We start from the raw sequence: 143,055 nt of genomic DNA, 5'->3' as shown, positions 1-143,055 counted from the left end.
CTCCAAGAAGCGACCAACACGTAACTTCTACTCATGTCATCGCTACATTATCCAGCCAACAGTTGACGAGAATTAAAAAAAAATCATCAGCCAGTGCGCGATAAGCTTTTAATTTCATTTCGCAGATCTTTATTTTCGGAAAAAAGTGGAGATTAAATCCCGTCAAAGAAAGGCACAACAAGATATATTTGGTAGGAATTGTGTTTTAATTCAGTTGCGTGTCCGGCTGAAGCTGACCTTTCATTCGTACAATCGGTCACATGAAAGTTAGAGAGTAGAAATCAAATGCAGTACTTCAGATTGTGCCTAGCTGAGATTGTTATGTTTTCCCGTTCTTGATGAAGCCAGCTTCTGCCAAGTTTTTAATTGAAAGCAATTCAAACTATTACAACGACTCACGTTTCACTTGAAACTGAAGATGAATTGAGAATCATCCGCCAAAAACGATGTTATAGACTCAAACAGTCGATGTTCTTTATCGATGTTCTTTATCGATGTTAAAGCTGATTTATCAATTCTCTCACGTAGGGGGTGTTTGATTTTGACATTTTATTTGAAATTTGAGTACTTGCTGGTCCAATTTTAAACTCAAACATTGGGAGGGAAAGATAGATAATCAGCTGATTATCGACTTACGAATAACTGAACTCCAAAGCTGTTGACCTTGTCTACTTCGAGTCATAAAAATATATCTGCAGTCAAGGTAAACATCTCATTTAAAGTAACGTCAGGAAAAAAGGCTTCGGAGTAGAGGGAGGGTGAAATTGGCAAATTCTCCTGAAATCTCGGCCATAATCTTACATTTTAGTTACTTCCCTCACTTCATTACTTAGTTAGAGATGAAAAGGTTAAATTTGCTCTCGACGTTACCTTGAAATCAGACCCAATTTAAGAGCATATTGGTCAAAATCTGACCGTAACGGCTTCGAAAAACATACCCGCTGAGATGATTCATACCTGAATAACTCGTATGAGGACGTTTCCCCCCCTCCCCCAGTGAGAAGTGTATGGTTATCGCAATCTTAATTTGCCACAACTTCCCTTACACCTGTGTTTTGTCGACACACCTAAAAGCTGCTAAATCACTGCATCTCACGTTGTTTGAAACGATGAGACAAAATACCTTTAACGTAAAGGAAACCACAAAATATTACATACTATTAGATAAGATAAACAAAAATTAAAATAGCAAGAGGTGCTGAAAATGGATCGTGGGTCGTAAAAGGTCCAGAACATGAAAACGGATTGAAAATGATAACCGTGCAAGCTTTAAGATAATTTTTCCGATGTGCAACGTTGCTTAGCTTCTTGGAGAAAGTTCACACTTTGTGTTTTGAGTTGTCCTGGTAATTCATGAAGCACAGAGTCACTCTGACGTTATAATTATAGTAGATCTGATTAGATTGGCACAGCTTGGTGTATTTCCATTTCCTTCTCACATAGCAAAAGACAGTAAGCAAAATTAAACCCCGGCCCTTGCAAGCAGAATAACAGTAGTAAAAATATTGACGGCAGACAATAAGAATTGACTCTGTGAATTTTTCACTCGCTCGATCTCCAAAAAATATCGATTTTCCTCTGCTATCAATTACAATTTTGTTATCAAAAACAGCAATACCCCTATGTAAATATTTTCTTTTTTTTATCTCATTTCGCTCATCTATGGATATTGTCAGAAAAAAAAATTGGTACAGAGCGAAGATGTCCCTCTATGAGATTCGCGAGGCCGTTAACTTTTGCCCACATTCCTGACGCGTTTCTCGTTCTTAAATGCAGCACCGCTGTTTACGCCAAGCGCGCCTTGAGCAGCCTACCATTCACGCGCAAACATCGTGATGATAATTAGACAATCACGTTTTGCAAGTATCACATGATCAGTTCATGATTCATGTAAACTGTTCATGACTGTCGCCGGTGCACGTAAGATAACAGACGTCCCGTTTTCTATGATTATCAAACTCTTCTTTCAGCAGCACAATGTAAAAAAAAAACAAAACACAAAATACAAAACAACTCCAAAATGGATTTGAAACTCACGTAGAAAACCAAGTGTATATGATACATGAATACTGAGGACGAAGTAAAAAGTTACGACTTAGAGCTTCAGCAAAGCCGGACGCCGTCGACATCTTAACTCCTCTTTAGGAAAAGAAGTTTAAAGAATAACCTGTCGCCTCTTTTATACAAATCGTGGCTGTGGTCTACTTTCTATAATAATCAGGAATGGTGTAGAGTGAAATTTACCCTCTGTCGTAGATTATCGCTATCTGGATAGCAATAAGCTATTAGGAAAATGGCTTGGAATGTTTTGATTGGGTCATTAAAAAAACTGTAGCTCGTTTATGAAAGTGCATTGAATAGTCGAAATGTAAAAACCGAAAAAATCAGGTCGTGCGCTCTTTTCCTAGCAGTTATCGAAGGCTGAAAATTTCGACTTTTTGTATATATATATTTTTTAACTTCCTTTATCTCACACTTAAGTTTGTCAAATGATACTTCTATGGTTACCAAAATGACTCCTATATAAATATTCGTCTCACAATATTGTTCTGGTCTCAACCCGTTATCGAAAGGATTGACCTCAAGAAGTATTCGTTAATAGTCTCTCGAAGTTTCATTGATTAATCATTCTTTTCTACCTTATGCCCTTGCAGAATTTGATGTAAGTCAATTTCATTAGCTTAATTTCCATCGAAAAAGAAGTGGTTTATGAAAATATTTTTCAGATAATCCTAAATTGCGTCTTAAACCTGGATAAAATCGATTTTCTAAGGGATTTGGCACTCGCAGTTTTTTTTTTTTTTTTTTTTTTTGGCGAATTTTGCGGTAACTTTTGATGACATTGTAAGAAACGTCTAAGTCCGGAAAGATTATTTGCTTTGTTCATGAGCTGCTAAGGATGTGAATATTACAGTGGAAGAGACCTCATATGACGCAGGTCAAAGCTGAAAAAGGAAATTTCTGATGCATTGTAAAGGGCGAATGCAAGAATAGAATACCTTGATGGCATGTAGAGATATGAACCAACTGCGTGTGTGAATTTATTATTAACCTATGAGGAGACCTTGACTATTTTTGCAAAATTTGGTAACAATAGCTTGATTGCTGAGTAACTATGATATTTTTCGTGGGATTAGGCGAGGACGTTTCTTGTTGCATTTAAAAGGAGAAGTGTTGAGCAAAAGTCGCCCTGCACCGTTTAACATTGATTTTACGTGGGCAATAAACAAAGTGTAATATAAGACGAGTTTTCCCGTCTAATTATAGTCCCCGAGAAACGGTCATTCCTACCAACTCAAACAGGAACCATATGGCAAAGGTCAAGTTCCCACAAATTCGATTCGTTGACAAGTGATATTTCCATTTTCCTCGAGGGGCGTATAAATGCCGCGTCGCGATGCATCGAAGTCATTAGATAGACATCTGTGCTCGAGGAGGACACCGCAAAAAGATAGAGATTGTGAAATACGTTTCAAGGATTCTACCTAACTTTGTTGCACAAGAGGCAACGCCGCTAGAAATATACCATGAAAGAAGTGAAAACTCAGAGAGATTGGCATGACATCGCCTTTCGCTTATCAGGTATGGTTTTCAAGATGATATGACGATTTATTTACTCGCCTAAGCCGCGCTGTTTACCACGCATCTTAACTGATGCAAGTTTTAATTGAGGGAGAATGATTGTTCTTACGAGAGTGTCACGAAGAATAGTAAAATACTCTGACAATTTAATTGCTAAGAATTCGAGAACAAGGCTCGTCTTCGACCAGATATCTTCCTTCAAAATAAGAGCATTTTTGAAACAAATGGATCCAAGCTACAGTCGAGCCAGGGTCTTTTGACGAAGTGACGCCATTTTCACATCTTACTGGTTCGTGTCTACATCCGACGAATATCGAAAAGTCGTTGTTAGAGATCATAAAGAGAAATACAGCAGTTTTGAAATACTAGTTTTCAAATAGATTTGTTTCTGAGATTACAGTTTCATTGGTGGTTACTTTCTCTTAAGCCTTCCGACACGCGTGTTTTTTTCGCTCATCCTTTTGTTCTGAGAAGCTGAAGCTCATTATATCCGGTTGTCTTTTTACATTGCAGCTCTTTGTGGAGGATTTGAAAAATACGACATCGTGGAAGATACAGGCTTTAGTGCTAAGAATAGAAGAAAATCTTCCCAAGAAAGACCAAATGACCAAGACTTAATCAGGAGAGGCTCTCTTCCCCAAGCACGTAAGAAAGGAACTCAGGCTCCACTCCAAGACTCACGCATTTCCCTCACCAAAAGAAGTTTGAGTGACGGGGTAGTAGTTGTAGAGAAGAACACGGATTTTTCAACAAGAAAAATCGACAGATCGCCCAAATCACATTCACTGGACTTAGACCTCTCGTCTTTCGACTTTAGCGAGCTCAGGAGCTCAAGTTTATGCTCTACGGAGTTATAGACAGTACATAAACATTTTACAAGGCCGTTCACAAGGCAGCTTCGCTCGGGACGAAAAAAAACACAGAACCAAATGAAAGCTTTCACCTATTTATGTTTGCGTATATTGTTTATTTGTATATATGAAATCAAGATGTTAAAATTTCAAGGCCAAAATTATGTACCATTTTAGAAGTGAAGGCTAAGGTCCTTAGCTAAAAAAAGCTCTAGAATAATAACTTATTATCTATTGTAGCCGGCCAGACTACAAGTCCTACAAATTAAAAGTCAAGTATCAAAGTATTGAATCCTTTCGTTGAGTTTGCTTTTGTCAGCCAAATATTGGCGAAATAAGTTTGTTTTTGTTCTTTAAAATTTTATTCTGTTGCTCTTCCCTAACTTCGCGTGCAAAGTTTGAGAGCGCAAGTTCCTGAGGAACTTCTTACTCGAAGCTTTAAATTTAGCGAGATGCATATCGCTGTTTACAAATTTAGAAGTGTCCCGTAAGTCGAGGCGGGATATCCATTTCAAGGCTCTTAGAGCCAGATGCGACTCTTGCTATAAAAACATAAAACTCATTTGTTCAACAGAACAACATTAGTTATGTTTATCTTGTTACGCAGCACATATTTCCATTGAATTCAGCGAGGAAATGTGCTTAAAAGCAACGTTTTTCGACTCCAAGAACCTCTCCAAGCGCTCGAGGTATTTCCTGATTGAGGACGTAAGCACGAGAGCATGTCCGAGACGTCAATTGACCTCTTTTTCTTCTTGGCTTACCTTGGTTTCTCAGGAATTTGCTAAATCACAAGTGATAAGGGAAAAAATCCGGCAGTTAATTTGCGAAAATCTCATTAGGATCTGACCTCAGAAATGCGTCCAGAAAGTTCGCCGAAAATGATCCCATAGTATCACTTCAATCCTTTGTTTTGTTTTCTGCTAACGTATCGGCAATGAGATATTTTACAAATACTCGCGGATCTTTATATTAAGCTTTCATACGAACTATTGTCTAGACGAATTGGCTTCGGATGATGCGAATTTCTTTGGATTTTGCCTCAAGATTTAGGATATTTTCGCAGGCAAACCCCAGTGCCTCTTTGAAAGTTTATAAGGATTCTCGAGGCTCTTGACATTCAATGGAGTCTTTTTGAAGTTTCATTTCTTTAATCCCTTTAAATTTTCAAAAGAAGCCGACACTATCACTAAAATTTCACTTTGTGTCATTAACTAGACCTTTCAGAGGTGAACCGACAGAGTTTTACGTGCCAAACGGTAACAATTTTTCAAGCCCGCTTCTCGCCTGTAATACGCCGAAATTCATAAAATCATCGTTCGATTCTAAATCTACTTTGATTTTCCTGCTTTACCGGAGAGTTATTATCAAGTATCCAACTGTTTATCTCCAACGTTTTTCTAATAGAAATATTTGTGCTTCGTTATGTACAGCTTTAGACTCTCGACTCCCTATAGATTTTAATAACACGTGAGGAGTGAGTACAGTTGCATGAAAAGTACGATTTTTACGACAACATAAAAAAGCGATGTCTCTGTGCACTTGGTAGTCGACGATGTAAGGTTAGGAGATAAATTTTCACGCGTTGGCTAACGATCAAAAGCCAGGCAATGAATTTTTTTTGTAATGAATTGTTATCGTTTGGCTAAGGATGCCTAGTCCTTTCCGATGCGGTGGTGAGCTTTCTACTGTCATTCAGTCTTTTCTGGGCGATGAAGTCGATTAGTTACATGAAAAAGGACTACTGCATTAGGTAGTCGAAAGGTCGCGCTTCACAGCGGAAGTGACTGCATCGTGAAACAATCGATAACAGTTCATTTCTCAGAACTGTATTCATCACTACTACCCGATTTGTCACTATAAATAACTAAACTTTTAACGATATGAGGTTAATTTTTAGAAACCATTTAACAACGTTCAAAACCTTCAGTTCATTTGAATTTACAATTTTGGACATTTAAAACAAAAAAAAAAGAAAACATGTTTGCATACTTTCAAGATTGTTTGCATTATTTTTCTTTCCATTTAAGAGATAAATTCTAGAAAAAACAATCTCGACAAGAGCCTTCACCTCTTTTATTGTTTTGAGAAGTTTTCGTGGCAACAAACGCCGGAAGAGCATTTCCCTTGTTCATAAAGGGCAGAGATACAAGTTGACAGTGCTATCTCGGGTAATTATTGTGGATCCGGTATTTTTCCTTTTTTCCCCTCTTTTTTTTTTTGTTATTTCCTGTGATTCGTGACGATGTAGGAAACCACCAGTTGCCAGACAATAGTGGTTGTTGACGAAAAAATGATAAAAGAATGATTCATCATCTTCTTGTGAAAGTGAAAATTTATGTTTGTTGCTCGCTTGCCTGTTATCTTAATTAGCAAGTCTTTTCAAAAGAGTGCTTCTCAAAACAATTAATTAGATTTAATTGAAAAAGAGCGGTTTGAAGCTGGATTAATCTTCTCTTACGTAAGCACTTCACGAAATTTTCAGAAGGCATTTGGCACTGTTTTTGAAGGAAAGGAAATAGTATTGCAACGTATATAATGGAGGAATTAGTTGTGGGGTTAGGAAAGTAACCAGACTGAGTGCTGTAGCACTGAAAGAGCAACGCGAAATGAAACGAGAAAAAGTGTCGATGTTTACCAAATGCATGCCTGGTACAAGCGAGAGTGTAAACTGCGATTAGCAGATGTTAAACAGCGCAAAATCCGATTATAAACATTGCGCTAAATGTCTTAATGAGAAGCACCGACCATGCGAAGCCACACGCGAGGAAGAAATTAACAGAATGTACATAGTAAAAGGAGTTAGTCCATTTAACCCCAAGTGTGATCAACATTCAATTTCTTCTTACAGTAACACTGCTATGGGAAAGATAAAGGTGCTGAGAAAAAAAACAAACAATCCGGAAGGGAAAGACACCGTTGGACATGTTTTTCTCATCTTGGTTTTATGATGATGTTTGAACGTCAGTTAACTTTACAGCGAATATGTGTGCTGACATTAAGTTTTGAGGACTTAATTTAGGACATTTTCAAGCAATTTTCCCGATTTTTAAAACACGTGTAACTCCAATCTAAATGCGCATTTGCAAATGGGCATAAAGCCTTTGACACGATGACCTCGCAAAATCCGCTCGCCCATAAGTGATTCACAAAATAGCCAGTTGCTTTTCCGTTTTGTAACATTTTTTTAACGATGATAACGACTGTGAGGAAATTTTATTAAAAAAAAAAAAAAGAAAAACCCCCAATTTTTCCATTGGTAGGCCTAAAAAGCATCTCTGAACTTGTCTTGCGGTAAGCTTTGTTGCGCTAATTGCTTACGTGGGCATTTTATCTTCTGTCCTCCAAACAGGATCCGATTAGAAATTATTTCGTGGGAAATATTCAACTAAATGTTTTGAACTGATAAGGCATCTTTGACTGATGCTTCCACTCCCTCTATTCAAATATCTTCATGTCTTATCATTTCATCTTCGTTTCTTGTGCATTTTTAGCTGCGAAACTTGAGTGCTGGCCCTTATGAATAGCTTTGCAGGAAGCGCGTTTCTCGTCCCGCGGGAAGATTGGAGATCGGTTCGGGCGGAGGTTTGCCAGGAGTCTAGCACTATATCAGTTATACCCCTTGCAGGAGAGGCTTAGTAGGAATATTGCTCTTTCGGTTAGCGTTTTATATTATTGGCCATTTTACGGCTAACAGTTAATGTCTTCATATTGCTGTCCCCAGCAATTATTCCTACGGTTATCCTTTTTTACAACTAACAGCTAAAAAGTGACAAAATTTACGCCCAACAGCTAAATCTCAAGCAGACTTTTTGCCGTTTCGCGTTCAGTCAAGGCTTCATACTTTCTTCTTTACCCCAAGCAAAGAAACGCTCGAACTTCAATGAGGGCCTGATTACTGGCTCTTAGTTGTAAGAAATTGAAGTGAAATCAAACAAAATCCATTTGTAAGTTAAAAACTTATGTAACTTAAACTTAACATAAAGTTAACAAAAGTTTTAATTTTTGACAACTTAAAAGTCGAGGCAGGAGTTTTATATCATATATATAAATTTTCATTCCCATATGGACATAACGGCTTTTTGCGATTAACGACAACTTTCGGCAACCAGCGGGCCTCGCTACCTGAGTGCTTGCACTAATATTTCTACGACATGTACCTTAGAAAAAGCCATGTTAGGGAATTTAAAATGGATCAAGAGATTACTTTAGTCTAATTTTATTAAAAGAAGCAAAACTTTCTAACAATTTCCAACAATTGCAAGGAGATTTTGTTATCATGTTGGATTAAGTTAGAAGAATTTGAGTCTTGTTGCACTTGGCTAAGATTGAAACATGCATGTGTTAAAGCTTGTCAGTACAAATTGATCGATTCGCTTTTCATGATTAACTCCAATGTTTTTTTCAAAATTGGTCACAGAATGATCTCGTGTGCACTTTTATCATTTAAATTACGGTGTTATACAACGATTTCCAGCCCTGAGAAAAGCCGTAACAACACACGTTTAAAAATACGATATTCTTTCACGCGTGTTTGATATCGCCAATAAGCAGCTGACACGACACTCGCCTTTCGCGCTACTCGGTCAAGTTGATAAATGGACGATATAGCCTTCAGGATTCTCAATACAAGATAGTTTCTCGGATGACGGCCGCTATACGCTAAAAAATCCGTATCGCTCACAGACAATGACGTTCAAACTTTCCTATAAGGGGAAGGAAACCAATTATGTAACATACGAATAGAAAAACCGAAAGTTACGTATTGGGTGGCTATGGTGATGGCATTTCTCGCGGCTGAGAATGAAAATCGACAACTGGAAGATTTGCCGCAGGCCGATTTTAGCCGTTTACCGGAAAGACTTCTTCTGTCGGTAAGGACAAAGTCGATAAATAAGAATTTTATAAATTGAAAATTGCACCCATTGTTCTTTTTATAATCATGATTCAACGCATTTTTTCATCTAAAGAGTTAGCGCCAACGCACTCCTCGATTGTTATTTGGGGCTTGTCGATTCATTTATTTTCACCCATGAATGAAGTCGGCTTTTCTTTTCAGTAAAGGGCTATTGTGTTTCTACGATAAACAAAATAATACATGGTTGCTTGTAGATTTGTAGATATGGAATGTCTCTCATCGTGTTCAACTCGACATCTCACTCGTTCGCTGCGCTCCTTCGTGAGCTATCGAGTCGAACAATCGAAGAGAAATTCCATATCTACGTGCACCCATGTATTATTCTCTATTTAGCACACAGAACCCAAGCTCTTACACATTTTGTTTAGATAATTGTCCTCATTCCAAGCAGTTTTAAAATGCTTAGGTAACTACTGTCAAATCGGAAAGCTAATGTTTCCATAAAAAATATCCTATTTGGAATCATAACTAAACAATGCTCTTTAACGAATTTGCAGATTGCAATTTATTTATTGGAAAAATCTTTAAGTAGGCAGAGTTGACCTTTCCACTTAGCATATCCTATTTGGATGAGTATTTGTACAATGCAAAATAATTCTGTGGCACTACAGGAGAGGTCAGCTCATTCATAGAATTCAGAAAAGAATTTTGAAAAGATTATCGATAATAAAGACTGTCTGGAGAGGGAATGGATAGTGAAGTCAATTTGAATGAATATAACTAGTTAAGAGTCGGAAAACATCAAAGTCAGCCCTATATCAGTGTTGTGCATTAAGTATGTCAGCAATTGCTGAAACAATTACCGAGGTATGAATAATGAAAACGCCAATTCAAAAGAAAATTGAGAGCAGAATTGCATTTTATAAAGTATAATTGAACATTATAACTGCTTCAATCATACTATTCTGCTGTAGCCTTTATCACGTCATATCTCAAGGAGCTGTTACCCGTTTATAGGCGTACACACTTTCAAACTTGTTCACAATACCTACAATGTATCTGTAGCTTAATACTACGGGTTTATGCAAAACTTGAATGCACGTTTAATAAACTCCCAGATAAACAAATGTAAAGATTAAAGATGTGTAAACGTGTAAACGTGATTCGTCTGAAAATAAATAATAATACAAATATCTACATACAAATGTGATAACGACACGAATCACGGCTACCGGGGTTACGTAAACCTTACGTTAACTATCTAAAATAATTTGGCAGTTCTTAATGATAAACAAATGCAAATGCAAATGCAAATTCTAGTTGCTACGACGGTATCATTTAAAAATGTCAAAATCTTAGGTTTTTTCATATATGTTATATTCCTATAAATATAATAACTCTGCTATTAAAATACGTTGCTTTACATGTCCATAACAATTCTGGAAAACAGTACCGGTTTGTGTATTATTATTATTATTATTATTATTATTTGATCTAGGAATGGACCTAAGAAGGAAATTAACTTTAGTGTGTTTTAAAACAATGAAAACCAATAATTCACCCCCTTTTGCCTTTTTTAACAAATTCCAGATATTACCATTAGATGCAGCTAAATAGTACTAGATAAGGCAGGAGATTTAGCAAGCTCTATTGAGCTTTCAGAAAGATTGTGCTATAGTATTCTCATTTATTTGATACAAAAGGCGTTCATAGTTCTGTTTCAATAGTAACAGGGAAATTAAATACATGAAAATACACGTAAAAAGAGTTTTATCTTTAATAACAACCAACATAGACACCTTAAAGTACATTATATGGCAGATTTTGGATATATAATTTTAGCAACTTCATAGACAAATGAAATGACTTTATGCCTCTAATGTCACTCATCAAATTGCTCCATAGAAATGCTCCTCCATACCTAGCAAAAAATTTCCACAATTCGTTCTTGTATATACAATATGTATTTTGGATTTTGATCGTGTATCATAAGTCGCATTTTGTCATTTTTAGGAAAGAAATTATCAAAATACATTGGTAGATTGCTGTGGTTATATAATTACATGAAAATTACTATAACATATGTGTTGAGCTGATGATATATATTCAATATTTTTAAAGATTCAAGCTATGGCGTCGATTCTTCTGTGCGATTCGAAAAGGTCATTACTCTCATTCATTTATTCTGAATCTGGAATATAGACTGTAATCTCGTTGAATACGCACTTGTCCAAACGACGTTGCAATATGTTAGATCTAGATATAACATAGTGTTGTACAGTATTTTAAGTGTTGGAAGGGATAGTTACGTAGTGTCTCGCCTGACCATTATACCTGTCATCTTTGACACTTTCATTGCAATGTGATCAATATGGTATTTCTACGATAGTTCCTCATTAGGCTATGAACGGAGTCTTTTTACGAGAAATTTTAAGTACGGTAACTTTGTCAATGGTCGGGGACATTTTCGCATGAATATCATATAGGCTCGTTGCTGTATTATCTTTTACTTTAGTTTGAAAAGGCTTTGAACCTAGATTTCCTTGAAACTCCGCTTAAAGATAAATCTTGATGTGTAGGTTTCAGTTTACTGGCTGAAAAAAATTGGAGACATCGAGGTCAGTTTGGAGTTTTAGGCGTATGAAGCGATAATCAAGGGTGGTTCTTAAACACTGTAACAACATATCGTAACCAACTGTTATATAATAAGGTCTATGCAATGATCACTGCTTGTAAGCGATAATCACGGATTTTCTGATACGCTTTTAAATGATACTTAAGACATAAACAAATGATGGTGTCGATTCATCAGAAAGTTACTGTTCAATGATAACTTAACACTTTTAAGCTACTTAACACGTTTCAGTTTTCTCCCTATCATCTGTGAGGTTTAATTTTTTTTTTCCCAAGAAAAATGTAAAAATTTAATGCAAGTGACAAAGGTTGGGCAGATGTTCTAAATACCGGCATCGAAGATAACGTTGGAGATTTCTCGATCAACGCTTGAAACGCATTTGTGTATCTTGAATGGTGCAAATTCAAGCATGAAAGTTTGTATTAATTTCACGATTCATACATTTCGATGGAATTGAAAATAATTGCTAAATAAAATCATCATCAATTTCGGTGCATGACCTTGGCTAAGCTTTAATGAATGTTATCTCCTGAAAGGTCTAGTATAGCAGTTAAACGTTTTGATTCAAAATACTTCAAGTGTCACGAAAGATACATTTCGGTTTATTTAACTCTTTTGGCTGGCAGTATCTCACGATCGATACCTCTGCACTTATAAAGGAAGTTCTAGAAATTTCACAATTTTGTCGGATAAGACATTGAAACTACAAAGGGAAGCTAGTGAATAGACATCCTTAGGGGTTAAAACGTTTATTCATCAAAGTTCATGAAATAATGTATCATCTGACTGACAGTATGAATGGATAACTTACTTCGTTCATGCACGTGCCGTTTCACCTCTATACGGCTAAGTTATGTAATGCATTACGTAATTATAAAATAACTTAGCGCTTTGCACTGAGGTCACGCGTTCATGAGAAACAACTGAAGCATTTATGATGTCCAACGAGTGGACCTTTAGAAAACCTTCTATTCACCCTGTAGTTGGCCAGATTACGCATTAAATGCCTATTTTAGTCCTTATTTGACCAGATCCGATTAAAGAGGGATTGTCTGTCCATTTTATGTACATCAAGACTGCTACGTTCACCTGAACTACAGGTGAAATAAGAAACAATTAATTGAAATATCACTACCAAAACTCATCGACAGTTCAATATAGACAACTAGTATGTTAATTTATATCGTTACGCCTGGAACCTTGAACAAAATTGGAACACAAGGATCAATTGGAATCCATTTGAGTGGACACTGATTTTCAAAAAAAAAAGGTTTTCTCGAGGATGAAAACTACCCATAAAATTTTAACTTAAAATTGATTGCCCTTTCTTGACTTTTCATTTAGTAGTTTGTTTTCGCACTCCGAATTCGTGGAGAACAGAATGTAATCACTTAACTGTCGATCATCTTTTCGCGAGTAACAATAAATGAAGGTGGCTAACTTCTATCAGCACGAGGCCCCGCCGCATGTCAAATATAAGAAAAGAGGTAATAATTCAAGTCACGTGCACAGTGGGTATATAAAAAACACGACCTCTCTCGTGTACATAAGTTATCAATTCATGGCGTAGTTTCGATCAAACGTTTATAACATGAAATGTGAATTACGCAAAGTTTGGGCAATTGTTACTTCAAAGAAGTCAGAAAAACAAACGAGGCCACGCTCAAAGTCCATTTCTTGCTTAAGAGAAGCTTCACATCCAGAAGCCAGTATTCTCTTTCATAACGAAGAATTTGAGATTGAAAAACAGACTCACATCCCCTACCGTATCAGGCAAAGGCGACGACGATCTCAGCCTGAAGGAAGAAAAGGCCAAATAGGTCGTGGCGACCCATGGAATAGCAGCCCTTCTATTAAGAGAGATATGGACGCCAGTACAAAACGTCTTTCCACAGACTTTCTGCAAGGCCTTGAGATCGAGGACAAACAAGCAATTTGGAATCCACTTAAATTTACGAAAGTCTTCAGTGACACTAGTATTCAAGATGGTTTTTTGACAACCACACTTTGTTCAACAGAGCTTTGAGCTTCACAGGCTAACAGACCAAACGTTGCCGGTCCATAGCTTTTTAGTCGGTGAAAAATTTAACGCTACTTCATGTGGTGTTCTGCAATTACATGGTCTGATGTCCTTCTATTTTGAATCTAGCATGAGGGCTCATGGAAACTGAACAAAGAAATCCTTGACAAGACATTTCTTTTCTGGTTTCATTGCTTCAGGCGATGTACCCACCTACTACGCTTGTGTTCGATTTTACCCACCTACTACGCTTGTGTTCAACCTTTTTGTTGTAGGATACATCGTCTCTCATAATTCCACTGTGGGCAGCTCTACGAATTTCACATTTTAGCCATCTCTGAAGGATTTCAGGATGAATCAAAGATCAACCGGAGCCGCAGTTGCATTTAAAACACATGTGTATATATGTAGAGGTATTCAATACATTTAAGTATGCACTCAGACCACTACAGGATGATGCGAATGACATGAGCTATCATTTATCGGAATAATCATCAGGAAACGTTGGGCTTAGATTTTATATTTTCCTGTCATCAATGAAAACATGGGTCTAATGTGACGCACACAACCGTGTCATTTAGAAAATAGGATTGTTAAGTTCGTAGTTTAGCACTATCTGCATAAACTTGACCCGAAGGTAAAAACCTGCGCCAAAGGGAGACAATAAAGCTGATTTCTTTTTGTCCAACAGATAGATATTATATCGTTCGTGAAGATTTTGGGTTTGTATACACAACTTTAATGAGATACTCCAGATTTAGAACCTATACCTCCCCTCCCCCCCAAAAAACATATATTATAATTGCAAAATCAACGATGAAGCATCTACGTTTGTATTTGAAATCGACTTCAATTTTGTATTACACTCCTAAGCGTCTAATTTTGGGACTGAGGCTGAACTTTCTTATCTTCGGTTTTTTTTTTTTTTTGCATATTGAGCTTAAAAATATTCTTAACATCTTCTTGAAGTTGTGAGGAATAGTATTTCATGATGAATCACCTAGATTGTGACCAGACTAAGTTCGATTACCAACTGAGTTGTTCTTCGGTGTATCGTGTTAATCAGAATAAGTTGATCACAATTTTAAAAGTAATTGACTTTGCAGAAGTGGTAAAGTACTGTGGATCGTACTGTAGACGCAGTAAATAAAGTGACTTTTATTCAATTTGCCATTTTGCCATACAATGCTTCATTGATATCGTGAACTTAACCCCTGCAAGAGTCCTAAATTTATTTTTGAATCGATCTTTTCGAAGGGTGTTGTCATTTAACCTTTTATAACACAAGACAAAAAAAAAGTTATCGATTGAGCTAAGCCTGGGTCAAACATGCAACCCCCCTTCCGGTTGCATATTCCTAATTTGATGACTGTTTGCCTTCACAAACTGTAATCCAAAAAGTATTTTTCGCCTGCAAAAAATTTTATGGTCCCAGAAAAGCAGTTTAAAACATTGTGACTTTACTTCTCATAGCTTTTGTAAAGTTCGTTTGGATGATTGACGTGGTTATTGCAGAGGGTGAGAATGTCTGAAGACAGCATTTGGTTCAAAGGCTGTCAGTTTTCTTTTACGCTCTTTTATTATAATCATTTTTTTTTTCAAATAAGAACCTTTTTATAAGAACGTTCAGACTGAGATAACCCAAAATTTTAAGAGGCAGAGTCGGAGGATTTTGCTCGAATCACAATAAAATTTACCCGATTCACCGATAAGGTCTCTGTAGTATTCTAATGACACCGCCCCCACCCCACCCCTCCTAATTGGCTGTCATTTTTTATACGTCTCCTCCTTAGACGATGTTAGAGACGAATGAACCCTCTTCGTTTCCCCTGAATACCATTTGATTTCCCAAAATCCTCAATAATAAGGGGCATTCAATAAAGACAAGTCCCCTCAAAAATGAAGTATCATCGTTTATCTCATGAAAAAAACCATAGTTACTCTTCGTCATAAGGTGACATAGAATCAGTCGAACCCATCGCCTAAAAAAGAAATTTTGGAATGGAGTAGTTTTGTTTGAGGATCAACGGATTTCATCTTAAAAAAGCCCTTAAATTGCAAAATTTTGTCAAATTACAATGAATAATTAAATAAAAAAATAAGCAACTCAACAGTATTGAAAATGCAGCGGATTGGGGATTATTGGAGAATTCTTGCCCAGATTCCGTTTTCTTTTCGAAACTTTTCAAACTGGATATAGCTTTGTTCATCATCCTTTGGTCCTGTTTGCCATGTTACGTTGTCGCTTATCGACTAAAGTTTCATTTTTTTTAATATCTAGGATAGTTAAGCGATTTCATCGCAAACTCTGTTTCTTAAACACCAGCAAATCCCGTCCCGTCCTGCCCCCTCCCCCCCTTCCCCCTTCCCCCTTCCCCCTCCCCCCTCCCCCCCCCTCGAAAAAATGATGACAACATTGAACTGGCACTTAAGAAGAGAAGCAAAGCGTACACATGTTTGAACACCCATAGAAACTTCATTACTACCATGATAACGTCGCAACGACGCGCCAGGCCAAAACATTGCGTAAACAATCTGATTTGTACCTCAACCTACACCACCTTAAAGAATACCGTCGAAACACCGCGACAAACACCGGAAGTACTTGCATCGTGGAACTTCCTATTAATACTTTATTGTTTATGTCTGTTTCATTTCGGTGACCTCTTGGTTCACTAGTGACCTTAAAATTCCAAATTCTACATGTCGGTAAACCTAGAAGCCAGCAGACACAGTGTTGAGTTTCAAGTCGGTTATCAATCCAAGAATTGACTTCCTCGCGTAAGACAAAAACCGCGACCGCTCCGTCATATTATACGTATTGCCCGCAAAATTGAGGGGCAATGCGTGTTTTTCGTTATGAATCATTTTTTAAACGGCGGATAAAAGGGAACTGAAACCACCCTATTTCATTACATTAACCTTGCTAAGAGACGGGTTATTTTCTAAAATTTCTCCCACCCTCTAAGACTAGTATACTGACGATCCTACTCTCATTGGCAGTCAATTTTCTGTTGTCCCCTCTCTATACTCTGTTAGCGACGACTGACTGACTGATCCACCCCCCCCCCCCCGTACATTTTGTATCATCGCCCCCCAAAAGCCCCCGACCCTTCCTCCCTCCTCAGGCAATTGATAACGACTATTAACTATCTTTCATTAAGCCAGGTATTGTCTTTCCAATAGAAAGAAACGTGAGGGCATTCGTTTTTGGCAGATATCAGGTTCCACATCACAAATTTTCCAAACACGATAACCGTTAACAGACTTTTTAACTTTATTTTAAACCTTATTTTCACTACTACTTGAGTAGTGTTCATTATTGCGAGGATCGCTTCCATGTTCATTTCTTTATCCACAGTTGACATAGATGATATTCATATATTTACAGTCATTTAGACTTTTTAGTAATCGAACCAACTTCTTAGTCGCGATATACAAGTAAAGTCTTTAAAGTCCTTAGATTACAACTTAAAACAAGAACCTGGAAAAAAAAAACCACATTCATATCTTTTAGCATCCGCCTCTCAGCAAAATTAACTTGTGACTCCCTGGCGAAAGAATAGGCAGCTACTTATGTCTGTTCCTTTCAAATGACTTTAGATCTTTGAAGGGTAGACACAATGAGCAAAAACTACTCACAGGGAAAGAAGAAAAACCAAAAAAACATTGGAAAGACATCGTTTGTTCCTTTTCGGTGTTTTCGTTTACGTTTGTAAATTATTTCACTGTTCATTGGATTCGAGATAACCAAGCAGCTCAGATATAATTCCATTTAATTGGGTTTCCTTTTTTTTTCCTCCACAAGTCCTTAAGATGTTTGTGAAAAGGTAGCTAAAAGTAGTTACTCATTCAGTAGATATCTACCCCGTACTACTTGCCATACTCAAGGTGAACTCCTCTATGGATGAACCAACTATAATCGCCGATCCACATGCCAAATGTTTTAAGAATCGGCCAAACTTTATCACTTCTAGAGAGAAGAAGAAGCTGCCAACATCTGACAGATCACGCTAGCTTGACTAAGTGAAATTCTTCGAAAGTTTACGGCGCAATTATAAATGCACAATTTATCTAAAAGTGAACATAAGTCTTGCTCCTCCTGAATTGCGGACGAAGTTTAGCAAAGAAACCGCAGTCACAGCCGGCTATTGTCTTATCGTAGAGGCCTGTCACGTTTTTATTTGTTTTCCCCTTTTTAGAACATTAAGCCACTCTGATAGTATCCCTGAGTCACGTGATAAACTTAATACCTCCGATGAATTAGCTTTTATCAGACCACTTAGATACGCTTCATAGTTTACGTCTGTTGAGACAAAACACCTAAATTCTTAGCAGTAGCACGAGTCTCGAAAAATCTAACAAACAAGCCATCCATTTCCGAACTCGATTTTTGAAAGACTTGCATTACGAGGTAGCACTACTTACAGTGAACATTTTTTTTTAGTTTATTTACAATGATCACGTAGGTTGAATGAAATTGTGCATTCTTATCTTTTTCAAAGCGAAGCAACGTATTTATCCAGTAACTAACTAAATGTCAGCGAGCGGGTCACCCAGACTAGAGGCGATGAACAAACGTTAACTAATGTTATAATAACTTTGACAGTACATCCGCAAGCAACTTCATAATTGCGATCTCTTTCAACTGTTGTTACTGTTTTCATTTCTTATCATAGCTGCAAGTAGAAAACACCACACTCGAAGAGCTGACTGATAACTTTGAAATGCTCTTTCCATGCAAACATTCCGTAAACGTTAATTTCAGTGATAGTTTCAAACTGGAAATAACCAGAAAAAGGTTTTCCTTCCACCTTTTACTGGAAATTAAAACAAGTTTATAGATTATTGACTTGTGGTTGGAGCATTCTCATCTTTCATTTTTCGCATGTCTTTGTCTCAGCGTACATGCATAACACACATAATTCAAGTCGTTGAGCAGCAAGCATGATGTAAGAGACAACGAAGGATGCAGTAAATATATGATATCTTATAAATATTATGCCCATAGCCATAGCTGCAAAGAGTCGCCAGATTATCTTGTTTGTCGCCAGAGTTAAATCACTTTTACCAGAAACTTTATCTATAAACATCCTCAAGAAAAGGAAATACTTAATGATACTGGCCGACTCTATCCTCAACTTATGGAGGTTTTTAAAATGGGAGCGTCGATTGCCAACAAGTCAAGAAAAACTGAAAAGAGGCAACACCTTGTTAGAAGGAGTGCTTGTTTTGGCTACCTTTCAATCAAAGCTCCGTTGAACAGAGTGTTGTAGTAGGCAGCTCTTGAAAGCTTGAAGCATCCAGTTTAGTACTGAAACGGTGGTCGAATGCCTCATCAGTTGAATAGCACTGAAAGCGCCTCACATGTGGAACGGACTTGCTTCTACCCTGGCGACGTTTTTTTGCGATTTCCGCCATGTCTATGATTTGGGCTTCCACTTCACTAAAACTGTTTTCCATCACAGGGGTCGAATTACCGCTGCAAGAAGAAGTTTCGCTGGACACTGAGCTGATATTCAAAGAAATGGATCGACGCCTTGGTATTATACCATACTTTAACTTCTCCATCGCTATTTCCTGAGTGATTGTTTCGGAACACGTAGACTACGAAGTTAGAGGCTTTCCGAGTACACTTTGACCTGTGTGTTGCTCATAAAAAAAACTTCTATTTGTCATGTGATTACACTAAGCTTTCAAACTCGCTGATTGGTGTGTTATGTGGCGATGTGCTGTGTCATTTGACGGTAATTGCAGCCTTAAGCCAGGAATCCAAACACTTCGACAAGTGCTGCATCAATAAAACACTTCGTATTTGAAAGATGTTCCGATAACCTCGGGCTAAAATTAGATTGTTAATTTAACTCGGCTGCTAACAATGCAAGGTCAAAGATTAACGAAGATCATCAACTATTCAGTCACACTCATAGATTTAGCCCTAAATAATTTTAGTCTGTGTGCTTCATCGACAGCCACATCCTTGTTTATAACATAAAGGTATACAGATTTCCCACGGGTCTCATTAAAACCACTAAATGCCTGAGTGCGGGATCAAAGTACATGCTACGCATTGAAGACGTTTCCATTGTTCAGTGGTCACACTCAACTTGGATCTAAAAATAACCCAGGTTTAGATAAATATATCTGAAGAGTACTTTTGTACGTACATAGAAACAATAGACAGTTACTGCATAAACGTTTTGGAAAATTAGAGCTTTTGTGTGCTTTGGATGAAAAAATTAGACCCGCCAGATAAAGGCCAACAAAACAGAAATTAGTACCTATGACGACCACGAAAAGTTATTTTTGGCATGTTTCCGAAGGAATTGCGATCATTGGTTCGATTATAGGATTTTGATAGACAGCAGCTCAAACATTACAGTCAAGCTTGCGTTTGTGCCTCTATAGGTGATCCTAAGTTGTTTTTGCGATTTCATCTGGACTCTTTTCCGGAGAGTTTTTGTACAATCGGTGGTCAACATACAATCCTAAGTGAAAACAGAGTTCGCTCAAATTTTCCTTACATGACTGACAAATAACAATTATGGTTACATGTGTCTATAGAAATAGAGGAGTGCCCCACACCAACGATTGAGTTTATTTGATAAACAACAGCGGCTACAATAGCTATCCAAGCCCACTCCGGGGGCAAGGAGGGGGGGAGGAGGAGAGGGGGGCCGGGTTGGGAGGGGGTGGGGTAGTCTTTCGCAAAAACCTGAACTTGGTAAGCTTTGGTAATACTTTTCTCCAGTTATAGCCTTGAACAATATCTAGCACTCTAAAAAATCTTGCCAATAACGACACACTTACTTGACTCTGTCCTCTGCATGTTTAGTTAGAGCATCATGAAAGACCGTCATAACGAATACAAATGTATGTCAGATGATCGCTTTTGAACCGGGTTCCAGGCCTATTCGCTCTTTCATTTCTAACCCAGCGATCCTAGCTCGTTTTTTCTCTTTCCTGCAGGAATGATTCCGTCTAATGGTAGCCCTGAAAATGCCATACGGTTTTATTAGCGTTTAATAACTGTACTGAAAAGATAATCTCTATGCGCAGTAATCAGCTATCTATTGAATTGAACTTTCTAGCCTATGAAAAATATACATGTATTTCACCTTAAAGGGCTGATCATTTTAAGCCATCTATATATGGTAAGAATGCTACTGCAATAGCCAAAAATTGTTTCCATCATATAGAATGTTTTCGCACTCAATTAAGGTGTATCAAATGCTTTTCAAATTCGAAATACCTGCCTTTAAAGAGAGAGAAACCCGGCAGTCTTGCCAAACATAGCTTACCAAAATGGAAAGGATTGACCAAAAAGATACAAGGAAGCTTGAACACGGAGAAAAGCAGGTGGGATTGCAAACGAAAAGCCTATAAAAGCATGAGGTTGTTATTTTCACGAGTCACCAACGGCCGTGTAGCCTTTTTATACTGTCGCTGAGTCATGGCGTAAAATGGGCCAAATAAAACAGTTTGTCTTGATACTATACATCAGTTTGCTTGTATCAAAGTCGAATTGCAGGTTATGAAAATTATAGTCAGTGTAGAATACGAACGAAGACACAACCACCTAGCTCAATATTGTTGAATCAAATATCATTTGCACTGCATTCTGTCTCCAAGTTTAGCGTTATGTTCCGAGGATAACCTTTTTTCAAAAGCGACGCAAAAAGTTACCCAAAACTTGATAATTATGACAAGAATCCTTCAATCTCAAGCTTAGTCGTCATACATTAACAACAAAACTGATTAAGGGAATAAGTGATAAAAGTGTTGATGGATTCACAGACATGAGAGTTACTACAGAAATAAATTGACAACAAATTCTTAACTTTGGAAACAAAACATGAACTTGCGCTCAAATTTAAGAACAGATGAACCTGGTTAATATTCAATCATAACTGAATAATAACCACCTTAAAAAAAGGCGCTCATTGTTAAGTTGATCACTTCAAACTCAAATTAAGGTAATCGAATTGTTCATTACGTTGCTGTGGTGACCTGCTTTGTCGGCTGTGTTGTTTATTAAAGAATGCTCAAAACTGTGAAGGAATCTGTTTCAGAATAATCGTTAATACGATCATCTAAGGATGAGTTGGTGGTACTCATGACGTCAAAGATTAATTCAAGGATGTAAAGACCTTCTCAAGTGTACGCACGCAATATAATGATATCAGATGATAAATATAATATGAAAAGACTTGATCAGAGCAAAACCAAAATACAAAAAGCTATGTTCGAAAAAGAGCCAGCGATCACTTTGAGTCATGCAACTCCCCTTAGTTCTGTTACGAACCACCACAAATCATTTACTGCCAAGATCCCAAAGATAAGACAAAACATTTCTTTGTAAGTTACTCATGTGAGAGGTTGGTTTTATCTCCACACTCTATCAGTTTTTTTCAATCCTGTATCATGACCTGAGTGCTTTATTGCGTGTCAGAAGAAGAATTTTAAAATTTTTTGATCATTGATTGCAAAATAAATCCAGAGTGCAGTAAGCCGCTTCAGAGCAACAAACCCAATGTGCAGTGAGTCGTCGGCCCCTGAGCGAAAAACAAACCAACAAACAAAAACAAAGGCACGTTTACTCTATGTAATTGCAGTGAAACTCTCGAGACCTGATTCATAGTTCTTTTTAGCCAATCATTTCATTGTAAATTAGTAAAGAGGATTTGGCATCATCGAATATAACACCCACTGCCTCATACGTGTACCCGTTTTTATTTATTTTTATATTTCGCAGTTTTAGAGCACCGGAATGCAAAAACATTCCACGGTATAGTACAAGGCAAAATAAAGACGGAAAGTAGAAAAAGATAATGGGCCCAGTGAAGGTTCCAAGCTTTGCTTATTTCCGGTGTATAAGCCTTTTCCTATTGAGCAAAGAACTTCTAAGTACGTCAGTTTTTTTTAATTAGTTTAATAGTTTCGTTTGTGTTGTTTTCCCGCACTTTCGCCCACGCCTCAAGCGATCGATACAATGCTCGGATTAGTCCGTCGAAATTATAATTATAAGCTAAAATACTAGAAAAGTGAATAACGGTGGAATAATAAATCACATATTCAATGGTTTGACGTATAATAAGCGCGAAAATTTTGCTCACTGCTCGTATTTTTTCTCGCCCATAACTACGAACCTCGTGAAAAAACAATGCAACTCGCAGAAGATCCGGCCGTTTAAAATGTTTCACAATCGAATAAGCCGTTTTCATTACATGGTTGCTAGATAATGAATCATTGGCCTTATAGGGAGAAGTTATATGTTAAATTGCTATAATAATATTTATATTGGCAATCTTCTACTTAAGGCTTAAGGTAAACTTGCCTAATCCGTGACTATGGTGTTATTCCGAAGTTTCCATCGGAAGCTTAAAAGCGATTTTCTATGACGTTAAACATTCGAAAAATCGTAGGCGGACCATGAAAGTCGTGACGACTTTTTTTTTAAATATATATATATATATCCTTCAGAAAGATGTTCTGAGCGCGGCTTAAGATGACACCAAATACGTCATAAGGAGTCAAAGTTAGTCTAAATTAACTAAGCTTGCTCAAAGCGAATTTTGAAACAATAACTCAGTTAAACATGGTGACAGCTCATATTGTTGACAGGACGGATGGGTTGTACTTAAACTTCCTGCGTCAACCAGGGTATCCACCTAGATAGTTTGCTTAAATCGATTGTGTTGATAATTTGAATTGGCCATCGTCTGAGCTCTGACGGAGGGCTAACTCTCGTAACGTCAGCTTAAGAATCCTTTTAATAAGATGGCCACTTCAAAGTATTAATTCAAACAAATTATCTTGTGATACCTCCGCCAAAGCAAGCATCACAGTTTCTTCCGAAACTTATTCTAAGATATCCGTCTGCTCCAAAGAGTGACTGAAGCTTGAATCGCATTAGGAACTATTGACACAAAATGGCATGAGGTGTAATCCAGAGGTGCTCAATTCATCCGCAAAACGTTATTCTCAAACAACTTAATGCAACCATTACCTCTCAATTACAGCTAACTACACCTATATTAGCACGATGGTTATTGATATATTATATTACCTCATGTTTTATCAATTATAGGAAGTTATGAACGTTGATGAAGAGTCTGACAGTATTTTGTTTTTCTCCTTAACATTTACTTTCGTTTATACTCAGCTGCTGCCGATGAAATCGTAGTCATAGTGGCCACTGGTTGCAATTTAAGTCCTCTACTCAGAAAATCAAGATTTTTCTTTCCCTCTCGATTTTTAAAAACAACAGTAGACTGCATTTGCTGTTGTTGACCTTAAACTTCCTGACAAGGTGTTAGCAGTGAAATCCTCTTTAACTTAATTCAAAAAACAGAAAGATGGCTGGTTTCGCCATGCCACTTCGTGGTGTAACAGCAAATCAATCTGTACGCTTGACCACATAACAGCATCAAAAGAGCGCGGATCGTTTGAGCACAGGAAACCAGGCGTTGTTCGTTAATCGAAAGGAAATTTGGGTTATCTATCACACGCGTAGATCTTTGCGTGACTTTTAGCATGTGACTTGAATTTCATTTTCTTTAAATAACTGAAGTCAAAGGTATACCAGCAACATCTATCGTTGAGTCCATCAGAGAGTACTTTTCTACGAGTAATTCCGTCGTATTACCACTTCAAAAATGGCCACAGTGAGACAAAAAATGCGTAAGAGAAAAGATGGTCATATTTGTTTGAAAAATATTTCTATGCAACAGGAGATTGGAGGGTCAGCTGAAAGCATTCCTTGCGCTAACTTCGAGAACCGTCCTTCTGTTGGTCAAAGTGGGGAAGAGCTTCGAAGAACCAGATCGTTCTCCCTGCCAAGAGTGTTAAAGAAAGAAAACGACACACAAACCTTACTTCAGATCCTGTTTAGAACAAAAAACCGGCTTAAAAAAAGTAACTCAAATTGCGGCACTTTGTTTACAAGTAACGAGAAAGACAAAAGATTAAACCAGGACGACAATTTCACTAAGGTTAGTCAGCCGCCTTCCCAGATTGAAGGCTTAAAATTAGAGCAAAATAACTTTGTGATTCCTACAATTTGCATTCAACCACCCGAAGAAGTGGACAGAACCTCTCACTTAACGCATCCAATCACAACAGTCGAGCAGGCGAACACAGCACAACAGCTGGCAAACGATCAAACAAAGGGTTTAATAGAGGATCCTAAACAGGCTTCAGCTATAAGCCTCTCTGAAACAACCACTACAACTCCAAAGAGAGGAAACAAAACGCCACCGCGAAGGAAAAGAAGCTTCTCGTGGAGCGATATTTATACCATCGGGAATTTGAGAATTAGCCCTACGGAGGTATTAAAAGGGAGCAGTTCGTGGAGTGAGTTCCTCAACTCAGCTGCGAGAGAAACCGACCTGTGCTCAACTGATCTGTAGGAGGACAATGAGGTCAGTGGAAACTTTGATAGTACTCGACAGCTTTAAATTAATATAAAAAGGGATGAATAACAAATAGTTTATATAAATTGTTGTTTGTTAAAACTTTGCCATTCGCTAATTAGCATCGCTATCAAAATTTGTCAATCACCGTTTCCTGTAAGTTATACACTAGTTATAAATGTCGAATTTACGACTGCTATAATCCTACAGACAAACAAAACCTGATAGTATTCGAAACTGATCTTATTTTTCAATTTCATCAATTGACTAGCTTCTATTCATATGATACTGATACGTACTTCTCGCATGAGGAGTTTACTTCAGACTTAATTAAAAATATAACTCTGCTGAAAGAAATAGGAATTGCTTTGCGATTATAAATGCTTTTTTTACGTCTATGTGGGCGAAAGCGAAAATCACGGAAGGAGAGCATTTTTCATTCAGGCTGCTGTATCACCTCTATGCGTTTTATTCGGTTGCGATGATTCGATCAAAGCCGGAGTTAAATATTTGGATGGAGAATTTGATCTGACAGAATTTCATATGAAACACAGACTGGTTAATTTAAAAGATCCCTCTCAGACGCCGCGTTCTGCCAAGTCATATCAAATATGTACGTCCCCCACGATTGACCTTTCCCGTACGTTTCAGAGCAGTCCCAAACAAAAGTTAAATTCTTCGTAAAGATTAACTCAACATCCAATTACACTTTGCAAGAATAGCAATCATCAACATAAATAAAGTTGTCAGACATAAACACATTGAAAAACAAAGTTTCGAGGTGAGAGCGTCTACGCCAAATTTAAGTCTTCCAGGGGGGAATCAAACGAGGTGTCCGCTAGGGTGTTTTCCTACATTTGAATACCATAATCTATTAACCTCTCTTTCTCTCATATCCTATCTCTCTGATATTGCATTCCTAGCAGCCAATTCCTCCTAGACCCCTCTTTCCTTATTTAATACTCTATGTTCGATGGACCCTCTATCTAGTGCTGCTCTCTCTTTTACCTCCTCTCTAAGACCTCTCTCCAGTAACCGCGTTTCTTCTGGCCTTTTTTCCCCCTCTTTTTAGCTAACAATTCCTCCACTCCGCCTGTGGTAGCCACAATCAGATCTCTTCCTTTATTTGAAGGCAATAGGTAATTGCATGACCTTGAGCGAACTATTTTGTGACGAATATACAGATCTTGCAACTGAAAATGTCGACTTTTTGGGTGATTGGTAAATTACGAAATCGATTTTCAAGTCAAAAGGGTGTTTTGCCTTTACCCTTCAACTCCCAAGATCTGATTGTTAATTCTCCCCTATAACTGCCACACTTTTCCTTTAGATAAGTTAGGAGAATTTGGTTTGAGATCAAGATAACAACCCCAACCTGACAAGTTTGAATATTCTTATGACCTGTTCGCTGGATGATGTTTAGACATTATAGGGAGAGGTTACTTGTTGATCACTTCTGGGAGTTCAGGGTTATTACTCGTATTTGAGATGGCAATTTTAACAATATGATATGGACGAAAACGATCATTAAATCGATGTCAATTTTTTATGCTTTACGTGAAGTGGTGATTATTGAGCATCAAGAATAAAGTATCACATGGATCCTAATCAAGAGAGTCCCGCCCCCTTTCTAGGAGGCCATCCGACTGTAATTATATTGGGAGTGATCCCTCCTTGCAAATGAAAAACGTGTTTTCTCGAGTTAATTAGATCGGTATGTTTTGAGGAAAATACTTACAATCGGTGCTACCCTCGTAAATGGTTTAAACACAGGAATTATTGTGATTTTGATGAGCTCTCATTCCTCGAAAGTGCCCGCATCTTAAACAGCCTCATTGGAGTATCTAAATCTTCAGCATTGTAATGAATATTCTCACTCAAAAACCAGTCTGCAACGTTTTGATTCCTATTTTTGGTGCTTGAATTGCAAGACTATTCAAAGTAAAGACACAGACCACATTAAACAAGGAAAACCACTGAACAAATAAAACAAAAACAAGGTCGATAGGCCAAATCCCAGGATAATATCCTACGTAGTAGGATAGTATCCTGGGATACTATACGTTGTCATGGTAATTGCAAAGCGTGCTTCGGCCCTGGGTATACATAAAAGGAAATATGTTCGGTAACAGGTCCTAACTTTTCGATGAGCTGAACACAACTTTCTGAAAAAAGTATTTTTATGATGATTTTCACTCGGAATGTTCAAAATCAGTCTCTGTTGTCGACGACACCATTTCGCCCTCAGTCGTATGAACATCTCAGAAGAGATCGAGGAGTCTCTGACGTAAAAGCAACTTCTCAAGTAAATCCTTTCTCGCTCAAAAGTACCTTTGAGGTTTATTAAGTTTCAAAGATTCTATTGGTGATCATAGATCGACTCTGTTATGAGTAATTTTGAATCTACAGATTTAGTCTCCTATACATCAAAATCTGTAAGAACAAGAATCATCGCCGGCGCTTATCACCACTCCGACGATTCATTTACAAAATGCCAGAAATAGCCCATGTCATGATCGAATTATCACTTTTCTTATCGTTACGTGCACCTCTTCAGAGAGAGCGACTAAGGAGACTTTCTCCTTTTAATGATAGCATTAAGTTAACGTTGACCAAAAGTGTACCTGTCCCTCATAAAATTCACACCAAAGTTATTGCTTGTCACATTGGTTAATTTGATGGGTTTTCTTCTTGTTAAATCCAAATCCTTCTCACGGAGAGTGTTCTTATATTTTCTATTGAGTTTATGAAACGACAAAGGCGCACGGAGTCGAAAACGTGCCATCAAAATTATGATTGAAGAGTGGAAGTCGTAATATTATGTTTCTTGATCTTTCTTCCATTTTGTTGCGTTCTTTTGGTGACATATGACTTAAGTTACGATTGTGTTGTTGACATACACAAGCTGTTTACTGCATGCCTAAACGTAAGGCGTAGTGCAATACTGGAACATGTTTCTGAACTGTAACGATCAGGATTGAACGATGATTGAAAATTTCACCAAAGTCAAACTTGACTAGAACAAACGTGAAAGCATGCCAACCCTTGAGTAAATAAAGGATGTTGATCTCAAGCAATTTTTTTTTTTTCACTGACGTAGTGATCAAAAACATCGTGCGAAGGGATTTCAATGTCTGAATGTGCAGACATCTGCGGGGGGAGCTTTCAAAAGACAACTCCTTCACTACTTCGGCATTTTGTAATCCTGGCCAATTTTCTCCATCCGTACTTCTCTTCCACTAACTCTTTCTCCTTTGGGGTTTTTTTCTGCCCGAGTAAACTTTTATCTAAACGTCCTCATCCAATTAAAGTTATAATGATGTAGCTCCGTGAAGTAATTGAATGATTTAGTGGAGGAAATGCCATTTTCTACACTTCTACTGATTCTTAAACGGATAAAATCGTAGCTGCCAGGCGTTCAATCAAAGTGTAATTATTTCCAGGAGTCTCCCAATCATTCTTGACACTTTTCTGTCTAGAGTGATTTATTGAATTTGACCAGGGATGTAAGCAGAACCTCTAAGTTTATCAGTTTTATACTTACGTTATGCTCTGAAGAGCTATTCACATTAAATTTCTCTAAACACTATCTATACAACCAACTCAAAGACTAAGACTAAGTCCTCGTTACTTCAGTCAAAGGATTCCTGAGGAGAATTTCTACTCTGAGCATTCTGTGACAAGGCCGAGTGTTAATGGAGTTTCAAGTTTATTATTAGGAATCGAAAACCGTGGAGAGCGTCACGACACTTGTAAAAAGTCAATCCCGGGATGTTTTCTCTTCACTTTATTTCGTACAAAGCAGCAATTCTTCAATAGATGTTTCAAAAGATCAGTTGTAACAGCTTGAGACAGTTTTATAACACCACGCTCGATTCTTTTGGCATGAAGCGTTTCCGCTTCTCTGAAAATGTGAATGTTACAAATTTAGATCTTACAGTTGACTGATTTCGCTCAGGAAACCAGGGGTGGTTAATTGATTATTGGCCTCAAACCGCTTTCTAAGTAACATAACAAATGTTTTATTTGTGTACAAGTTAGATCTTCCTTTTAGATGTGTACAAAAGTAAAGGATAAGTTATTTATGATAGGATAACACTAGTCGGCATAGATAAGCTTAAGATCATGTGATAAGACATGATCCATCATTCTGAGTAAAACTATTATACAATTTGACTGCTCGAATTTGGGTCAACATTTCGACTGACCTGCTTAGAAATGCATTACACGATTAGGCAATAAAAAAACCTCGCATAGTCGAAGTGGTTGTAACTTCTTCAAAGAAACAAACAGTTCCAGTTGACTGCTGAGGCATCATTTACATCCAGAACGGATTACAACTCCTTGACCCTTTTATTGTCAATAAATTCGGCTCTTTTAGAGCTTTTGCTAATCAAGGATTTTGCCATGCAAACATCCGGATCTAAACATTAATAAATCGCATAAGATTTAATCAAGTTTCTGCTGTAATTCCAGATAGACCGTCCGTATTCCACCAGAAACTACATTTCAGCTCGCCACAACGTAGACAACAGACAATTTATTTATCAATTTCAAGTCGCACGGGTCAAGTACTAAGGCAATTCAGTCTATGCCAGCCTTACATCAACTTATCAAAGTAACATCACATATTCTTGTTCTCGATTTCAAGTATTGAATGGCAAACCTTTCAAAGCTCAGTTGAACACAGATCTGTCTCAATCATACCCTGTTCAAATCTAAATCCTTTTAAGGCCATATAGCTTAAGCGTTTTCCATTTGCGCACTCTTCGCCGTTCGAGGAAGAAGTAACATAAATTTGGGGGCATAGTTTGGCCGTGTTATTTCCGTTTGTTTCGTTTACATCTTCTGCCATGTAATTATGATTTGGTAACGTTCTAGAAATTGCGTTCTTAGTGCTGCGAATGCTGTCCACGTTGCCACTAAACGAATTGCTTCTAGTTCGTACCAGTTTTCGTGCACCTGGTTTGCCGCTGTCGTTCCCATTCGCTTGTTTATTAGGTTGCTTAGCTCCGTGTCTCCAGTTCAACAAACCAGTGAAAGACTTACTTCGTTTGGGACGCCTCGGTCGTTTCGCTTTAATCTTTTTGTCGTCGTGTTCCTCGGTCTGACTCTCTCCAACTGCAACACGATATGTCGCGGAAGACATTTCACAAGATCTTTCCTCACCCTTTCCGTTCTTGTCGGTTCCAAGACCATCGACGTTATTTTCTTTGAGACTTTCCTCACTAAAACCATTTGCGGAGCTTCCTTTCCGCTCGTCAAATTGCTTAAGATTAAGGTCTTGGTTTGGACGTGTGTATTTTGCTAAATCAGAGCGAGCCTTCCGAGAAAGAACTGGCCGTAGCGCAGCTTTGATAGAGCTTCGGCGCTCTTTACATTCCACGTCTTCGTCCAGATCATTCCTCGAATGCCGTCTTTGTGTAATTAGTTGCTCAACACTGTTCGATCCTGAGGCTCCATCGTTTTCCAAATTATCCTCGGACAAAGTGTTCTCCGACTGAACGTCCAAGCTGCTCTTACCTGCTAATTCATCCGTGGAAGAGAACACATCACTATCACTGCCAGATGGAGATCGATTACGCATCCGGAGCCCAAGTTTAGAAATCTCTTGGCCGAGTCGACGAACTGCGGATGTCATAACTGTACGGTTGTCTTGTTTCATTCTCCAGAATCCATTTAAAAGGCAGCCAGATGCTCCCCTTGAAAAGACATCTACGCCAATGACCTCGAATAACAACCTAAGTATATAGGTTCTTGTTTATATTGTACACTATTGTGTCTTGGACTGTTTTGGTAAGATTCCGTTCTTGATATATCACTCAACCAAAAGACTGCAAGTTTTCGAACAGCAAATATCAACTCGAACAACGCGAACCAATCAGTTCCTTTTCCATTCCTGTTACCAGTCCGTAGATCTATCGTTTCGTCGAGATATTTATCGTCTGAAGAATTGTCTATTCTAGGCGAAGAGCTTTTGAGTGTTTTTCAATTGAAGACCAGACAAATGAGACAACGATCACGGCCGGGCCAAGAGCTTTTCGTTGTGAATATAGACATTCAATCAGGCAAAACACAAGCTGTGTATTGTGTTTCGTGACGCACGGCCAATTAATAATGCCTGGTGTCAGGTTGCAGTACTTAGAAAGGTTCAAGTGACTTCTTTCGTCTTTCGCGTGACCTCGCTCTAGACGCTGCAATCACAACACAGCTGGAGGACATAAATAGCTCCTAATTCCATTAAAATTGATCAAATAACTGTTTCGCTGATAAGGTAGTGGCATACGGACGGTAAATCGAAGTCACGCAAAGGAGGATTATCAGCGTGTGACTCTTCCTCATCTGTCAGAAGGTAATCTTTTAAGAACTCTTTTGAAGGACGTGAAATGATTTCAAAATAACCAAAGATTTGCGAAGCAGATTGCTCATTTAAGCTGTAACAAAGTGTGCATGTAACTGACATTTGGCGCGAAACTGTTTATGATCTGTCATTTCGTTCCTTTGTGGAATTCTGGTTCGATCTTGATCGATTAAATGCCGAAAAAAAGCCATTCTAATTTCTTCTTACTATACCAAACTTGCTCAATAATAATAAATTAATAATTAAAGTAACAAAGGAACAGATACCTTTAGTGTGGAGCAAGGGCTTTCATAATATCGTTAATATTGAAGCTGCAGAGCTTCAGCGATGATATGGTTCGTGATGCTTATAGACGAATGACTGCCAGAAATACTAGTTACAGGGCTGCTTACTCATCTTAACGTTGACGACTGGAGTTTACTTCTGTCATAACCCGGATTGAGAAACTAAGCTTGCGTGAGTTATTTGAGAACTTCCCTCAATTGCATTCCTTTGCAAGGCCACAAAACTTGTATTAACTTTGGGTGAAAGACAATTCCGATAACAAATGTGCCTAAACTACCCATTCCGCAAAGGAGATTCAAAAGAAACATCTTACATCCAACCGGAAAGACTCTAAAACTTCCGCGTGATGCAAAAGCATACATATTTTCGACCTAATCTCTGATAGGACATCTCATATCCATGCCAGCAAGACGCTGAGAAATATCAGATATCGCGGATACGATTATCTAACTATTTTAGAATTTCCTCTGGTTTTCATCGTTAGCCTTCATGAAAAGGTTTAAGAAAATGAAATACATCCGAGTAGATTCAAACGCTTGGAATGTTTGCCTCAGCGTTTTAAGTTCGGCATTTAGTTTGTACATCAATCCCTACCTCAAACCTCTTGACCTTCAATTGAATATCAGCTTAAGAGGTCTGTTCAAAAGAAAAGTTTAAATTGGTCTGATGAAACCTTGGTAAAACTCAAGCTGCAAAAAAGTCTAAAGGATTCACTTAAATTGTGAGCATTCGTTTAAGTAAACGAACTAGCAATTTCAGAATTTGAATGCCAAGGTTCCGAGCAGTCCATCCTTATCTGGAACATCTCTCTGTCGATATCACTTCAGTCAGTCGGCTTGATGTCTGGTGCTTTTCAGTGAGTGCTCGAAGTAAAGATAAAATCATCGTCAATGGTCTATGATGTTTAAAAGCCGTTGAATATTTTGTAGCTATTAATGGATACCGAGGCGACTCGAAATCTCACCCGATTCAATTCAGTGATTGAGGCCTACAACCCTAAGATGCCCCTTACGGGTACGAGGGATTTTAATATTAAACTTTTCTAGGAATTCTTATTCGATAAATGGCCCATTAATTAGTTCCAGGAGGAATACTCAACAAACTCCATCGATAGATCCTCTACTAGCTGTGATTTTCAAATCCCTCCCCATATATAAAACACCTTTAGTTCAAAAGGTGTATTTCCCATATCTAGAACAATTTCCTAATAACTGCTGACAGTATGCGTGATTGCTTTGTTGTTTCCTCAATTCGCACTGTGATTGGCTTAGAAACCTTGCATCACTCTTCTTTCTATGAATTGCGAATAGTGCCAGCCTGAGGAAAAATGTAAGCTATGATGTAATTCGCACCCCAGTCTCCCAGAGCACTGATAACCAAATTTCTGATAATACTTCATTTTGCCAAAGATTGTCAAGTGTTAGCATCGTAAACTAAAAACAGTCGTTTTCTTTTCCAAAAATTCAGGCTTTGAAGGAATTTGCACCCTAGTCTCTCAGAACACTGATAAGCAAATTTGTGATAAGATTACATTTAGCTGTGACCAAAGATTATCACCTGTTAGCATTGTAAGCTAAACACAAACATTCGTTTACATTGCTAAGGTCAGCATTTAGTTGCCGTTAGGGAGCTGAAATTACAAGTAGCAAGTAGCATTGTCCTAACTTATATTTTTTCTTATCCTAGGTGTCGCCTACTCGTGACAGATGCATAGATTGAATAACACGCCAACGGCACTATTTCGAACATTGAAAAATGGCTATAAAATGTTGATTTGAGTAAATTAAATCTGTAGTATAGAGTAACGAACGAGTAGTAGAATCAAATAATGACCAAATGAATTAACTGATGAGAATAAACTGTTCAGCCGTCCATTTGGACAACATTCTTCATGCGCAAAGCGAGTTAATCCTGCTCAACCCACACCGTCTTAGCTCTTTACTTGATTACTGCTGACCCTCCTGTTGCAATCGATTTTTTAAGCTGAGACATATTCTTAGTGCCGTGAAATTGTATGGTTTGAAAAAAGGCAAGTAAAAGATCTACTTTTGGCAAAACGTACATAGGATCTTCTGGCTAAATTTACAAGCTCATATGAACGCATTGATGATTTTCACCTCTCCAACACGCTATCCTTTTCACTACCAAGACTTAACATGCTCGTAAACACTCAGACGCACGCACGCATGTAGTCTTCCGGGAAAAGTGCTGAATGTCAACTATCTTTTGGCGAAACCTTTAACCTACAAGCCTGTATTGGAATATGGGAATATTAACGTATGAACATTTTCAGTATAGCAAGGTTATCCTTATGCTTTTGCTTGTTGTTGTAACTGTAACAATACACCTTGTGAGGAAATTTGCCGTTATCTTTACACATAATAAAGCTGATAGAACGCACATGCGGCGGACTCGCATCTGAAATTCTTTCTAATTAGTCATTTGTAAAAAACGGGCAGATTTGTCAGCTGGCATGCACTCATATCAAACTTTGGGTTGGGATTTTGCTAACAATGGCACGATTTTTTAATCCTTTTATGGGCATTGTCATTGTTGACAGCTTTGAGGCTCTTTTGTTATAAGAACAAAGGTTTGAAAGAACCGAAGCGTATCCGATTTCTGAGCGCGAGATTCAAAAACTTCGTTAATGACCTGAATGTGACAAAATCTTTCTTTCTCGGGGTGGGCTTAGGGAGAAGTTGTCTAAAGCAACGGCAAACTTGCCGGCGGACGGAAGGGTAAATTTGTTACATGGAGAGCGGGCTGTCGGCTGTGTTTTAACACCTCCCGAAAAGTATTGTTTGACGTCACATCTTACACGTGACATCAAATAATCAATGGATTGTGCTTTCGTACTATGGCGATAATTATCAAGGGCTTCATTTCTCTTATCCGTTTTAAGCCCCCGGTTTACTTTTATGACCCGAAATTTGCACATAATACCTATCGTGTTCAGTACTACCTGAAATTCTAGTGCAATCCTCGAGGTGATATCGGTTCATTTTCTCATTTTGATTTCATGTGTAAGGAACCGTATGCTCATTACAACTTCTCATCATGCCTAACAAGCTTGGAGGATAGATTTTCTTATTTATATATTTTTTGATATATTTTTATATTTTATATATATTTTATATATAACTAACTGCAGACAGTACTGTTTCGGCCTTCTGGGCCTCATCAGTGCAGTGCTGATGCTAGGATGGAGGTAAGGCAATAAAGCCACCCCAAGTAATCTCACACATGTGGGATCACTTAAGCCATACCAGAGTGCTCAAACTAGAAAAACTAGTGAGCATGCATAATGCTAGCAGCAATGACTCATCCTAGTAGAGTGCTCAATTTGGACATGAAAGCAAAGCTTTATATGCCAATATATATATATATATATATATATATATATATATATATATATATACAAATTTTAAAAAAACCTTGGTCTGTGTATCTTGAAAACCAAAGCAATCCATTTCGACCAACGCCATCTTTTCTCGTCAATTTTCCTTTTTGGTATCTTATCGCCTTTTTTTAGTGTTTTTTTAGTTTACCAAATTGACATAATGATTTACCGTCCATCTCAATATTCTTCATCCTCAGCCATTTTTACTTCTTCTTGGTTTATCTTTCTTGTTCCTCCATCCTTTGTGTTTGTTTACAATCCGTGTCATTCTCTTTCATCCTTAAGCATAACCGGAAGTTTTTGATTTAATCTTTTTTAATTGGTTTTCTTTTCCATAGCGAGCGATTATTTTCAAGCTTCTTTCTATTTAAAGGAATACGTCTTCGAGTGACGAGAAAAGATGCGAGCTTATATTAATGTAACACAAAACTAGCTAGACCATTTTTCAGGGAAATCTGAGGCTGTCCGAGTGGAAAATTACTTATCAGTCAGGCGGATCTTCGAGTTTTATTTAATTTAAAGTTTTCATTTTCCCTGGAGAAACTGTAGAGTTACATAGCCAAGTCGAAAATACTCACTAAATGATATTTCAAACGTAGGTCTATTGGTTCATCGTTCTCGTTTAAGAAAAATTGGCATTTCCCACGGGCAGTAAAGGGTTAAGCAACGGGTAAGCTTTCTTGAAATAACCGACCCATATCAGGATCTATTTTTTTCTCCCTTCCTCTACTTAATGACAATTACTGATTTAGTTTTTGAACGATTTGTTTAATACAAATGAGCCGAAATAACAGCATCATCAAATAATACTTTTCAATGGAAAGCTCATATTGCCGCGGCTACGTGGTGTAATTTTATTCATGTCTCAGCTCAGTATCAATAATAACTAGGAAATGAAAAATTGCTTTTGTAGGTGCACAAGCACTTTGACATGATAAAATACAAATGCCACATTTTCCGCTTGTTACAACTGAATCTGCACTTGAAAACATCAGGTTCGTGTCCGTGAGAAATCTGTAACCTCTTCTAAAATTTTTTTTAATCCAAGCTTAAATAAGGAGAGAGAGGATTAGGATAAAGATTCACTGTTGTTACGATGAGGTTAACTATACACTTAACCGCATTACAGAGAAAAAAAAATCGTTTTATCCTAAAAGCAAACTTTCAAACACTTTGTTAATAAAGCTAAAAATAATGCCTGCCCGTGTAGAGGACTCGCAGTGTCAGGTTTAATTAACTCCCCAATATTTCCTTGTCATGCACCACTTCGAGAGTTTATTTGGAACCAACATATAATAACCAGTTCCCAGTTGGCGTGTTAGCTCAGTTGGTAGAGCGTTGCACCGGTATCGTAGGGGTCATGGGTTCCAATCCCGAACGAGGCCTTATTTCCACTAGTGTTCATAATTGCAAGGATCGCTTCCATATTTTCCATCCCATGCAAATTTAAATCGAAAAAGCCGGAAAACTTAATATCAAATTATTTTTAATCTGTTGTCACTCATTGTCCTTAAAGGCTATTTTTAGGTTACATTTGCGCATTCAACAGGAATCTAGGTTTCTCTTCAGAGCACTTAAACTGAGCGCTATTTTAATGCATGCTTTTTGCGTTACAGTTATTTCCTGATTAATTAAATATTCAATTATCCAATAAAATCATGCAAATAGCAAATATGCAAACGCCCTTAGGGCATGGTTGGAAAAAAAACAAAAATAATTTTATCCAATCTTTATAAGAAAGTTTAGTTTCTTTTAAAGCTGTCTGCATGTAGTCGCACTCAATTCTGTTTTCTTTTCTATGATAATCTAATGAATGGAATGCGACTTTTATTTATTGAGAAGACAAAACACTACACTGCTGTCTTGCTAGTTTCCCTCGTTAACATAAATAAGCATTCATCAATTAAACAATGTCACATCCAGATAGAGGAGAGACATTGGCCAAAAATTTCAATATTACTATTCAAATATGCAAGCATCTCGGAATGCTCTTGTTCAACAAACAAAAGGTATTCTTAAACAGCTTTGAATTACTTTCAAGGCCTACAACGATTTTAATATTTTAAGAAAATATTTATTTCTTTTTAAGAAAACATTATCTTTCTACAAGTCAAGTCACTTTGCAGATGACACGATCTGTCAGAGATAGGGATTGGTCACATGACTGCCAAAAGCCACTTAAAAGTGGAACTGAGGTTACTAGCTGATTAAAATCAACATTAACGAGGCGGTGAAAAGGTGCAAAGGACATCATTTCTGGTAATTCATCTACAAAACCTTACAGTGTCGCCTTTCTGATGTGATGTCGGTTGGAAAAGTTTGGATCGCTTGAAGAAAGGATTTCATATCGCGGAGTAATTGAGAATCAACAATTATCAAAGTTTAAGGTGTACATGGTCGACATCACGTCAAGTTGTAGATCACGTACAGACGAAAGGCTAAGGTGAAATATCCCTAAGTAGACCTGTTTAATACCAGCATTTATCGAGACCTGTAGAACAATGAGCAGTCCTGTTATTCACCCGGGTGACAAGGTGACCATTACATTGAGTTTAGACGGCCAGGATCTGTCAAACAGTAACGAACTGGGTAACAAATCAAAACAGGAAGAATCCAACCTTCAGAAACAAATATTCCTCAAGAAAGCCGACACAACGTCCCCAGTAAAACCACCCTTAGTGACGCGGAGAACGAGCTCACTACTCAAACTAAACATCGAAGGACTGTTAGTTGTTCCAGAGTTGGAAATAAGACTTAGAAGGAACTCTTATGGTGGTAAGTCTGTCCACGATGAAAGACACACCGAAGTTGATCCATCAGATGGAATGCTTACCACATCACTGTGTACAACGGAGCTTTGATGGACACTGATAGCGTAATGTAGCGATTGGATTCCAAAATATGTTGGCGTAAATGTTTTAGCATACTTATTTTGCCTCTGAGGATGACATGTTATGAAAATTTGAAGTAGACAGAATAGCCATAAGAGCTTAAAAGAGCATGAAGAAAGAAGATTGCTTCCGTTGTGGAAAGCGGGTTTGATATTAACCATCAGATTCTAGCACCATGGAATGACATGATACTTCCTCTGAGACTGTTACTCGTCTTAAGCAACTAAGACACTCTCGGTGGTTGAGGGATTCAGTTGAGGCTTTTTTCAGAGTGAAACCTGTTCATTGAACTGCAAAAATGAAACCCACACAAATGAGCCTTTGCGTGTAATCATGAATGCTCATTACCGTAGTCATAAAAATCGTTTGGAAGCTTGGATAAACATCTGATGTTCTGTGGGAGTCCCAGTCTTTGTTGATTCCTTACAATATTTCTTACTTGGACAGCAGCGACTTAACGGAAACATTGTGATTATCATTTGAAGCTGAAGGTCTCAATGGTGTTGTTAACGGTTTTATATGCCCTTCCTTTCAATTCCCACGTTTTAAGAAACATTTCACGGAACGGTTCAACGTTACTAAACACAATACCACCAGGAAAGATAAGCTTATTAAGACCGCCGTGAAGCTAGAGCCTGCTGTGTAATATTTCTCGAAAATGACAACAAAATCAGTCACGAAAGACATTTCGCCCTGCGGGGCCCGACTTAATGTGCAAAGAAAACAAAAGATTTCTCATAAAGCTCTTGACCGTAAGAAATAAACAATTCGTTTGCAGCTAGACATGTTAGATCATTTTGAGATTTCTGTTTGGCAGAAAGAAATTAAACTTGTTCAGGTTGAGAAGAACTCTGCATTTCTTTAGAAATAAATGTCCCGGATAACATTTTGTTAATTACCTATGACGATATGTTTAACCTGTGATAACAAACGGTCTGATAACTCCATTATCCTTAATTATCATGTGAAAGTATATTGACTTTGGCTGGGTTTCATAACATGTATTTCTTTCGATAAAAAATTGCTTAGTAAAAATTCGCGATAGGATCGGCAAGATAACTAGAAATTGAGAAATACTAGATTCTAACGCACTAAACTTCTTAGTGTGGAACAATTTTTTTGTTCATTGCCCAAGGCTCTGAGAGACAGCAAGACGACATTTAGGTAATTATTTATTGATTACGTCACACCATCAAGTGGATCCTATTCTTTAAGAATGTTTTGTTGTGTGTAAGTAAACAATACAAGCACTTGTGTCTTTGAAGCAAAGGGTGTTTGTTTTTACTTCTAGGCGATCCAAATAATACAATGAACCAACAGTTGTTCGCAATAATAAAGCACACCACAAAGTTGTGCCATGTAATTAATATTATTATAAGTTTGGATCTCCGCCTTTCGTATCAACCATCAGTTGCCGCATCTTTCTAAACGGAACATCAATTAAGTATTTTCATATTGCCTTGTCAAGCCTGTCAGCAAATCTTATATTGAGCAACATCAAATTAGTCATCGTGAATTGAAACTCCGCCTCTCTGTGTCTTTTTTTTTCGTGGTAAGCCCGACTGCTCAAGACTAGTCGAAGACGAGTTTTCAATCATCAGCAAAGTCAAAGGGAAGGGAATAAGCTGAAGTTCTGTAGCGACGCTGACATAGTTTTCCAAAGACTTCTTCTGGATATCTATGGATTTTTAGATCTTCATAAAACTAATTGAGGCTCCTAAAGATTACAATGAGAACAAAAACATTTTCTGCTAACAGTATCTGCTCCAATTCACAGTCAGCAGCTTCTTTTCTCATGTTCAAGTGTCTCTCATCTCTAGTTAACTTAACAGATTCAAATTATTTATCAACGATACAAAAATGCCTATCAAACAAAATCGGTAGTTATTCTGAATAGAATTATAATTACTTATAATTACTTATTTTATCCTATCTTTTGATTGTTCGAGTACACGTGACCTTAGTTTCATCCAATTGAAAATTACGCCTTTAGGCCGCGTCTTCAAGTATTTTTCCGCTCTTTCGCAGTTCAATTTGTATCTAACCACCCAGGAAAGATAAAAATAAAAAAAGAGTTAGAGAGAACTTTCTGCTTCATCTTCAATAACTCAGAAATCACTAAAGAGAGTTTCTGGATTGACTGAACCGCTCAAAACAATGTGAAAACTTAATCTGAGAAATTAATGGTCAAAATTCCCTGGTGAGCAGCTTGTGCTGCATATATTGGACGTAGTAACGGCGTCGGTTGTTCCAACATCAGATAAATCTCTCTCCGACGGATAGCGCAGTAAATTTGAATAACACTTCTCCGCTGGATAGCGCTTTATCTGTTGGATATCGTTATCCGTCCTTGAAGAGGGCGCTGATGTCAATAAGAGATAGCGCACATCAAGTGCCGAAGTCTATATTTGTCGTCGACAAGAAAGGATATATCACGATGTTTTGAGGGTCTTGTCCCAACGTTTCTTTTATATGTAAATGACAGGATACATTAGAGAGCCCTTTTTCTGACATCTGCCTTTAAAAATTCTTGTATCCTGAATTGATTAGCCAGAATCGCCCATTTTCATATTTCTTAATTTACCTTTAAAAAAAGCAATTTAATTATAGCTTCACAAGAATACAATAGAGCATTCATCTTGACAAAAAAATGATTGATCATCTGCCTCAACTGTTTGTCCTTGTGACAAATCCATTGTCGCTTACGCTTTCTAAGTCGCTTTTAATTCGCTTTCATGAAACCATTGCACGTTCACAAAAGCACACTATCGAGGTGTTGAAGGACAGAGGAACCGAGAGATTGCTGACTGACCGGGCAAATCACTCACAGAGAAGGTTAACTACTGGTAGTAATTCTTGTGAGACAAAAGAGCATTTGACATCAAGGTTAACTTAAATTATAAGAGTAGTCTAAGAAAATTTTCGAAATAAAAGAATTCATTATTAATTGCATAGTTGTTAAGTGGACCTTGTAATTACTCATAACAGCGCAATCGAATTCGGTTACACGAGAAGTTGGTAGAAATGTCAAAATCTGTTTGTTATTTCGATAGCAATTTAAAAGAATTGAGAAAATCTGACGCCATAAAAATTTGCAAGAACGACTTCAGTGTGGATAGAAACCCAGCAGAATTGAAAGAACCTACGGAAACAACGTGTATCTTTACAAATGTGGACGAACCAACGGAAAGAAACCGTGCTTTGGGTCTGAATGATGGCGTAGACAAAGAAAATGACCAAATATTGATCGAAAATATATGGGAAAGTGTTACAGAGACCGACGAAAAGGACGAAAGGAAGCGTGAAATAAGGAGAAAACGAAGCAGCTCTCTGAGTTCTTTAGCACTTCTTAAGCAAACATTACAAGTGATTACGGTTGATGACAAATACGAACAGAAACTACGAAGGGTCAGCTCGGTTCCCGGAACATGCAACTCAGGAGAAACTCAACTTGAAGATGGGTTATTGACAACAACGTTTTGTTCCACAGAGTTATAATCAGATCATGTATAATAAAAACGCTATGATCAAAATATAGGCTAGTTATCATGGTCCCGAGGTAAATAATAATTAGATCTATCTTTGGCTTGCGCATGAGTGCACGCGATGAGTCGGCTTCGAACAAGGTCAAATCATTTAGAAAAGAGATTAAATCTTGAGAAGAGATTGGTTCGTGTGCCCTGTAATTGAATAAAGAACTACTTAGCAGAAAGAACTACTTAGTCGAAAGTATTACGCTACGATATCCTTAAAATGAACGCAGCCTTATATTCTTTACTTCGATGTTCTGAAATGACTAATTATGCAGAAAGTAAATAGAATTTTCGATGGTGACACTAAATTGTGAGGTTAAAATAAATTCCTTTATCATCATACCCACAATATGATGATAAACATATATTTTATAACAATACATAAAATTTATTCATGACTGAAGTAAACGCAGTCAAACGTTTGCATTCATTCAAAGACAAGCTAAACCTCTGTATAGCATGGAAAGCTATCAAAATTGTTTTCGACTAGTCATAGAAGTCAAATTGCAGTTGAGCTTATTACAATCCTGTAAGAGATTCATTCGCGCAGCTTGCAGTTATGTTAGCTTGCGATTATGTCTGTTGCAGATATTGCAAGGAAAGTTATGTAAATGTAAATGCCTCCAGTCATGCTAAGTTACCTGCTATTTGTGAAATACATTAATTCATTGTTCATTTACTAGTTTATCATTTGAATTTCTAACAGACTTGACTTTCTCTACATGTTTATGACGGTAAGAGGTTTACTTTAATTGGCAAGCAGGTCCACTGGAGATTATTTAGACAAGCCAAATGTTTTTTTGGCTGCCAAACACAACACGGAGAACTTACACACATCAATATCACGTAGCTTGTCGCCGAATGTCACACTAAAAACTTCAATTCCAAGTTGTAAGCTTGGCCACGAGGTTGGCACCTATTCTTTGACATTTCAAACATTGCATCATCGTCATTTTTTTTAGGGTGTTCCGGTTCAGAAAAACAGTTAAAAACAACTGTAGATGCCTCGATTGATCGAAAGCGGTAAATGAACGATTGAGAAAGCTCAAGGGAGTTCACTAAACAACCGTATTTTTCTCTTTACGAGCTACAAAATGTTCGTTCGCGCCTACGAGACGTGTGAAGCGTTAAATTGCGCGCCTACGAGACGTGTGAAGCGTTAAATTGCCTCATCAACATTGATTCCATCTCTGTTTTTGTTTCGAACTTTCCCTAAGTATGACATGACTCGACTGCAGAAAAGCTCATTCGAAAGTTGGTCAGTGGTTCACTTTAAGGTTAGAAGTCTACTCCACGAAATATTCAGCGCACGGAATATGATATCCACAATAAAGCATCTGCATTCCTACTAACAACTATTCACTGAAGTGGAGGTGGTTACTGGTGGATAATAAAATCTACCTCTAGACACCGACACTGAGGGAGCAAATAAAAACATACGGTTTTAAATACAGTATTTTCGGGTACAAGTCATGTACGAGTTCCTCGAAAGTCAATAGCAAAGGATATTCAGAGTTTGTGGTCAATCAGAGCGCGCCTTCAACATTATCCACTGTCTTAGTATGTACTATACTGACTATGAATATTAACCTTACCATATAAACTTATTATGGGCTATCCATTTGAAAATGATGGTAAAACAAAATTACAATATTTCAGTTTAACTGCAGCCAGCACACTTGCGATGATCATTGCTTCACTTCATTTCCATACGGGGGTCCAATAAAATTCATTCCATTTAAATTGTGAGAAATCTTGGAAAATTTCTGATTCCAAGAGAGACAACTGTCTCTGTGCCACAGAACTCTGACTTTCAAATTGCAGATTACATTAGAGTTGAACATTTTCCCATGCCAACCCTCAGGAAACTGCGGGTAACTTTTGTTAAAACATGTAATTTTACGATGAAATGGTTCAAACAGTACCAAACGAGATCACTTTAAACCCTTCCTAATGCTTGCCATCAGCTAATTCTCTATTTACAATAACTTTTTGCCACTATCTTGAGTCAATTTCTTTAGCCCTGCGGTACAGAACTTTCTTCAACTTAATAAGCGATACTAAAAATTATTAGTTCGATAAAACAAAAAGAAAATTACAAGAGTTGATAATAAACCAGAGGCAAAATGATAGCTAAGGGTGAAGGAAGTTCAAAAGATGACACTTGACACTGAAATCGAGGCTGACATTTTGGAAGAAGCAAAAACAATGGAGACAACACAAAAGACAAAACCAACACACTGATTTTCGAATGCCACGTGACAGTACACGTGAGCGGTGAGCGGTGAGCGTTGGACGGATTACAACTCTTCGCGACAGCGATTCTTGTATGGAAACTACATTGGAAGTATTTGTCAAACTTCGTTGATACCTCTTTGCGATAAAGCATCCAGAACTAAGTCAAATATTGGAACACACCATGATTACGTAACAAATACGAAGACAATGGTGGTGTTTAAAAGAATGCAAGACAAACCCCTTTTGGTGAGGATATAATTGTCGAAGGGTGTCAATAAGGTAAACCGTTAGAACCGTGAGAATTGACAAGCTTTAACCGTTAGGCGTAAAGGAAGTTAACCGCAAAATAATGGGTTAACCGTTAGCCGTAGAATGGCCAAAATTTTATTTGTGAGCCGTAAAAGCCATCACCCTATCGAGACTCTTTTGTTGTGTTCAGTGCCACTGACTCAGTTTTTCCTGCAAATTTATTCACGAGCTTTTATGTCGTTGGACACTCGCAACACACTACTGAAGATTACGAAGGGGAATTTAGCGTTTATTTCACTTTTGTCAGTGTTATTTTGATTTATGGTCAAGGGCAAAACATTTTTATGTTACAAGATACTAAATGGTCTTCGATTGTTTACTGCAAAAACCCTTGTCATGACCAAAACTGGATTGTAGTAACAAATTTACATTTTCCCTAGACCTATTCACCATTAAATCTTCAAAACATCCTTCAGCAACTTGCAGCATCCACGATTACCATCAATCGGTTGGAGGCTTATACATTGTTTCACGGAACAACTTACGCAATAAAAATCTGTATGATCATCGTGGGTACAACTCTCCTGATTTATTCTTCGACATTAGAAGCAAATATTCTGTGAAGATTCCAGGTTTTTTTTCCTTTGCTACTCGTTCAATTAATTATCTGTATTTGCACAGCGATTTTACATTGAGACGATTCGGTAGTTTCTTAAAGACTCTTATTACAGTACACATAACTGAAGATTGTGTTATTACAGAACAAAAGCCAAAAACAAATGATGTGATAAAAAACTATGCATTTGTTAATTACATTTTTTTTTTTCGCTATGACAATTCAGATGAGATCTAAAAGCTTTCACTCTTAAATATACATCTTCTTTGTACTACTTGCCATTTTCACTGACGCAGACGGTTGCCTGGCTTTTCCACTCACATCTCTTTCTGGTTTTTAGTTTATCTCTCTCATGAATGATTAAAACACCTTGTTGGTGCTCAAACATTGGACTAAGGTAGCTAACGGTTCGTGTAAGTTCCCAAGTTTTGTACATATACAATACATTTAACCAGACTACTGAGCCTTAAGTGCAGCACCAAATTTTTGCGCACTGTTTGCAAATTGCTGGCTCAAAAACTCAACTGGCTTACTGACTTAATGGCAAACGATCGTTCAAGCAGCAGTTACTGATTTCTCTTTTTTTACAGCTCTGTAGAACACAGTGTCGTTGTGAGTAACCCATCTATTATATAAGTTTCCTGTCTCCCGTCATATATATCCAAAACCTTTTTGTCTTTTACTCCAGAAAACGAATGACACCTGTTTCTTCGGGATTCTGGTAAATTTGCATCCGTCCGAGAAACGATTCCGTGGCTTTCACGTACTTCTGCGATGCACCTCAGTCGCTCAATCCTGTGAACACTAAATCCTGTAAATGTGGCACTCCTTCGTAAGCGGTGAGGCTGGAGAGTGTTTAGGAAATCCTTCTCTTCCTTCTCCACCAAACAATCCGAATCTTCACGTGTTCTCCCACATGATGTCTTCTTTCGTTTACAAATAACAACCTCGTCGTTCTCCACACAAAAAGCTCTAAAACCTTCCTTCGTCATTTTTCCAGGGAATCAAATAATTCAGGCGAATTCTTGGTGAGTTTGTGATAATGACCAATGTGTTACATGTGATCCAGAGCTCAGTGCGGCGACTTGTCCAAAGTAAAAATGCGACGGACTTATGCGAACGGACCAGCAAATGTGAAAAACCTGTCTGACTCAGTTAGCTTGAATATAACAATTAAACCAGCAAAAGTACAAAAAAGTTCTCAACATTAATATTCAGTATTTTCAGACATTCATTGTGAGAAACATGGTACACTTGAAATAACATGAAGAGCTTCAAAGACAGCCTTTGTATCGTCCTTTAAGTGTTTGTTTGTGCTTGCTTGGGTCACAGTAATCTTTTGTCGCGCCGAACGTACTCCCACAGAAAGCAAACCGACTTTGATGGAAAGGCTTTCCAGATTTGGAGCCTGGATTTTTAAGCCTTTGTATTCCGCTTATTCTATAGGTTTGATGTTAATCTGTGGTATATCAGTGACAAACTAACGTTCTGTATTTCCTAATTAAATGCAATAGTAAATGCCTGGTCAGTCAGGGTGTCCTTGGTTTTAGTTCTCGCCATAATTTGCGCATTACACCGCGCCTCTTTAGCCACAATTGTGATGAAGTACTGCGCCCGGCAAAATATTAACAATAATTTGAAGGTAAATATTCAAAACCTCTTTACAGTGAAACTCTTGTTTGCAGACATCCCGCAAACCTTAATAGCGGAGTTCCGCTATGGTTTCGAGAAAAACCCTAGAAAAAAATACACAACACATCCAAATTATCTAAAATCTGTACCACCCGAAAACGGACATCTTTATAACAGCTTGGCTTTGATTAGTCAAGAACTAGCTATTCCTTAACATCTTTTAAAGAAAACCTCAAAAATTAATCGATTCGGAGATTGACTCTGGGGACCAAAAGGTAAGTCAAAGATATTAATTAACCAAAGGTTGCCTGTACACTCAAAAGTCAACTGAGGTCAACTGGTCGCGGATGCCGCACGTGAACGGACACGTGCAGAACGCGTTTGAATGACTGCAGCTCCTCGCAGCATCGATTCTAATAGGAAAACTACATTGGAAGTTTTACGTAAAACCTCATTAATGACAGCTTGAAATAAAAAGACTGAAAAATTGTCCAGTGAATCACTACACCATGATTACATAACATCTTGATTACATAACAAACGTGTTGACACATGGGAATTAAAAAGAATACCGTAGACGCCTAACTTAATAAGGACACATCATCTTCACGTGCAGTCTTCGTTCGTTCCCAGATCGTCTCGTAGGGTTCTCTCTTGGACTTCTAGGAACGCTACTTGCGTGCTTTCCGTTTCAGGGACAAATTAGGCCAGCTAGTCTTTGGGTCGACCGATTTAACCGCGATCGGCTCTGGTTGAAACTGTTAGAGTCTTCCAACTTTACCAGTTAAAAAGCCGTAATTCTGTGTATTAACCATAGCGATGGCGATCTTGCGGCTTATTTATGTCCAGCTATGACCGACGTCTAAAAATTTACGATAAACACGTTTCAGCTAGTCGATATGACGATGAATGATCTGGGGGCTATAAGCACCTTTCGCTTTAGGAAACTTAAAGGTACCTGCTGGTCGTATCCGTGAATATGAAGAGACGAGTTGGACTTTGAAAAGCCCGCGAAAGCGACAGCTATCTTAACATTTTAACTAAGTTTAATACGGTTGAAAAATGCATACGAACTCTATCAATCGAAAACTTCCTATTTCAGCCAAAAGAGCACGACAACTGTGGCTCAAATTACCCGAATGTTTGATCCATACAAAAAAAAAATGTATACGTTTAGTTTATTACAGATTCCATGATGCCATCTTTTACTAGATCAAATATGACGTCAGATAATGGTAAGAACATGATCCCAAGTGCAAGGCAGTGCGGATGTTCGCGATGGATTTCAGTAAGGCCTTTGACTCTGTGAGCCATCAACTCCTTGCTGAGAAACTTAAGAGTCTACCACTTAACCCGTATATCATAAACTGGTGGTTAGGTTTTTTGCGAGATAGAAAACAAAGAGTTATTTTCGGGAATCATGTCTGTAATTGGAAAACAGTTAACAAGGGCACAACCCAGGGTAGTGTTTCAGGACCTTATTTGTTCAATATATTTCTTAACGATCTGGAAATTAAATTAGGAAACGAGACACTTGGTTTCAAATACGCTGATGACTGTACGATTATTGCTCCGGTATATTATTATAAAGATCACTCTGTAGACTTAATAAATCAGTTTTTACAGTGGGCAAGCCAAAATAGAATGAATTCAAATTCTACTAAATGTAAAGAGCTTGTTATGTATAAAAAAGGTCACACTGCTGAGGCCTACAAAAGTATTTTTGGCATACCTCAGACTAGTACAATAACCATTCTTGGTCTCACGTTTCAGCCGAACTGCAAATTCAGTACTCACCTAAAAGAAAAGTTAGGTAAAGCTAATAAATGTTTATACGTTATCAGATGCCTCCGCAAAGAAGGATGTAGCCAAGCAGAAGTAGATGTTTTATTTAATTCCATTGTCCTACCTAATATTACTTATGCTCTATCTGTGCATGGGGCCTCTGAGTCAGAGCTAACTATAGCCCAGCAGTTTTTAGATCGTTGTTTTAAACGTAGTTACATATCTAAGAAATTAGTGATAGGTGACTTACTTAAAACGCAAGATCACAAAATTTGTCGCAAGGTTTCAACTATCCTGAGCCATCTTCTTAGAGCCTACTTCCCTGAGACCAAGATCACGAGGTATAATTTGAGAAATAAATCCCCTGTCATGCCCGCTATTCGCACAAACCGTTTTAAGAATACATTTTTTAATAGAATTGTTTTTAAGTACAATGTAGCTTTGTAAAAGTGTACTTCCTGTATTAGACTTTTGTATTTGTTTCCACGTATATACTTATCTTATTTAGATACACCTAAGCTTATTTACATCCTTTTCTTTTTAATGTAACATAAGATATGTAATTTTATCTTTTGAACAATAAAGACACACTCGAGAACAAGGCGCACGAGGTGCAGCCGAGTGTGTCACTGCTGTTTTGACCGCATTTTGACCTCGTCTATGACCTATTGCTATGCAGACCCACGCAAACATAGAACTCTTTTCTTAGTCGAAAGAATCGCTGCAAGAAACAACTAGCTTTTAATTTGATAGCTTCGCAGCACCATAGCTTCTTAGCCCAATTGCATTAAGATAGTGCACCTGGTCTTCTGTGAGAGTTTAAACGGGCGGCACAATAAATATAGTGACCGGTTTCTTCTAGAGAAGAGGGACGATTGATCACTTACGCTGCTTGATATACTATTGATTTTCCATAACCAGTTGGTAACGAAACAGAGACATCGTTTCCTTCGAAAAACATTTCTATGGCTTTCTGCTGTTCTTCTTGAAATGTGTCTGTCCCAAAAGTTGCGCAAACATGCCTTAAAACCTCGTCGTAGATCGCTGTTGTCTGAAAAGTTGACCATGAAAACATTTTGTTCACCATCTTGTTCGTTAGTTTGGAAAAAATAGATTTCCAACTCTAGCCAATCAGAATTGCTGAAAGAATTGGCAAAAGGGGTTAACCAATAAAAAGTCATGATACATTTTCTTGCTAAAGAGTGACATCACGGAACACGATTTATGTCAGGTTTGAGTAGACGTTCCCTCGCCTCCGTTTCGCGTTGGGAGGGAGGGTACGGCAACACGTAAGCGACTATTACGGACGGAAGCTACATTACCTGCTAAAACTAAGCTATGCATAAGAAACATTTCCTCTATTATGGACCTCCGCTATAACAGCATTGCGCACTCCTCAGATGGTATCAACGCTTGTGTTCGTCTCGCAACAACGGATAATTTGGACAAATAAAACAACAAGTGTATTGTCTTCTCTTTCCGAATGTTTATATTTGAACACAATTTAGACACATAATATTCAATTATGTTTCAAGTGAATGTGAATTGCAAACTGAAAGGATTTGAAATCTTGAAGGAGTGAAGTAGTTTGCGTTTGAATCTATGCTTCGCAACTAAAAAATCGGAGCTGCTCCTATTTATGGATTTCGTCACGTTATCTCAGACACCCCATGGCGGTTCAGCAGGTGACGGCTTACATTTATAATTATCACCTTGTGGGTGGTGGGGAGAAGGATTTTGGAAATATCTTGATAAGATCTACCTAACCTCCCCGTAAGGCTGCGCAATACGCTCGTGTTCCCCCTCATCAGCTGTTCAAAAAGAGTCCCTCTTTCAACCCTTTAACTCCCTTGAGTGACAAAGACAGAATTTCTCCTCACAATATCAAGACAATATCAACCAGATAAGTGATGAGAATAAAGAAAAATATCAATTTGGGGATAATGAGTGGATCCGATACTAAATTCTCTGAAATAGCACTATAAGAACTGTATGGTTGACAGTAAGGAGAATTACAAATTTGATCTGGGTGTTAAAGGGTCATGAACATGTTAGCGACAACTGATCCCCTTTGTTCCCCCTGAAAACCATGCGATCCCCAAAAATCTTCTGACCCCATCTTCGGTGATAGATAATGGCTGACCCTAACGACCGTTGACCGTGTATGCTTCATAATAAACGGGAAAAATCGCAGCAAAGTTAGTGGTAAACGACATTTCATTGCAGGTGGCCATGGTTTTAGGAGATCTGCAAAGAATAATGAAAGGTCTTAATACGTCTCGAAATAATAACTGACCACAATTTTTTTTTTCTAAAATAAAAATGATCAAAATAGTTCGAAGTCTTCACATTACACTCTGTGTGTCATGCTTCAGTTTCAGTGTACGCCTTGCTAATGGGTCTAATGTGCTATATCAAAGAAGAAAAGCAACCGGAAATTTTGACTTGTTAGCTTCACAATGCATCAAGTTTGTAGCTCAAAACGATATCATATGTTTTTTAGCAGTTCTTAATCCGTTGTAATTGCATGACCCACGACGTTCCGGTCAGTGATAAGTGTCAATATTAACCTGACATTTGATAGATAATAACGAAAATAGTGCAAACTAGTCCGACACGCAGTCCGTATTTTGAGTTCAAAGGCTCTTCTAGAATATATACAAAGGGTTTAACCGACACAATGCTAAATAAAGGACGCTGCAATTAGTTTCTATTTTTGAACCTGTAATTGCGATGGATGTGCTAATGATTGTAAATCATTAGAAAAAGAACAAAAGGGCTTCCGTGCACCAACACGATCATAACAGATTTATGTTGCCTGTCGTGTAGTTAAGAACTCTTCTACTTTAAGTGAACCGAATTTGACGCCAATTGATTTCAAAAACACAAGCCGTTTACAGATAAGAGACTCCAAGAGAGCAAAGTACTTTTGTAAACCAGAAACCAGACGGCTAAGCAATTCAGCTGTGAAAGTCAGACGGTGAACAAACACAAAAGTGCGAACGCAAACTTACTAAGGAAAGGATACTAGTCGATGTGGGAGGATTGGTTAAATTGAATTCACTTAAAAGAGATAGGATGAGGTCAACAGGATCAATTGAAATGTCTCGCACACAAGCAGCACTGATGTCTGTTTCGAAACGCATCTTTGCTGTGTCGCTTTCTCCCGAGAACTGTGTAACTTTGGAACGATCAATTACATCTCGTTCAGAAGACAACAAAAAGACAAAAATTGCGGAGAAGAAGATTGCGATATCGCTTTCTCGAAAAAAATATTTAACTCAGGAACGATCAAATAACTTTCCTTCAGATGACACAAGGAGGGCAAAAATTGCGGATAAGAAGATGACGCAACACAAATTTGCTACATCACTTCCTCGAAAGAACTCTGTAACTGAGGAACATTCCATTGACCATTCTCCGGACGACAAAAGAGAAACAAAAATCGTCGAGAAAATGAATAAACTTCCTCAAAAGAACCCTGTTACTCTGGAACATGTAAACCACTACTCTGACAAGGACACGAAGAAGAAAAAATTGGCAGAGAGGAAGATCAGTGAACCAAGTAACACCACGAAGGTAATTAGGAAAAGAAGACATTCGACTACACCAGCACCAAGACTGAAAGAAGTTGCCATCCAACCTCGTCTCAGACATGCAAAATCGTTGAATGAGATTCCCAACACGGAGATCGTCGATGGATTATTTACGACGACTCTTTGCTCCACGGAACTATGAAATCAGTTGATTTTGCAAATCACAAGTTATAAATGGACACAGAATACTTTGGCTGATTGGAGAACTAGAACGAAAACTCAGAGTCTTCCGAAGCTAAGCGGTTTTGCAAAGGCAATCGGATTAACTCAGTAAAAAGTAACTGAAGCTAGATTTTCATCTGGACCAAAGCAAAGCGCTTTTACGATGACAGTCAGATTAGTTCAGTACACAGTAACTAGCCCAGGAAAAACCGTGGAGAGTTTTAAAATATGTACAGATGACCCTAAGATCACGTTACAACATGGATAACGTAATCAAAGTACAGACAGAAAATAATTTTCATAACATAACTGGAAAATTGTTAATACTAATTTTACAACGGACTTTTATTTCATGAGCTTTATCTTGATATTAGGCCAAGTCGAGTGAGACAAAAATACGTTGCATGCACGTGCAACCTAGCTGAACAGTCACATACCCTTTGTTATATAATTAATTAATCTTTCAGTATTGGCTTTCGTCTGAAACGTTTTACATGCACAACGTTTGAGCAGTGAGTCACCCAATTATATTTTGTTGACTTAAGATCATTAATTCCTCCTTGGAAAAACGTTTTCAATTGTGACTGATGCAGAAGGTCAGCTACATGTGGAATAAATAAATTATGAAACCAAAATTATTGAGTTTCGTCATATCGGCCGTGCAAAAGAATACTTCAAAAAGCCCTGCCGGTGGTTGCTGTTGTTGACCAAAACTGCAAGTTGAAGCTACAACTAGGATGGAAATGTGACCGTATTAAGTTATAGATGTTAACTTCGTGTCGATCGCTCTCTTATCACAAGCTAGTGATAACGATCTGCAAGAAGCTGAATTTTTGTTATGAAGCTTATCAGATGAATAGGATGTAAACAAAACACTCCATTTGAATGAAATATATTTAACACTAAAGGCTCTGTTGCACAGTTTACGGTTTTTTCTCCAGTAAGTAAAAATGAAGCCTCTCTTCCACAGTGTTCGGTTTCTCCACCAACTGGTAAATTCCTTTCGCAACCGAGTAACCGAGTGGGAAGCACGCAAAATTTAGAAGGAGTTTTGGTTTTCACAATTATCACTAGATAAAACACCTTAACTTATGCAGCGTATCATACTTATTCGAATTTAGATTGCGTTGCTCTAGTGAACATCTTGATACGTTCACCCTGTAGTTTATTGAGTAACTAGCTGTCATGTATGAAGCAAGGTGTAATCATCAAGGAAACCTTGAAAAGGAACCTCTTTAACTTCACAGAGCTACTGCATCCTGTATGGTTTAGCTTGCCTGGAATTTGAGCTGTCTTCGCGTTCAGCACGCATGGTTTCGTGGGCGAAACTAGCAATTGCAGCGTCCTTAAACTATTTATAGTCCTGTCTAATGGATCATATTTTAATAAAGTGCTTAAATAGGTGTGGTTTCTTTGGCATAAAATACTTAAACTAACTTCCCTCATACGCAGAATAAGCTCAGAAACGAAGAGCCAAGTTTGGAGACAGCGAGAAATCGATTTTTGTTTAGCAATGCATGCATTTCTGCAAAAATCGCGTTCCACTGAAAACGAATAACTTGGGATTTTGATTGTGTAGTTTTCAATGGTTCCCATTATAATGATAACACTCCTTACGAATTATTATCTGTGAATATCACATCATTTAACGCCGATTAGTCTGTTAGACGTATCTTTCTATTCGAGGCCTCTATTTCTACTTGTAAAGCTTGCTTAGTTTCTAGTTCCTCTATTCCGTTGCGATCATTTCATTCAGTTGATCTGGAATGAACAATTTTTCGTTGTTTAATCGTAGATTTTGTGGACTGTCCTCGAGCCGTACAGATTAGTTCCGCCGGAAAGAAATTCGGAAAGAAATTCTGTTATATTCATTTTGGAAATATTCTATCTAAATGCTTGAGCTGTACAGTTTTCTTTCGCTCTTCATCTATTGTTTTATGTAATAAACTGCATTACAGGTCGTGGCTCCCTTCATTAGCTTTTGTGTTGTTTGTGCTCGTATATGAATATTAAGACTTCAACTCTAATGAGTTAAGCGAACGGAAGAAAATAAAATGAAAAGCTTTTGTTCTCTAAGCAACCGCAAAAGTCACTCATTACTTGCGGTTATAATCCTAACTAAGTACCTCTTTTCAAAATAAAAGGTCTACATTAAGTTATTTATAGTATGGCTTAAATGGTTGGATAAAAATAGCACAGGCACGTAGTTGCCTCTTAAAATACTTCAACATCTTTCTGGTCAAGTTGTGTCCTTCTAAGACATAACAGTATCAGTAATGAGTAATAGAAGCCACCTCAAACGTTAACTAACGCTAAATAGGTATCTGTCCCTCACTGAAACAAGTTAAGTCGTTCACAATTTGCTTCGCGAAATCAACAACAGCAATTAGTGGCTAAGCTTAGTACATAGTGCCGTGGTACAAAGTCTGCATGGAAGTCTATATCAACCAGGTACAAAGTCTATTAGCTACATACAAAACATATTGCTAATGGTAATGAATAATTAATTTAATTGTCCGATTTGACCAGACTAAATCAAGTGACACAATTGCTCTCTAATTGCTTCCTTTATCATTGGAAAAAAAAAAAAAAAACCTAGTCATTGGAACCCAAGACGGGGAAATGTCTACAGGTTCTCAATGGGATTAACCGATGGCCGTAAACTGGCCATGAAATTTAACCGTTTGGCGCAAAAATCGACAAATGTTAATCAATGGTCGTAAAAATAGTTAACTTTAAAAAGAATTTCTGCCGAAATATGGCCAATATATTCACCGTCAGCCGTAACAGCCATCACACTAGTGAGACCCGTGCTCTGTCTAGTATGAATTGCTCCGAAAGTAATTATCACTGAAAGAAATGTTTTGTCCGCAAAGCAAGGCAGTCGCAAATTAATTTGTTTTACTGTATCTTTAACAGTGGGCGAAGGTAATAACCCACGGATTTTTCAACCAACACCAAATGAATCATGTGCCGCATGTAATCTTTAGTACATATGGTACACAATATAGAAGTTATGTAATGGCCTCCTCCTCCTCCGTGCAAACTGTCAACAAGGGAAACTTAAAGCCAGGAAAAGGAAAACTTCGAGCATAAAGTAGCCAAAGGGCCCGGAGTTGAGCCACAGGCCTAAGGAAGCATTTTCTTATGTGGCCTAAATGGTGTTTACCATCAGATCGAATGTATCTTCGGAGTCTTGAGCAGAAGAGCAAATATCAGTTGGTTATCGAAAAGAATTCGAGATTACTTTTTTGTTTTGCTTCCATAAGCCCTGATTGGTTAAAAAAAAAAAAAACTCGCACCACTTTGTCAGCCAATCGCACCGTGGTCTTGAAGCAGTTTACTACGACAGAGCTGAATAACGTCGGCGAATGCACTAGGCTTTGGCACGGAATACGGATTTTGAGTCGTTGGCATGTTTGAATTTCTATTCTGTTGCTTCTACGCGTTGTTTTCCTGGCCGCTTTTCTTTAATAGAACAACCTCCTAAAATTTTGTACACCCCCTAAAAATGTCCAAAAATTCATTTTCTCCTCAAAGACACTGGAAATAGGAAAATGCCTTCAAAGACAACAAAATCCCTCGGTTTTAAATGTCAACGCCTCTTTTCTCCGCAAATTTCGTTGAATTTTAAACCTTTTGTGCTTAAGCCCGCGTTATTGACCGCATACCAGCGACGTAGCATTTCGTTATTCAGCTCTGCCGTTTACTACCTTGTTTCTCCTTTGACTTCTCATGGGATCCTCTGTTATAATTACTTCGGGCTTCGTTTAACGACGTCTATTCGTCAATGGATGTCGTTCCGGACAGGTTGCTTTTGACTATACGTTAGCGTATGGTGCTTTTTCTACATATCTTTCATATCTTTTGAAAAATATTTTTTAATCTAAAAACTTCTAAACCTTTATCTCACCGCTCTGATCACACCTCGAAAAGAATCAAATGTGCCGTCCTGGCCCAGAAAGATCGAATTCAGAAAATCCCCCCCCCCCCCCCCCCCCAGGCCAAAGGACTGCAATTTTCAAGCTCAGCGGTAACTAGCATATTCTCCGGGCATGCGTTTGTGAAATCTTCGTGTAGCCATGATTTGGTCATGCTCGCGTGAACCTTTGACTTTGTGCGTGTTCTGTTTATCTTAATCCATCAAGATCTCAACACAAACGTATTACACTGATCACGATGAAGAAAAGCTTGAACGCCGCCGAAGTAACTAGGTTGGTAAGAAAACCAATGAACAAAATTTTCCCAGCCACTCAATTTCACCTTATCTCGAGGATCTTTGAAGTTAAAGATGTGTTTAGCGTTCCTGAACATTCCAGAGACATCCTGCTTCGAATAGACGTAGGTAGGTCGCCTCCCTGACCACTAGAATTTTCCAAGCGGGCACCTGAGTTTCTGGAATACACGCGTCATTTGCGGAAAGCGTGAGAGATAGAGAGAGAGTGTCTGGGGAATTAACCATACAGCAAAATCACTTAAGGTCAAAACTCCAGAGACACCCTCCTTCGAATAGACGTAGGTAGGTCACCTCGCTGACCACTAGAATTTTCCAAGCGGGCACGTGAGTTTCTAGAATACACGCGACATTTGCGGAAAGCGTGAGAGATAGAGAGAGAGTGTCTGGGGAATTAACCCTACAGCAAAATCACTTAAAGTCAAAAATCATGAACGATTAATAATTAATGCACAACTGTGTTTTGTCTTTTATAGAGGAACCCTTTAAAAAAAATCACAAATCACGCAAAGGAAAGCAAACAAAGAATTCAAAAGAATAGATGCGAGGAAAATCATCGCGACAAAACCAAGAACACTTCGGAGTTTCTTAGAGCGGGGTAAACCCTGACTGCCAGCATTCCTTAAGCTGTGGGGTTCACAAAAAGAACAATCGGCTTCATCACTTTTCTACGATCAAAGATAACATAAGCACGGACAGACTAGAGCACAGGCGGCCCAAGCTCCAGCTGTGAGATGATCATCTTGCGCATAACAGTCATGGCGGAATTATAAGAGTTTGTATGGGAATATTTACGACCGCTCTAAGGAATAAAAAAATATGTCAAATTCTCAAAAAAAATACCTCACCTTACTTCCACAGCGTATTGCTTGTTATTTGACCGCTTACTTTGGTGAAAAGAGCCCATTTGAGCGAGTTGTTCATTTCGAGGTTTTCAACGTACATAAGAAAAGCCCAAGGCTGAACACTCCATTTCCGAACGCCTGAGCCGAGAAGCGAAAAATCCAAGCTCAAAATGACCGGGCGGCCACAAATCCAACGCAGAATCCAAGCACATATACTGTAGTTTCATTTCAATTCACTAAAAACTCAATCGTCCCCGTGCAACCGACACTAAGCCGCAGTTTGCTTCAAAAATTTCCAGTTTAGAGGTTTCTAACAGCCCGCGGCCACATCAACCTTGACACACGACCGTTGAAAACCAACTTGGTAACCCTACCTCCTTTTTAAACTGAGCCTCTCCGGGGACCATACCGTCGGTTATCGTCAATAAATTGTGTTAGAACAACGGGTCCCCTCAGTAGAAATCGATCAAGAGGCTATTGTTTCGATCGGCCAATCGAATTCGCCTCCGGAAATGTTTACAAATGTGTGATTATTTTCGGAGTCAGAGGAAAACCTTGGAAGGATTTATTCCAGTATTCAATTAAGTTCTATCTGGACATACTTATTTTAATTCTGCCAACAAGACAACTGTTATTTCGTTTCGTCCGCACGAGAATGTGAGTCACAATAGAACAAGTCGCTCAGCCATGTAAGTATTCACTTTATTCTTAGGTGCCGGCTACGCTAAATTTCGCACTTCGTCTTTGTGTTTCTTGCCAAGTACCCTTGTAGATACTTATTTCTTTTACTCAGGATAAAACTTAATGGAGATCAGGAGGAAATCTTGGAGTTTGCCTCCCAAGGTCACAATTTATTTATTACCGGTTGACGATAACTGACGGTATGGTCCCCGGAGAGGCTCAGTTTAAAAAGGAGGTAGGGTTACCAAGTTGGTTTTCAACGGTCGTGTGTCAAGGTTGATGTGGCCGCGGCTGTTAGAAACCTTTAAACTGAAAATTTTTGAAGCAAACTGCGGCTTAGTGTCGGTTGCACGGGGACGATTGAGTTTTTAGTGAATTGAAATGAAACTACAGTATATGTGCTTGGATTCTGCGTTGGATTTGTGGCCGCCCGGACATTTTGAGCTTGGATTCTTCGCTTCTCGGCTCAGGCGTTCGGAAATGGAGTGTTCAGCCTTGGGCTTTTCTTATGTACGTTGAAAACCTCGAAATGAACAACTCGCTTAAATGGGCTCTGTTCATCAAATTAAGCGGTCAGATAACAAGTGATACACTTTGGAAGTAAGGTGAAGTATTTTTATTGAGAATTTGACGTATTTTTTTATTCCTTAGAGCGGTCGTAAATATTCCCATACAAACTCTTATAATTCCGCCATGACTGTTATTGCGCAAGATGATCATCTCACAGCTGGAGCTTGGGCCGCCTGTGACTAGAGAACAAAACGTGAGACTCTAAAGCTCTTAAATGTCTAATATCGACCTTCGCTTAAAGCATAAACCATACGTCACGATGTAAAGGAAATTAGGTATTGCTACACAAGTAATTGAAGGAACTGGTGCTTGCTGCGAATTCATTTACTGGGAAACACAGCCACACGAGTTGGCGATGAATGTCACCAGACCTTAAGTCCCAAAGTCACGTATTCAAAAGCGGTTTACATCAAGGCAAGTCTTTAGATCTGATATAACCACGTAACACGTCAATTAATTTGACCACACATGGCGAGACCAAGACATGTGAATTTTTGTACGACGGTCTATAATTTTAAGAGATTACAGGGTAAATAAACAATTTTCTGTCAACGACATGTGTAACAGGCACGCACCAATACTGTATCCATATAAACTAGCGAAGTGAACATCGTGAGTTAACTTGCCTTGAATGCAATAACTGGACATAACTCCCCCGCGTTTCTAATGAAATAAGCTCAATAGACTTGAATCATTTCAGGGTTAAACTAACAAAACAAACGTGACTTGGGTGAGGTTATAGGTGTGCATAGGAGATATTTAATCCAGCACTCAGCGCTTACCGATGTAAATACCAACTGAACACATTCCTCGCATGGAGCACTTCACAAAAGAGATTTTAGCCCTCTTTGTAAAATCTACTAAAACCTTGACGAGTTCATCAGAGTTTTTCACAAACACTGTGAAAAAAATGAACATCAACAAAGAGAAAAGGGCACAAGACGAAGACCAAGATGAAGATATCACCAAGGATATAATCCTGCCCCAAATTATCATTACATCAAGGGGTGTGAGTTTTCAAAGGTCTTCAAAGGAAGTTGAGCATGTTGTTAGGATCTGCCATACCTCTCCACCTAAAGGAGAAAGAAAAGATTATCAAAGACTACCTCTCGTGTCAGAACAGACCAAACAGTCTCTGCGAACAGGAAGTGTCAGCAGTGAATGTATCAGAAGTATTTCAGCTGAGACCAGACAAAATATGTGCTTTGATGTCCACTGGGAGAAGAAGATTGGACTGGAGATAGCTGAGGATCAGTTTCAACCAGTTGACTTGAATGAAAATGATACCCGGCTTGTTAATGGGCTTCGAACGACGACGTTGTGCTCGACAGAACTGTAGACTTAAAAAGATAATAAAACTAAAAAATACTGGGAGACTGTAAAACTGCTGCTTCTTGTTTAGGACGGTTGTCAACAATACTACAGCCATGCATTTCAAACGTAACATCAAAAGCATTTATAAGAAGACAAGAATGTCTCTCAAGAGAAGAAGATTGAATAGGAGATCAGTGAGGATCAGTTTCAAATTCTGTCTTGAAAGATGGCAACCTTGGGAATAGCCCTTCGACGACGACGTTATGCTCAACGGAAATTGAAGTACTTTGAACCTGTATAAAACTGAAAAATTTATGCAAATGCAGTTTCGTCCGAGGAGGTTTTCATGACTCTTAAAAGCTTATCTTTTAACAATACAGTTAAAAAGTAGTGATATGCTGGAAAAAAAAACTGGTTAAAAAGAGGAAAGATTTTAAGAATTGTACAGAAAACCAGACTTGTTGTGAAAATGACATATTTCTTTTAAGTTTCAAAGATATTCAATAATTGAACACTTTAGTGAAAACTATCAGAAAAAGATCATCCAGAATTTTTTATGTTCACATTTCATACCTTTTGAAAAATGCAATCTACATATATAATATGACAAGAGGCCGCTGTGGCCTTCACTTGGACTTCCAAAATGGAAATGGGGCGATATTCGTGAACGTGTGCGTGTGGCTCGAGCGTATTGACATGACATTGTTTGCTACACCAGCGGCCAAGTCGAGCTCTTCTCCGAAAGTCTTTCCATAAAGGATCCGACCATCGAAGAAGGACAAGAAATTGGGCTCTGTTTGCTTCAGATAGCCGTAAATGGCTTATTCTCGTCTCAAAGGCCTACGCAGTCTTTTAGATTCTCGGACCCTGATAATCGACGCCTGCCCAGAAACGCCAGAAGGACCTTTTAGGAAGATAAATGACGATCGTAGGATAACTTTAACTTGAGCTTTTGCATAGGAAGCCCAGGTAATAAAACGGTACTTCACCTATTAGGTATTGGTCACTTGATGCCATGTCGTACGGCCATGCTAGTTTATTTGCTTAGAAAAGAGTTCTAACCCAAAAGATTGGGTTTCGTCCGAAAGAAAAGGTCGACTTTTCACGCTAATTTGACCGACAATTTGTTGACTTAATAGGTCCTTGGTGATCAGTCCAGAATGAGCGGTGGATTCCGACTGCCTGTGATGGGGGTGGGCTTTTTATTTTTTTTTTAAATACATCAGATGAGCAGCCACCTCGCTTCTTCCCTTACAGTAATCCTTAGTTGGTCTGATTCAATTTCTTCAAGATGAGATTGATTGAAGTTCATTGAATGAACTATGGTAAACGATGGGATTTTTAGTTCTATGCAGGTAAAGCAGATCTCCGCCAGTCATTTGCGCGTTTCCTCCACCTCGAATTTCTTCCCGCTACACCCGAAAAACCGACAGCCATGTATGGGAATCCCAGCTCATTCTAATTTCAGTGTATAACCTGAGAGTTAAGAGGACTATCATTTTATCAATTCTAGTAATTATCGTCATCAAAACAGATCTTTTAAACGGTGGTTTCAGTATTCAAAACGATTTCCGAAAGAGTTTCATATGTGGCAATGTTTTACGTCAACTGAGAACTGTTTATAGTGCCAATGGCTATCTAACCCTCTGATAACCTATCTGTTCATTTGTTTATTTTTATATATATTTATTTATATACACAACGATATATCTATATTCCTAAAATAATCTAATGCAAATCGTGACTTTAAGCAAAACTTTTGCGGCGATAGCAAGAGATGACTAAACAATATAATCACTTTTCTTACAATCGACAAATCAACTCTGTGCCAAAATATAAAAGCGATATTTTGGATCACAACTAGTACATGTGTTTTCACCAGAGTACACGCACACAACTAGTTGTGAGCACACGGCGGTGATTTTTTCCTTAAATTTGGCGTTTCACGGAAATATCAAGCTTAACTCCGCTACTGCCAAGAGATCGTCGACCTAAGCTTGACAAACTAGAAGTGATCACATTTTCATTTGGCACAAATGTTACTCTCTCCTTTTAAAATCCTACTTTCCATTTTCAAACGATAATTTTACTCGCTTTCGCAACTTACAGCGATATTTTCAGTTTTATGTTGCGTGGATAAATCAGTTTTCTTTCGAAGCGCGTGATGAGTATTTTTTCATAGCTGGAGCTTTCGCGTGTGAGATTGACGTTATCAATTTAAACAAGCCCCTAACCTTCGGAAGGTCTCCTAAAAATACTCCAGTCCAGATATTTATTTTTCTTTCTCTTAATTAATGATAAGAAATTTCGGATTACGTGACTAAGGCGTGCTTGGATGACGTATTTCACGTGGCTATTTAATTCCGAGTACTACTTTAAACTAAATAAAGAACACATGACAATTTTTACTGTGCTAGTTTCTTGCAAGATTTATCGTTAACTATTCAGAAGTAGACAATATGGTGAAGCAAAGTAGAGTGTCACAGCCATTTGAAAATAACGACGGTAAAAGTTGTTCAAGTACTTCTAGTGAAGCTAACGATAACATCGCAACAGGAGACAAACGTCTGGAAGAAAGCTGATAAACGAAGTTTTCCTTCACCGCCAGAAAAAAACCTCGAAAGGCTTAGACTACAGGACTATCTTCTACTTAAAACTCTGCTCTTCCTTCTCAGAACTAAACTAGACATGGCTGAGTTTTTGCCAAAAAACCGTCATGCAGATGATGCAAGAGATAACTCCAACACAACTTGATGAAATTAAGAGACCCTCGCAGCTAAGAACACGACTAAAACGAGTAGTTGAAAATAGGACCTGAAAAAAATTCAGGCCCTTACGGGATTTATTTTCAGGTCCTATTTTCAACTACTCGTTTCAGTAGTGTTCTTAGCTGCGAGGGTCTCATAATTTCATCTATTCACCGCAGTGCAAATATATGAATTTCATATATCTAAAATCTTCATTCATTACTTGGATGGTTTATTTGGACCCAACACATTAACCAGCTCCCAGTTGGCTTTTTAGCTCAGTTGGTAGAGCGCTGCACCGGTATCGCAGAGGTCATGGGTTCAAATCCCGTACGAGCCTGAATTTTTTTCAGGTTCTATTTTCAACTACTCGTTTCAGTAGTGTTCTTAGCTGCGAGGGTCTCTTAATTTCATCTATTCACCGCAGTGCAAATATATGAATTTCATATATCGAAAATCTTCATTCAACTTGATGAGTTCAACAGTGACACTGCACTTATTGATGGACTCTTCACCACAACATTGTGTTCGACAAAACTATAAACTTATTCGAGAGTTTAAGTTCTCTCTCGCTAAAATTTAAGAACGGTAGTTCTTGACGTCTGCACTCCCTCATGTAAAGCCGAGGTAAGATTTCCGCACAGTCTCATATCATTCCAAAACAAGCTGTAGTCCCAAAGGCAATCTATTGTTTTCATCATTATTAACTTTATTCTAAAACTATAAGTATGATAAAGTATGGAGCTGGACAAAAATCTTACAAAGGCCGATACAAGCTTAGCCTTAAAAAACTCTATAAGGGTTTGTAAAATTTTTTCCAATGGTTCCAAGTCATTTATAATCAATGCAATTCTGATCTGTCCTTAAGCAGCGTAGTCATCGACTCATTTCGAAACTCATTCGTCGATTCGATTAAAAAAAAACCATACGTTGATTTAGAAGTAAGTACTTGTAACAATCAGAAGAGCGAGTTTTACTAAGCTTAGCGGGTAAAATTTTGGCCCATTCTTCTCAAATTTAGGGCTATTCAAGCGAGGTCGTGTTCAAATTTGCCACTTTATCGTTTATTGATAATCAGTGATGCCCACACATTCTGCACGATGCGATATTTATCAATAATCAATTTTTCTCGACTTCCCTCCCCAAGGTATACTGACTGTGACTAAATGAACGGCAGACAAAAGGAAGCGGCAACAATCCATGTAATTCCATTGACAAAACAAAATTTCCTTCCATAAAAAGCAAGTAAGAGAGGACGTTAAAACAGGCGGTCGGCATTTCCTGTGCCTATCTTCAAACCAAGTGCTAATAAACTGGGAAAATTACAATTACGAAGATAAAATCATACGTCTCGCAAATGAATGACACTTGAATGCAAGATGAGCGGCTACTGAGGAATTAAACTTGAGACGTTGCCGACTGAGAAAATACGTGTGGAAATACGTCCCGGTAAACAGTAACTTGTACGTACCTGGAAAACGAGGTTCCAGCACGACAAGCTCCAGGTCATAATCGAATTTAAGCATGATGTTGACAGAATCCAAGCGATATCTTCTTCACTAACCACGAAGGAAAATCCACTTTTAGTACCCATTGTACCCATTTAATCTCCCACGCTGTCATAAACGGTGACAACCTCGTAGAGTAAGACTTCACATGTCGTTTGCACAGACAATTACCCGGCGTTGCTCTCTGAAAATTGTCTTCATGATTCAAAATTTCAAAATTTAGTTTCTTACCGCCAACGCGGACATGCGTTATTCGATTGGTACCCATTCCTTTCGTGCGCCACTTCTTTTAACGCCTGACTGAAAATAGCGCGGGAACTACTTGGGGTGAGTTGTGGGTAAAACGAATCATCCTGTTGACGCTTAGTAAGTCTGTTAAGCCAAAGTTCAAGTAATGAATCTTTTAAATTCGCCTGCAATGTGTAGTCTCCTTTATTTTTATCTAATTTCTTTTCTTCTGTGCGTCTTTGTACCTGATCGGTAATAGTTCAAAACTCGAAAATCAGCCACAACTTAAATATTCACCTAAATCGTAATTATTGGACATGAGCAACTGGGAAAAAAAATAGAGAAACTTTCTTTTGGAAAAAATTTTTTTAGAAAAGGCGAAAGGCCCTTTATAGCTCTTTATCATCGCCCTCCCCTCCCCTCCCTTCCCACCCCACGGAGTGCTATTCCTTTCCTCTGATTGGATAAAATAGAAAAAAATTGGGAACGTAAGTGTCTCATAGCTACACGAATAATGACATACGAAAACACTCACAATAAGACTTAGTTGCTTCGTTTCCCTTGAGGTCTATAGGTCTGTCACACAGTAAAAAGCTTGGCATGCATACATGCAAAAATAACTCCTTTCCTATCTCTTTTATAATATCAAGGCAACAAAAACAGCAAAATTTACTGGGTTTTGAATGAAACAAAAAACACCTGCTGGCTCTACGTACCACATCCGCTAAATGAAAACGTAACAAGGTTTAATTCAAAAAAAATTCTGATCAAGCGATAGCGATCTACGGGGAGGTTTTTAAACAGTTTGCGCGACTTTTGGGATTGAGAAATTTCAAGAAGAACAGCAGAAAGCCATTGATATGTTTTTAAAGGAAATGATGTCTCCGTATCGTTATCAACAAGCCGTGGAAATTTTAAATTTATCAAGCCGCGAAAGTGATCAATCGCCTCTCTTCTCTTGCAGAGAGGCGTTCACTGTATTTATTGTGCCGCCGGTTAACCTCCCAATGGTTTTGGGCCAATGGACTTGGCCTCCTTCAACTTTCGGTCTCTTTGCGAACGGTGCAGCGAAGCTATTAAATTATAACTATCTGTTCCTTGCAGCGATCCTTTCGACTTAGAAACGAGTCGCTCTTTCATCACATTTGCTTAAAGAAATCTGTAAAAATCCTTGAGGTTCTGCAGCAAATGATCCAAATTTTTAGACGACCGTGGTACCGTCTACAAATGCATGCAGAAGCCGCGTACACGTTGAAATCTAGTTTCGTTAGCTCGGCTAATCGAACATCGTCCTCTTCTTGTTCTATACCAAAAATCGCCTTCTATATCCATAAAGCAGAGTACATCTTTGAACGCGGACACTAAATTGCAAATTTACCTGAAAAAAATGAGAATGAATTCACTTTAATGCTGTTGTTTACTTCGATTACCTTTCACGCTCAGACGAGCCACTTCGCAAAAAATACTCTTAAGTTCCATAACTTTGCATAGATTAGTGTGAAGTCATAAGAAACGATTCCTGTCAGATTTCGTAGACGTTTCCTTCCTTTCGTTATCCCTTGTGGGGGACGATACGGCTACATGTAGACTACCAACAAAATTCATGTTCGTTCAACTTCTTCGCTCTTCTTCTTCGCATGTGAGTTAAATCTCTAGACTAAGTTTCCCGTTTTATCCTTTTCTTTGAAGCTAACGTCACTTGGATAAAAAAAAAAGCAAAGAAACAAACAAAAACAAAAAAACGTTGATAGCCCAACGCATGAGCTTTGGGACTACGGCCTCGTTTTAGAATAGCAATGGGTTATATGGAAATCTTTGGAACGAATTGAAGAAAGTTGTTCGAAAATCTTGAGCCACTTTGTCATTGATAAGACAGCGTTTTCAAGAAAATATATAAAAAAAAAAAAAGCTTTGTGTGTGGCAATAGAGGAACTATTCGCCAAGCATGATGCCGGGATCGTTTACATGTCGTTGGATCATAAGCAAAGCCCATGACAGCCACCGTGCGTCAATGATCCTATTTCAAAGATGTTCTTAATCAACCGAGACACAATACATGCGAGCCGACATCAAAACTCCTTAAAAGATACATGCAAAAAGTCTCTTAAAATGAAAACCCGACTGGATTCAAAAGATATAAACTATAAAATAAAGATTCTCTCGCTATCTCGACCCTTGATAGGTGTTTCTTTCTCGTCAGTTTCTTTCGAGTCCTTTCTTTCCAGTTACCCCTGGAACCGAATGATAAACCTTTAAGAGACACCATTACTTTTATAATCTGTCAAATATTGCATCTGCTGATATCTTGACCAAACAAGGAAAATTTATTTGCTTAGATAATCGTCTTGAACTACCGGTTTTCAGGCAGTGTACGTGCCTTTTTATGGGTCCCGTGTTCTTTCCTAATGAGATAGTTGACCTTGGCATTTTGAGAGTTGAAGTGCAAGTCCTTTTCCTTTCTCAGTGGCGCTGACAGATGCTGATTTCTTGCGCATTTGGTATTTTCAGAATATCACTTACAGCTGACCAGGAAATCAAGCCTTTGATCAGCTCTAAAAACAATTAGGGCTGATACACGAAGGAAATCTTTCTTTTTTTTCTTTGAGTCAATTGGCAGCATTGGAAATCATCTACCCTTAGCCACGATGCACGCAAAAAGATATGGGAACACAAGCGGCCCAAACTCCAGCTGTGAGATGCTCATCTTGCCAAATAACAGTCATGGCAAAATTACAAGGGTTGCATGGGAATATTTCCGACCGCTCTAAGAAATAAGAAATGCGTCAAATTTTCTATAAAATACCTCACCTTACTATCACAGTGTATCGCTCGTTATCTGACCGCTTACTACGTTGAAGGGAACCCATTTTAACGAGTTATCCATTTCGTGGTTTTCTACGTACACAAGAAAAGCCCAGTATACCTTGAATCACTCAATACGAACCCAGATTTGAACGTCCTCCTTAAGAGAGCTTTTCCTATGTACACAGAAAACCTAGAACTGTATAACTCGTTAAAATGGGTTCCCTTCAACAAGCGAACACAGTAGCAGATTTCCGCTTCAAGTGTACGGCTTGGCATCTGACACGCGCACACCGGAATTCCGTTGTTTACGAACTAAAAGCAAATTTGACAGTGGATTAGTTGAAAAAGAAACTAAATAATACAGTTATGCTGAAGAAATGACTGGTCGGACACTACTCGTCTTTAAGCAACTAAATTTTCCTCTTCGTCCATCAGTCTTCCATAATCGGCCAGCTTATTTCCGAACCTAGTGTTTTTGAGAACCTGAGAATTTTGCAAATACATCTATAAGTAGATTAGGATGTCCAGCAGTACTTAATGAATGGAAAATTTCCCCCTGAAAAGAAGCATTTTTTTCCAATAACATAAAAATGAAAAGAAAAATAGGAAGTCATTCAAAACTGAAGCCTAGACTATTTATCCATTTCTTAATAGATAAAGAAATTTCCACCAGGGAGGTGAACAAAATACTATAGGAAAGAGCAAGTAACCATTAGCAAGAGCGACATCATGCAAGGAACGATATGTAATGACATTTGGCAAAAGTGTGTTTATTAAACCAGAAACAGCGCAAGAGAAGGAGAGAGAGCAAGAAAGAAGAAGAGAAAGAGGAGAGGGGAGTCCATATTATTGCGTAACTGACCACACTCGCTGGTTTGTTCTTACAAAAATATGCGACTATGCGCTAATAAGGATTGACGTGCCATATAACAAAAGGTGATCATCCTTCATATACAATGCGAGCAATATTCCCCAAAAAGGGAATGTTTTCCCCAATAAGACCCGCAAAATTTGAAGTTCTTTCTTTAATCTATGCGAGAATGAAAAGGACATTCCTTCACAATTTACATGAATTTTCCTGCGTCTTTAACTGGCTGTTTTAAAAAAGGCTAAGAACTTTTTTAGTTGGAGTCACATTATTGGTCAGGCATGGAAAATCACAAATTTTAGTCTGAAAACTTCTGCTATAGATTCCAGGATTTTGTTCCTGACCCATGAAAAAAATACTTAATTAAAATACTATTTAACTACGTTTCGCAGATAAATTAGGCAATTTTGTTCTTAAGTATACATTTTAAGGATGAAAACGTGCCTGGCCGAATTGTCGTATATATGACAAGAATGACGTAAAATCCCTAAAAAGAGGTCCAGCATGCAGTGACTTTGCATAATCGCGACCTTTCATCCGAGCAATTAAATACTTTAAAAAATTGAACAAGCTTATTCCTCAAATATCACATCCGTTATCCAAATACTTGTACATGAACCTGCCAAACTGCGTGCAAAATACATCGACTACAACTGAAAAGAGAGCCAGAAACAAGACCAATAATGGAGTTTCCCCACAGTTCTCAAAACATAAAGTACATTACTTTTTAAGTAAAATAGAAAATGATCCACTGAGGTGGAACAGTAGTCACCTTGCATGATCAGAACTTTTTAGTTTAAAATTACGAAAGCACGATAGAACAAATACGATAGAACATACGTAGCAACGAGGAAAAACAACATCAAAAGACAATTACACTAGAATTCCGAGAGGATCGAGTGACAGGTAAGCTCGTTTGATACCAATTCCGCTCAGGGCAAAGGTACAAATTGCTCGAAAGATCACGTACACAGGAAGCTGATATGATAAACGGATAATACTGTATAAAAGGAGCCATGATTTCTGTACTCATCATTCAAGTCTACTGGCAGCTTGAAGAGAACCAGCGAATAACTTGGAAAAGAACTATTCTTCAAGGCTGGAAATGGTAAGAGAATCTTATCGTAAAATAATGTTTTTTTGTATAATATAGTATACTCGTATAAACTTTTCCATGAAGAGGATTCAACACGCTCCACGCTTAGGCATGTGAGTACCTACTAAGGCCAGTTTTTAAGGTGGCCCATCGACCTCTCTAATTTACGGTGGTTATCGCTAGTTATGCTCAGAATCTAACGACCAGTTCAACCTGTCTAGTTAAGTTGTTTAGCTTGTTGAATAATTGGATGCTTGATATTCTCTTGAGCGAGATCCTTGAACATTGATCCTTTTCCCTTAAACAAATAACCACAGTTACGGCGATTTATGACGAAGCGAACCCAGACACAAGAAAAAAAAAAAAGAAATGGCCAGTATTGCAGCAAGAGTTAACTGTGTATGATTCAAACCCATTGGCGACGCTACCAAACAATGAACAAGCTCGCCAAAGAGAGTCTCAGACTGTACTCCAGTGATAGGGCATCGAGGCGTGGAATCCGAAGGTCTGGGTTTGATTCCTAATGCGAAGTAAGAAGTGTTTCATAGAGAGGATTCCACGCTTAATCGAGTCCAATAAAACCGACATCCCACCAAAATGTTCATCTCCATCAGTATGTCAAGAGAACAATTGGTATTCTGCCCGACGAGACATTCGATAAGTCTTACTGACCATGATGGTCACATGATGCCTTTCTAACAGTAGGAATGAGTTTGTGATGTATCAACAAATAATGTTGTATTGTTTGTAGATTGCAGATTGGAAAGCTTTGTGTTTCATCGCGATTTTCTTCATTGTTCAAAGCGTGAACTCACAGGCCTCAGGTATTTAAAGCAGTTTATTTATTTACGTCGATTTATTTTTGATTTTTCATTGGGGGGGCGGGGGGGGGGGAGAAGGGAACGGGACTTTGATCATCCTTAAATCAGGACTGCAAGAAACTCACTTGACATACACGTACTAGTCCTTTTTTTTTAATTTTAACTTATCCTTTAGTCAAAGGAACTCGAGAGACTCTAAACCAAATCCTGTTCCTTCTGGGATGAGGTAATCCCCAAATTATGGATTAACAGAAATTAATTGAAATTGCACGCCTCTCTCGTTTGTTGACATTATGATTGAGATTTTACCACTTCAAAGAGAGATTGCAAACGTTTCAGTCAGGGGGTAACATGAGTCAAAAATACACGTACACACAAACATGTCAACATAAGGTAGTTTAACCGAATCTAACACGTGCTGTCTTAATGTAAATGCTCTGTTTATCGATTCTTTGAGTGACAAACTTGAAAAATACAAGCTTCTTTTTTCAAGATGAGCAAATTACAAATGCCTCGTCAACAACAACAAGATTTTTAAAATAATTTTAAAACATTTATCATGAGATCTCATTTGGCACATATTTTGTCCACACCCAACTGAAAACCAGGCTATTATTGATTTAAAGTTGGAAGCTTGGTGACTAGGTTTCGTGACCAAATGTAATGAAGATTGTCTTTCCCTTAGGTAACTGGCAGAAGGCAAATACTGCTCCAGTGTGTTTTGGCACCAGGGATACTCAGCCTGGATCCTTCTACCTGCCATCTGGCGGCGGACTGGCCGCTATAAAGTTGGTCCACTTGTACGGTTACGTGTCCTGTGACGTTAGACATCCCCAACACTGGTCATTTTGGGGGTGTGGTCAACATAGCAGTTTAAAACAAGAGGTTGATGTGGTCATAACAACATCGGACGACAAACAGATCATTTTGCCGCCAGCAGAATTCATGAAGTACAACCACCAAGGAGGCAAGTGGGCCAGGGTTCCCGGATATGACTCATTCTCCAAAGAGATTGTGCTAACCCCATTTGGCAAGCCTTATCCAGTAGTTGCTGGTCAGCAGCTTCACCTTTGGTACGCTGAGGATCTGCAAAATTACACTGAGGGCGACAACGGAGGCAGAGTTTGTTGTGATGTTTATGCTCAGTTTCAAGTATAGCTTTCGTTTTCGTATTAGCCATATTTTCATTAAGTGACATTAGGTGCAATAATCAATGCGATGATCTTAGAGTGAGCTCTCTCTTTCAAAACTGTTGCATTTCCAAGTCTTTTTGTTTCGTTCATTACGTTGGTGTAGACAAGCTTACAAGTTTTTTCACACAAAAAACCTCGTTTGAATTTCGCCGTTAGTTGTTGTTACTGTTTTGATTTTAGAAAAAAAATAGCAAATATTATGTTATGTAATTTCAGGCAGCGATGACGTAGAACAAAACGATAAATTACTGGATGTACGATTGGCCAGTAAATCATGAGCAAAATAAATGGGCATTATAACTCATTTTGTTGTTCTTACTTTTCTTGGTTTCTTGTTGTAAGTAACCACGAGTTTATATAAGTATGGAACACGTAGGTTCCCATCCCTTCGAAACAAGACAAAACACCTCTTTCTTCGTCCTCTCTACCGACCTCAAAATTTGCCATTTTGTTATTCCGCCCTTATCACTGTTTTACAAGTTGTTTGTCCAAAACAATTCAGCTGTAGTTCAGTTTACTTAGTTTACCCAACTAACCTCTTGAATTTACACATCAGAAGAAAGTTAAACGTTTTGTTGAGGGCTAAATTGAGTAAATTTATGAATTTAAGTCAAAGAGAATGTGAGATCAGAATATAATGATCTAAGGAGGATTTACACAGGCTGCTCAACATTAAATTTGCTGTTCTTAACACTTGGGACATCAACCACAGGACGGTGTCGAATGACATCTGCCATAAGTTAAGGCTGTTCTGAAGATTATAAGACCGGGAACATAAGGTAATCAGAGAATAACTTATTTCTGCAAGGGTTTTCGAAACGTCAGTCACTACTGACACCAGACCTTCTCAGGACTGATCTAACACAGACTATTACATTCCACAATTTTTTATGTACGTCCTTGCGATTATTTCCCTTCTTTCCAAATTATTCACCTCTGTAAACATTATCACAAAATTGTAAAATATGTCTTTTTTGACAAAAAGATATGGTCTCTTTTACATAAAAGTAGTTAATTAAGGTTAAGATTTTCCGTCAGCCTCTTTGCCAACACACGCAGCTTCTATAGAAAAAAAATTTTATTAAATAAAACTAAAAAGAAAAGGAAAGCGTCTTAACTCATCGTCGTTAATATTCCATTTAAGACAATAAACAACTTAAACATTTACCTAAATCGCAATTATGGGACATGAGCAACTGGGAAAAGAAAATTAAAAAAAACTTTCTTTTGAAAAAAACTTTTTTTTCAGAAAAAGCGAAAGGTCCTTTAGAGCTCTTTATCATCGTCGCAGGATAACCTTTCCCCTCCCCTCCCCTTCCACCCCACTTAGTGCTAGTCCGTCCCTCTCAGTCAGATAAAATTTTAAAAAAATGGGAACGTAGGTGTATTCTAGCTACACGAACAATGACTATGAAAACACTCACAGTAAAACTCCATTTTTAAAATTGGTTCATGTTCCTTGAGGTCTTTACGTCTAACATACAGTCAAAAGTTTAACATACATATATGCAAAAATAACACCTTTCCAATCTCTTTTATAATACCAGATCAACTAAAACAGCAAAATTTACTGGGTTTTAAATGAAACAAAAAAAACCTGCAGGCTTAACGCGCCACCTCCGCCAAATCAAAACATAACAAGGTTGAATTTAAAAAAAAAAATTCTGATCAAGATTTTTTTTGTCATCATCTGATTATTAAAAGCCAATATTCAAAAAGACCATCCAAGAAAGACATCGACGGTTTTATATAGCGCCTCTGACAAACAGGGCGTAGACGTCACAGTAAACTGTGCCTCTGCTGTCGCTTTCGGTGGAACCTTTCAGATCATCGCCATACCACAAGCGTAACTGCTGACCAGTCAGTACTGGATAAGACTTATAAAAATTTGCAAGAGTACAATCTCCTTGGATGAACTTCATGAGCTGGCTTAGTGGCAAAATGAGCTTGTTATTCGATATTTCTACGACAATAATCTAATCAGTAGCGCCTAGCATTAATTTATTTGATTATTTATCTATCGTAGTTTTCAAATTACTGTAATTTTCTTTTCCTAGGGTATCTACATTACCGTATGTTTTATTTTACTGTAAGCGTGTTCTATAAAGGAAATGTAGAAAAAAAAACATTCCGTAGCATTTGGATTCGTTAAACCGACAGAAAATCGAAGCAAAGGACCTTGTGAACTTCATAAAAATGATAGTCTCGGGGGTAAAGAATCATTTAAACACTTAGTTAGGTTTAAATATTGACCATTCTCATCAGCATCTATAATTACGCCTATTCCCCAAAGAGAAATGGTAAGTAAGGAACATTTACGAAAACCTGACACGAATCGTGTCATATGACGTCGCTCTTTTTGCAAGAAAGTATGTCATGACTTTTTATTGGTGAACCCTTTTTGTCGATTCTTTCGTGAATTCTGGTTGGCTAAAGTTGATGGTTTTCTTTCATGCCAACGAACAAGATGGTGAAAAGAATGCTTTCATGGTCAACTTTACGGAAAACAGCAATGGCGATCTAAGAAGAGGTTTTAAATAAAATTTGCGCAATTTTTGGGATAGCAAAATTTCAAAAAGAAACGCAGAAAGCCATAGACGGCCAAGGTAACGGCGATGTCTCCGTTTCGTTACCAACTGGCTATGGAAAATCTTAAACTGATATATCAAGCCGCGACAGTGATCGATCGCCTCTACGATCTCCTCTTAAAGAAACCGGTCACTGTATTTATTGTACCGTCCGTTAAAGCTCTTAATGGACTTAGGCCAGGAGGATTGTCCGCCTTCAACTTTCGGTCTCTTTGCGAACGATGCTGCGAAGCTAATACATTACAGCAATTTGTTCCTTTCAGTGATCCTTTCGACTAAGAAATGAGCCGCTCTTTCTTGTAATGTAACTATCTCTTAAAGAAATCTGTAAAAACCTTGAGATTCTGTGGCAAATGATCCACACTTTTTAGACGACCGTAGAACTGTTTACAAATGCACGCAGAAGCCGCGTGGACGTTGAGATCTAGTTTCGTTGATTTCGTAAGCGCGGCTAATCTAACATCCTCATGTTCTCACTCTATACCAAAAATCGCTATTTCCTCAAAATAAAGTGTATCTTTGAACGCGGACACTGAATTGCAAATTTACCTGAAAAAATAGAAAATGAATTCACTTCAATGCTGTTGTTTACTTCGATTACCTTTCACGCTCAGACGAGCCACTTCGCAAAAAATACTCTTAAGTTGCATAATTTTGCATAGATTAGAGTGATGTCATTTGACACGTTCCTGTCAGATTTCGTAGACGTTTCCTCCCTTCCGTAATCCCTTGTGGGGGACGGTACGGCTACATGAAGGCTACCAACAAAATTCATGTTCGTTCAACCTCTTCGCTCCCATGGCATGTGAGTAAAATCTCTAGACTAAGGTTCCCGTATTATCCATTTCTTTTAAGCCAACATTACTTGGATTAAAAAAACAAAAACAAAAACAAAAAAACGTTGATAGCCCAACGGATGAGCTTTTGGGATTACGGCCTTGTTACTCGGGCTTCCATAGGAAAGCCAGAGTCTTAAAATGCAGGTAATTTAGTGTTAACAACTGGGTTGAAAACGTAAATTAGCCACCGTAAAGAGTAAAAAAGCTGACGTTTCGAGCGTTAGCCCTTCGTCAGAGCGATTAGAAGAATTGTGGGTTGTGTATGGATTTATATGTAGAAAGTGGAGCTACGCCATTGGTGGGAATATGATGACGAAAAAACAGGAATAAATTAGTTGAATGAAAAGCGCTCGTTGATTCCGTGGGGATTAAGGGTGCCGATTTGAAATATAAATTTTTGTTCTAGTGTTTTACGGCTTTCCGAACTGCCTAGATGTAAGGAAAGGCCGCAAACTGCCATATGCTGTTTAGAATGATAAGGAAGATTAAAGTGTCTAGCGACTGGCTTGGATGCGTCCTTGTCATTTATTTCCACATCGCGAAGGTGTTCTCGGAATCGGTCACCCAGTCGTCTTCCTGTCTCGCCGATGTATAACTTATTGCAATAAGTGCAAGTTATGCAGTAAATAACATTGGCGGAGGTACACGTAAAGTGATCAATGATCTTAATGGATCTTTTGGGTCCCGATATTTTCTGTACGTTGTGAATGAAAGGACAAGTTTTGCATCGTGAGCGAGCGCATTTAAAAGTTCCAGATTGGTCATTGGTTTGAAATGAACTCCTGACTAAAAAGTTGCCTATGTTTTTGTCACGTTTGAATGAAATAAGTGGGGGTTGCGAAAAGATAGTGCCAGTCTCTGAATCGTTTTGGAGTAATTTAAAATTTTTAAGAATGATAGATTTAACTGCGTGGTTGTGAGGGTGAAATGTAAGAGTAAATGGAATGCGATCCGTGTTCTCCTTCTCGGCCGTTTGTAGTGCTGCCTGTCGATCGATTTGTTGGGCACGGTGGTAGCCCGCTTGAACGACAGAAACAGGATAGCCGCGTTTATCGAAAAACTGGCACATTGCCTCTGATTTTTCGGAAAAATCAGAGTCGTCACTACATAAACGACGAAGTCTGAGAAACTGTGAAAAAGGTATGGAGTTCTTGACGTGTGATGGATGTGAGGATGAATACAACAAGTAACTATGTGAATCTGTAGGTTTGTAGTAAACACTAGTACATAAGCCGTTGCCTTCAATTGAAATTTTAATGTGCAATGTGCCAGTTTTTCGATAAACGCGGCTATCCTGTTTCTGTCGTTCAAGCGGGCTACCACCGTGCCCAACAAATCGATCGACAGGCAGCACTACAAACGGCCGAGAAGGAGAACACGGATCGCATTCCATTTACTCTTACATTTCACCCTCACAACCACGCAGTTAAATCTATCATTCTTAAAAATTTTAAATTACTCCAAAACGATTCAGAGACTGGCACTATCTTTTCGCAACCCCCACTTATTTCATTCAAACGTGACAAAAACATAGGCAACTTTTTAGTCAGGAGTTCATTTCAAACCAATGACCAATCTGGAACTTTTAAATGCGCTCGCTCACGATGCAAAACTTGTCCTTTCATTCACAACGTACAGAAAATATCGGGACCCAAAAGATCCATTAAGATCATTGATCACTTTACGTGTACCTCCGCCAATGTTATTTACTGCATAACTTGCACTTATTGCAATAAGTTATACATCGGCGAGACAGGAAGACGACTGGGTGACCGATTCCGAGAACACCTTCGCGATGTGGAAATAAATGACAAGGACGCATCCAAGCCAGTCGCTAGACACTTTAATCTTCCTTATCATTCTAAACAGCATATGGCAGTTTGCGGCCTTTCCTTACATCTAGGCAGTTCGGAAAGCCGTAAAACACTAGAACAAAAATTTATATTTCAAATCGGCACCCTTAATCCCCACGGAATCAACGAGCGCTTTTCATTCAACTAATTTATTCCTGTTTTTTCGTCATCATATTCCCACCAATGGCGTAGCTCCACTTTCTACATATAAATCCATACACAACCCACAATTCTTCTAATCGCTCTGACGAAGGGCTAACGCTCGAAACGTCAGCTTTTTTACTCTTTACGGTGGCTAATTTACGTTTTCAACCCAGTTGTTAACACTAAATTACCTTCTATACTCTCCCACCGACGCAGCACCACAGTTTCTTTAGAAACTTACCCCTTCATTCATTTGTCTTAAAATGCAGGCCTTCTTAGGCCCCAAGGGGGTCATAGTCCTAGGCGTTCCTTGCGTAAACCGAGGAAACTGGGGACGAGAGTCCAGTAACTTGAGTTATTATGTGCTAGCTCTTCATAAACAACAAACATTTACAGAGTGTTGTGTTTTGTGAAGCCCGTTTTGCAAAGATTCCTGTCTTATGTGCTCATCTCACGTACAAATGCACACGCTGTTCGTGGTAGGCCCACACTAAATGATGTCGAGCGTTTTCGGAATGGGCCGGTCCACGAACTCTCTAGCTTGAAAGCTAGCCAAATGTGCAAAGTTTACACTAGTTCTCACGAGATAACAAATGAGCCATATATGAGTTCAAACCAAAATACTGGCAAAACTGTGACAGCCGATTTAAAAACAAACTATTATGCCGAGATGAACACCTCACTTGCTGAAAAAATCAAGAATGTTGGTGAACACAACTTCGAAGATGGCGCTAACGACAGCGAATTGGATAAGGATACTGACATAAGCAACTTGAATAGTAAGGTTGAATATCTAAGCTTAGCTCTTTCGTTAAATATCCTGTTTCTGTCATTGGTCTTTATTGGGTTCAATACTTGTAAAGTACGATTTGGTATTTCTTACGCAATCACTATTATTATTGTATAAGCGATCGTGAATGTTGGTTTTCTCTCCGCATGGAGTTGTATAAAACATGATGAATACTTGTGAATGAAAGTGATCTTCGCAGTGATGTGCACTACTTAGGCAGTAGTGAAAATAAGGCCTGAAAAAAGTTCAGGCCTGTACGGGATTTGAACCCATGACCTCTGCGATACCGGTGCAGCGCTCTACCAACTGAGCTAACAAGCCAACTGGGAGCTGGTCTTGATGTTGGTTCTAAATCCTCAAACTAAGGCCTTAAACCCGTGAAGTGATGAAATAAACGGTTGTGAAAGTCATATATTTGAACTGCGGATAAAGACGTGAATGAAAGTGATCCTCGCAGTCATGTGCACTACTTAGGCAGTTGTGAAAATAAGGCCTGAAAAAATGACTTTCACAACCGTGATCTACTAGAAAAAGTTGTCAATATGACTAATGTACATGAACATAGTGATGTTACAGTGTCAATAAATGTACAACAATTCAGATCTCGTTGTGCAAAGTCTGTACATTATAATCGTACTCATGTTGTGTGAGAATGCCATGGCTATAAAGGTGATCGTGAACCAAGCAGAGTACCAGTGAGGATGTTAAAAACGTGTCTCTAAGAAAATTATAAAACTGCAGAGTTATGTACGGAGCTGTTTAAGCACCATATAGTCAAGGGGATGTTGTTGTATTTGGACAAAATGCTGGGCAACAATGTGTTGAAATGAATTTATGTGCATTAATATACCACAATATGAAACGAAAAGGCAATCCTGATGAATTGAAACAAATAATGCATATTGGAAGAAAACTACATAGCAGTTTGCCACAATTATCAAGACAATCATTTTTACTGCTAGCAGATTTACCATCAATGCTTACAGTGCAAGAGAAAGATTACCAGCTAGAATACAGTGAAAGTTACCTTGGTAATGTCCATGTTGAGCTAACCATTGAGGGATTATCGATACTGTATGGGCCTGAAAAGAGCTTTTGAGTCATTGATATCAGAACAATATAGGTCATATATTTTAACAGTCGGATGTATTGTTGTGGGTATTTGTTACTGTGCTGATAATGGCCATTTTTAAGTGTTAGACTCATGTGCTAGAGATGTTTATGGTAAAAGTCACTCTCGAGGGACGTGTGTTCTATTAGATATATCATTTACAGACAACTTAGTGTATCACTTTCAAAGTTTATATGGAGCAACTGATCTGTAGGAACTAAACGGTTAACAAATTACAAAATATGATGTGGCAATAAGCAACAATGTAAGAGAGGTATTAAAGAGATATCTGGTCAACACAAGTGTAACAAATACCACTGTTTTGCAGTAGTTCTTTATCCTACATTACTCAATCATTTCACCTTGTAGTTACTGGAACTCAAATACCTTAGATGCAATTATTGAAAATGGATCTCAGCTTAACAATACAATGCAGAGTAAGCACTGCTTAACATCTGTTACCTTGCCTGACAGTTTTATAATTTTCGGCACTAACATAAAGTTACAGAGAATTAAGTAATTTAACTGAAAGCAGAATATCTTTAGAGACCTTGATTTTAAGGAACCCCACTGGGAAAACAGGATTTTTAAGGTGGATTTCAAGTTATTGTATAGCTTTTATTTATCAACAAAATACAAAAGTAAGGAAACTGTTTTCTCTTCTGACTTATGAAGACAGTCACTCACCTGCAATGAAACAGACAATACACATTAATGGTGTGGATAACCTAGTAGAGGAAAGTAATATCATTCAAAATAAACAGGAATGTCAGACTATGGAATATGATAAACAACTTCTTTGCTGTTCATGTAAAATTACTGAAATTGAAAGGAAACACATCATGAGGAAACACAGAAAATAATATATGTATGACAGCATGGAACCCAATGCCAATTGGTGTATTCAGTATTGTTTTCTGTACTGCCCACTATTCAATCTTTTTTAGCACAGCTGCTTGGCAAAGCAGTGGCCCTAACAATAGTCACTAGAGATTTTATCTTAACTTGAGCATCCCATGAACAAAATAATAGAGAAGCATATTTCATACATTTGTACAAGGCCATACAGATCAATGAGTGAGATAACATCATGATTATTAATGATTGAAAAAAATAAACAAGTTTTTGGCTGAAAAAAATTTTGGCAGTTGTGTTAATGTGTATTTACTGATGCCTTCAATGTTAATTATTTTGCAAATAAAGCAAGTTACATAAAGTATCAAACTTAAACAAAGTATTCTTTTGGTAGAGAGGCCTGTGGTTCTGGGCAGAGGTTTTCTGTAAGTATTTACTGTTTGTGGATAATCTAGTAGAGGAAATTAATAATATTATTCAAAATAAACAGGAATGTCAGACTATGGAATATGATATACAACTTATCTGCTGTTCATGTAAAATTACTGAAATCGAAAGGAAACACATCATGAGAAACCACAGAAAAAAAAACATGTATGACAGCATGGAACCTGTTGTCAAAAAAAGGTTTCTAGAAGACATTAGAAGAAATTATTCAACTATGGATGCTAGAAAGAAGAAAGAGTTACTTTCCCAACCCAGTGAGAAATTACTGAAAGCCAAATCAGTTGAATTGTGTATTAACCAGTTAAAGAGGAAAATAAGAGAGGGCCCTTACTATATATGTACTGTCTGTAATCGAATACTTTATAAGAAATCAGTTATGACATGCATAAACGAGAAGCACCCTTGCCAAACATATTTCAATATTCAACAGTTATTTCATGGAAAACAGTGTATATGCAACGCATGTCACTCAAAGGTCACAAAAGGAAAATTACCATGTCAGGCTGAAGCGAATAATATGTATGTGGATGAAATACCCACAGAACTATCCTCAGAAAAAAACTAGAACAAATACGAATAACTCAACGAATATAGTATTTGAGAAGATTGGGGTCATGCATAAAGGACAACAGAGAAAAAATAAGGGTGCAATATGTAATGTACCTGTAGAATGTGATCAGACATGTAATCAACTCCCTCATCAACCTGATAGATCTTGCATAATAATACTTAAAGCTTAAAAGAAAGTTACAATCTAGAGGACGTGTTTATTTTGAAGCATCACGACCAGAGTTAATACAGCAAGTTCTTAACTAGCTCAAAGTACATAATCCATTTTACAAAGATATACTAGTCGATATTAACAATATTGATAGCAACCTCAGAACTTTAAAAAATGATGCAGTCGATAATGATACACATTAACAAGCTACATCAAACAATGTAACAACAGATAGTGATCCTGCTTTGGAGTTTGATACAAGAAAAAATGATAAATTAACCAGTAATGAAGAAGAAAATGATGACCCCTTAAATGAATACAGAGCCCTAGTATGCGAGACATGCTTAAAGTCAATCATACCAAACTATCCAGTGGTGAATGCTCAAGTAAAACGCTCGATATGAAGCCCGAGTGAACGCTCCTCGAGTGTCTAGTTTGAGAATACCAATGGGTTATACGAAAATCTTTCGAACGAATTGAAGAAAGTTCTTCGAAAATCCTGAGCCACATTGTCATTGATAAGACGGCGCTTTCAAGAAAATATCAAAAAAGAAAGCTTTGTGTGTGGCAATAGAGGAACCATTCGCCAAGCATGATGCCGGGCTCGTTTACATGCCGTTGGATCATAAGGAAAACCCATAACAGCCACTGTGTGTCTCTCGCTATCTCGACCCTTGATGGGTGTTTCTTTCTCGTCTTATTCTTTTCGAGTCCTTTCTTTCCAGCTGCCCCTGGAACTGAATCATAAACCTTTTGAATACATTATTTCTTTTATATAATCTGTCAAATATTGCATCTGCTGATATCGTGACCAAACAAGGAAAATCTGTTTGCTTCGTTAATCTTCTTCAACTTTCGGTTTTCAGGACTTTCAGGGTTCCGTGTTCTTTACTAATGAGATAGTTGACCTAGGCATTTTTAGAGTTGAAGTGCAAGTCCTTTTCCTTTGTCAGTGGCGCTGACAGATGCTGATTTCTTGCGCATTTGGTACTTTTAGAATATCATTATAAAGTCTTTTTACTTAATCGAATTGGCAGCTGACCAGGAAATCAAGCCCAAGCTCCAGCTGTGAGATGATCATCTTGCCAAATAACAGTCATAGCGGAAGTATAAGAGTTTGCATGGGAATATTTACGACCGCTCTAAGGAATAAAAAAATGCGTCCAATTTTCTATAAAATACCTCACCTTACTTTCACAGTGTATCGCTTGTTACTGACCGCTTACTACGTTGAAGGGAACCCATTTTAACGAGTTATCCATTTAGAGGTTTTCTACGTACACAAGAAAAGCCCAGTATACCTACTAAATCACTCACTCAATCAATACAAAACCAGATTTGAAGGCGTCCTCCTTAAGAGAGCTTTTCCTATGTACGTAGAAATCCTAGAAATGTATAACTCGTCAAAATGGGTTCCCTTCAACAAGCGACTACAGTAAAGAGCAGATTTCCGCTTCACGTTTGTGACTTGCCATCAGACAGCACGCACATCGGAATTCCGTTGTTTAGCAACTAAAGCAAATTTGACAGTGGATTGAAGTTGAAAAAGAAACTGAATGATATAATTATGCCGAAGGAATGATAGGTCAAATTTCTCTTTTCCTCTTCTTCCATGAGTCTTCCATAATCGGCCAGCTTATTTCCGAATCTAATGTTTTTTGAAACCTGAGAATTTTGCGAATGCGTCTATTAGTAGATCAAGATGTCCAGCAGTACTGAATGAATGTACGATTTCCCCCTGAATAGAAGCATTTTTTTTGTCCAATAACATAAAAAAGAAAAAAAAATGGGAAGCCATTCGAAACTGAAACCTAGACTATTCATCCGTTGCTTAATAGATAAAGAGATTTCCACTAAGGAGGTGAACAAAATGCTAGAGGAAAGACCAAGTAACCCTTAGCAAGAGCGACATCATACAAGGGACGATGTCTAATGACATTTGGCAAAAGTGTGTTTATCAAACCAGAAACAGCGTAAGAGAAGGAGAGAGAGCAAGAAAGAAGAAGATAAAGAGGAGAGGGGAGTCCACCTTATTGCGTAACTGATCACATTCGTCAGTTTGTTCTCACAAAAACATGTGACTATGCGCTGATAAGGATTGATGTGCCATATAACAAAAGGTGATCATCCTTCATATATACAATGCGAGCAACATTCCCAAAAAAGGGAATGTTTTCCCCGATAAGACCCACAAAATTTGAACTTTTTTAGTTGGGGTCACATCATCGATCAGGCATGGAAAATCACAAATTTTAGTCTCGAGAACTTCCACTATAGGTTCCGGGATTTTGTTCCTGGCCCATGAAACAAATACTTCATTCAAATACTATTCAACTACGTTTTGCAGATAAATTGAGCAATTTTGCTCTTAAATATTTATTTTAGGGATGAAAACGTGCCTGGACGAATTGTCGTATATATGACAAGAATGACGTTAAATTCCAAGAAAGAGGTCCAGCAATGACTTTGCATAACCGCGACCTTTCATCCAAACAATTAAATACTTAAAGAATTGAACCGGCTTATTCCTAAAATATCACATCCGTTATCCGAATACCATTATAAACAGTACATGAACCTGCCAAAACGCGTGCTAAATGCGTCGACCGCAAATGAAAAGAAAGCCAGAAACAAAACCAGTGATGGATTTTCCCTACAGTTCTCAAAACATAAAGTACATTACTTTTTGAAGTAATTAAAACAGGCAATGATCTACTTAGGTGGAACAGTAGTCACCTTGCATGATCAGAACGTTTTAGTTTTAAATTCTAAAAACACGATAGAACAAACAAGATAGAACACATGTATAGCAACGAGGAAAAACAACACCAGAATTCCGAGAGGATCAAGTGACAGGTAAGCTCGTTTGATACCAATTCCGCCTAAGGCAAAGGTACAAGTTGCTCGAAAGATCACGTACACAGGAAGCTGATAAACAGATGATACTGTATAAAAGAAGCCGTGATTTCTGTACTCATCATTCAAGTCTACTGGCAGCGTGAAGAGAACCAGCGAATAATTTGGAAAAGAACGATTCTTCAAAGCTCGAAATGGTGAGAGAATCTTATTGCAAAATAATGTTTTTTGTATAATATAGTATACTCGCATTAACTTTTCCATGTAGAGGATTCAACACGCTCCACGCTTAAGCATTTTGAGTATCTATTAAGGCCAGTTTTTAAGGTGGCCCATCAACCTCTATAATTTACGATGGTCACCACGAGTTATGCTCCGAATCTAACGACTAGTACAACCTGTCTGGTTAAGTTCTTTAGTTTGTTGAATAATTGGACGCTTGATATTCTCTTAAACGAGATCCTTGGGCTTTCTTTTCCCTTAAACAAATAACCACACCGAGTAACGGCGATTTATGACGAAGCGAACCCAGACACAGAAAGAAAGAAAAAAAAGAAAGAAATGGCCAGTATTGCAGCGAGAGTTAACTGTGTATGATTCAAACCCACTGGCGACGCTACTAAACAATGAAGAAGCTCGCCAAAGAGAGTCTCTGTACTTCAGTGATAGAGTATCGAAGTGTGGAATCCGAAGTTCTGAGGTTTGATTCCTTATGGGAAGTAAGAAGTATTTCATAGAGAGGACTCCGTGCTTAATTGCGTCCAATAAAACCGTTATCCCACCACAATGCTCATCTCCACCAGCATGTCAAGAGAACAATTGGCATTCTGCCCGACGAGACATCCGATAAGTCTTACTGACCGTGATGGTCACATGATACCTTTCTAACAGTAGGAATGAGTTTGCGATGTATCAACAAATAATGTCGTATTGTTTGTAGATTGCAGATTGGAAAGCTTTGTGTTTCATCGCGATTTTCTTCGTTGTTACTGGTAAAAGCGTGAATTCACAGGCCTCAGGTATTTAAAGCAGTTTAATTATTAACGACGTCGATTTATTTTTTATTTTTGATTGGGGGGGGGGGGGAAGGGAAGGGGACTTTGATCATCCTTGAATCAGGATTGCAAGCAACTTGACGTACACGTAATAGTCCTTGTTTTTGAAATTTGAACTGATCCTTTAGTCAAAGGAACTCGGGAGACTCTAAACCAAGTCCTGTTCCATCTGGGATGAGGTAATCCCCAAATTATGGATTAACAAACATGAATTGAAATCGCACGCCTTTCTCGTTTGTTGACACTATGATTGAGATTTTACCACTTCAGAGATTGGAAACGTTTCAGCTACGAGGTAACATGAGTCAAATATACACTTACACACAAACATGTCAACATTAAGTAGTTAAACCGAATCTAATACGTGCTGTCTTAGTATAAATGCTCTGTTTATCTATTCTTTGAGTGACAAACTTGAAAAATACAAGCTTCATTTTTCAAGATGAGCAAATTATAAAAATCTCGTCGACACCAACAAGATTTGAAAAATAATTAAAAAACCTTTATCATGAGATCCCAGTTTTGGTATATATTTTGTCCAGGCTCAACCGAAAACCAAGCTATTATTGATTTAAAGTTGGAAGTTTGATGAAGACTAGGTTTCGTGACCAAATGTAATAAAGATTATCTTTCCCTTAGGTAACTGGCAGAAGGCAAATACTGCTCCAGTGTGTTTTGGCACCAGGGATACTCAGCCTGGATCCTTCTACCTGCCATCTGGCGGCGGACTGACCGCTATAAAGTTGGTCCACTTGTATGGTTACGTGTCCTGTGACGTTGCAAATCCCAAACACTGGTCGTTTTGGGGGTGTGGTCAACATCGCTCTTCAGGAGAAGAGGTTGATGTGGTCATAACAACATCGGACGACAAACGGATCATTTTGCCGCCAGCAGAACTCATAAAGAACAAGGGCCAAAGAGGCAAGTGGGCGAGGGTTCCCGGATATGACTCATTCTCCAAAGAGATTGTGCTAAATCCATTTGCCAAGCCTTATCCAGTACTTGCTGGTCAGCAGCTACGCCTTTGGTACGGCGAGGATCTGGATGATTACACCGAGAGCGACAACGGAGGCAAAGTTTGTTGTGATGTTTATGTTCAGTTTCAAGTATAGCTTTCGTTTTCGTATTAGCCATATTTTCATTAATTTTCATCAGGTGCAATAATCGATGCGATGATCTTAGAGTGAGCTCTCTCCTTCAAAACTGTTGCATTTCCAAATTTTCTCTGTTTCTTTCATTAGGCTGGTGTAGACAGGCTTACATGTTTTTTTCGGACAACTAACCTCGTTTGAATTTCGCCGTTAGTTGTTATTACTGTTTTGATTTTAGTAAAAATAGCAAATATTATGTAATGTAATTTCAGGCGGCGATGACGTAGAACAAAACGATAAATTACTGGATGTACGATTGGCCTGTAATTCATGAGAAAAATAAATGGGCATTATAACTCATTTTGTTGTTCTTACTTTTCTTGTTTTCTTGTTGTAAGTAACCACGAGCTTACATAAGTATGAAACACGTAGGTTCCCATCCCTTCGAAACAAGACAAAACACCTCTTTCTTCTTCCTCTCTACCGACCTCAAAATTTGCCATTTTGTTATTCCACCCTTATCACTGTTTTACAAGTTGTTTGTCCAAAATAATTCAGCTGTAGTTCAGTTTACTTAGTTTACCCAACTAACCTCTTGAATTCACACATCAGAAGAAAGTTAAACGTTTTGTTGAGGGCTAAATTGAGTAAATTTATGAATTTAAGTCAACGAGGATGTGAGATCAGAATATAATAATCTAAGGAGGATTACACAGGCTGTTCAACATTAAATTTGCTGTTCTTAACACTTGGGACATCAACCACAGGACGGTGTCGAATGACATCTGCCATAAGTTAAGGCTGTTCTGAAGATTATAAGACCGAGAACTTAAGGTAATCAGAGAATAACTTATTTCTGCAAGGGTTTTCGAAATGTCAGTCACTACCGACACCAGGTCTTCCCAGGAGGGTCTCAATGGGGTGATGGCTTTTACGGCTAACGGTTAAAATTTTGGCCAATTTACGGCTAACGGTTAACACCTTTCCATTGTTTCCACCAGACATATTTTTATTGTTAACTTTTTTTTACGACTAATGGTTAAAATTTGTCAATTTGTACGCCTAACGGCCAAATTTTTGAGCCGTTTTACGGCTAACGGTTAAACCCACTGAGACCCTCTCTCAGGACTTATCTAACCTAGACGATTACATTACACGATTTGTTATGCACGTCTTTGCGATTATTTCCATTCTTTCTAAATTATTCACCTTTGTAAACATTATCACAAAATTATGAAAAATGTCTGTTTTGACAAAAAGATACGGTCTCTTGAACTGGCTTTGACATCAAAGTAGTTAAGATTAAGATTTTCCGCCAGCCTCTTTGCCAACACACGCAGCTTCTAAAGAAAAAAAAAGTTTATTAAAATATGACAAGAAGAAAAGACAGCGTCTTCACTCATCGTCGTAAATATTCCATTTAAGACAATATTATCTCAGCCTGAATCAATCTTATCACTCAGATAAATATCAAAGCAAATGGATGCATTCTTGGTCATTGTCTAATTTGATGCCATCAAAAATTGTGCAGTGGCCATTTAAAATATTAGTCCTTGATTTCATAATCATCCCGCACGACATAATTATTGCATGAGAGAACAAAATCCTCCACCAATCAGATTGCGCAGATCTATATAACCGCTTGAGTATTTAAGCAGGCAATAGGCGATGGAAGAAAGTTGTTTTCACTTGATTTGTGGCAAACCTTGAACAGTAAAATCCACGAGTTTTACTGGGAGTCTCAGAAAATAACTAACATCGGAAATGTCTATGTTATTTTGTATCAAGGAAAAAATCCTATCTGGTGTGAGGAAACTGAAGTGCAAACAGCAGTCGTATGGTAACACGCTCAAGACAATAAAATTTACGTGCACTGGTGTTGCAAACATCATTCAAAAAAGAGCTATCACATATGTAGCAATTATCAATACTGAATTCCACTGTCAGCTGAGGTAGGTTCTCACTGATGCTCGGTCAGGAAACAAACGATTTATATCAAGTCTAGTTATATATAGCCTGACCTCCCATTCCGTTTATTTCTACGTTAACATGATATCAAGCTGATCTGAATTTCAATGTTAGATAATAAATTAGCGATGTACGAAAAAGAAGATTGGTTGACAGTTACAACTGAGAGAAATTCTAAGAATTTAACTAAATCACTTGCCTTATCGTTTTTGGAATAAGATGTGATCTTTTGCTCCGTCAGGTGGAATCCGTTAAATACGACATAGTAATACATTTCACCCGCCCCTGAGAGAGAAATAATAACTGTTTAGTCTTAATTGGATGGATCACGCAACGCAGGTGACTTAATGTAGAGAACGAGTGCGTGACTAGACAGGTTGGTTTTACGATTGCGACTGCGCATAGCGAGAACAACATTGCCTTACTGCCTAATCAGGATAAAACCCAAGTATGGGTGTGACTATAAAAGACTATAGGCAATTGCGTCTCAGTTAGGGGAAAATTTTGGAAGGATGGTTCAAAGACAGCGTAAATACATAACTGAGGGAAGAAAAATAACTGGACAAGGTTGACGCGTGAGGCACACACGTTTTCTCGTCTACAATACTCATCCCACTCACGTCAGACAGAGAACGACGACAAGTAGTGTAGAGATGTCTAAGTTAGACCACGTTTTGATCGAGTGTTGAACAACTGAGACTAACTGTAACAGCTAAGCAGTAGAAAGGGAAACGTCACAGGAAGTTTTGTAGTTCTCGATAAAGCATGGGGGCGAGTGTGTGGGAACACACGTTTCATGGAAAACAAGAAAACTGGACCACCGCTAAATATGAATAATAATAATATATATTTTTTTAATTCCCGGGTACTTCTAAAAAGATTATCGCTAGCCAGAAACGGAAGTTGTGGAATATCACGACGAGAAGCCAATCAAAAATCAAAGTGAAACAAACAAATTTGTTTAACCGTGGGAAAAATCCGAGTGAACAATTAACAAGAAATGATTAGCTTTAGTTCTGGATCTGATTGATTGAGAGGCAGATGTATGAGTTTTCTGGACCAATTAAAATGAATCGTGAAACAAAACTAATTTAACTTTAATATTCCCGGCCTCTTACCGTGCTTTTGCGCTTTAAGTCTAATGTAAACGTTATGGAAGTTGCCATTCTCCACAGAATGTTCTCCAATTACACACACGTACTGCGCACGCTCTCCGTCTAACACGCATGTGCGGTGTCCTCTGTTCTCCCACGCCATGATAGCTGATACACCACCCACAAGGATGAGAAATACCATGTATTGCTGGTAAAGAGTGGGACAATGTAAAATGTAAATTAAACCAGCTCTCAACACCTCTCTATGTAAGCATAATTGAGAATCCACCACTCTTATTAATTCTTGTGAATAATCAAAGCCGTGCTTAAATAATTAAAGGTGACTTTTGAAGGCTTTATACTTATTCGTTGTCTTTTCATAAGAGTCTGGTGTTCTATCAAAACAAAGTCATTCAAAATGAATTTTTTAAACGATTCTCAAAACCCGTCTTCCGGACGGTAAACTAAAATTTTGAGTAAAATTTATCAAATGATCACCCTTCTGCGCAAGAAACTCGGGTAGAGATTGCGCACAGAAAAATCACAAGAATCATTAATGACCTAAAAATTCTGATCCGTGTTTATCACGTGCTGGCGAAAACGCATGTATCAAATCGATGAAAGACACACTAGTGTTGATCACCTTTGGATCGAATCAGATTCAACTAGCAGAGAATTTATGAGAAGGCAAATTATCTAAAGTCTTATTGTCCAAGAATATTTAACGACTGTAATTTTTGTTTGGGTTGTTTTGTTAGCATGTGTTTTAATGTAATCGTTTATCAAATATACTTACGCTGGCCTCAAACGCGATTCCCCACGTAATCAGTGCAACTATTGAAACGAAAGCCGTAAGTGTTCCAATGTAAAATCGTTTTCTACTCAGAGCAAGAACGAACTCTGCAAATTAATCAAAAACTTTGAATCAGTTGCGGCTGGCTCAATCTGGCTCGGCAAAATTTGATATTTTGGCCTGTGTAAGGTAGATATAATGATAATCGAGTTGAGAGAAGTACAATTTTTTTCTGAAATAAAACGGGTGATTTCTACATCAACAAAATCATCACGTATCCCGGAATGCTTTTCACTCCTGAAGGAAAGTTGCTCCTATAATGGTGATGATCTCTTCAATAACCAGGAAAAGCAACCGTTGATCGAAAAAAAAAACCTGTTGCATACTCGCGTAAATAAAGATTGGAAAAAGGAAGCGAGAGTCAGTTTCCAAAACTGCGCACGTCCTCGTCGAAAAAGATCGCAACCCAGTAATTTTTATTGCATAAATCGACTCTCAATGTTTTACTGAAAAAAACAAAAGAAAACAAAACAAACAAAAGACACGGACAAGAAAAAATGAAAAGAACTGACATTATTTACATTACGCTTTGACTAAACCACCAATCCTAAACAGAAATTCTGTCGGAAAGAAATTTTCAGCTGTAATCAAGCCTACTTACATTCTACCACTCATACTACTAGTAGCGTGAACAATCACATTTCCACTTACTATTTCGTTCAACCATGTTAAATGGATGATATGGGTTACTTTGAAGCCTCCGGTTAAAGATGGCTTCTGGCTTCTCAAGGATTTCAAGAGCTTTCAGTGTCTTTTTAAAACCCATCGTGAACTGTTGTCGTGTGGAGTATTTGACTTCGTTCCAACTCGCTATGACCTCATTGAGCTCTGTGACGTCCGTTCTCGCGCGCATCAGTTACAAACCTTTTCGTGACGTAAAACTTTGTCTCTTGCGTCGCATTCTGGGATTAATTTTATAAAAGCGATGTTTTGTCAGGTAAGGGAAGTGCGCAAATGGGCCGTTGGTAGTCTGTCTAGTCCCTCCCGGTATGAAGCGAGCTTCAGATGAGAGAAGAGATTGGGGCTGCATTTGAGGTGAGGCACGAACTTCTTCGGCAAAAGACAAAATTTGAATTTCTTGCCTACTTCTTTCAGTCGTTGTTCTCTATTAGCTGTGGAAAATCTTTTTCTGCTATTTTGCTGTAGCGCTGATTTAAGAACTATACGAAAAGGGAGTTAAATACGAGTTCATTCTCGCCATCTGCCGTAAAAAACTTCACGCTTAAACTCGTTATCATGTGTGAAGATCAAGCGACTATTAGTCCTGAAAGCTTAAAAACAGCGCGCAAGTTACCAGAATTGCAACAAATTACCACGGGAAGCTAAAAGTGCGCCAGAAACGGAGGTTTAAAGCTTTGTTTACGATCGGAATGTCTTCTGCTCACAAGTATTAATCTGAAAAAACTCGAGATCCAATCTTTTTTTCTACATTCAAAGTTTGCTTAAGAAATCCCCAATTTTTGTAGATTGGAAACAAAATCAGTTTATTGCAATTGCTTCAGTGCACTATTTACATTTTAAATCCGCAGAGGTGATTAACATTTAACTTCTCCCTATAATATCAATACACTATCAAGCAAACAGGTAACGAGAATACTGAAACTTATCGCAGGTCGGAGTTGTCATCTTGACCAAAGAGCAAATTCTCGCAACTATTACAATGCATAGAAGTTATAAGGGAGAATTAAAAATCAGATCTTGGAAGTTTAAGGGTTTTCAAGACTAAAAAACCACAAAACATGCCCATCGTTTGTAAATGACTGGTGTTATTTCGATTCAACTCGCAAGTTGCCAAAATAAAGTCAGTGATCGTCTCGAGCTTTATTAAGAGAGGGGGATTGGATCTTTTCATGTCCAGTATTTCGGGTACATGATAGCAATTGCTTATTTTCTAGCTCCTCTTAAGCATAAAATTATAACATTACCAATCGATTTTTCGCAAAGTGTTAAAATCCTATCTTCGGTTTCTCTTAAAAGTTTGAATATAAAACTGGATACAATATATCCATTTCAACTGTGAACTAAACCGAGAGTACAGCCGCTATTTTCAGATAGAATGTCGTTTTCCCGTAATCGATAAAACCAGTTTTTCACCCAAGGTGAGGAAATTAGGAAAAGCTGGCCTTTCACAACTAACATCTCTACAACAATGTTATTTTGCACATGCATGAAGTGTGGACCCACGTAGTATATCGGTTATAGCCAAAGTTTTTATTTCGTCTTGTCACGAACGTGGGATAAAGAAAGAATTCTGAGTCTCTGTGACGAATCGAACCTCAAACCTTCGGATTCCGCGCTCCAATGCTCTACCACTGAGCTACAGAGACTCCACGGTATGAAAAGCCATTACGAAGTTAAACAGGTGCTCTATGTTGACGAATGCAATGGCTCACGATATTCTCCTCGTTTCCTCAAACATCAACGAACCATCAACAAGACTGCTAAAGAAAAATAATCTTTACCATCACACCATCTTTTTCCTACTGCTCTTCATCATACCATTTTCATTCACAGCCACAGTTGCAGCCATTTGCCCTGGAACCTTCATTTGCCTTCGGAAATCTTCCAAACGCCTTCGGAAGTGTTCGGGTGTCTTCTTCGTAAACGATTGGGTCCTCTACAAAAACCCGGACACTCTTGAGATAAATATCAACCGCTTTTGACTAAAGAAAAGATGGAAGGTATCAGAATATTGTTCATATCATGAAACTCGTTTGATTGAAATGGTTTAAAAGAGACTTGTGTTGTGCTGTGTCAGTGCTGTTCATCACTGTGAGGCGCTGTACAGAATAGTGCACCGCATGAAAGAATCCATTAACTGTATTCTTCTACCTTTAACCTCTTTGCACCTAACATCAGTATGCTGTGCATATTCTCCATACTGTTCTCTATATTTTTCCTTAGGTGTCGACAAGGAGAATTTGTTTAACAATCAACAGCTTCTTTAGTTGGTGATCATATCCTTAATTATCACGCCTATGATGTTTGATTCAGGGGTGATATCGTAAGAGAATTTAAGATTCTAGTCACTCTAAGGGGTGAAAGGATTAAGTCCTACAATCATATCTTTTCTTACCTAGAAAATGTCAACAAAATAAAACAAATTGTTAATCTTATACCATCTAGTGCTTTCCTGTCCTCTAAAAGTTGTTCATAGTCATCTTTTGTCAAAAGTCCATTCAGAATATTTTCAGTGAGTTTTGGGAGGACTACAGCAAGGTAGCCTTCAGTTTGTGGCTAAAGGAAAAAAAATGAAAGCAGAAAGTGTTAAATAAACTTTAATCTGGAAGTAGTAAATACACCTTTCAGCTGGAAGCATAATCAGCCAAGAACTCTGACAAGATTGAGGTTGCGTATTTTCATTTGTTGCACAAGACACGTGAGCAAACAGTACAGCTGTCCCACATTTCTAGCTGTGCAACAAAAAGATTTTTAACCCTTCAATTCCCACTAGTGACCAAGGCAGAATTTCTCCTTACAATATCAAAACAATATTAAGCAGGCAAGTGATGAGAATAAAGAAAAATATCGATAAGGAGATTATCGATTGATCCAATACTGAATTCTTTAAACTACATGTAGCATCATGAAAATTGTATGGGAAACAGCAAAGAGAATTATTAATGAGACCTTAAGAGTGAAAGAGTGAAATGCAGCACAATTAAAAACTTTTGAAAATCCCTCCTCTCACTACTAAAACAAATGAATACATTTACAGATTTGTTAGTGCCAAACCTTTTCTAACAACAGTTGTGGATTTGTGACCAGTTTTTCATTAACTTCAACCAGCTTTCCTCTGATGCAGCTATGTATGAGATCATGATATATAAAAACACATCAAGCATTAATAGTTTGTATAAACCCCTTAACTCCCATGAGTGACCAAGATAGAATTTCTCCTATCAATATTAATACAATATCAAGCAGATAAGTGATGAGAACAAAGAAAAAAACCTTAGGGGATTAAAAGTTGATCCAATACCAAATTCTCCAACCAACATCGCAAGAATTACACTACAGACAGTAAGGAGAATTACTAATGAGATCTTGGGAGTTACAGCGTTAATATGTGAAATCTCCAACCTAATATCAAGAGTGTTTCCTGGATAGGAAAAAAAATTTCTTCCAACCACTAGTTCAGCTTCCTAAATCACCCAAATAGTAGCAAATTTGAATAGTTTTTTTTTTCTTCTTTAAGAGAATGGCAGACAATATAAATTTTACAATTATTAAGAAAGAATTATGTTTTCTGTCTGAGCATGGCTGTTGTAATTTTGCTGATGTACCTCCAATTTAATAAGGAACTTCAATTTGTGGGCAGAGACTGGGACAAAACAGTTACAAGAAAATTTGGGTAGGGGTGGGTAGGGGGGAAATCATCCCATCTTACATCTTCAGATTTGTAGAGTTTGGCAACTCTGACATTACAAATGCCTAAGTATATTCTCTGGTTTGACACTATACAAGATTTAAAGTGTAAGGACTAATTTTTCATTGTATACAAAAAATCTTTCATACCTATACAGTGAATACTTGCTGCCATCTGAACTTGTGACTTCACAAATTAAAGACTCTGGTTGTAAATGCTGGGCACCTTTCTTCCCTTTCCCAGAAACTTTGTTATCCAATCGATTCACCTTGGTGCTCACTTGAAAATTCACTTTCACAACCTGCTTACATTGGAGTAAAGGGTGACTTGGTGCTACAGTAATCACACATATCCTGAAAAAAATGGAGAGCAAAATATTTTGCCATGATTCCGAGGTAAAAACAAGAACCTGCTGTAAATCATAATAATCATTACACTGCCAGAACTCATTCAAGCTCATCTCAATACCACCAAGGTGATTCCTCAGTATTTCAATGCCCATCCTGTACTGCACACAACAACAAGTAATAAACCCTTTAACTCCCAGAAGTGATTGACATCTAACTTCTCCCTATAATATGCATACATTATCTAGCAATCAAGTAATGGGAATACTGAAACTTATCAGGCAGAAGTTTACATCTTGATCTAACACCCTATTCTTCTAACTAATTTACTGGGAAATGTGTAGCAGCTAAAGGGGACATCTTGATCTAACACCCTATTCTTCTAACTAATTTACAAGGAAATGTGTAGCAGCTAAAGGGGACATCTTGATCTAACACCCTATTCTTCTAACTAATTTCCTGGGAAATGTGTAGCAGCTAAAGGGGACATCTTGATCTAACACCCTATTCTTCTAACTAATTTACTGGGAAATGTGTAGCAGCTAAAGGGGAGAATTGACAATCATATCATAGGAGTTAAAGGTTTAATCTAGTAAAGGTATGCAAAATCCAAGAACATTCTGTACAGTATTGTTTGTTTTTTTCAATTAATCCCTTTAACTCCCAGATCAAATTGTAATTCTCCTTACTGTCAACTATACAATTCTTATAATATTAGTTCTGAGAATTTAGTATTGGATCAACAAATTATCCCCAAATTGATATTTTTCTTTATTTGCATTACTTATCTGGTTGATATTGTATTGATATTGTAAGGAGAAATTCTCTCTTGGTCACTCATGGAAGTTAAAGGGTCAATGGACAAGATAGACAGGTACGAAAGTCTTTTAATCTTGAGCAAACACAATTACCTGTATTTTTCATTGCTTAATCTTGGTGTAAAATTATTCCCTTAATATTAAGTATCGAAAAAAAAATTGAAAAAATAAAAATCTAAAGGAAAAAATGATAACACTAAAAGCATGTATAAGGTGCAAATTATGACCTTGAAGGCAATGCTCTGGGTATTCTACCCAACAAGTTTTTTTCCAAAACCCTTGCCGGCCGTGAACCATGAACTGATGAAACAATGCGCGTGATTATTACCTGTACGTATACAGGTACATATATGGGGTCAGATTGGCCTATCATATCTCTTAAGCAAGCACGGGGACCTACCTTTTATGTTGTGGTTTTTGAAAAGACAATTTTTAATTCAAAGGAATCACCCTAAGTGAATAAAATTACTCTGCATAGAAACGACATTGAAATTCGAAAGTTAACTGCAGTTTAGGCAAATGCAGAAAAATAAGTCTGTAAAAAATATATGCTCCTCAGATGTATTTTCCTTTGATGCCTTAAACTGCAGTTTTTCTGTGAAGATCAAGCCGTTCCTTGTTTCTTCCAGCTTCTTACTTGTTTGAATGCTGCAGCACACATTGATCTTCGCAAAATTTCCCCATTATATCTGTGAATTGTAGCAAAAAGAGAATAATCTAAATTTTACCCTAACAAACATCGACAAAAGCAAACTTTAAACTGTAATCATGACAAACCCGTTTTAAAAATACGCGTAAAATATCGATCTACGACTGATTTTCTTTCCAGACGATCTGCATCTTCTGCATCCGCCATTTTGTTACATTACTGGCCAAGCCTTCTACCTTAGCAGCCAAGCCTAAAACAAGATGGAGTCAGTCCGGAGAGGTAGATCGTCGAACATCCTTGAAAAACCGCTCAGTAAAGGGCGGAATGAGGTATTCAGTGGTTGATCTTTAATCGGCTGATTATTTTTTTGTGCTCTTAGAACGATCTATATGTTTTTTTAGATAAATGTCAGCACTTTTGGCTTGCTGTTTTCGGAAATGGTTCAGTATTGCCAAAACAGAGTTCACACTGTACCGGAACTTCAAACCAAGTGAGTAAAAACAGAACCTTAGGAGCGAAAATATCATAATTTGTTTTATTAATCTGCTGCGATGGCAGTCCTGTTTAGTTAATTGGGAGATTGTGATTTTTAATATGTCATCTACTGGTTTTACGACTGTCTTGTACAGAATGAAAATGTTCTGGAAGTAATTCAATTGATTGACTGATATGTGACAAATAGACTGATGCTCGATCGCTCTGACGGAGGGCTAACGTTCGAAACGTCAGTCTTTAAACTCTTTACGGTGACCAATTTACGTTTTAAGTTGATAACACTAAATTAACCTGTTGTACTCTCCCACTGACGCAGCACCACATTTTCTGCAGAATAATGACCGTTTAACTGACTACTGGTTGACCGAATCACGGAAGTATTTAGATCGTGAGCTGTGCAGACTGAGAGACAAACAAAAAAGACCTTCTATGTAACTTCTGTTAAAATTTATGTTATTTACCAGGGGTAGTGGGGTTTCAATCTTGTTTAAGGTCCTCAGTGCATAGTTTTTTTCTGTATGAACACCACAAAAATTCCAGACAGTGGTCTGTATTGTGAGAAGGTGGACTTGTGCAATTGCACAAGTAGCCAATCAGATTCAAGGATTTAGGATTCTGGTGCACATAGATACTTCCGAAAAAATAACATGGATTTCTTGGGCAGTTTATTGTGAGTGATTTTGAGTCTAACCCTTTAACTAGGTTGTCAGAATTAGGCCAACAAGTTGGTTCCAGAGTGCTTGATGTGTTGGTGTTGAGGGAGAAAGGAATGAAAAGGGAAGTGAGGGTACTAAACATTCTCCTTTTCATTAAATCAGTTTTGTGGAAAGTAAGTAAAAAGTATTATTAATTAACCCTTTACCTCCCGTGAGCGACTAGGAGATAATTTCTCCTTACAATATCAATACAATATCAAGCATCAAAGTGATGAGAATAAAGTAAAATATCAATTAGGGGATTATTAGTTGATCTAATACCAAATTCCCCAAATTGACATCATAAGAATTGTATGGCAGACAGTAAGGAGAATTACCAATGGGATCTTGGGAGTTAAAGTGGTAATAAAAAAACCACAAGAATGGATGATGCACAAGCCAAAAACTGCATCTGACTATCACTCTGTTTCTTGTCGCACTCTCTTCCCACCCTAAGGATAAGTTGCGGCATTGCAGGCTCTTTGGCTCAAGTGCACCACTAAACCTTTTAACCCTTCAGCTCCCAAGATTTAATTCTTAATTCTTCCCTCTAACTGCTACACATTTCCATGTAAATTAGTTAGGAGAATTTGGTGTTAGATCAAGATAACGACTTTTACCTGATAATACTGAATATTCTCATCACCCTTTTGAGAATAATGTATGGATATTATGGGGAGATGTTACATGTTAGTCACCTCTGGGAGTTTAAGGGTTTATCCATAAAGTGTAGATAGAGTGTAGCAGAAAAAAAAATTATATCACAAGATTATCTGCTGTTATCTACTGAGTTGATAATGGGATGATGTAAATTCAGAGAATTCAGTATTGGATCAACTAATAATCACCTTATATGGATATATTTTGCTTCACTCTCATTATATGTCTGCTTGATATTGTAAGGAGAAATTCTGCCTTGGTCACACATGGGAGTGAAAGGATTAATATATAATCATGTCAAGCAGGATCCTGTTTTGGATTTTGATATGGAATTTTAAAAAATGAGACATTGTTTTTTAATATATTTTTTAGATGTTTTATCTTTCAGAATCTGATTTCATTGTTATTTACTTCTTGTTGTTTTCATATTTCATTTCCTTGTAGTCCTTATTCGGCAAAGAAGCTGATAAGTTGGAGCAAGCTAATGATGATGACAAAACATGTATCCTTCTTTATTGTGAGGCAATTAGAGTGACACCCCTTATCATTTTGAGTTTAGTTAAAAATAAGGTTAAATGCAATTAAGGTAAAGTTTGAGTCAAGTCAGTGCAGAGGGTATCAAAGTGGAGATCCTGATCATGTCAGGTACAAATTTGAGAAAAATTCAAGCATCTTGCAGTATTTTATGCATCAAGAATTTAAAAGGGAAATTTCAAATCTCACTTAACTTGCAGTTGCCTTTCTGTAAAATTTTTGGCTTATGTCATAATTTTGGGCTTAATCACATTGCCTCATGTAAATAAAGCTTTTTCCACCCTCAAAGCAGGAGATTACGAGATTAGTGAGATGTGTGAAGTCCAGGGCCCTTGCCAAGTGCTTTGACTCATTCTGCTTTAGTGCTATTTTGCTCATTTCTTATCCTTCCTCCATTCCACTTCTGGGTACATACTCTGTCCACGCACAGGTTTCTTGGTGACATGTTAACCATTTCCAGGTGTTGCAATAGCAGAGTCAGGGGGAGGGAAGGGTTTGAGGAGGTCTGAACAATGCCCCATCAGATGTGTGGATTTGTTTACAACTTTTCTGAGGCCAAACTTCTGGCAGCAACAAGATTACACATGACTGCTTAAGTGGCTTATGTCTTTTCTTTTGAAACACTGGTTATTGAGAAGCAAAGCAAACTGAATTCCATGGTTCACCAGTTCAAAGAGTGCATCACACTATCCAACAGATAAATTGCTATCCAGGGAATAAGTTTTAATATTTAACATAAGTACTGCATTATCCACTGGTTAGAGATTTATCCAGTGTTTAATGTTACATACCCTTTGTACAGAAAGGTGCAGTTCTTGTCCTAGTAAAAGGTATCTCCATGTGAAGTAGTCATGGGAACTTAATCTGCTACATTAAATTGAAATTCTGAATCTGAATTCCCAGAACAATTCACAGTTGATCATCCTTCTAGAAATAAAGGCCTTGTGTTAAGAAATGTTAAAATGATTATTACTGTTAGTAGCAAATACATTTAATAGCAAATGGCTGACAGCATGTTTCCCTTAAGTGACTAGACTTCAATCTGCATCAAAAAAGTTTGCAAGACCTTAACAGTCCTTTCAGATTATATAATTGAAAAAGAACCTCTTGTCAATAAGTTTATCTCAGTTCCAAAGGACAAAGGTACAGTGTAGAATTTTAGATCCTGTGAACTCTTTAACTCCCAAGATCTGATAGTCAATTCTCTCCTCCAGCTTTTACATATTTCCTTTTAAATTGGTTACAAGAATTTGATGTTAGATCAAGACAACAACTTCTACTTGATATGTTTGAATATTCTCATTACCTGTTTGCTGGACAATGTATAGATATTGCAGTGAGAGGTTAAATGTTAATCATTTATGGGAGTTAACCCTTTAAATCTCATGAGTGATCAAAGCAGAATTTCTCCTTATGATATCAAGATAATATAAGGCAGATAAGAGATGAGAAAAAAGAAAAATATCAATTTGGGGATTTTTAGTGGATCCAATACTACATTCTCCAAACAAACTGTATGGTAGACAGAAAGGAGAATTACTAATGAGATCTTGGGAGTTAAAGGGTTAAAGTGAGGTATAAAAGAACTAGAAATTATTTTCATTAGACATGAACAGATGAAAGAAAGACGTGATTAGTGTGAGTTGGTGTTGGTGCAATCCCACATCTATGTGAAATTTGAGCACCAGTTTGAAATGTTTTAAATTCAGGATTTAAATGTTATGAGAGGTTCTGAGGTATAAACCCTTAAAACTCTATATTATTTTTATTCCCCCAAGCTTCTTGGTGAGTTCTATTGTATAAAGCTTAATTTTAAATATTTAAACTGGGTTATAATCATTGTGATTTAAGTTTCCTATTGGCAGACAAGAAATTTACCCAGTTAATAATGGTTGTAGGACTGAGTGGTCTGTAATCACATGAGTTATAAACAAATCAGACTCACACTTTGCAATCATCCAATTTTGTTAATCACTCATATGAATAAAGACAGAATTGGAAGACAAAAAGTCCTGTTACCAATTAATCATAGCCATTACAATTTCCAAAAAAGATACATCTAGTGGAGACAATGTCTTGAGTTACAAATTACTCCATTTTGGAAATTCCCAGTTTTTCTCATTATGAGTGGTCGTTGTTATGGTTATCGGGAACTATTCTGTGATTGGTAGATTTACCTGAGTGGACTAGGTATAATTGGCTGTATCAGATGTCAGATTACAGGTGTATGATTACAAGTGTTTGATTACAGCCAACTGTCTGATTACAACTCTACAAAATAATTAGTGAAAAACAAAGCAGTTAGTGCACCATTCACATTTGAGGAAATTGTAATAGTTATGATTATGTTTGTGACTGGGAAGAAATCTCTTAACCCTTTACCTCTCAGAAGTGTTCAACAAGTAACTTCTCCCTATAATACTGAAACTGATCAAGTAGAAGTTGTTTTCCTGATATAACACCAAATTCTCATAACTAATTTACAAGGAAATGTGTAACAGCTAAAGGGGAGAATTAACAATCAGATCTTGGGAGTTAGAGGGTTATCAGGCATTGAATCAGTTAATTGATGGCTTAAACAGATTCTGGCCAGCTTGGGGTTTTGCCTCCTGGTTTTTATACTTTTTTCATTTCATACTTTACAGGAAGCCTTAACTGTGCATCTTTCATTGCTGGCATTGTTGAAGCTGTGTTACATGGATGTAATTTTGTAAGTTCTTTAAATCAATAATTTTTAAATGAATGTTTTATTGTTAATGTAAGTGTAATTAATGTCAGTTAAATCTGGTTATTTAACAACCATTCACCAAATTGAAGGTGGCTGATGGTGAATATTTACTGGGTTGCAAAGTAGCAGGATAAATATCCACTGACACTGATTGGAGGTGAATGGCAAAGAATATTTGGAGTTTGAGTAACCAATCAAAGTGCTCCTCAAATACTATCAATTGTCTCATTATTTTCCTATCTGGCTCACCAATACCACTAGTGCTAAGCTCTTGGCACTTCCAAGCCTTTGTATGGGAAGCTTTGAGTACTTAAGATTTCAATGACCACATTTATTGACAATCAGTCAGCAAGATTAAGTTGCATTGCAATTCTTAGGTGAATTATGTCAAATATAATTCCTATACTCCCTGTAAATCTTCAACCCCCTAACCCCTTACATCACTGCTTAATCAAACTTTTAGGTAATGGAAGTAAAAGGGATGATAACCAGCACATGAAGTTCTTGATTGCTAAACGAATTCTCGTTGTTAGTAAATACTAATTTAAAAGAAAATGAGTAGAGAGAGGTACAGAGAAGATGCTTTCTATTTTTTTTAGGGTTAAGGTGAATTGAGATTTCTGGCTGAGTGATTTATAGTGTGGGATAGCTACTGACAAGGAATTCACAATATGATTTTGTTGTAGCCTGCTAAAGTAACAGCACACTGGCACAAAGGAACAACTTTGATGATCAAGTTTGAAGAGTCAGTGATACAGAGAGACAAGTCAATGGATGGAAGATGAGATAATTAACTGTAAATAATTCATAACATCGACAACATTGTGAAAAAAAAATTGCGTGTTCAGTAGGAAAAGAATTAATTAAAGAGGTTAGTTGTGAAAATAGCCTTTGGTTGTGTCAATTTACTCGTCATCTATGACACATTCATCAGGTGACAGAAATGTTTATACCATATCTCCTTGAGTAAGCACCTGGATATTTGTTTAAACATTCAGCTCAGTAGAGGTGCTTATTTGAAAGAGGGCGATTGCTGTTCTCCAGTACTGATTCCATTCTAGTTGAAGCTTAAAGAGTTTTAAATAAAGTGGCAATAGATAAAGGTTTTCCATGTATCCATACAATAAGTGTGTGGAAGGAGCTTCTTCAAGAGGGGCAAATAATTGGCATTATGGCCAAGGGAATGGGTGCATGTTCGGGGTAGGGTGCTTATTAGATCATAGACACTTATTCAAGAAAAAAGCAGTACTTACCAGTATATATAACTGCTGACTCTCAAGATCGCTTAATCAACTCTTCTTTCCATTTGCTATAAATTTCTTTGTGTACAAGGCAAGAGAATTTGGTTATCAGTCTTGACATCCTCATGCTAATAAGGTTGTCTGATTATTCTCAATACAGCTCTCAATACAGTTTTGGCAACTTTTCCCCAGGCTCCCTATCCTTGCCCTTGTTATTGTGACGAGTGACCCCTCTATTACATGTAAAGTATAAAAACAATTCGATCAACAAAATCAGTAGTCGCAAATTTACTTCACCTGGTGAACATTATCTTGCGAAGTCTACATTCAGCAAAATCATGCCAAACACTCGCCGTCATTCTTACGATCTCAACTTCAAGTTGAAAATCGTAATTGAAGCTGAAGCTGTTAACAACAATCGAGAGATATCGAGGGAATACGGATTTTCCGGATCAATGGTTTGGAAGTGGCGCAATAGTAGGACATCTTGTATCACCTTGTCAAGCGCGCTTCCATGGGCCGTTACCGACCAAAAGATCCCGAACTACATCAACCGTAGGCCGACTGGTTCAGTGATCAAAGGAGCCAAGGTAAGCAAATGCCTTCTTATCTAATACATTAAAGTTCACACAGCAACCAGGTGGACAATCAGACATAGTTTGATGCTACTCTGGTTTGCAGATTTAATGAATGTAACCGAAGAAGTTACAATTCATAGACCCAACGTTTCGACACTCCTGTCTAGTGCCTTCATCAGGGGTGATCTAGACGCTGTAACAAGAGGTCCTTTTATATGATCACTAATTAGCGGCCTTTTTTTTTTTTTCTTTTTTTTTTTTTCTGACGAGGTGTAAATAAGCGTCAGGAAGCAAACCGCCATCGTCACGATCTAAACCTCCTCCCAAAAATATTCAAAAGGATGTTTTCAATGCACTTATAGCTCTCAAAAAGGATCCGGACAGGCTCGTATTATCTGCTGACAAGGGTAATTGTGTTGTGGTTATGAACAAACAGCAATATCACGACAAAGCTTTGACTCTGCTTAATGACAAGAGTACGTTTGCTGTCTTAAACTCTGATCCTACCAGTAAAACCTCAAAGAAAGTTAAACAAAATGTTGCTTGATTAGCAAAAAGCTGGTAAAATTAGTGACTCTACGTACAAAATGTTCGACAGTAGTGACGGCTTATGTCCACGTCTTTATGGCTTACCTAAAATTCATAAACCGGGAATTCCTTTGAGACCCATTGCCTCTTTTGTTAATTCTCCGACTTAGGCAATTTCTGGTTCTCTTGCGAGAATTTTGTCGCCTGTTGTTGGGAATACTGATTACACTGTCAAAAATTCCTGCGAATTTGCGGATTTCATAAAAGATAAAACTCTTAACGCTTGTGAAGAATTAGTATCTTTCGACGTTGTTTCGCTCTTCACTAAAATCCAAATGGGCAAATGGCTATACAAAAACTTTTCTCCGTAACTGCCAAAAACCAGTTACAAATAGTAACGCTCTTGATGAAAGGGAACCAGCGACTGGTTTTGCTGTTATTCCTTACATACAGGGTGTTACGAATCAACTTATTCTACAACAGATGAACTCTTTATTCCAAGACAGGATTACTTCCATATTTCAGAGATCTAACTCATAGCCAATTGGCAGAGATTTTTCTGCATTTAAGCGTCGACAAGCTTCGCGCAGGGTGCATAGCACAAGAGGCAAGTGACCAGTTAGTTTGCCCGCATGACACTCCCGCCATCTGCAAGCGATTTTCAACTTCTGTCTCCAAAGATCAGTTCTGGCCAGGATATACTTTAATGTTTTTTGGCGATGTGATTTTGAATGTGACATTTCCACATCAGCGTGTTCTTGAGCTTTTGTAAAGCCGGAAGTGATCCTTCTCTACTGGAGCAGGTAACTTGAGACACGTATTTCTCCAGAACTTCGTCAGGTATCCTCTTTCCCATCTTTTAGTCGTATTTTTAAGCTCTGTACGATTTTTTTAAATGTGAAGTGCTTCGGATTTATTTTTAGGACGCGCAACGCTTCTCCTTTTGCGAATCCTATCTTAACGCCGCTTAAAAAGTGTTTACGGGCCGGCACGACTCCTGCTAGGCGTTGAGCTAGTATAAACGAGGGTCTGAATGGGGGGGTCAAAATGTCGGTTGTCGGTTAAAATTTCATTACTTTGTCGGTTGTCGGTTAAGATTTTTGACCTTTGTCGGTTGTCGGTAAATCTCAGTTAATAATTAAAAATACAGGTTAATTATTCACATTTATTATGCAATTTGCCCAGTTTTAAGACTTTAAACTCTAGACGAAGTGTAATACTTGTAATAATTCATTATTTGTTTTCACTTAAACCTCGTTAACGCTGTTTTTTAATTTAGCAACGTGCTCATCTACCCCACTTTTGTTTGCAAATCTAGTATACCGATAAAATTCACCAAAGCTTTTATTATAGATGTGAATTTGTTTCCTGTCGACTACGGGGCATCGAAGTAAATCAAGAGGGGTAAATTCTACAAAGAATGAAACACCCACTCTAGCCCCTGGGATACCTAATTTTAATTTGTAAGCTACGGAAGTCTTTTTTTCCGAGACGTCCACAAAAACTCACTACACTTATTATTCAACGGCTCTCGTGGCTTTTCTGCGAGGTTTCTTTTTTTTCTCTTTTTTTTTGCCAAAAATTTGGTTGTCATACGTATCAATCTGCACCGTTAAATGGATTTTTTAACTGTTAGTACCTCTTACATGTCGAGACGCACTAACGCACGAACAGCCCTGCCGGATCGGGTAACACACGCTCTGTTGACAACCTCTGGATGTTCTTCAAAATCTGATTCCTCGTCATCCGAATCTGTCTCATACTCATCGATTTGTACTTCTCTGTGATCCTCAAACACCTCAGTAACATCCCCTTCGTCCACAAATTGTATGCTGACAACGCGTTGTGCATTTGCTGACGATACAGTGTTTTCTTCAGGATATCGAAGCCTCTCTTCAGACTCGTCGGTGTGGTGAACGGCGTAGACAGCTGGCAGCAAGGCCCCAGCCTTATCTTTTGTGATCTCACTCCTAACCGTCCGTTGGCGTACTGGGCCCAGTTGTTCGAAGGCCGATTAGCGCTAACCCAGGGTTAAATTTTAATCTACGTTTCTTTATTCCTTTACTCAAAAGCCTTTTTGGGAAAATTTTCAGTGTCCTTTTTAAAGCATCAAGTAGTCATACTCTAAACAAAAAGAATTCGATTGAATTTTCTTGTAAAGCTTCTAGATCTGAAATCGGATTTCACACTAACCCTGGGTTATCTTAACCCAGCTTTAAACAACCCGGCCCTGGTCTGTAACTCTCTAGCCACACTTTGATCTGTCCTTCCATCCCTGGTGTTATGTCCTCACTTGGCAAAGGTGTCATCGTAGCTATAGCAGAAAGGGGCATGGCGGATTGAGGTACCGGATAGTAGGATTTGTCATGCGTGTAGTACTTTGCTGCCCATCTAGATGTGTGCGTTTATAAAGAAGGAATACCGCAGAATTTCCAAAGTAGCGAAATTTATGACTTTTGAAAATCAGGTAAACGAACTACAAGTGCTACTTCAGCCCTACCATCCTGAAACTTTTGAAGGTCCCCTTGTTGCCTTTCGTTTCTCTTGATGTCACCTCCTTCAGTCATGATCCTCTTGGCCAGATTTTCATCTTCTTTTGCTTCTTCTCGTGATTTCCGTTTCCTTCTCACTTTTGACTCGTCACCTTTCTTCTCAGTGTCGTTCATTGACTTCTGCTTGCTTTTATCAGATGTAGCCGGCGCCTTCAGCAACACTACTGGCTTTCCGGTCCAGTTTGTGACCTCTTGGATAATGTGTACTAAAATATTAAATACCGCGTGTTTTAAGTTTTCTCTTTAGTAGGCTTTTGAGAAACTTACACAGTTCTTATCAGCAAATGCTCGTCAAGATGTATAAAACGTGCACATCGAGCGAAATCTCTCGTGCGTAGCTTCCCTCGAGGAGAGAATTGAATATTATTTGAACGTCTGGTTTTCAGAAACGAATAAATTTAAGGGCGTGTATAAATAAACGGGGTCTTTAATATGTTAAGCTACACTGTTGTTCATTCACCAATTAATCAGAAAGAAGCTTATAAACTGATTTACTCGCTACTTCTTTGTAGAGATTTTTCTTCTCAATTTTCGCATTCAAATGGACGGTGAAAAAGAAAAAAAAAACATTCCGCTCCACAAAACAACAAACAAAAAACGGTGGAACCAGAGTTTAACCACGTTAATATTTGAGCTTAATATTTAACTACAGAACTAAAGTGATTCATCAAACTCCGCTGCACGCGTTCCACACTTACCGTTGAGCTCACTGCTACTTTCATCCGATATTAAATTTGGAAGTTCAAGCTGCCATTGCCCATCCGTCACAATTGCACAATTTTCGCATTTGCCCGCAGGCGATTTCGCCAGGCGAAATAACTTTAACAAAAATCCGCCAATTCCATATTGATGTGCCTGCTCCTTTAGACCTAAAAACTCCGTTAGATGTTTTTTTAGTTCAGATACTCCTCTATGAGCTTCTTTGTCTACTGGGACCCTGCTTCGATGACGTTCGATGACGACTTCTTCACCTTTTCGAAAAAAACGCACGATGACTTTAGCAATCCCAGTCATGACCCGACCGCATGAACAAACAACGAGTAATAAAAAGACAACAGCAGGGCGTCTCGTCGGCTCGATTGTGATCCGCTGTTCTTGAAATGAGACAGCAGGGCGTCTTGTCAGCCCGATTACGAGCCGCTGTTCTAGAAATGAGCCCACGCTGCTCACCGAAAAGAAGGATCCCGTGGATTTAAAGTAATTTGAAGACAAGAAATTCTATAATTCGGCTAAATTTGGAATTAATGTGGTTACGTCGGGTGAAGAAGGATTTTCTGAGTTAGAAATCATCAAAATGCTGTTCTTTCTGAATACAAACATCCCTATCACGTCTGACCATGTCGGTTGTCGGTTGTCGGTTAGAATTTATTTGTCGCTAGTCGGTAATTTTTTCCCCGTTTCGTCGGTAGTCAGTAATTTTTTACGCCCTTTGTCGCTAGTCGGTTAACCCCATTCACACCCTCATAAACGAATCTCTCCGCAGTTACCCGTATATTAACAAAAACAAATATGGAAGGTATTCTTAATAACTAAACCTTTCAAAAGGCTTGAAAATACAAAAATCATACCAGATTTTAGTGGTTTGTTTAATACTTAAACTACTGTCTTAACTTTACTGAATTCGTTTTACTCAAAAGCCTTACGTAGGTCAACATTGTTTCGTGCTTATTGTATAAGAATATAATTTTTGCATGAAAAACATAAAAAGTGGGGAGTACATAACCAGTACCTCCTCCTGATAATATCAGAAAAGAAAGCATCAAAAATAGGAATAACCGTTATTCTCTCCCCTAACCTGGGATAGCTCTTTTTTTTTAATGTCGATGAAATACCGAATAGAGTATTTTCTCTACTTATTTCTATTTAATTTATCCATCTAAAAGTCTTTTAACTCTGTTCCCTTCGAGTACTTGTCACTATTTACTCTATCGGGGTCTTTTTTCCTGCAAGAAAAAATTTGAAATAACCCAATTTATTATATACTCAACAAAATATTGCGTTTCTGATTGGTCAATGATGAATGCATAAGTAGATTATAGAGTGCAATAGAGGTTATAGAGTGCAATACGGAGAAGTTGCCATGGAAACACCGGGGAAGCGCCAAATTTGAACACCAAATTATAAAAAAATGGCTGACAGCCGGTTTGCTTTGTCAAACCAAAACATCGTTGAGCAACTTAAAGAAAATGCGAAAAACAAAAACACGCTGAAAGCTACACAGACCTGGTTAAATGTCTGGCAAACATGGGCGACTCAACGAAAAGTAAACCCAAAAATGGAAGAATACGAGCACGAACAACTCGATAAAATGTTGGAGTAATTTTGTCGAGAATTTAATAAATAAAAAATCGTATGAACCTGCTCGTGCATTTCGTGATTTATGGTCACTCGTGATGTTTTGAAAGTTCTCAAATTGCACTCGCCTACGGCTCGTGCAATTTTGAGAACTTTCAAAACATCACTCTTGCCCATAAATCACGAAATGCACTCGCGTTCATGCGACTTCCTATACTTATTATTACCTCAATTAATATTTTGGATATAAAGCAAACACAATTACACCAAGCACAATATATAAAAATAATTGGCTATTACTTGTATCTCATTGGTAGAGAGGCATCTGTGAGATTTTATACTTTACACCAGAGAGAAGAGATAGTAACTCTTCAAAAAGGAAAAAAGAGTGTGTGTAGATATATATATATATATATATATATATATATATAAATAAATATTATGAGAGGAAAAAAGGACGTAACTACATTTCCATTTCCCATTTTTGAGCACTCTGGCATGGCTTAGATGATCCCACATATGTGAGATCACTTGAGGTGGCTATATAGTCTTTCCTCCATCCTAGCATCAGCACTGCACTGATGAGGCCCATATATACAACTAACTGCAGACAGTACTGTTTCGGCCTTCTGGGCCTCATCAGTGCAGTGCTGATGCTAGGATGGAGGAAAGACTATATAGCCACCTCAAGTGATCTCACATATGTGGGATCATCTAAGCCATGCCAGAGTGCTCAAACTAGAAAAACTAGTGAGCATGCATTATATACATATATATATAGATAGATATATATTAAACTAACCTTGATGTTCAAGGTAACAAAGGATCCCCATCCAGTCAACGACTAGTAAGTCATAACCATCCTCACATCTAATTTCACTTTAATTAATGAAATACCTGTTCTCACCGAGTCTTGCCGCTGCTTGTCAAACTCGAGTCTCACATCATCTCCAATCAGCGTAAACGAAGCCCAATCAGAAATTTTGTTCAAGGGGTTTTTTCTCATCCCTTTCATGGCCTGATGAAGGGATTCACTGGCACTTCTTCCTTCAATGAGGTGTTCGTAGAACCGGCTCATCAGCTGCTTTGTTGCTGAGTCTGGAATGGCCCACAGCGCAACCAACACCGAGCGAGCACCGGATCCTAAGAACGCACGGGCAATTCCTATAACTCCCTCGGCTCTTATCTCTCCACTTCCACTGTGACAGCAACTAAGCACTACCAGTTTAGCTCTGACTTTCACTCGTGAGACATCAGCCATCGTCAACATGAAAGCTTCCTTCGGGATAGCGTTTTGACTGTTGGGAGTAGGAATGGGGGAGAGTGCAATTTCTCCTCTTTCCGCGTCACCATGGGCAGCAAAATGTATCAAGCTCACTGAACATATCTGCTCAAGTACCGCCTGCTTCGTTGCTTTATCTTCAACTAGAGGCGGAACACCCACCAGTCGTCCGACCATCTCCGCTTCCTTTCTTGCAGCTGGCAATGGTTGCAGCCAATTAACCTTGGGATTGCCTATTACCAAGGCACCAGTGTTGCTGTGATAGTCCTCTGGACTATCTTGAATGTTCTTGAGTGTTGTCAACGAAGGAATGATACGGATCTTATGAGTCTCTGACAAGTATTCGGCTCCCTCCTTTTCACTCAGGGCAGCAAAGGGAACTTTGTACAACCTGCGGTCAGGAACAATAATGACTTCAGGCTCATCAAGCAAATCATAAACGGGGGCAATAAACATTTTGTAACACAAATATAGACTTGAAATCACTTTCTCGTCCTCGTCCTCGTCCTCGTCCTCCTGCACAAGTCGCAATCTTGCTGAGCTCTTTTGCGCGGGGGAGAGAGGTTGCAATTTAATCGTATTTAAAGACCGATCTTCACAATCTTTAGTGGGCAAAATACCAAGACTCCGGAAATTATCATCCAAAAATTGACTCAAAGACAAATCTTTGGGCAACCCAGCCTGAACTAGATTCTCTTCTGGTGATACTCTTCTATAGTGAAGGACTCCACTTGTTTTCAAGACCCACAAATGCAGACGATTCTGAAAATAAGAAATGTACAGACAAGTACAGTTATTTTTCTTTCTTAAAATGTTCTCAATGCCAAACCAAGATTGTGGATTAGCAGAGATGTGCGTTTCAACCGAGTACTTCTCTGCCATTAAGTCTGATAGGCCTCTAGCTCGGCCCAACTCCTCAACATAAAGAGCATCCCGAGCATTTCCGGTGTCACAAAGCAAAGTACAAAGCAGCTTGTAGGGGAATATTCCTGTGTCCTCCAGAAATGATGTTTTGAACTGATCATTGGCGCCCAAGAAATATCTCAGCTCCTCATACTTTTCAATGCACAGATGAAGACACGACATAGAGTCTTTAATTTTATTTTGAAAAAAATAAAGAACGGAGTAACTTTCAAGGATTTGGAACTCGTTTCTTCCTTCTCCAATATCTCTTGATATGAATAAAGCTTTCTCCAAGCATGCTTCCGAAGCTTCAAAATCACCAACATATCTAAACAAAATTCCAAGGTTTGCATAACATGATGCTTCCCCTCCTCTGTCCCCAATTTCAGTTCTGATGACAAGCGCTTTTTGGAGATACTCTTCAGCCTTGTCGTATTGGCCAAGCGACGTAAACACAGTACCTAGGTTTCCGTAGTCAGTTGCCTCCCCTTCTCTGTCGCCAATTTCAGTTCTGATGACAAGCGCTTTTTGGAGATACTCTTCAGCCTTGTCGTATAAGCCAAGCGACTTAAACACAGTACCTAGGTTTCCATAACATGATGCTTCCCCTCCTCTGTCGCCAATTTCAGTTCTGATGACAAGCGCTTTTTGGAGATACTCTTCAGCCTTGTCATATTGGCCAAGCGACGTAAACACAGTACCTAGGTTTCCGTAGTCAGTTGCCTCCCCTTCTCTGTCGCCAATTTCAGTTGTGATGACAAGCGCTTTTTGGAGATACTCTTCAGCCTTATCATATTGGCCAAGCGACGTAAACACAGTACCTAGGTTTCCGTAGTCAGTTGCCTCCCCTTCTCTGTCGCCAATTTCAGTTCTGATGACAAGCGCTTTTTGGAGATACTCTTCAGCCTTGTCGTATTGGCCAAGCGACGTAAACACAGTACCTAGGTTTCCGTAGTCAGTTGCCTCCCCTTCTCTGTCGCCAATTTCAGTTCTGATGACAAGCGCTTTTTGGAGATACTCTTCAGCCTTGTCGTATTGGCCAAGCGACGTAAACACAGGACCTAGGTTTCCATAACATGATGCTTCCCCTCCTCTGTCGCCAATTTCAGTTGTGATGACAAGCGCTTTTTGGAGATACTCTTCAGCCTTGTCGTATTGGCCAAGCGACGTAAACACAGGACCTAGGTTTCCATAACATGATGCTTTCCCTCCTCTGTCGCCAATTTCAGTTGTAATGACGAGCGCTTTTTGGAGATACTCTTCAGCCTTGTCGTATTGGCCAAGCGACGTAAACACAGTACCTAGGTTTCCGTAGTCAGTTGCCTCCCCTTCTCTGTCGCCAATTTCAGTTCTGATGACAAGCGCTTTTTGGAGATACTCTTCAGCCTTGTCGTATTGGCCAAGCGACGTAAACACAGGACCTAGGTTTCCATAACATGATGCTTCCCGTCGTCTGTCGCCAATTTCAATGGTGATGACAAGCGCTTTTTGGAGATACTCTTCAGCCTTGTTGTATTGGCCAAGCGACTTAAACACAGTACCTAGGTTTCCATAACATGATGCTTCCCCTCCTCTGTCGCCAATTTCAGTTGTGATGACAAGCGCTTTTTGGAGATACTCTTCAGCCTTGTCATATTGGCCAAGCGACGTAAACACAGTACCTAGGTTTCCATAACATGATGCTTCCCCTTCTCTGTCGCCAATTTTGGTTGTTAGGGCAAGGGCCCTCTCAAAATATTTCTTTGCTTTTAGGCTTTCGCCAAGTTTATAAAGCATAATTCCATACCCTCTGTATAAGTCAAACAGTTTCCTTCCGTATCTTTCCGCACTTATGTACTCAGAGATATGACGATAAGCGCTGAAAAGAACGGTATATATGTCGCTGTAAAATTGTAGCAGTGCTGAATCAAATTGGTCTTTGCTGTTTTGATCGGTGCCATTTAGCAAAATCAAACATTCGCTGCATATCTCAATGGCTTTCTGAATGCGTCCTGAGTTGAGCAAGAACAGGGCAACAAATAAGGCGAGGCTCATGAAAGGTGTCATGGCTTCTGCTGTTAGGTTTCCATTGCAATCCTCACCTGTTATTAGGGAAACATTATTTTTAGTAACACAATACTAAATGGTCGATAATCTTGATAAATAACGAGTCACTTCAAACAGGAACACACATGTTAAGTTACAAAAACGGGCTGGGTTGATTACACCCAGAAACTATTTGTAACAAGCTGAAAGTGTTAGAATTCACAATATCCACTTAAAAACAAACCAAAAAAAAGTGAAGAAGTAGGTTGGTCACCTTTCATTTTCCTCAAGTTGGGATTTTTGCAGAACATTACATGACTTTAACGTCATTGGACAAAGATAAAAAAAAAACTGACAGACTTTATCTTAACTTTTGCAATGAGAACTTTCCACATGCATAGTTTCTATAAACAACGGGGTAAGTTTTTGAAGAAACTTTGGTGGGGTATTAAAAAACTATTTGGCTTTACCAACTGAGTTGACAATGTAAATTGGCCATGATAATGAATTTCAGCCTTCGTTTACTTCCGTTTGAAAATTGTCATTAACCAAGTTCACTGTGCATTTATCATGGAAGAAGCAAGTCCCATACATGAAATTTCAATTCCAATATTGGAGCTGACAGTCAGTGTTATCTGCGTAAGGCTCTCCAGAATTATTCGAGAAGAATTGGAAATGACAGCAGACCAAGTTTACTACTGAACTGACTCAGCTTCCGTGTTGAAGTACATCAACTTTGTTAACTCGCAGGTAAGCGAACCGTAGAAACTAGCCTTAACTCACTGGGTCACTGTCGTAAATAGTAGCGGAGCTCGCAGAGCGTAGCCCCAAAATTATGCAAAATAGTAGTAGCCCATCAAGCCGAAAAAATTTGGATGTACGACCGTTCGACCGTACGACCGCACAAGGTGCTTCTTTTAACATGCGTGGTCAACTGTACCGCGGGCACGCCAACGCCACGGCTTTGTCCAGTAGTTCAGTGGTCAGTGCATTAGGGCTGCGAGTTGGGCGACCCGGGTTCTAGTCCTTGCCGGGGCAAGGCGTTGTGCCCTTGAAACGTGCGGGGAAAAAAAATACGAGCTCCGCTTTTAGGCTTGGCTAAATCTATATATTATACTTTGACCTAGGTTTTTTAGTTCCTTCATCTCGTCACGTGATGTAAAAGAAACATTTTGCCCTTAGGCTGAATTATATTCCTACCGATTTCTGTCTTTCATCTTTTTTTGAGTGAACGTTAAAAGCCAAAAATCTATTATGTACATCCTCGAAGTTGGAGCAGTCTGAAGATTAGTGAAAAGTCTTACAAACTTCAAAGAGAACTTAAAGATTATCCGCAAATGGGCTTAAAGGACTGACAATGGAATTAATTGTATTTTTAAAACAGTTACAATTGGAGTATAATAAATCAATGTTAAGAAAGCTCATACAGATTATAAACAAATAGATACCAAATGATAATCGCATAAAAAATCAATAAATTACTAAGAGTTTTGGTTTTTTTATTCAGTTTTTTCTACCTTTGTTCACATTTCACTCAGGTGATAGACAGTTGCGCCTGACTTAAACTACATTCATATTTGAAAATCAAAAAGTTTCATTGTTACTAAGAATTTGTCACAGGATTTGTGATCGAACTAGAACTTCTGGTCTTTCTAATCGCATGAGGAAACTAAAAAAATTTCTCTTCCCAGTGTCTCAACTTTCTTAAGGCAGATAATTAGGAAACCGGAAACAGAAAGAAATGGGAAAAGAGAGTCCCTTCTTAATTGATAATGAAGCTCATTGGTTCAATCAATGAAGAAGATTGAAGAATAAGAGGCTTGGTTATATCATGTATTGTGTGGTAAGGAAGCTACCTTTTCTCAAAGGAAACAAACTGCTGCCATGTGTCATAGCCTGACTCGCTGATTTATTTTTGAGGCATTATTCGCTTTGATTAAAAACAAACAAAAAAGACAAGAATAAAATGCAAATTCAGCTAATGAAAAATCCATGGAAATCAAAAGAAATCAGAAAGGAATTAGAAAGGAATAGTCTACAATATAAGTTCTAGTTTCCCCATTCTTAGTTTATTGATTTTGTTTAACCGGTTGTCAAAACGTATGTGCGATGCAGACCATTAGGATCACTCTATTTTATTTCTTACTCATGAATAATACAAGAATGATTAATGAGAAAATTGCTCTAGTTTTCTCGAGAACTATTCGACAGTTTAAATAATGTACCGTCCAAAATGTTTGTACTGGAAATTTCCTCGCTCGATTTTATTGAAACACCGTTCTTTTGGTTCATTACCGAGATGATCACAGTTGTAAGTTATTGACATTCGGGAATGTGGCAACATTTGCAAAGATTGTTCATTTTAAAAGCAATGAGCGCATTTATCAGACGAATGTCCCTGAAAACGAATATAGTAAATATAATTGTCCACATGATGCCCTACCGTCGATTGCATTTACCTTTCCAAGGTGATGTCACTAAACTTCTGGATAAAAAGAAAAGCCTGCAAGATTTGGCCGAATTACCCTTAATCTACCCCCTTACAGTTATGTTGGTGTTAATGCCTATTTAGTCACCGGAAATTCATTGTAAAGGACAATAAAATTTCTATTAGTTCAGCCAATTCCTTGAGCACGCAGATCGTCAAGTGATGTTCATTATGTTATTTCATAATCTTTCTTCCTGTGACAACTCGTTCTCCATAATATTCAGTAAAGTAGTTTGGTGGTTATTAGCATGTCGTCAATATGAGCGTTCACTTATCTCACGGACGGGCGGAGATTGTATACTTGGCTTGTAAGGGTCATAACTTTTTAGGGACTGGCCAAGGGGGGAACTGGTAAGTCTACTGTGGTAAGGGAAGTCATCAACAATTTTCGAGCGGCCGGAAAAAGGTTTCTGTGGTATGTTCCAGTGGTATATCATGCACGATCCTGGTGCCGCTTCTATCGTGCATTCCTATTATGGATCAGGAATTGCAGACCTATCACGGGGACAGCTGTCTGCTTGGTTGATTGGGACGCTCGATTAATGCGAGGTGTCACTGTGGGGATGGGAATAACTTGAGCGATGGCAAAGTAAGCTTAAAAGGGCAGAAATCGCCAGAAACTAATATGGACACACAAGATGTGTGTACTTTTATTGATTTTACGTGTTAAATGTTGATTTCTCGAAATATTTCTCGCTATAAATCGACCATACTTCGCTCCCCCTTCTATTCTTAATAACGTGTTCAACGTTCATGACTTAACACATAAGTAACACAACCCCTGACGCTATCATGCATGAATTAATCGTTTGCTTTTTCTCGAGACGTGAACTTGGACCACCTCTGCTGACACCGATCAGTAAAGGACATTCTGCATTATGAATATATCTTTATATGGGATTGATTTTAGTTTTTGATCACGTGATTGTTGAAACCATCAGTTTCTCAAATTAAACAATGCCTAACAATATCTTAACTACTGAGGTTGAAATATATTGTATAAAACCTTAACGGTTTGAAGGAAGAAATTTAACGGTGGAAATATAAAGCATCCGTTCAACGGTAAGATACGCTTATACTATGAATGCAATAACAGTGAATTTAAGAAAGTTTCACTCATCTGAGAAAATTAAACCATGTCTCTTAGTGAGCGCGCAGCCTCACAACTTATCGTCCTGTGCGAGACTCTGGAGCTTAAACGGAAAAAAAAGAAACAGATTACGGCTTTAGAAAAATATGTACCGCAGAACCCGCCGTTAGTATCCAAAGGTTTAAGTGAAGGGTATTTCGACAATGAAACGCTTGTGTATAAGTAGAAATATGGCATTTCGAATCTAGTGCGATCTCTGAATCGTTCGTTCAACCCTCCTAAACAGATTCAAGTTGATAGCTGATGTAGAGTCATAGCCACTGGAAAACCACCTTATCAAGCACCACGGATTTCCTTCAGCGAGGGACAATCCACAACATAAATAAAGGTCTGATTTTAGTTTCATGATCATCAATTTCTCAAATTGAACGATACTCAATAACATTAGTTAATGAGGATAAATTAAACGGTATAAAGCTACAGAGATTTAAGAAGACCGCTGGATAACGAATTTATTTCACTGTGGTGGCGATTCAATCGCGCCATCAACCGCTTAAATGAAGGGCTAACGCTCGAAACGAGACATAACTACATATTGCAAAAACAAAGCTCGAAAAAGCAGCCACTGGGCTTTGCCATGAGAGCCTTACCTCTCTACAGTTACAAAATGACTAAGGCTGATAAAAACCGAGTGAATAGGAAAGATTTTCAATCGCACTTACCAAGATGTTGACAATGTGGTTGATGCTTTCAAAATGAAACAACAAAAATAATGAATTACACTCCGCACTTTTCTCAACCTTCCGAACTTCCGCCGTCACGGCGTTTTAGGTATCTAGATCACGTGTGTTTTCGGTTATTCCCCTCCCGCTCTTGGCTACTCGAAATAAAATTGCATATTTTTTGTGCGTTCGCATGCCCGTCTATCGCTTCCCATTAACATTGAAAATGGTCAGTGGTCATATGATAAAATGCTTATTGACCGAATTTAGTGGGGCCAGTGGAGAAAATATTTGGCTCTGGGTGATGAAGCTTGAGCCTCGCTGCGCTCGGTCCATAGGTCATGACCCCGAGCCAAATAATTTTCCTTCCGGCCCTACCACTCAGTTAATAAGAACACAGTATTTCGGTTTTGTACGTCCAACTTTTATCACATACGATGTAATTGAACGTGGAAAATGAAAGGCGTTATTCTTTTTTTAATAGGAAATGTCAGGCTTTAGTGTTTACCCCTTTGAAAGGTTTGATTTTCATCACAGGATCGATCCTAAGTTTCTTTTTTAACGCTAAGCTATCTTTGCGTGATAATGGACTCATTGTCTTCGTGAACTTTTCATTTTCTAGCGGGTGTGATTTGCATGATCGAAGCCAAAAATACTAAAAAAACTTAGTGACTGTATTTTGGTTTGGCACGTCACACTTTTCTAACTAATGATGGATTTGAGCATCCAAAAATGACACATCTTACTTTGTTTATTCGAAAACGCCACGCTTCAGTGTTCATCCCTTTTAGTTCGTTAGGATTTGCATCACGAGATCGATAAGATTGAGCGTACAACTAAAGCTTCTGTCTTTAAACAGTAAGCTATCTGTGCGTAAAAACTGACCCATTGTACACGTGAACTTTTCATTTTCTTGAGGGTGTGATTTGTATGATCGAAGACAAAAATATCAACTGAGATAATTGATAAAAAAAGAAAACGGACGGAGTGGATCGGTAATTTGCTTGAACATAACCGCATCACGGGTCTTACCTTTGAAGGTGTTAAAACCTTAACGGTTTTAAGAAAGCCATTTAACGGTAGAGATATGAAGCATCTGATCAACGGAAAAGTACGCCTATACTATGTATGCAGTAACATTGAATTTAAGAAAGAAAAGTCTTTCTATCAAGAGATTAAAACATTTCTCTTCGTGAGCGCGCAGCGTCATGACTTATCTTCTTACTCGAGACTCTGGCGCTTAAACAGAGAAAATAACGGATTACGGCGTTTAGAAAAATATGTACTGTAGAATTCGCCGCTAGACAAAAAAAAAAACAAACAAACAAACAAACAAAAAGATTTGTGCTCGTATGCCCGTCTATCGCGTCCTATTTAGGTCGAAATTTTCAACAGTTAGTGGTCATATGATAAAATGTTTATTGACTGAGTTTTGTTGGGCCGGACGGGAAAATATTAGGCTCTCGGTCACGAAGCAAGGACCTCGCTACGCTCCTACCTCTCAATCAATAAGTACACAGTATTTGGGTTTGTATGTCACACTTTTATCCCTAATGATGTAATTGAACATGAAAAATGAGAAGTGTTATTCTATTTTTCATGGGGAACGACAAGCTTAAGTGTTGATTCTTTTAAAGCTTTCATTCACATCACAAGATTGATCACAGTACAACCTAAGTTTCTTTCTTTAAACGGTAACCTATCTTTGCGTGACAATCGACTTATTGTCTTCGTGAACTTTTAATTTTCTAGCCGGTGTGATTTGCATGATCGAAGCCAGAATTGCTAAAAAAAACCGAGTGACTGTATTTCGGTTGAGCTCGTCACAATTTTCTGACTAATGACGGATTTTAGCGTCCAAAAATGAAACATCTTCCTCTGTTTATAACATGTTCAACTCTCGTAACTTAGCACCAAGTCACACAACGCGACCTTGGGCCGCCACTGCTGACATCGGTGAAAGACATTCTGCATTATAACTATGCCTTATTTGGTTCCCCATACAATCCTGTAGGACGTGTTCGTTTCTTGTGAGTGACTACCGAGTCACACAACGCGTGACGCTTTCATGAATTAATCGTTTGCTTTTTCTCTAGATGTGAGCTTGGGCCGCCTCTGCTGACATCAGTAAAGGACATTCTGCATTATAAATATGTCTTGATATAGGATTGAATTTAGTTTTTGATCACGTGATTGTGGAAACTATCAGTTTCTCAAACTAAACAATGCTGAACAATCTTAGTTATAATAAGGTTAAAATATATTGTATGAAACCATTACGGTTTGAAGAAAGCAATTTTATGGTGAGGATATGAAGCATGCGTTCAACGCAAAAGTACGCTTACACTGTGTATGCAATAACAGTAAATTTAAGAAAGTTTTAGTTTCTCTGAGAAAATTAAAACATCTCTCTTCGTGAGTGCGCAGCGTCATGACTTATCTTCTTATGCGAGACTGGCGCTTAAAAAAGAAAGGGATTACGGCGTTTAGAAACATATGTACCGTAGCACCCGCCGCTAGTATCTAAAAACTTAAGCGAATAGTATCTCGACCATGAAACATTTGTGTGCTAGTGGAAAACGGAGATTCAATTGGAGTCTACCGCAATCTTGGAATCGATCGTTAAACCCTCCTAAAAAGTGTCAAGTTAATAGCTAGTGGAGATCTTAGCCACCGGAAAACCACGTAATGAAGCGCTACGGATTTCCTATATCAACGTGGGACAGTTCAGTTTTATGATCATCAATTTCTCAAATTGTATAATACTCAATAACCTTATTTTAGTTAATGAGGATAAATCATACGGTATAAAGCCACAGAGATTTGAAAAAGTTGCCGTAAAACCAATTTATTTCGCCGTGGTGACTATTCAATCGCGCCATCAACCGCTTTAACGAAGGGCTAACACTCGAAACGTGACGTATCGCAAACATAAAGATCAAAAAAGTAGGTACTGGGCTTTGCCATAAGTGCCTTACCTCTCTACAGTTACTACATAACTAAAGCTGATAAAAACCGAGTGACTAGGAAAGATTTTCAATCGCACTTACCAAGATGTTGACAGTGTGGCTGATGCTTTCAAAATGAAACAACAAAAATAACGAATTACTTTTCCCAACCTTCCTAACTTCCGCTGTCACAGTGTTTTAGGTATCCAGATCACGTGTGTTTAGGTTATTCCTTTCCCCCCTCTGGGCTTATCGAAATAAGAGAAAAGGTTTAAAATGCATACTTCTTGTGTGCCCGTATACCCGTCTATCGCGTTCCATTTAGGTTGAAATTTTTAACAGTTAGTGGTCATATGATAAAATGCTTATTGACCGAATTTGGTGAGGCCAGTGAAGAAAATATTAAGCTCAGGGTCATGAAGAAAGGACCTCGCTGCGCCCCTACCACTCCATCAATAAGTACACAGTATTTTGGTTTCGTACGTCACACTTTTTATCACCATGATGTAATTGAACATGAAAAATGAAAAGTGTTATTCTTTTTACAACAGGAAATGTCAGGTTTCAGTGTTTACCCCTTTGAAAGGTTTGATTTTCATCACAAGAGCGACCACAGTACAACCTAAGTCTATTTTTTTTTAACGCTAAGCTACCTTTGCGTGATAATGGACTCATTGTCTTCGTGAACTTTTCATTTTCTAGCAGGTGTGATTTGCATGATCAAAGCCAAAACTACTAAAAAAGCCAAGTGACTGTAATTCGGTTTTGCACGTCACACTTTTGTAACTAGTGATGGTTATAAAATAATCGAGATAGTTCGCACGCTCTCATAGGTCAACTGGTTAGTTTAGATGAGAGTCTGTAAACACAGCTTGTTGGGACGTCACACTTTTAATATTTACCGGCGCAATTTGAAAACACTTCAAACTCGCAGTTTTCCTAATACTCGCAAAGTAATTTCAAGTATAAGTGATAAATATCGGAATTGGGGAGTTTTGATCTGGGGTTTGGCTTCCGTCCCCCCTCTTTAGTGAGGAACAAGAAGGAAGAAAAAGAGGAACTATCGCTTTGCTTGCCTTGATGATCATGAACTGTGCGGCCTCGTCGAGGGAGTTCAAGTGAAGACGACAAATATGCAACAAAATGCACAGTAAACATCGAAATGTAAGGAAACAAGGAAACATTTTGGAAAAAAAAAGTTTGAAAAATCGTTCTACGCGCCCTACTTTCAAAGAAACCATAAAAACTATATATCACTGAAAAACTTATAAAGTATGGAACAAAAGTTTTTTTTTTCCCCAGCAAATTTAGTTTCAGTGTTTTCTCTAAATAAAGAGTAAATGAAATGAAAGTTTGGAAATTTGACCGGATCTTGTTGACAGTAACCTCAAATCAAAACTCACAATTTCAAGGCAGTAACAAAACAATTTTTTGTTACTGCCTTTGCTATATTACAAAAATGAAGAAGCCGTTTGTTTGTTACGGCTGAACGAAGACAAAAATCATGCTTCTTAGGTCTCTAAGGCAGGGTAATTAATTTATTTTTAAAAAATGACATTTAGTTGCCCTTTTGGTGTGCAATGAGCAGACGCCGGTCCCTCGTAAAAATGCCGAGTAATCAAGTCGATTTTGAAATTAACGCAGAGGTCACATAATCGAAAGAAGTCGGTGACGCTGATTGCAAAATGAGAAACTTTATAAAGCGAGACTACATTTTTCAAAATAAACAAGCAGTGACGTGGCTTGATTAAATTTCCTGAACTTAAGAGTCATCCGATATATTGACAACTGATATATTTAAACGTGAAGTCAAGTACATGCGTATTCAAAGTGGTGAAACTTTGCATCGATATTGCAATTGGTTGAAAGCGAAAGTAGTTGATTAATTTATCTTACTTGACCAATACTGTTCCAATGCTGGACTCACGCTTAAAGACCAGCGGTTATGTGTTATAAGTAGGTCCAAAATTAACGACCAATTGCCTAAATTTAGATAGATTTTGCCTTTTGGATATTTCTCAGATATCATTGGCTAATTTTCAGCTGGTTAAGATGTCACTTTTTTACCTATGTATTTTCTACCCTTCTTTCACTTCATTCGCTTGCAGTTTATCACTTCCCTTTATCGGAATAGTAGTTGAGATCTCCGTGCTCATCTGATTAAGTTAACAAATTCTTCCAGCTTTTGCATGATTCAATTTTGATCTCTTCAGATTCACCGTAAAAGGAAATATCTCAGTCAGAAAACAACTGGTTTCCTTGGTTTCCCATCCTGTTATCACTGTTATCACTTTCCACTTGAATATTCTCTTCGCATATCTTTTTTTTCCTCTAATTGCTGCTTCCTGTTCTCTTTTATCGCACTTAGCTTGTTTTGAAGCCAAAACAAGGTTAAAAATACAAAATATAACACCGACAGATATTGGCTACGTAAGTAATTAGAAAAAAAGGCTATAAAACGGACAATTACAAAAATGCACGGTCATTCAAGGCTACTGTTCCTCAGTGAAGGCGAGGCCGATCTTTGACGAAGAAAATGGCTGTTGCACAGTTGTGTATTTTAGCGCTGTTCGTGGCTTCCACAAAAAGTAGCAGTATGTATAACATGTACTCCAACATGATCATACTCGATGACAAAGGAAATTACATTGTTTCCTACAACTATTATGAGTTCGCAGACAGACTGGAGTTTATGGTGCAAGTAAGAACCACAGGTTGGGTTGGTTTCGGTGTTGTTGGAGTAGCACCAAATAATATCAGTAACTATGATGTGGCAATAGGGGGTGTGAAAGATGACGGAACAAGCTATCTACAGGTAGGTCGGAATAACAAAATGTAAACTATCTAAAATCAAAAGAAAAAAACGCGGGCTCGACACATGTTACGATTTTTGTCTGATTTCTTTCATTTAAGTTAAGACGCTAAATTCTGATCGCGAAAATATATAAAATAAAAGTGAAGAATTTAACTTACAAAGTATAGCGGAGAAATGGACGCAAGTCTCTAAATTTAGAGAGAAATGGCATGTTTATTGTTTATGTAAAACATTTGGTGATAGTATACTCAAATATTAATATTGTTGCTTCACAAATTTCGTCTTTTATCACTGGCGTTTCATCCGCTTTTATTTTTTTAGCTTAAGCCTCGTTTTAGTCAAATTCAGTTGAAAAGAAATTAAAGCCGGGTATATACCGTTTCTGTGAAGGAAACATGATTTTTTTTGAGGATAGAAAAATAAAACATAAAATTCTAATTTTGTGTGTGTCGAATGACGTAACATATTCAAATTACCATGATTCAGTAAAATCGCTTCAGGGATTGAATATTCATCAAGACACATCTGCTGTAAATGCAGAAGTCAACTCCCTACCTGCGGAGCACTATAACATCAACTCTTGAAATTCTTGGCAATGAGTCTACTTAAATCAAGTCTCTGGAATATCAGTTCCATGAAAACGATCTGTCGCACACAGAAACCTTTAACTAATGGCTCAAGTGAAGTGTATTGGGGAAGGCCTGTAATTGTGAATATAAGGTAACTTTCCTAGTAACTAGTATCAGGCAAACAGGAAAATATCATGAACGTCAAGATCTGATGAGAGGGCGTACTCTGATCTTTTGGGCGGGTACTCAAGTACTCTTAGCCCATACCAAACTGGTTAAGGAGCCATTTTAACACCCTAGCTATTCTGGACTTAACACCTGAACTTATTTTTATATCTTAGACTACCAATGAACCAGAAACTCCAGTCTATATCTATGATCTGTTTCTCTTATCTGCTCAAAAGGTACGTTACAGTTCATAAAAGAAAATTATAATACGTTTCTTTGAGAGCACGCGGTGTCATAGACTGACTTATCTTCTTGCGCCAGACAGTGGCGTTTTAACAGAAAAACAAACGTAGTTAATAACCAATGCAAATTAAAGCAACTGCAAAACAAGAAACTGTAATGTCAAGAATTTCCTGGGATATCAGCGAGGAAAGTTTACAATAAAAATTTTGACGTTTTTGATCTGGTTATCGATGGCGTGATTGTATTGATAAGGATAAAATACAGAGTATAAAGCCACAAACGTTTCGAAAAGTTGCCTTACACTGAATATATTTAACTGTGGTGGCGACTCGTTCACAACTTGAATTAACCAGCCACCGGGTAACCCAAACATATTGACTGGCTAATAAAGACCAATTACTACTAGGCTTTTGTGTATAATACGCACCGTGATTTTAATGGTTATTTTTATAGAAAAAAAGTGCGTATTATACACGGGTAAATACGGTAACCCAAACATATTGACTGGAGCTTATTATTTGAGCGTGGTCTATCTGTAGAGGAGGTGGCCGAAAAAGTCCAGAAAAAGATCGGTAAAGAATGCATACACAATTGTCGGGTTAAGATCCTGAAGTTGTACTTGCGCCTTTGCAAAAGACCCAGTGATATGTGTAGAGAGAGGACAAGAAGCCATGTTGCAATGTTCTTAATACAATAAATGGTTTGAACCTGGGGGTAACATGTGATATTGTTAAATACCTAGAATTTAACTCAACAAAACGAGCACTGTGATTGGCTGATTCTTGGTCACGTGCCCCTCATCAAATTCATCAGGACTCTCGGGAGTGGTCATATGATAAAATGCTTATTGACCGAATTTGGTGGGGCTAGTGGGGAAAATATTTGGCTCGGGGTCATGAAGAAAGGAACTCATTGCGCTCGGTCCGTAGGTCATGACCCCAAGCCAAATATTTTTCAGTCCGGCCCTACCACTCAATAAATAAGAACACAGCATTTCGGTTTTGTACGTCAGGAGTGTTAAGAAATCATTTCTCCTTACAATATCAATACAATATCAAGCAAAGACGTGAATAAATCAATTCATATCAACTAGGGCATTATGAGTTGATCCAATACCAAATTCTTAAATTAGGGGATTATTAGCTGATCCAATACCAAATTCTCAGACTTAACATCGCAAGAAATGTAGTGGGATTGGTTGGGAGAATTAATAATGAGATATTGTGGGTGAAAGAGTTGAATTGTATATGAATGCTTTAAAAAGGAAAGTGATAATTGAATCACAATGAGTTCTAACTGTCGAGTATTACCCGTTAGGACATAAATTTGAGGCAGTTGGACAAAAGATAGATACCAAGACTACCTTAAACAGCTCAACTCCAAATTCGCTCCGACGAAAGGCCAACGCTTAAAACGTTGAAACCCTTTACAGTGGTCGGGAACCCGGTGGCCAATTTTTATTATCAACTCAGTTGATACAACCAAATTATCTTGCTCTACTCCACCACCGACGCAGCAACACAGCTTGTCTAGAACTTGCCCCCTTTATTCATCCAATAAAAAAGATTGGCTTATTAGGTAAAATAAAGTGGACTAGTTCATCGTAGTATTAGACTTTGGATCTAGCATTTAGAGTTGACATGATCATTACCGCTGACCTATCGACATATCAGCTGGGAAGCTTAGCTTACTGCCTCCCCTGCCCGGCTGCCCCCTTTACTTTTTACCCCTTTACGCGAAGGAGGCAGTTTACTTCAGAGAAAACCTTCTTTGATTCAAGATTCCTTTTTTCGATCTGAAAACAAATGTTAAGGATGTTCCAGCAGAGTTCAATAAGGAGACCACAGACCTCATCGCAAATCTTCTTGGAAAACCAAATTCTGTAAGTGGCCAAACATTTGGATTAATTTTGGTGCGTGGCAAGCGCAAACCGAATCAAGTCATTTCAGATATTTCCAAGCCCCTAGAGCTAAATTAAACTATTTTAGCGGTGCCCTCTACTGATTGCATGGTGATCAATTCCAGAAGATGTAGAAAATTTGGATCAGGTTTTATCGTCAACAATAAGATATCTGATAAACGGAAGTTTAAACGGACAGAACGAGGAAATATTTGCAATTTTAATTCATAGATTAACGATCAAAACGAAAACTTACTAGCATTGAATGGAAATGGTTTCGAGTACAGAGGAACTGAAACGAATTTTTGACAGAAAATTACTGAAGAACTCTGTAGTCTGTAAAGCATCGTAGAGGTAAAACAACACCATTATTGCCTGGGCATTTTGTTCCTGATGGGTGGTACAGGAAATGTACAAAGTTTTAAGACATACGTGTTTCACTTTACAGCTTTTTGCCATGAACGCGACCCTGGGTAGGTGGGTTATCCCACCTTGAGACGTTTACATGGCAAATTGTCACCCCGGTTGATAGGGTTACCCCACCTAGCAGACCGGGCAACCCGCCTAGGCGGGTCACCGCACTTATCATGTAAACGTGATCACGAAAAAATTTTAGTCATTCATCGTGGTTTAAAGATTTTTGTATTGCCTGTTTGTTTTGTTGTTGTTATGTTTTTTCCCATTATTATTTCCAGTTAAGTTTAAATGACTAAGACTATGTTGACTTTTACAATATCCTTGCTAAGGAACAATAACTTCTTTGAAAGTGAAATGTGATCATCGCAGTAAATTTTCCAATTTAAGCAATTGGAAAGAAGAAGCCTGAAAAAAATCAGGGCTTCAACGGGATTCGAACCCGTGACCTCCGCGATACCGGTGCGATGCTCTACCAACTGAGCTATGAAGCCACACATTGGGAGCGAGGTCAATTTATTGAGTTCATATCTTCCCGTGCAGTGAAATGATGTGAAGTTTTATATGAAATAATTCATATTTTTTTTTTTTTTTTTTTTTTTTTTTGTACTGCGGTTGTAGATGAATGTGAAATGTGATCATCGCAGTAAATTTTCCAATTTAAGCAATTGGAAAGAAGAAGCCTGAAAAAAATCAGGGCTTCAACGGGATTCGAACCCGTGACCTCCGCGATACCGGTGCGATGCTCTACCAACTGAGCTATGAAGCCACACATTGGGAGCGAGGTCAATTTATTGAGTTCATATCTTCCCGTGCAGTGAAATGATGTGAAGTTTTATATGAAATAATTCATATTTTTTTTTTTTTTTTTTTTTTTTTTGTACTGCGGTTGTAGATGAAAGTGAAATGTGATCATCGCAGTAAATTTTCCAATTTAAGCAATTGGAAAGAAGAAGCCTGAAAAAAATCAGGGCTTCAACGGGATTCGAACCCGTGACCTCCGCGATACCGGTGCGATGCTCTACCAACTGAGCTATGAAGCCACACATTGGGAGCGAGGTCAATTTATTGAGTTCATATCTTCCCGTGCAGTGAAATGATGTGAAGTTTTATATGAAATAATTCATATTTTTTTTTTGTACTGCGGTTGTAGATGAAAGTGAAATGTGATCATCGCAGTAAATTTTCCAATTTAAGCAATTGGAAAGAAGAAGCCTGAAAAAAATCAGGGCTTCAACGGGATTCGAACCCGTGACCTCCGCGATACCGGTGCGGTATTCTTGTGTATGTGTATGTGTATGTGTATTCTACTCTTAATTTCTTAATTTTTTTTTTTTTCAGGCTTCTTCTTTCCAATTGCTTAAATTGGAAAATTTACTGCGATGATCACATTTCACTTTCATCTACAACCGCAGTACAAAAAAAAAAAAAAAAAAAAAAAAAAAATATGAATTATTTCATATAAAACTTCACAATAACTTCTTTAAAAATCGACGGTATAAGCTATAAATTCACAGAAATAATTATCATAAATCATATATCAGTAGAAATTCACAAAAGCTGCAATCTGATTGGCTACACAACTACGTAGCCTCATACTGTCCAGGTGTCTAAAAAAAACAATGAGCTTGTTTCGTTGTTAAGTTTTGAACGAGTTCAACTTAGAAGTTCAACTAAACAGTTAAATTATTCGCTTTTGATTTCTCTGTGTGATAATTGATTCAGGCTTGGCCCACGTCAACGACCACGCGAAAGAAATCTTGAGCTCATAGGGCAACTTTCAATCCAAGATTACATTTGTTTGCTCCGCTCTGTCATTGATCCAGAAAACTTGGGCCACTCTCTTTCAACCAATCAGATGCAAAACTAAAATCAACTACGACTTGGTCGCCCGTGTTTTCCCGCGCTTTAGACAGTTTGGTTGTGTTCACTTTGATTTCTCTTTGGCTCTTCTAAGTATTTTCTTTCTTTTGATTGGCTGTAGGGATTACTTTGATTTCAGTTTTACGACACTTAGTCAAAAAGCGCTCCACCCGAAATTTCAAGGGTTAAATATGAACAAAACTAGAAACATGTCACGCCAAGTCAACAAGAGAGAGAAACTCAAAAACGGTGCAAAAATCGCCAAGCAAGTCGTCGTTCCATGTAATAGCGCTACTCTTAATTTCTTAATCCACCCAAAGGAAGTAGTGCAACTGATTCTACGTGATATCAGTACGACATGCGCGCAAAAACACGTAATATAAGCGTATCTGTTAACCACAGAGTTGTTTGGCCTTTAACACCCTGCAATTCACCAGTCAGTGGACAAAAGCCCCCACAAAAGCATTTCCTTCATGCGGCTGGCGGTTTAAACCTCCGCTGCATCACTTTGCTGCTTAAAATCCTATTGTGACTATAACTGGAAAGCTTGCCTCCAGTCTCCACTGTTCCATTAGCTATCTTTAGTATTCGTAACCAGGCTTCTTCTCAGATTCCAATTCCCGGCCTCGAGGCTTTGTGATAACAGACACGTTATAAATGAGTTTTCCACTGGATTTCCAGTTGCTAATTATGGTAAAAACCTCTATGACTGATAACAGATCAAATTAATATTATGTTTGGCTTATTTGATGTCGATAATCACTTTATGCTTTTAAATCACATCATGTTAATAGCGAAGCAGACCATCTTTCTCTGCAGACAGAAATCTATTACCCCAAGCTTTAAGCTTTATTATCTTCATCGCGCACCTTAAAAAAATTTTTAGAATAGAAGAATACCTAGCTAAAGAAAAGAAAAAACTAAACCTGCTCTTAATGAAATGGGAAAAAGTTTTACAATCACTCAGTTGAAATAACTTTATCTTGGGTAGCCTTGTATTAATATTTTTGTTTATTTATTTATTTATTTACTGACCTTATACAATTTTATTTACTTTATACTGCTGTAATTTTCTTTTCTTTTTTTTTTTTAATGTAAAACGGAAAAACACAATAAAATATATAAAAAAAAAATCTATAACTGATTTTGCATAGATATCCTACATGCTAACTTTTAAAACTTGTGACTAATCCATTTATGACTAATCACTGGTGTTCCAGTCGCTAGTTGTACTAAAAAACTTCTGGACCTATTTTCGTAAGGATATCCTACGTGCTAACTTTTAAAACTGATAACTAATAAATTTTTGGTATGTGTGATTTGTTCAGACAGTCGGTCCACGCTGTGTAATAACACATTACACAGCCATCCCTTCCAACAAGGTTAATGCTGCTGTTTATTTTGTTGTTTGTTTTTTCTGTTTTGTTTTTTCGTTTCAGGGCCGTAGAGGTGTTACAAATACGGCCACCGGGCCTGAGAATTCACATCCACTTTCAAGTCAGGAAGTCCTCATAAGTGACATAAGACAGAATTTCTCCCTACAATATCAAAACAATATAAAGCAGACAAGTTATGCGAATAAAAAAATTAGCAATTAGGGGATTATCAGTTGATCCAATGACAAATTCTCCGAACTAACATCTAAAGAATCGTAAGACAGACAATAAGAGATCTGATGGTGAATATTTACTGGGTTGCAAAGCAGCAGGATAAATATCCACTGACACTGATTGGAGGTGAATGGCAAAGAATATTTGGAGTTTGAGTAGCCAATCAAAGTGCTCCTCAGATACTATCAACTATCTCATTATTTTCCTACCTGGCTCACCAATACCACTAGTGCTAAGCTCTTGGCACTTCCAAGCCTTTGTATGGGAAGCTTTGAGTACTTAAGATTTCAATGACCACATTTATTGACAATCAGTCAGCAAGATTGAGTTGCATTGCAATTCTTAGGTGAATTATGTCAAATATAATTTCTATACTCCCTGTAAATCTTCAACCCCCTAACCCCTTACATCACTGCTTAATCAAACTTTTAGGTAATGGAAGTAAAAGGGATGATAACCAGCACATGAAGTTCTTGATTGCTAAACGAATTCTCGTTGTTAGTAAATACTAATTTAAAAGAAAATGAGTAGAGAGAGGTACAGAGAAGGTGCTTTCTATTTTTTTTAGGGTTAAGGTGAATTAAGATTTCTGGCTGAGTGATTTATAGTGTGGGATAGCTACTGACAAGGAATTCACAATATGATTTTGTTGTAGCCTGCTAAAGTAACTGCACACTGGCACAAAGGAACAACTTTGATGATCAAGTTTGAAGAGTCAGTGATACAGAGAGACAAGTCAATGGATGGAAGATGAGATAATTAACTGTAAATAATTCATAACATCGACAACATTGTGAAAAAAAATTGAGTGTTCAGTAGGAAAAGAATTAATTAAAGAGGTTAGTTGTGAAAATAGCCTTTGGTTGTGTCAATTTGCTTGTCATCTATGACACATTCATCAGGTGACAGAAATGTTTATACCATATCTCCTTGAGTAAGCACCTGGATATTTGTTTAAACATTCAGCTCAGTAGAGGTGCTTATTTGAAAGAGGGCGATTGCTGTTCTCCAGCACTGATTCCATTCTAGTTGAAGCTTAAAGAGTTTTAAATAAAGTGGCAATAGATAAAGGTTTTCCATGTATCCCTACAATAAGTGTGTGGAAGGAGCTTCTTCAAGAGGGGCAAATAATTGGCATTATGGCCAAGGGAATGGATGCATGTTCGGGGTAGGGTGCTTATTAGATGATAGACACTTATTCAAGAAAAAAGCAGTACTTACCAGTATATATAACTGCTGACTCTCAAGATCGCTTAATCAACTCTTCTTTCCATTTGCTATAAATTTCTTTGTGTACAAGGCAAGAGAATTTGGTTATCAGTCTTGACATCCTCATGCTAATAAGGTTGTCTGATTATTCTCAATACAGTTTTGGCAACTTTTCCCCAGGCTCCCTCATCCTTGCCCTTGTTATTGTGACGAGTGACCCCTCTATTACATGTAAAGTATAAAAACAATTCGATCGACAAAATCAGTAGTCGCAAATTTACTTCACCTGGTGAACATTATCTTGCGAAGTCTACATTCAGCAAAATCATGCCAAACACTCGCCGTCATTCTTACGATCTCAACTTCAAGTTGAAAATCGTAATTGAAGCTGAAGCTGTTAACAACAATCGAGAGATAGCGAGGGAATACGGATTTTCCGGATCAATGGTTTGGGAGTGGCGCAATAATAGGACATCTTGTATCACCTTGTCAAGCGCGCTTCCATGGGCCGTTACCGACCAAAAGATCCCGAACTTCATCAACCGTAGGCCGACTGGTTTGCAGATTTAATGAATGTAACCGAAGAAGTTACAATTCATAGACCCAACGTTCCGACACTCCTGTCTAGTGCCTTCATCAGGGGTGCTCTAGACGCTGTAACAAGAGGTCCTTTTATATGATCACTAATTAGCGGCCTTTTTTTTTTTTTTTTTCTGACGAGGTGTAAATAAGCGTCAGGAAGCAAACCGCCATCGTCACGATCTAAACCTCCTCCCAAAAATATTCAGAAGGATGTTTTCAATGCACTTATAGCTCTCAAAAAGGATCCGGACAGGCTCGTATTATCTGCTGACAAGGGTAATTGTGTTGTGGTTATGGACAAACAGCAATATCACGACAAAGCTTTGACTCTGCTTAATGACAAGAGTACGTTTGTTGTCTTAAAGTCTGATCCTACCAGTAAAACCCCAAGGAAAGTTAAACAAAATGTTGCTTGATTTGCAAAAAGCTGGTAAAATTATTGACTCTACGTACAAAATGTTAGACAGTAGTGACGGCTTATGTCCACGTTTTTATGGCTTACCTAAAATTCATAAACCGGGAATTCCTTTGAGACCCATTGTCTCTTTTGTTAATTCTCCGACTTATGCAATTTCTGGTTATCTTGCGAGAATTTTGTCACCTGTTGTTGGGAATACTGATTACACTGTCAAAAATTCCTGCGAATTTGCGGATTTCATAAAAGATGAAACTCTTAACACTTGTGAAGAATTAGTATCTTTTGACGTTGTTTCGCTCTTCACTAAAATCCAAATGGGCAAATGGCTATACAAAAACTTTTCTCCGTAACTGCCAAAAACCAGTAACAAATAGTAACGCTCTTGATGAAAGGGAACCAGCGACTGGTTTTGCTGTTATTCCTTACATGCAGGGTGTTACGAATCAACTTAATCTACAACAGATGAACTCTTTATTCCAAGAGAGGATTACTTCCATATTTCAGAGATCTAACTCATAGCCAATTGGCAGAGCTTTTTATGCATTTAAGCGTCGACAAGCTTCGCGCAGGGTGCATAGCACAAGAGGCAAGTGACCAGTTAAAAATTGAAGTATTTACATGCCCGCATGACACTCCCGCCATCTGCAAGCGATTTTATACTTCTGTCTCCAAAGATCAGTTCTGGCCAGGATATACTTTAATGTTTTTTGGCGATGTGATTTTGAATGTGACATTTCCACATCAGCGTGTTCTTGAGCTTTTGTAAAGCCGGAAGTGATCCTTCTCTACTGGAGCAGGTAACTTGAGACACGTATTTCTCCAGAACTTCGTCAGGTATCCTCTTTCCCCTTTTTTAGTCGTATTTTTAAGCTCTGTACGATTTTTTTAAATGTGAAGTGCTTCGGATTTATTTTTAGGATGCGCAACGCTTCTCCTTTTGCGAATCCTATCTTAACGCCGCTTAAAAAGTGTTTACGGGCCGGCACGACTCCTGCTAGGCGTTGAGCTAGTATAAACGAATCTCTCCGCAGTTACCCGTATATTAACAAAACAAATATGGAAGGTATTCTTAATAACTAAACCTTACAAAAGGCTTGAAAATACAAAAATCATACCAGATTTTAGTGGTTTGTTTAATACTTAAACTACTGTCTTAACTTTACTGAATTCGTTTTACTCAAAAGCCTTACGTAGGTCAACATTGTTTCGTGCTTATTATATCAGAATATAATTTTTGCGTGAAAACATAAAAAATGGTGAGTACATAACCAATACCTCCTCCTGAGAATATCAGAAAAGAAAGCACCAAAAATAGGAATAACCGTTATTCTCTCCCCTAACCTGGGATAGCTCTTTTTTTTTAATGTCGATGAAATACCGAATAGAGTATTTTCTCTACTTATTTCTATTTAATTTATCCATCTAAAAGTCTTTTAACTCTGTTCCCTTCGAGTACTTGTCATTATTTACTCTATCGGGGTCTTTTTTCCTGCAAGAAAAAATTTGAAATAACCCAATTTATTATTACCTCAATTAATATTTTGGATATAAAGCAAACACAATTACACCAAGCACAATATATAAAAATAATTGGCTATTACTTGTATCTCATTGGTAGAGAGGCATCTGTGAGATTTTATACTTTACACCAGAGAGCGGAGATAGTAACTCTTCAAAAAGGAAAAAAAAGTGTGTGTAGATATATATATATATATATATATATATCTATATATACTTATATTTATATTTATATACATATATATATAGATAGATATATATTAAACTAGCCTTGATGTTCAAGGTAACAAAGGATCCCCATCCAGTCAACGACTAGTAAGTCATAACCATCCTCACATCTAATTTCTCTTTAATTAATGAAATACCTGTTCTCACCGAGTCTTGCCGCTGCTTGTCAAACTCGAGTCTCACATCATCTCCAATCAGCGTAAACGAAGCCCAATCAGAAATTTTGTTCAAGGCGTTTTTTCTCATCCCTTTCATGGCCTGATGAAGGGATTCACTGGCACTTCTTCCTTCAATGAGGTGTTCGTAGAACCGGCTCATCAGCTGCTCTGTTGCTGAGTCTGGAATGGCCCACAGCGCAACCAACACCGAGCGAGCACCGGATCCTAAGAACGCACGGGCAATTCCTATAACTCCCTCGGCTCTTATCTCTCCACTTCCACTGTGACAGCAACTAAGTACTACCAGTTTAGCTCTGACTTTCACTCGTGAGACATCAGCCATCGTCAACATGTAAGCTTCCTTCGGTGGGATAGCGTTTTGACTGTTGGGAGTAGGAATGGGGGAGAGTGCAATTTCTCCTCTTTCTGCGTCACCATGGGCAGCAAAATGTATCAAGCTCACTGAACATATATGCTCAAGTACCGCCTGCTTCGTTGCTTTATCTTCAACTAGAGGCGGAACACCCACCAGTCGTCCGACCATCTCCGCTTCCTTTCTTGCACCTGGCAATGGTTGCAGCCAATTAACCTTGGGATTGCCTATTATCAAGGCACCAGTGTTGCTGTGATAGTCCTCTGGACTATCTTGAATGTTCTTGAGTGTTGTCAACGAAGGAATGATACGGATCTTATGAGTCTCTGACAAGTATTCGGCTCCCTCCTTTTCACTCAGGGCAGCAAAGGGAACTTTGTACAACCTGCGGTCAGGAACAATAATGACTTCAGGCTCATCAAGCAAATCATAAACGGGGGCAATAAACATTTTGTAACACAAATATAGACTTGAAATCACTTTCTCGTCCTCGTCCTCGTGCTCCTCCACAAGTCGCAATCTTGCTGAGCTCTTTTGCGCGGGGGAGAGAGGTTGCAATTTAATCGTATTTAAAGACCGATCTTCACAATCTTTAGTGGGCAAAATACCAAGACTCCGGAAATTATCATCCAAAAATTGACTCAAAGACAAATCTCTGGGCAACCCAGCCTGAACTAGATTCTCTTCTGGTGATACTCTTCCATAGTGAAGGACTCCACTTGTTTTCAAGATCCACAAATGCAGACGATTCTGAAAATAAGAAATGTACAGACAAGTACAGTTATTTTTCTTTCTTAAAATGTTCTCAATGCCAAACCAAGATTGTGGATTAGCAGAGATGTGCGTTTCAACCGAGTACTTCTCTGCCATTAAGTCTGATAGGCCTCTAGCTCGACCCGACTCCTCAACATAAAGAGCATCCCGAGCATTTCCGGTGTCACAAAGCAAAGTACAAAGCAGCTTGTAGGGGAATATTCCTGTGTCCTCCAGAAATGATGTTTTGAACTGATCATTGGCGCCCAAGAAATATCTCAGCTCCTCATACTTTTCAATGCACAGATGAAGACACGACATAGAGTCTTTAATTTTATTTTGAAAAAGATAAAAAACGGAGTAACTTTGAAGGATTTGGAACTCCTTTCTTCCATCTCCAATATCTCTTGATATGAATAAAGCTTTCTCCAAGCATACTTCCGAAACTTCAAAATCACCAACAATTCTAAACAAAATTCCAAGGTTTCCAAGAACTGCTGCTTCCCCTTCCTTATCACCAATTTTAGTTTGGATGGCAAGCGCTTTTTGGAGATACTCTTTAGCCTTGTCGTATTGGCCCAGCGACGTAAACACAGTACCTAGGCTTCCATAACATGATGCTTCCCCTCGTCTGTCGCCAATTTCAGTTGTGATGACAAGCGCTTTTTGGAGATACTTTTCAGCCTTGTCGTATTGGTCACCGGACAGAAACACACTACTTAGGTTTTCGTAGTCAGTTGCCTCCCCTTCTCTGTCGCCAATTTCAGTTCTGATGACAAGCGCTTTTTGGAGATACTCTTTAGCCTTGTCGTATTGGCCAAGCAACCTAAACACAGTACCTAGGTTTCCATAACATGATGCTTCCCCTCGTCTGTCGCCAATTTCAGTTGTGATGACAAGCGCTTTTTGGAGATACTCTTCAGCCTTGTCGTATTGGCCAAGTGACCTAAACACAGTACCTAGGTTTCCATAACATGATGCTTCCCCTCGTTTGTCGCCAATTTCAGTTCTGATGACAACCCCTTTTTGGAGATACTCTCCAGCCTTGTCGTATTGGCCAACGGACGGAAACACAGTACTTAGGTTTCCGTAGTCAGTTGCCTCCCCTTCTCTGTCGCCAATTTCAGTTCTGATGACAAGCGCTTTTTGGAGATACTCTTTAGCCTTGTCGTATTGGCCAAGCAACCTAAACACAGTACCTAGGTTTCCATAACATGATGCTTCCCCTCGTCTGTCGCCAATTTCAGTTGTGATGACAAGCGCTTTTTGGAGATAGTCTTCAGCCTTGCCGTATTGGCCAAGCGAACTAAACACAGTACCTAGGTTTCCATAACATAATGCTTCCCCTCGTCTGTCGCCAATTTCAGTTGTGATGACAAGCGCTTTTTGGAGATACTCTTCAGCCTTGTCGTGTTGGCCAACGGACAGAAACACAGTACCAAGGTGTCCGTAGTCAATTGCCTCCCCTTCTCTGTCGCCAATTTCAGCTCTGATGACAAGCGTTTTTTGGAGATACTCTTCAGCCTTGTCGTATTGGCAAAGCGACTTAAACACAATACCTAGGTTTCCATAACATGATGCTTCCCCTCGTCTGTCGCCAATTTCAGTTCTGATGATAAGCGCTTTTTGGAGATACTCTTCAGCCTTGTCGTATTGGCCAAGCGACGTAAACACATTACCTAGGTTTCCATAACATGATGCTTCCCCTCGTCTGTCGCCAATTTCAGTTCTGATGACAAGCGCTTTTTGGAGATACTCTTCAGCCTTGTTGTATTGGCCAACGGACAGAAACACAGTACTTAGTTTTCCGTAGTCAGTTGCCTCCCCTTCTCGGTCGCCAATTTCAGTTCTGATGACAAGCGCTTTTTGGAGATACTCTTCAGCTTTGTCGTATTGGCCAAGCGACCTAAACACAGTACCTAGGTTTCCATAACATGATGCTTCTCCTCCTCTGTCGCCAATTTCAGCGGTGATGACAAGCGCTTTTTGGAGATACTCTTCAGCCTTGTCCTATTGGCCAAGCGACCTAAACACAGTACCTAGGTTTCCATAACATGATGCTTCTCCTCCTCTGTCGCCAATTTCAGCGGTGATCTCAAGCGCTTTTTGGAGATACTCTTCAGCCTTGTCGTATTGCCCAACGGACAGAAACACAGTACTTAGGTTTCCATAACATGATCCTTCGCCTCGTCTGTCGCCAATTTCAGTTCCGATGACAAGCGCTTTTTGGAGATACTCTTCAGCCTTGTCGTATTGGCCAAGCGACGTAAACACAGTACCTAGGTTTCCGTAGTCAGTTGCCTCCCCTTCTCTGTCGCCAATCTCAGTTCTGATGACAAGCGCTTTTTGGAGATACTCCTCAACCTTGTCGTATTGGCCAAGCGACCTAAACACAGTACCTAGGTTTCCATAACATGATGCCTTCCCTCGTCTGTCGCCAATTTCAGTTGTGATGAGAAGCGCTTTTTGGAGATACTCTTCAGCCTTGTCGTATTGGCCAAGCGACTTAAACACAGTACCTAGGTTTCCATAACACGATGCTTCCCCTCGTCTGTTGCCAATTTCAGTTGTAATGACAAGCGCTTTTTGGAGATACTCTTCAGCCTTGTCGTATTGGCCAACGGACAGAAACACAGTACCTAGGTTTCCGTAGTCAGTTGCCTCCCCTCGTCTGTCGTCAATTTTAGTTCTGATGACAAGCGCTTTTTGGAGATACTCTTCAGCCTTGTCGTATTGGCCAAGCGACGTAAACACAGTACCTAGGTTTCCGTAGTCAGTTGCCTCCCCTCCTCTGTCGCCAATTTCAGCTCTGATGACAAGCGCTTTTTGGAGATACTCGTCAGCCTTGTCGTATTGGCCAAGCGACCTAAACACAGTACCTAGGTTTCCATAACATGATGCTTCCCCTCGTCTGTCGCCAATTTCAGTTGTGATGACAAGCGCTTTTTGGAGATACTCTTCAGCCTTGTCGTATTGGCCAACGGACAGAAACACAGTACTAAGGTGTCCGTAGTCAATTGCCTCCCCTTCTCTGTCGCCAATTTCAGCTCTGATGACAAGCGTTTTTGGAGATACTCTTCAGCCTTGTCGTATTGGCCAAGCGACGTAAACACAATACCTAGGTTTCCATAACATGATGCTTCCCCTCGTCTGTCGCCAATTTCAGTTGTGATGACAAGCGCTTTTTGGAGATACTCTTCAGCCTTGTCGTATTGGCCAAGCGACGTAAACACATTACCTAGGTTTCCACAACATGATGCTTCCCCTCGTCTGTCGCCGATTTCAGTTCTGGTGACAAGCGCTTTTTGGAGATACTCTTCAGCCTTGTTGTATTGGCCAACGGACAGAAACACAGTACTTAGGTTTCCGTAGTCAGTTGCCTCCCCTTCTCTGTCGCCAATTTCAGCTCTGATGACAAGCGCCTTTTGGAGATACTCTTCAGCCTTGTTGTATTGGCCAAGCGACCTAAACACAGCACCTAGGTTTCCATAACATGATGCTTCCCCTCCTCTGTCGCCAATTTCAGTTGTGATGACAAGCGCTTTTTGGAGATACTCTTCAGCCTTGTCGCATTGGCCAAGCGACTTAAACACAGTACCTAGGTTTCCATAACATGATGCTTCCCCTTCTCTGTCGCCAATTTCGGTTGTTATTGCAAGGGCCCTCTCAAAATATTTCTTTGCTTTTAGGCTTTCGCCAAGTTTATAAAGCATAATTCCATACCCTTTGTATAAGTCATACAGTTTCCTTCGGTATCTTTCCGCACTTATGTAGTCAGAGATATGACGATAAGCGCTGAAAAGAACGGTATAGATGTCGCTGTAAAATTGTAGCAGTGCTGAATCAAATTGGTCTTTGCTGTTTTGATCGGTGCCATTTAGCAAAATCAAACATTCGCTGCATATCTCAATGGCTTTCTGAATGCGATCTGAGTTGAGCAAGAACAGGGCAACAAATAAGGCGAGGCTCATGAAAGGTGTCATGGCTTCTGCTGTTAGGTTTCCATTGCAATCCTCACCTGTTATCAGGGAAACATTATTTTTAGTAACACAATACTAAATGGTCGATAATCTTGATTAATAACGAGTCACTTCAAACAGGAACACACATGTTAAGTTACAAAAACGGGCTGGGTTGATTACACCCGGAAACTATTTGTAACAAGCTGAAAGTGTTAGAATTCACAATATCCACTTAAAAACAAAAAAAAAAAGTGAAGAAGTCGGTTGGTCACCTTTCATTTTCCTCAAGTTGGGATTTTTGCAGAACATTACATGACTTTAAAGTCATTGGACAAAGATAAAAAAAACTGACAGACTTCATCTTAACTTTTGCAATGAGAACTTTCCACATGCATAGTTTCTATAAACAACGGGGTAAGTTTTAGAAGAAACTTTGGTGGGATATTAAAAAACTATTTGGCTTTACCAACTGAGTTGACAATGTAAATTGGCCATGATAATGAATTTCAGCCGTCGTTTACTTCCGTTTGAAAAATGTCATTAACCAAGTTCACTGTGCATTTGTCATGGAAGAAGCAAGTCCCATACATGAAATTTCAATTCCAATATTGGAACTGACAGTCAGTGTTATCTACGTAAGGCTCTCCAGAATTATTCGAGAAGAATTGGAAATGACAGCAGACCAAGTTTACTACTGAACTGACTCAGCTTCCGTGTTGAAGTACATCAACTTTGTTAACTCGCGGGTAAGCGAACCGTAGAAACTAGACTTAACTCACTGGGTTACTGTCGTAAATAGTAGCGGAGCTCGCAGAGCGTAGCCCCAAAATTATGTAAAATAGCAGTAGCTCATCAAGCCGAAAAAATTTGGATGTACGACCGTTCGACCGTACGACCGTACAAGGTGCTTCTTTTAACATGCGTGGTCAACTGTACCGCGGGCACGCCAACGCCATGGCTTTGTCCAGTAGTTCAGTGGTCAGTGCACTGGGCTGCGGGTTGGGCGACCCGGGTTCTAGTCCTGGCCGAGGCAAGGCGTTGTGCCCTTGAAACGTGCGGGGAAAAAAAATACGACCTCCACTTTTAGGCTTGGCTAAATCTATATATTATACTTTGACCTCGGTTTTTTGGTTCCTTCATCTCGTCACGTGATGTAAAAGAAACATTTTGCCCTTAGGTTGAATCATATTCCTACCGATTTCTGTCTTTCATCTTTTTGTGAGTGAACGTTAAAAGCCAAAAATCTATTATGTACATCCTCGATGTTGGAGCAGTCTGAAGATTAGTGAAAAGTCTTACAAACTTCAAAGAGAACTTAAAGATTATCCGCAAATGGGCTTAAAGGAATGACAATGGAATTAACTGTAGTTTTAAAACAGTTACAATTGGAGTATAAAAAATCAATGTTAAGAAAGCTCATACAGGTTATAAACAAATAGATACCAAATGATAATCGCATAAAAAAATTAATAAATTACTAAGAGTTTTGGTTTTAATATTCAGTTTTTTCTACCTTTGTTCACATTTCACTCAGGTGATAGACAGTTGTGCCTGACTTAAACAACATTCATATTTGAAAATCAAAAAGTTTCACTGTTACTAGAATTTGTCACAGGATTTGTGATCGAACTAGAACTTCTGGTCTTTCTAATAGCATGAAGAATTTAAAAAAATTTCTCTTCCCAGTGTCTCAACTTTCTTAAGGCAGATAATTAGGAAACCGGAAACAGAAAGAAATGGGAAAAGAGAGTCTCTTCTTAATTGATAATGAAGCTCATTGATTCAATCAATGAAGAAGATTGAAGAATAAGAGGCTTGGTTATATCATGTATTGTGAGGTAAGGAAGCTACCTTTTCTCAAAGGAAACAAACTGCTGCCATGTGTCATAGCCTGACTCGCTGATTTATTTTTGAGGCATTATTCGCTTTGATTAAAAACAAACAAAAAAGACAAGAATAAAATGTAAATTCAGCTAATGAAAAATCCATGGAAATCAAAAGAAATCAGAAAGGAATTAGAACGGAAAATTCTACAATATAAGTTCTAGTTTCCCCATTCTTAGTTTATTGATTTTGTTAAACCGGCTGTCAAAACGTATGTGCGATGCAGACCATTAGGATCACTCTATTTTATTTCTTATTCATGAATAATACAAGAATGATTAATGAGAAAATTGCTCTAGTTTTCTCGAGAACTATTCTACAGTTTAAATAATGTACCGTCCAAAATGTTTGTACTGGAAATTCCCTCGCACGATTTTATTGAAACACCGTTCTTTTGATTCATTACCGAGATGATCACAGTTGTAAGTTATTGACATTCGGGAATATGGCAACATTTGCAAATATTGTTCATTTTAAAAGCAATGAGCGCATTTATCAGACGAATGTCCCTGAAAACGAATATAGTAAATATAATTGTCCACATGATGCCCTACCGTCGATTGCATTTACCTTTCCAAGGTGATGTCACTAAACTTCTGGATAAAAAGAAAAGCCTGCAAGATTTGGCCGAATTACCCTTAATCTACCCCCTTACAGTTATGTTGGTGTTAATTGCCTATTTAGTCACCGGAAATTCATTGTAAAGGACAATAAAATTTCTATTGGTTCAGCCAATTCCTTGAGCACGCAGATCGTCAAGTGATGTTCATTATGTTATTTCATAATCTTTCTTCCTGTGACAACTCGTTCTCCACAATATTCAGTAAAGTAGTTTGGTGGTTAATAAGATACGCTTATACTATGAATGCAATAACAGTGAATTTAAGAAAGTTTCACTCATCTGAGAAAATTAAACCATGTCTCTTAGTGAGCGCGCAGCCTCACAACTTATCGTCCTGTGCGAGACTCTGGAGCTTAAACGGAAAAAAAAGAAACAGATTACGGCTTTAGAAAAATATGTACCGCAGAACCCGCCGTTAGTATCCAAAGGTTTAAGTGAAGGGTATTTCGACAATGAAACGCTTGTGTATAAGTAGAAATATGGCATTTCGAATCTGGTGCGATCTCTGAATCGTTCGTTCAACCCTCCTAAACAGATTCAAGTTGATAGCTGATGTAGAGTCATAGCCACTGGAAAACCACCTTATCAAGCACCACGGATTTCCTTCAGCGAGGGACAATCCACAACATAAATAAAGGTCTGATTTTAGTTTTATGATCATCAATTTCTCAAATTGAACGATACTCAATAACATTAGTTAATGAGGATAAATTAAACGGTATAAAGCTACAGAGATTTGAGAAGACCGCTGGATAACAAATTTATTTCACTGTGGTGGCGATTCAATCGCGCCATCAACCGCTTAAATGAAGGGCTAACGCTCGAAACGAGACATAACTACATATTGCAAAAACAAAGCTCGAAAAAGCAGCTACTGGGCTTTGCCATGAGAGCCTTACCTCTCTACAGTTACTAAATGACTAAGGCTGATAAAAACCGAGTGAATAGCAAAGATTTTCAATCGCACTTACCAAGATGTTGACAATGTGGCTGATGCTTTCAAAATGAAACAACAAAAATAATGAATTACACTCCGCACTTTTCTCAACCTTCCGAACTTCCGCTGTCACGGCGTTTTAGGTATCTAGATCACGTGTGTTTTCGGTTATTCCCCTCCCGCTCTTGGCTACTCGAAATAAAATTGCATATTTTTTGTGCGTTCGCATGCCCGTCTATCGCTTCCCATTAACATTGAAAATGGTCAGTGGTCATATGATAAAATGCTTATTGACCGAATTTAGTGGGGCCAGTGGAGAAAATATTTGGCTCTGGGTGATGAAGCTTGAGCCTCGCTGTGCTCGGTCCATAGGTCATGACCCCGAGCCAAATAATTTTCCTTCCGGCCCTACCACTCAGTTAATAAGAACACAGTATTTCGGTTTTGTACGTCCAACTTTTATCACACACGATGTAATTGAACGTGGAAAATGAAAGGCGTTATTCTTTTTTTAATAGGAAATGTCAGGCTTTAGTGTTTACCCCTTAGAAAGGTTTGATTTTCATCACAAGATCGATCCTAAGTTTCTTCTTTAACGCTAAGCTATCTTTGCGTGATAATGGACTCATTGTCTTCGTGAACTTTTCATTTTCTAGCGGGTGTGATTTGCATGATCGAAGCCAAAAATACTAAAAAAAACTTAGTGACTGTATTTTGGTTTGGCACGTCACACTTTTCTAACTAATGATGGATTTGAGCATCCAAAAATGATACATCTTACTTTGTTTATTCGAAAACGCCAGGCTTCAGTGTTCATCCCTTTTAGTTCGTTAGGATTTGCATCACGAGATCGATAAGATTGAGCGTACAACTAAAGCTTCTGTCTTTAAACAGTAAGCTATCTTTGCGTAAAAACTGACCCATTGCACACGTGAACTTTTCATTTTCTTGAGGGTGTGATTTGCATGATCGAAGACAAAAATATCAACTGAGATAATTGATAAAAAAAAAAAAAAAAAAAGAAAACGGACGGAGTGGATCGGTAATTTGCTTGAACATAACCACATCACTGGTCTTACCTTTGAAGGTGTTAATCCAATGACTGAAATATGGCAACAAGTAAATGAGGAGGTAGCTTGACTTTCAGTAATAATCAATAGTTATACTTAATAGTCCTTCATATTTCTTCTGAGAAGGGAAAAGAGGTGGGGGAAATGGACTGGACTACAGTTACGTTGTAGGATCCGCGCATCCGGAGGGGACTTTCCTGAAAACTCCCAATGGCAATAGTGCTTTTCAACCTTTTTATTTCCTCTTTTCCTCAGACAATCGCAAGAAACTTGCAACTAGAGGGCACTAACACCCAGCGATCATTATATATGGCTTAGGTTCTTCCATGTCTTTAAAAAAAAACAAACAATTGCCAGCTTGACAAGCTTGCTTCCCGTTTAATTTAGTATTGATGTCAACATTACCTGATTTCTCGAAATGCGGAGAAATTTCGTTTTCGGGGTGATAGCTTTTACGGTTAACGGTTAAAAGTTTGGCCATTTTACGAGTAACGGTTAACATCATTCCATGAGTTGTTACCAGAAATGT

The 143,055-nt window shown here is 38.3% G+C and overlaps 12 protein-coding genes and 1 long non-coding RNA gene across 19 annotated transcripts; 6 read left to right on the top strand and 7 right to left on the bottom strand.

The window, feature by feature from the left end:
• Nucleotides 1–3,297: 3,297 nt before the first annotated feature.
• LOC113664899 (uncharacterized) lies at nt 3,298–4,725 on the top strand. The gene is made up of 2 exons (XM_027180517.2): nt 3,298–3,582; nt 4,096–4,725. Exons 1-2 carry the CDS (start codon nt 3,528–3,530, stop codon nt 4,437–4,439), a joined length of 399 nt encoding a protein of 132 aa, XP_027036318.2. The 5' UTR covers nt 3,298–3,527; the 3' UTR covers nt 4,440–4,725.
• A 17,954-nt stretch (nt 4,726–22,679) lies between these two features.
• On the top strand, nt 22,680–34,408 carry LOC113664892 (uncharacterized). The gene is made up of 2 exons (XM_027180511.2): nt 22,680–25,369; nt 33,693–34,408. Exon 1 carries the CDS (start codon nt 24,605–24,607, stop codon nt 25,355–25,357), a length of 753 nt encoding a protein of 250 aa, XP_027036312.2. The 5' UTR covers nt 22,680–24,604; the 3' UTR covers nt 25,358–25,369; nt 33,693–34,408.
• Nucleotides 29,359–31,493, bottom strand: LOC113664891 (uncharacterized). Its single transcript, XM_027180510.2, has one exon. The coding sequence runs from the start codon at nt 31,023–31,025 to the stop codon at nt 30,030–30,032; it is 996 nt and encodes a 331-aa protein (XP_027036311.1). The 5' UTR covers nt 31,026–31,493; the 3' UTR covers nt 29,359–30,029.
• A 24,213-nt stretch (nt 34,409–58,621) lies between the features above and the next one.
• On the top strand, nt 58,622–60,744 carry LOC149037832 (uncharacterized). Its single transcript, XM_089187451.1, has one exon. It carries the CDS (start codon nt 59,253–59,255, stop codon nt 59,775–59,777), a length of 525 nt encoding a protein of 174 aa, XP_089043577.1. The 5' UTR covers nt 58,622–59,252; the 3' UTR covers nt 59,778–60,744.
• Nucleotides 60,745–64,840: 4,096 nt separating this feature from the next.
• On the bottom strand, nt 64,841–69,748 carry LOC149037831 (uncharacterized). Its single transcript, XR_016181110.1, has 2 exons — nt 67,044–69,748; nt 64,841–65,613 (listed from the first exon to the last, which is right to left on the bottom strand). It is a non-coding gene; the product is annotated as an uncharacterized LOC149037831 (long non-coding RNA).
• LOC113664880 (uncharacterized) lies at nt 68,943–71,322 on the top strand. Its single transcript, XM_089187450.1, has 3 exons — nt 68,943–69,016; nt 69,756–69,828; nt 70,511–71,322. Exons 1-3 carry the CDS (start codon nt 69,014–69,016, stop codon nt 70,981–70,983), a joined length of 549 nt encoding a protein of 182 aa, XP_089043576.1. The 5' UTR covers nt 68,943–69,013; the 3' UTR covers nt 70,984–71,322.
• A 12,023-nt stretch (nt 71,323–83,345) lies between these two features.
• LOC149037830 (uncharacterized) lies at nt 83,346–85,728 on the top strand. The gene is made up of 3 exons (XM_089187449.1): nt 83,346–83,419; nt 84,163–84,241; nt 84,917–85,728. Exons 1-3 carry the CDS (start codon nt 83,417–83,419, stop codon nt 85,387–85,389), a joined length of 555 nt encoding a protein of 184 aa, XP_089043575.1. The 5' UTR covers nt 83,346–83,416; the 3' UTR covers nt 85,390–85,728.
• Nucleotides 85,191–90,091, bottom strand: LOC113664881 (cation channel sperm-associated auxiliary subunit theta). The gene is made up of 6 exons (XM_027180499.2): nt 89,935–90,091; nt 89,227–89,330; nt 88,455–88,638; nt 87,536–87,621; nt 86,633–86,711; nt 85,191–86,153 (listed from the first exon to the last, which is right to left on the bottom strand). The coding sequence occupies exons 1-6, from the start codon at nt 90,047–90,049 to the stop codon at nt 86,077–86,079; spliced, it is 645 nt and encodes a 214-aa protein (XP_027036300.2). The 5' UTR covers nt 90,050–90,091; the 3' UTR covers nt 85,191–86,076.
• Nucleotides 90,092–90,740: 649 nt separating this feature from the next.
• Nucleotides 90,741–95,705, bottom strand: LOC113664890 (protein Abitram). Of its 3 annotated transcripts, none has more exons than XM_089187443.1 (6): nt 95,595–95,705; nt 95,455–95,506; nt 93,802–94,005; nt 93,019–93,088; nt 92,360–92,520; nt 90,741–91,946 (listed from the first exon to the last, which is right to left on the bottom strand). In XM_089187443.1, exons 1-6 carry the CDS (start codon nt 95,671–95,673, stop codon nt 91,901–91,903), a joined length of 612 nt encoding a protein of 203 aa, XP_089043569.1. In that variant the 5' UTR covers nt 95,674–95,705; the 3' UTR covers nt 90,741–91,900. The 3 variants fall into 3 exon arrangements, with proteins under 3 accessions (XP_089043569.1, XP_027036310.2, XP_089043570.1); XM_027180509.2 differs by having other exon boundaries at nt 92,403–92,520; XM_089187444.1 differs by having other exon boundaries at nt 90,741–92,520.
• Nucleotides 95,647–129,665, top strand: LOC113664889 (trafficking protein particle complex subunit 5). Of its 4 annotated transcripts, XM_089187447.1 has the most exons (8): nt 95,679–95,795; nt 95,868–95,956; nt 96,664–96,790; nt 97,761–97,818; nt 98,934–98,993; nt 100,496–100,560; nt 101,265–101,374; nt 129,468–129,665. In XM_089187447.1, the coding sequence occupies exons 1-7, from the start codon at nt 95,727–95,729 to the stop codon at nt 101,361–101,363; spliced, it is 567 nt and encodes a 188-aa protein (XP_089043573.1). In that variant the 5' UTR covers nt 95,679–95,726; the 3' UTR covers nt 101,364–101,374; nt 129,468–129,665. The 4 variants fall into 4 exon arrangements, with proteins under 4 accessions (XP_089043572.1, XP_089043573.1, XP_027036309.1 ...); XM_089187446.1 differs by lacking the exon at nt 101,265–101,374 and having other exon boundaries at nt 95,647–95,795; XM_027180508.2 differs by lacking the exon at nt 129,468–129,665 and having other exon boundaries at nt 101,265–101,463.
• LOC149037829 (uncharacterized) lies at nt 105,130–107,132 on the bottom strand. The gene is made up of 4 exons (XM_089188354.1): nt 107,121–107,132; nt 106,176–106,296; nt 105,426–105,683; nt 105,130–105,239 (listed from the first exon to the last, which is right to left on the bottom strand). The coding sequence occupies exons 1-4, from the start codon at nt 107,130–107,132 to the stop codon at nt 105,130–105,132; spliced, it is 501 nt and encodes a 166-aa protein (XP_089044480.1).
• LOC149037828 (uncharacterized) lies at nt 107,050–117,969 on the bottom strand. Of its 2 annotated transcripts, none has more exons than XM_089187431.1 (2): nt 108,670–117,969; nt 107,050–107,420 (listed from the first exon to the last, which is right to left on the bottom strand). In XM_089187431.1, exons 1-2 carry the CDS (start codon nt 112,001–112,003, stop codon nt 107,398–107,400), a joined length of 3,357 nt encoding a protein of 1,118 aa, XP_089043557.1. In that variant the 5' UTR covers nt 112,004–117,969; the 3' UTR covers nt 107,050–107,397. The 2 variants fall into 2 exon arrangements, with proteins under 2 accessions (XP_089043557.1, XP_089043558.1); XM_089187432.1 differs by having other exon boundaries at nt 108,690–117,969.
• Nucleotides 129,666–132,140: 2,475 nt separating the features above from the next.
• LOC149037827 (uncharacterized) lies at nt 132,141–140,300 on the bottom strand. The gene is made up of 8 exons (XM_089186411.1): nt 140,234–140,300; nt 139,209–139,288; nt 137,793–138,106; nt 137,410–137,714; nt 136,212–136,450; nt 135,598–135,974; nt 132,905–135,357; nt 132,141–132,510 (listed from the first exon to the last, which is right to left on the bottom strand). The coding sequence occupies exons 1-8, from the start codon at nt 140,298–140,300 to the stop codon at nt 132,488–132,490; spliced, it is 3,858 nt and encodes a 1,285-aa protein (XP_089042537.1). The 3' UTR covers nt 132,141–132,487.
• Nucleotides 140,301–143,055: the final 2,755 nt, after the last annotated feature.

Source organism: Pocillopora damicornis, chromosome 11 (assembly GCF_964200805.1).
Source record: "Pocillopora damicornis chromosome 11, jaPocDami1.2, whole genome shotgun sequence".
NCBI classification, from domain to species: domain Eukaryota; kingdom Metazoa; phylum Cnidaria; class Anthozoa; order Scleractinia; family Pocilloporidae; genus Pocillopora; species Pocillopora damicornis.
The sequence above is the reverse complement of the archived record's forward strand: the minus strand, read 5'-3'. Positions and strand labels throughout refer to the sequence as shown.

What these genes read in the sequence shown, in the direction of transcription:
- LOC113664899 (XM_027180517.2), top strand. Translation starts at nt 3,528, where the DNA reads ATGAAAGAAGTGAAAACTCAGAGAGATTGGCATGACATCGCCTTTCGC. An exon ending in CATCGCCTTTCGCTTATCAG is followed by an intron (nt 3,583 to 4,095) that starts GTATGGTTTTCA and finishes TTTACATTGCAG; the next exon opens with CTCTTTGTGGAGGATTTGAA.
- LOC113664892 (XM_027180511.2), top strand. Translation starts at nt 24,605, where the DNA reads ATGGCCACAGTGAGACAAAAAATGCGTAAGAGAAAAGATGGTCATATT.
- LOC113664891 (XM_027180510.2), bottom strand. Translation starts at nt 31,025, where the DNA reads ATGAAACAAGACAACCGTACAGTTATGACATCCGCAGTTCGTCGACTC.
- LOC149037832 (XM_089187451.1), top strand. Translation starts at nt 59,253, where the DNA reads ATGGAGCACTTCACAAAAGAGATTTTAGCCCTCTTTGTAAAATCTACT.
- LOC113664880 (XM_089187450.1), top strand. An exon ending in CGTGAACTCACAGGCCTCAG is followed by an intron (nt 69,829 to 70,510) that starts GTATTTAAAGCA and finishes TCTTTCCCTTAG; the next exon opens with GTAACTGGCAGAAGGCAAAT.
- LOC149037830 (XM_089187449.1), top strand. An exon ending in CGTGAATTCACAGGCCTCAG is followed by an intron (nt 84,242 to 84,916) that starts GTATTTAAAGCA and finishes TCTTTCCCTTAG; the next exon opens with GTAACTGGCAGAAGGCAAAT.
- LOC113664881 (XM_027180499.2), bottom strand. Translation starts at nt 90,049, where the DNA reads ATGGGTTTTAAAAAGACACTGAAAGCTCTTGAAATCCTTGAGAAGCCA. An exon ending in ACTTAAAGCGCAAAAGCACG is followed by an intron (nt 87,622 to 88,454) that starts GTAAGAGGCCGG and finishes TTTCTCTCTCAG; the next exon opens with GGGCGGGTGAAATGTATTAC. An exon ending in CAAAGCCAGTTCAAGAGACC is followed by an intron (nt 86,154 to 86,632) that starts GTATCTTTTTGT and finishes AACTTATGGCAG; the next exon opens with ATGTCATTCGACACCGTCCT.
- LOC113664890 (XM_089187443.1), bottom strand. Translation starts at nt 95,673, where the DNA reads ATGGCGGATGCAGAAGATGCAGATCGTCTGGAAAGAAAATCAGTCGTA. An exon ending in GTGCTGCAGCATTCAAACAA is followed by an intron (nt 94,006 to 95,454) that starts GTAAGAAGCTGG and finishes CATTTTTTTCAG; the next exon opens with GATATGTGTGATTACTGTAG. An exon ending in ATTTTGTTGACATTTTCTAG is followed by an intron (nt 91,947 to 92,359) that starts GTAAGAAAAGAT and finishes TCTTTTCTTTAG; the next exon opens with TCAAAAGCGGTTGATATTTA.
- LOC113664889 (XM_089187446.1), top strand. Translation starts at nt 95,727, where the DNA reads ATGGAGTCAGTCCGGAGAGGTAGATCGTCGAACATCCTTGAAAAACCG. An exon ending in TCAGTAAAGGGCGGAATGAG is followed by an intron (nt 95,796 to 95,867) that starts GTATTCAGTGGT and finishes ATGTTTTTTTAG; the next exon opens with ATAAATGTCAGCACTTTTGG. An exon ending in TAATGATGATGACAAAACAT is followed by an intron (nt 97,819 to 98,933) that starts GTATCCTTCTTT and finishes CAGTCCTTTCAG; the next exon opens with ATTATATAATTGAAAAAGAA.
- LOC149037829 (XM_089188354.1), bottom strand. An exon ending in AAGTAGCAGTGAGCTCAACG is followed by an intron (nt 105,684 to 106,175) that starts GTAAGTGTGGAA and finishes TTAATATTTTAG; the next exon opens with TACACATTATCCAAGAGGTC. An exon ending in CCTTCAAAAGTTTCAGGATG is followed by an intron (nt 105,240 to 105,425) that starts GTAGGGCTGAAG and finishes TTTCTGCTATAG; the next exon opens with CTACGATGACACCTTTGCCA.
- LOC149037828 (XM_089187432.1), bottom strand. Translation starts at nt 112,003, where the DNA reads ATGACACCTTTCATGAGCCTCGCCTTATTTGTTGCCCTGTTCTTGCTC. An exon ending in CTCGAGTTTGACAAGCAGCG is followed by an intron (nt 107,421 to 108,689) that starts GCAAGACTCGGT and finishes TTTTTCTTGCAG; the next exon opens with GAAAAAAGACCCCGATAGAG.
- LOC149037827 (XM_089186411.1), bottom strand. Translation starts at nt 140,300, where the DNA reads ATGAATCAAAAGAACGGTGTTTCAATAAAATCGTGCGAGGGAATTTCC. An exon ending in AAGATGAAAGACAGAAATCG is followed by an intron (nt 138,107 to 139,208) that starts GTAGGAATATGA and finishes TCGACCATTTAG; the next exon opens with TATTGTGTTACTAAAAATAA. An exon ending in GCAAGACTCGGTGAGAACAG is followed by an intron (nt 132,511 to 132,904) that starts GTATTTCATTAA and finishes TTTTTCTTGCAG; the next exon opens with GAAAAAAGACCCCGATAGAG.